Raw genomic sequence first — 120,522 nt, 5'->3', positions numbered from 1 at the left:
ATTGTTGAGGTCATCTTTCATGCAAATGAATAATAATAAAAAAGAAAATGAAAAAGACACCACTTCCAGTCCCCCAAATGTGTTGATGCTGTGTTGATCTGGCAATTTGGAAGTTTTATCGACCAAGCAATTCATTGATTGCTCAAGAGCATGATCGGTTGGTCGATAATCAACAATGAAACTAATCACTGGCCGCAGCCCTACTCCAGAGATAGGAGCTGAAGCTGAAACAAGCTGTGGGGTGTGATTACAGTCATCTCTCAGGCAGGGTGGTAAGTCGTGGCCCACAGGAGACCCAGTGGCCTCACATGAAGACATGTGTTGAGTTACATGATAGCAAAGCTTAATGAGACAAATCTAAAGACAGGTGCTGCCAGGTTTCACCTCTGCTAGGAAACACTTGAGGCTCGTGATTTTAGAGTTTGGTTTCTTTCGTCACAGAACAGTCCGACCTCTCTCACTATCACTCTCACTCTCAATCCTCAGTGTGTAAACAACTGATCAGCATGAGGAAGTGAAAGAGAATGCGTTGTAGTGAAATGAATGACAGTCAAAGTAAATGGTCGGCGCATCTGGTGATACAGTATTTTTGGCTACTCTCTGTGCATGGTAACCCCCTCCTACCAGTCCTATCAGTCCCTTCTCTCCTGCTGTCTTTCACCACACTCTGTCTTTACCGTGGTGCTTCCCTCTGGGTGTTTCCAGCTTTGAATTCCAAATAATCTTTTATTCATTCAAGTGTTGACATAAAATCCCCCCCCCCTCCAAAAAAAAAAATAAAAAAATAAGATGAGCTCACAGGAATATGCTTCAAATGTTAACTTGTAGGTTCTTTTCACAGTGAAAGGGACAAGCATGCTGTAGTATTGGCAGGTCAGTTCTGATAGTATATGTATGTAATAATAAGACAAATAAGACTGTATGTGTACAGTAAGTTTATATATGAATATAACAATAATACAAATACAAACAGAAATATGGCTAATAATAGTAATCAGTGAGCAACAAGTAGGCCCTCAGCAGTAGGCACAGCCATGATCCACCATCCATGGGAACCTGCGAAGACGAGAAGGCACGAGGGGAAGAAGCCAAGTTAAGTTCCTGTTTCTCAGCACTCAGGGGATGTGTGATATGTAAAGTGATGATGTGGATAAGGATGGCTGACCTATGACCATTGTTAATCAAACATGAAGACGTGTTAGCTGAAGAGACTGATCTGATCAATAGTGTTTTGAGGACTCACTTTGACAACTGGACGAAGTCATGAAAACAGAGACATAATAGTATGTTCTCACACATAGGAGTTGATATAGAAAATAAATATTATAGACCTGCAAAGACACAATTCAATTGAACCATTATACGTATGTATGTATATATATATATATATATATATACACACACACACACACACACAGAGACACTCAAAGGACGACATCAGCGTTTAGCTGATTCATACTTTACATTTTTACTGGCGATTTTCAAATTCATGCTGCAATGTATTACCATTCTAGGCAGCCATTGGTTCCATTCATTTCCATGGGGCATTATCTTTTGGTCAAAGTAGCATCGTCATTGCGGAGGCTTGATAATTGTTGTGGTGGATTACATAGTGTTGAGAGTCTGCTAATAGATTTCTAAATGATGCAGAGATAAATAGAAAATAGCGGATGCCTGCAATATTAGAAAAATACTACAGCACGCCAGCATGATTTGCAAAACATTTTAAATAGACCGATCTAATCTTTAGCACATGGTAGAAATATGCTCTTCTCCCACGAAGGCCTCTCAAATAAATACATAACAGAAACACTTTTTTCATTGGAAGAACATTCCTGTTAAATCTGTGATTCAGAGCAGCACCCCCTGATGGCATAGTGTTATTCAGGACTAGCCTCTTACTGTTTTTTTTTCTTTCTTTTTAAAAAAAAGCAGAACACCCAGCACAAGATTTTCTTGGGATTTCTTACTCAGAATATAATCTTCAAAAACACACACACACACACAGAATGCTCTGTGAAATAACACTTTCATGCTCAAGTGTACTTTCATAACAACAATCTGGGGTACAGATAGTCTACTCTTGCTAAACACAAGACTGCAATGACAGAATCATTGTGTAGCTGGCTATTTACATTTCCCTTTTCCACAGAATAGGATAAACGTAAATTGGGCTGCCTCTGCGTGTGGTGCACTCAGTTAAAATCTGCTGATTTACCCAACTCTTGACAGGAATTTGTATTTTGTTCATGAAGAGACACCAAAAACAAACAAAAATACTTAAAATCTTCTTTATTTTCCTCACAAGAAATGTACCTAAGCTGTTGAGCTGTATGTATACTGAAATAAGAAAAATATGCTGCTATATTGACAGTTGTCTTCCTTTGGATAACCATGACAATATCTATGGCAGAGTGCCAGAGTAACAACAACAATAACAGCATGTACATCTTCAGGTGTGAGTCTCGCAGGACAGGTGACAATGAACTCATGTATATCATTAACAAAGACAATCACTCATATTGTCTGCAGGTCGACATAGCAGAGCAGACACATGCTGCTGATTTATACAAGTCATTTTGGCTTTTTATGCTCACAATTATTTCCCACTATATTAGCAATAACAATTACATAATCGGTCATGAAGCTAACAAAAACAAAGATTAGGAATCCAGACTTGACCAACTGTCTGTCCTGATGAATAACCACCCTACAGTTACGATACGGTGATATATTTTCATTCAGAAGAGAAATTTTAGGTGTTTGTGCTTCTGTGTTTGTCACACTGAAGGTTTGTATGAAGTAGTGTTGATTTCAGGCAGGGATTTGCAGACTTGGCAGTCACGTAATGCTGGTGCTGTCTTCGCTGGATCACAACTGTGATGTAAACTCTAGGCCCAAATCTGCATGAGAGATGTGAAGAATCAAATGGGTTTAAACATAAAACAAGAATTTTTAAGCACAACCGTTTCTGTCTAAAACAGCAAATACAAGCCAGAATATAGGCCTGTTGCATACTTGAATTTAGGGTTCCTAATTTTAACCATAACAAATCTTCTCTTATCTCTTAGACTCCCCTCCTCATCAAGCCCCAGGTAAGTAGTCCTACCTAGCTTTAAAAAAACATAATTATCATATGACCCGAATGTATACACTGGACTAAAAAATGATCACAATTCATACATTACTATAATTAAAAAGCTCAATGTTATTTTCCAAATGCATGTATGAAACCCAGCTGTTGATGTGATTTATGCATGAAAAAGGTTATAAACAAATTACGTAGGGGAACTCCTGCTTACCCGTAAGGTGTTGTCCCAGGAAGCCGAGCAGATCGCTGTACCATCAGGGGATACTCTCAATCTGCTGATGCGGTTCTCGTGACCAAACAGGACGGAGACACGAGTTCCCTTCAGAACATCCCACACATTGATGGTGTAGTCATTATAACCAGCGAAAAGCAGGCGACCTGTTAGGAGGACGTGGGGAATTTGAAATAAGGGGTAGTAGAGACAGATAAAGGATTGGTTGAAATTGTGACACCAGAGATCAAACAGCTCTAACAAGAGATGTATTTGTATTGAAGTGTGTATTGAGGTGAAGTGTCCCGAATCACCACCCCTTCTCATCAGTTCATGCTTTGGATCGGCAAGGGTCACAGAACCAGCTGAATGTGTATTCTTTTTAACTCAAGTCAGCATTTACTGAGCACATCTGGTACAATGATTCAACTGAAAGCTCTTTATAAACTCCTTACCACTCATGGAGAAGTCCACAGTGGAAGCACCAAATATGACACTGTCTTTCTGGTAAACGGCTACCTCACGGTCAGCTCGCAGGTCATAGAAACGGCACTGAGGAATACCAAGAAAACATGGAACAACACAGACACAAACAGGATGCACACGATAATTTGACCCTAGTGATTTAGGTCTGTGAATGGTCTACAGTCGGCACTGTTCAAGTGTATCACATCAGTGTGGTGGGGTTACTCTTTGGCTTGTCAGTACACATTGCTGATGGAACTGAAGGAAAGGGTGGATGTATGTATGAGACAGATGTTATTCTGTTCCAGGCAGTTTACCAGTCTAGGTATGTTTTTAATTTTGTCAAAATCTGAGAAATACCTGTTACCAAAAAGTTAAGAGATCATCCCAACATCAAGAGTAAGACCAGTAAGTGAACTGACTTTCTACACATGCACTGAGGATGTCAATTTAATAAACTTGCACAGGATACAGCAGACACATCACACATGGATGAAGTAGGTTACATGACGTGACTCACTGTGGCATCGTCAGAAGCGGAAGCAAATGCATCTCCACTGGGGAAGTACCTAAACACACATGACGGAGGGGAGAAGTAGATACATACTTTATTGTTGCACCAGTGAACTTTCTATATGAAACTTGATTTTAAATAAGTGAATAATACTGCTGCTTGAATGCATCACAGGGCTGAAACTTGGTCTTGGTCTTTTTAATACATTAGATTAACAAATCTACTTAATGTAAAAAATAACAAAAAACAGCTCAACATCTTAATTTTCCGAAAAATGAAGAGATTCTTTAACCCTGCTTTTATGGCTATTGCACATTCAATAAACAGTCATCCACGAAACGATCAAATGTCAGCATGCCACCAAAAGTGCATCACATTTCAAAAACGAAGGATGAAATAAAGCACAACAATATGGTTTAAGATTTTGTAGAATTTGCCTGCCTGAAGCACTGTAATCCAATACTTTCTCCCAAAGTGCAATTATAATCTTTTTCCACAACAACTGGAAAGTTATTTTAGAGCAGACTAGATGCAGATTCAGTTGAAAACATAATCCAAAGTAGGTGCACTACAGTCTCTTATTCATGAAAGACAAAAAAATTAAAGGGTAGCAAAGTGCTTCAGATGTCCTCTATGATGTTGAGCATGTGCACAGACATGTGTGGGTGAAATGCCTTCTTTCATTACGCATGTTGAGGATTCAGGATGGAATTTAAACAATTAGGTCTCCATTTGTAATTGCAGTAGCAGAAGTAGGAGTACTTTTATTATCACTGCCACTTCCTTTCAGTTTTATATGTCATCTCTGTCAACTCACCTAAAAAGAATAATATCAAAGAGCTGGACTCACTTGACACAGTTGATATCAGACTCATGGTTCTCAAAAGACTGAATGTTCTGTCCAGAGCGCATGTCCCACACATTGGCCTTCTTATCACAGCCCTGATAACACACACGCAAACACACGCACACAAACACACATTAGAGGCATAAACATTGTTGCTGTTTTGTAAAAAGTCCAGTTTCTTCAAATTGTCAGTGTTTCACAAAAGCTCTAAATTCAAAAAGGACCATGAGTTACTGGGTCTTGCCACGACCACATGAATTACAAACAAATACACAGACACACACTATCGCTCTCTCACCCCAGTGACAAAAGTGTTTCCAGTCTCAGACGGGGCGAGGTCCAGGGACAACACATCAGCTGTGTGACCATGGAAACTCTGCAGCAGCTGCCCGCTCTCCACATCCCACAAGGCACATGTGCCGTCACCACTGGAGGTCAGGAGCTAACACACACACACACATATACATACACATGGACGAATGCAACCACACACATGCATACAAGAGCACAGGCACGCCACACATGTTCAACATACATACAAAAAACACAAGGGAAAACAGTCAACAATATGAAAGCATAAAGCTTATTTTCTCTTCAAGTCTTTTTGAGCAAGGGAAAGATATGTACATTTAGTATATTTTGTAACATTTTCCTAATCTGAATGAAGTAAACTTCATACCATTATGGAAGTTGTTGTCTCTTTAAAAACTCAGTAGCATGATTTATAGAGGAAACTGTGGATACTAACCAACAGCTTAGAAATGTGCAAACACTGGCAGCTTTGGTACACCAATGAACCATAAACTGTCGAAACTAGAGAGGAGGAAGTGCCACCACAGAGGGATTTTGGTGGCTAAATTCTGCATTGTGTTGGAAACTCCACAACGGCTGGACAATAGGGTGAAACTAGGCTCAATCAGGTTGGATATAACACTGCTAGTGGTCACAGAAAGACAGACCCTGGATAAAAATGGTGATTTTAAAAAAATGTCTCACATTATTTCAGAGTGACTGTAAACAAACGCACTGTTCATGCTATAAAAATAAACCTGCAGGATCTGATTGACTCTGGAGAACTTAAAGCATGTATTTTGTTACAAATGCTGACACAATTCATATTAAATGCTGCTAGTTTAAGGACTTATTTGTTCTCTACTTTATATATGACTTTGACTACAGGCCTTGCTTTCATTTCTCAATTCTAATATCTACAAATGAGAAATGAAACAGCCAAAAATAAACACGGAATGACTGACGTGATTCAAATAAAATTTCAATGGAAAAGTCTAAGTTCATTGAAATTAAATTTCAGTTCCCGACATGTGATGCTTTTGACCTCAGCAGTGGCTTAAGAGAAACAGAACCGCTTCATCAACATCTCCTTTCTATAGTCTGTTGTAACTATTCTATCATGTGACTACGGTTTAGGACACCGCGATTGTAGCTGTTGCACTCTATACGCACATAATATATCTACAAATGCATTAAAGGGAAGACACCCACTATATACATTTAACAAAAGGTCAGCACCTCCCCACTAACACAGAAAACTCTCACTGTGCATCATGTGTCCACATACAAACAAGCACATAAAATGACAAAATGTCAGCGATTCCTCCGATGAAAACAGATTAAGGGCACTTAGAGACACATGCAGACATCAGACATCCCTGCTGGCTGGTGGATTAGAGAGCTCCTGCTGGATGACCTCAGTCACAAAAACACACCACATCCTGCCTGCACTGAGAGGTAGCTCCAGTTTCAACATGAATGCAATTATCAGGGAGCCACAATTACTGACACACGCACAACCTCACAGATGGGAACCTCGCTGATCTAACAGAGAGCCTTTGCAGTGTGATTTTGCTTACCGCCACCTGCATGTTACCATATATTAAATACTTGCAGGGGTTTCCTTAAATTATCTAGTGATCCCACACACAACTGTCTTTAGTGAAATGCCTCACAGCTTATAACTCACAAGTCAGCTCTGTTGCTCTCAGCTGGACATACACATACACACCAAGATGCGACAACACATGACTGTATGTCATCCTCACTCTCCTGTTAGCAGGCTTTAAGTAATGTGGAACCAGTCTGTCAAAACATGAATAACACAATGTAGTCCAAAGCTTTGTGCTTCTAATGGATGTGTGAGTGTTATAGTGGGCTCATGCGCATGCGTGTGCCTTTGTGTGTGAGATGCAGTTAGAGAGAGATGTGTGACAGATGTGTGTGTGAGAGAGAAAGACAGAACACATGCATGTGCGTGTCTATGCGTTAAATGTTCTGCCCTAAGGTTAGTGTGCTCCACTCTCTCCTAGATAAAAGCCACTCAGTGTCTATTAATATAACCAGGATAGAGGACAATCACCTCCTCCTTTTTTGCCCCCTCCTCAGCCCTACCATCTCCTCTTCCTCCCCACCCTCTGTCATTGTGCAACTCTGCTTTGCTGAGGGCCAGAGTGGAGTAAATTATTAAAGTATCTCAGGCCGTTTCTCTCATGTTCTCCTTTTGAGTTTGTCCCCTATACATCCCTTCCATCCAGTCAGCAAGTTGTAGGCACAGCCAACATAAACAGTCTAGTTGATGCTGACTCATTGACCCTAAATAGATGTTTAGTACATCAATGAATAATAAATCTCAATAACTCAATTATTTTTAAAATGATGATTGACAGCAGGGGATGAAAATATGATATGATATATGGCTCGTTGGTCTAGGGGTATGATTCTCGCTTCGGGTGCGAGAGGTCCCGGGTTCAAATCCCGGACGAGCCCAATTTATCACAATGATAATGCTTGACTCCTGCTAATAATGATTGTGGCTTCATAGAAACACTAGAAAGTTTGAAGAGACTGTAAAGGATTACATTGGCCCATGATGTGGCTTTTTCAAACTGCAACACTACGAATATCAGTCAGCAGCTGCTTCACCTCATGGCAGACCACCAGCTGAACCATGTTCCCTCTTGCATTAATTCCTTTATCTACAAATCATACAAATAGAAACAAAATATACACTGTTTCAAAATCTATTCAGAGTCCATATTTGTTCGGTCCAAGGGGAAAAATTTGGTTAATTTTAATCATTCCTAATAGATTAGAAAAGTTTCACATCTCACCAGGCATGTATGTGGTGCTCACCTGCATGTCAGAGTTGACGAATGTGCATCCTGATACATAGTTGGTGTGCATGGCGACAGACTTCTTTTTTGCAGCCAAGTTCTCATTTTTGTCCAGTGACAGTGGGAACACTGAGCACTTGTTATCCAATCCGCTTTTGAAGGAGATAAAAAAAAATCAGCGGTTAAATTATGAAGTTAGTAGTTATCACTCACTATTTAATATTAAATGCAGGTTTTAGGTTTTGAATACTGCGTCAGTGATCAAGGCTGACAGAGAAATGAGTGACTAAAGCAAATGAATCTTCCTTCCTTCTATTATGTGTCAGATTCATTATATATCAAATAAAACAGATTCGTAGAAGGATCTAATGTAGTGCCACTGACCAATAGAAGTAGCAGTCACCACACATACACATTTAGTACACATTTACACACAATCAAAGGAGCCATTATATACTAAATGAATTGTTATATAGTGTATTAAAAATATAATATATATTTAATATAATATAAAACTACATGATTGTGAGGCAGGAAATTACTGAAAAAGAGCAACCAGGGTCATAAATTACATTAAATTAGACTTGACTACTGTAAGGGAATATTTCTACAATTTGTGTAATTTCTCTTTTATAATAGTAATAACTTTGCAGTAAAAATGTCCAAAATATTATTACTTTACTTGACATTGAAGCTGTCAATTGTTGTTGATTATTGGAAAGAGCATTAAATCTCTGTACTTACCCACAAGCCACAGCACAGCCCGAGGGAGCATAAGCACATGCCATAACCCATGTACATGGCAGGGTCACCCCATGTTCCTGTAACCCACAGACAGCACACACACACACACACACAATATGAGCAATTTGTTATTTGTAAGAAATTACACTGTCTTTAATAAGCATAAACTAACTGCATATACAGCTGCAGTAAACCTGGATGTGGTGAGTATTAGTAGGGATTATGTTCAGTGTGGTTGTCTGCTCCATCAAGAGGCATGATGGTTAAACCCGGCTGAATCCTGGCTGCCATGTAAGTGCACTCAGGCGCACACACACACACACATATAGTCATTACAGGGGACAGATGGATGGATAATCTATGAACGCATATTTTTCATGTGATCGTCTTGTGCCCTCTTTCAAAGAGGAATATGGCAGCAGAGGATGATCCCAACCACCCACCCACTCAACACCAGGACATAAAGGTGAAGAGAAGCTGACCATCTGAGCATGCAAACGAAAAAAAAAACCCAAAACACTTAGCCTTACATAACTGAGTGGAGAAGAGGGTGAGGTTAAATTGGGCAACCAAGCCTCTCACAGTAACAGTCCTATTCATTCAAGATAGTTTTACGTGACTGTTAGTGTATTTCATTCCCTTGGGTGGACATTGAGCACAACCTTTTGATTTATGATGACATTATTGACATAAAAAAGTAGCTCAGTTGACTGAGAGTCCCAGTGCAGTAAGAAACATCCAACAGAGTTCAAAATTCTGTTTTCATCAGAGCCGGAGTTTGTAGAACTTGTTGAATTGCTTTGTTGGATTAGGGATCTAGTGGATCATATTCTAACTGATTTTTTCTTCATGTTCGCTAAATTTTAGCATTTAGTACCTTTTTAGTACCTTTTGACAATCCATATGATTATTTACTTACAGTTAGAGTTAGTTACAAAAAGTTATTGACTTTCAAGTACAAATTTACTGAGGTAAGAATATGTCACCAGCATATGCACAAATCTCTCCTCACTTTGGCTCCTGTTATATACTGTAAGTAAAACCCACAAAGGAATATAATAATAATATAACTCCTCCAAATGGAATTTTGAAAGAGGGATTTTCTGTACCTTTGAGTCTATTATTCATGTCCAAAAAACTCATTTTTTCATTCATTTAAGTTTTTGATATATAGACCCTTAATTCATGGCAATTTATTACTCAAAGAAGTTCACACATTCTCTTATGTACAAAAGCACCACATAGACCCCACCTTATTAAGAGTGAATGCATCCCAGACAATCACTTTTCCATCCTAAATTAGAAAAAAACAGTATTACATAAAATAATAAACAGAGCATCAATTATAGAATTATATAGCATAAAAATGAACATTGTCATATCAAATATACATTTGAATTAATATTAGATAATACTGCACTATATTGATCTTATCATGTTCAAATCTGTATGTGTGCATGTGTATACCTGGGAAGAGCTGACGAGACGACGTTTGTCTTTACACCAGTCCATACACAGCACCTTGTTTGCATGACCCTTCAGCACACGTTTGGTCTTAATGGAGAGAGCGCCCACCACCTCAACCTTCTCTGCCACCTGGTGCACTGAGGTACCAACACACACACACACACACACAAACAAACACACATTTGCAGGCAAATAATATTCAGTGTCAGGTTTTTGAGAAATGTTGACTTCTAGCAATTGTTGAAAAAGAGCTCAGATCCTTTACTTAAGTAAAAGTAGGAATACCTCAACGTATGACAATGTATTTAAAACCTTAAATAAAAGCACAGTTACTATAATATAACTAGTACTATAATACTAGAAATATTATCAGCAAATTATACTTAAATTATCAAAAGTAAAAGAATCTATGAACACGCAGCACAATGGTGCCTGTCTTTGCTATATTTTTCAATAAGATACTGTTGGTGTATTACTACTGATATTTAAACATGTAAGCAGCATATATTGTGTCTAGTAGAGTTGCAACGATTGATTATTCGCCAATAACTAAATTAATTGACAGCTATTTTGATAATTGATTAATCGGTTTGAGTCATAATTCCCTGACTCCAGCTTCTTAAATGTGTATAATTCCAAGTTGCTTTACTCCCCTATTCACCATTTTATCACATTTTATAGACCAAATAACTAATCAATTCATGAGAAAATAGTCAAAAGATTAATTGACAATGAGACTAGCAAGTCAAACTGGGGCTGATTTTAACCACTTTACATAAAATCTGCCAGGTTAATCTTAATTATAATCAATTCATCATATTTTATAACATGCTCACAGATCTTGTATGTAAAGTGTTATTCTGTAAAGTTGCTAACAGCTAGGCTCAATATTAACTGTCAGAAAAATATAGTGGAGTACAAAGCATGATATTTCACTCTGAAACGTGATGAAGTGAATTTAATGGAGATAAGTAGCCGAATGTACTTTAAATTTGAACTCAAGTAGAGTCCTTGAGTAAATGTGTTTACAACTGGGTTTAATGTACATACCACCACTGTCTGAAGACTCACAGAAGCTGTGTACAACTCCATCATCACTATGAGACGCTTAAAAAAGTGATTTAACTTTGTAGGCTACATACTGTAACGTCAGGCTACTTCAATGGCAACTTCACAATGAGCATCACTCAGCTAACTGTCATGAAGTTAACCGTTAGAAGCAAAGCGGTTGTTTAAATGTTGAAAACGAGCTGTCAGGCTTTTAGTCACGTTTTAAGTAAAGAACGAGGCTTTTCAGCAAAAATGCGACTGACTGAAGTAATAGCTGTTTTATTCGTTAGCCTAATTCACTCATGGATACTTACACTCGGTGTCGTTGAGCTTGCCCCGCTCCTCTTCCAGCTTCTTCTTCAGGGTCTCGCTCTCCCTCTTCAGTGTCGTCAGGCTTTCCCCTTTCTGGAGCCCCTGACAAGCCATCTTTGAGAGGCAGCAACCGCAAGAAAACACACGGAACAGAGAAGAGGAAGGAGCGGAAAGGGGGGCGGGAAGACACGGGAGAAACGGGGGAAATTGAGGAGGGGAACGGGGCCGTTAGCGGTCAGTTGCCCTCGAGCGAGACAGTGATGCTGCTGCGCGTGTCACAGTGACAGTGAGCTCGCGCTGTGCTTCAGCCTGTCAGCCTCCACCTCCCTCCATCCCTCCATCCTCCATGTGCATGTTAACAGGCCTGTAGACGCACTGACCCTGGAGCTGTCACGCGCATTCCCGCGGTTCATTTAGTGAAGAAGACTTTCAATTTTTCAACATTAAAAAAAAAAATCCATAACTTTTTCTGACCCTTGAGCTTTTGATAATATACTCTATTTTTTCCACTCCACTAATGTTGTGATAGTGTGTCACCTCAATATTGAGTAACACAGTTATACGAAGTTGTTGTGATTATTATTATTACTTATGAAATATTTGCTCAGTAATTAACCAGTTGCCCTTTTCTGCAAGTTAAAATTTGGAATGATGTACAATCATTAACGCATAATCATATACCCCAAAATAGTTGAACCAAGCATTGAATCAATTCCCTTTCCCACAACAAATTTATTCAACTCATTTCATTTTGATTGGCTTGTTTCTTCAAATAGATAATTCACATTAAGTCTTAAATTACCATTAAACAAAACGTAAAATGCAATGTGACTGAGGATATATTACAAAAGAGTGATGACATGATGAGTTCAATCACAATGACTTTTTTTGTATTATTCTTGCAAAAATGTTGCGGTATTTCCCTTTGTGTGTGTGTGTGTGTGTGTGTGTGTTTCAGATACATTAATATAGCTGCATGTCAAAAGGCGCTGCTAAGTGGTGTGTCCTCAGCTGAACAGATGTTGCACAGTGCAAGTGAGTGATCCTCATCAAGCTAGAGATCCCTTCACATGTAGGCGCTTGGCAGCTGCCTCACACGTTGCTGTTAGCATCATTCATATTCATAGATAAGCATAAGAGGAAGATAGGCCTGTAACTTCAGGGCTACAGGGTTGAAAGAATGTGCAGACCTGAATGCATTTAAACTCTTTTATTTCATTTTAATAATTATCTGTCAATTGTTTTTGATTGGTTGGTGTACAAATTGTACAATTGTACTAAGATTCAAACTGTTAACCAATAAGTAATTTGGTTTGATCTTAAAACTGGCAGCTGTTGTTAGGTCTACACTATGTCCCCTCAAATGAAATATTCTAAAAAAAAGTTCAGATACTGCAACCGCTGCCACAGTTTGCACTGAGATGATGTAGCAGCCGCCTCGTGACGAGAAAACCGAAAACAACACGTACCATTTCCACACAGAAGGAGCAGTAGTTGATGGGGTCATTCTTAATGTAGATGTTCATAAGAGGACTGGCATTCCCACAGCTTTCACAGGGGCCAAAAGTGACCGCCACGAATGTCTGGTCGCACATGGCTGCAGATGATCACCAACACACCCTGTGGAAAACACACACACACACACACACACACACACACGTACACACACACTGATTCAATCAGCAAGGCTACAGGTCGGAGGTGTTTTGTTTTATTGGTGTCTGGACTGAGTTTTGACCACTTGGTGTGTGTGTGTGTGTGTGTGTGTGTGTGTGTGTGTGTGTGTGTGTGTGTGTGTGTGTGTTTGTGTGGCCTAGGAGATAAGTAGTTGGTAATCTACTCCAGCCTGATCCTTCTCTGAGCTCCACAGGAGCGGAGTGCAGTACAGCTATTCTGGGAACTGGGAGCACAGTACTGTAACCGACATGATAAACACTTTGCAAAATCAAATGACAGCTTATTATGACCTTTCACTTTACAAATCTGCATTTCATCACTACTGTACATGAACTACACTATGTGAAGTAACTTGTTTTCTAATTGCATTTATTTCCAATATTCACACATAAATATTGTATACCTTGTAAGAGCAAATAATACCGTAACAGGCTACTGACATGTGTTGTTTCCTTCACTTTGTACAGCTGCTAAAAATGTCAACTATCAGAAAACTACAGCCTAATTAAGACACTGAAGTTCATTATCATCATTCTCACATTCATTATCAACATAATATGATACAATTACATGATAATATATGAAGATTATTAGAAAATACCTGAGCAGAAACTGGAAAGAGTCTATCTCCATCTGTCCTTTCCTAAATCTGATGGTTTTATCACAAGTTACAACCTGAAGTCTCTCTACTGACATTTACACAACGGATTCCACAACTCGAACCCACGTGTGAACACAAAACACACCAGCATCAGTTTGCAAAATATGATTTCCACAAATAGCAGCCAGACACACCGACGATAAAATCTTACCTCACAAGAGAATCTTCCAGGCTCTGTCGAGCAGGTATTCGTCTCTGGAGAACGGAGATGAGTTTTTCCAGTGAAGAGGATTGTCAGCGAGGGACAGAGAGGGAACAGTAAGCTTCTTAGTTGTTTAAGCTGTGACTCTGCTTTCACCTCCATGCTTCGTATGTCACTGCAGAATTACCTGCAAGGCCCTTAAAGTTACATTTAGTCTTATCCACTCCATATTGCTGACTTAATATTTAAAAGTCCTCAGGATTACCTGAAACTGCATGATGTAATATTACTGTGCATTACATCTCTCCTTGTTGTGATATAAACGGAAAAGATTACGGAGTGAAGGCAGCATTTTACCAGTGTTATAAAACAACCTTTTTGTACAATGTTGCATGAACATGTTGTAATCAGATTTCTGCAGTCCCATTGAATGTAATCTATGACATCTATCTCCGATTACCTGCAGTCTTCAGGTCTTGAGCTGTCACTGAATTAGCAGAAATTACAATTTCGCCTTTGATAGTTTTAGAAAATCAACACGCAGATTTTCCATTCAATTTATTCCATGGTTTCGTTTTCACTGGTTGAGGTAAAAGATTGAAGATAATTTCTGTGCACACAAAAGGCTTATTTCTCTTTGCTAAAATCACAAAGTGGAGCACAAGTGCACAAGATGTGTCCAAAATCCGCCACAAGAGTTCACATCTGTCTTTCAATGCACTCACAGAAAGTTCTGGCCAGGAAACAAACGGAAGGAGGAGTTTTGCAAACTCATCAGAGCTCATGGTGGTTCCCATAGGAATGAATGGACTTCTGGTTGACTTGCATACATATACAGATCTACGTTGAAACGACATAGAAGATTCTAGTAGTTCTGTACACCCACACCTGTCATGTGGACGGATTAGCCTGGCAAAGTGCTCACTGACACATTTTAACAAATTAATTCTCAAAGTTTGAGCAAGATGAGCCTTTCGTGTGCACAGAAAAAGTCTTGGATCTTCTAATTCTGCTTGAAAAAACTGAAAACTGTGAAAAACAAAAAACGAAGTGTTGTGTTTATATTTTTGTTTGGTGTAAAAAGTGCTTGACAGGATTTTAGAATGAGGAAAAAAGAAAGAATCTCCCACAGACAATCTGACAGTGCTGAATTCTTTTATTTTACTTATATAGATTTGACAATTTATTCCAAGTTTCTTAGTTTCTTAACGGTGAACACATTCACTAAGCACAGCTATCAGAAACTACAAACAGTCCAGTTTGTCAAATGTACACATGGGTCAGAGAGGGAACATTTGGGACTGGCTTCAGCATGTTCACACCAGTACCACAACAGCTGGAGTGATGAGATAACAATTTTTAAAATGGCAACAATGGTCATTTATAATGTCTACGTCATATCGCACAACCAACTTTCTCCTTAGTGTAAAAACGCAGAGGGGAGGAATGACATTTTCTCCTGTTTGAGAGCCCAAGAGAAGCCCAGAGGAACAAGAAGCTGCAGCTTTGCTCAACAATACCATCAATGAATGAATGTGGGGTTTTTTTTCCTCCTCTGAAACTAGGCCAGCCTCCCCAGAGGCAGAGCACTCTCAAGGATAGTCTGACTGAGTCACCTGGGGCTTGCATTAATTACTAATTAACCAGTGATTTTCCTAGCGGTTTTATTAAGGAAGTGAATGTGGTAGAGGAAGCTCAATGGGCCACAGTCCAGTAAAGGTGGTGGGAATCAAACGAAGACAGGCTATTAAATGTGAAATTCTCTTTTTACAGTTCACATCCATCTTTGACCTCCTCAGCAGTATCTAAAAAGTGCATTTGGACTTATGGCTAAGCAGTGCAACCTATCTTTGACACCAACTGTATGACAACGGGACACCTTATCAACATAAAAATGATCACATTTAACAATTTCTATTCAGTTTACAGTGGGAAAAAAAAACAAATACTGACAGAACCAAACAATGCCACAACATTGATTATGTGTGTAAGTCATTCAGATAGCAAATAAATCAGATAAGGCTTTTGTCCACAATGTGCAGTTAAATCATGATACACTTTATTAACAATTTTTAACATTCATATGGTTACTTAATTCCTTCAGTGACCGTCTTTCTTCACAACCTGCAGATATGTACTCTTTACACAGACCATACTTTAAACTATCTATTTATCCAAAATATATAACTAAAGGCAGATTGATAACATGTGGTCCCCATGAGAGCATATGGATATCAAAGTCTTTTCAAATACAAGTGCAACACAAAACATCACATACTCAATTTACTCCACTTTTCATCTGTAGCTCGTTCCTGTCAGAGTGAGAGTGGTCTGCTTAATGTGGTGCTTAATGAGACACTTCACCTCAGTAGAATACTTTTCTTTTTCAGCATGTACTGCATCTTCACCGGTTTACTCATATTTCCCCGGCTCTCAGTCATGCAAAAATATTTTGATTTGCGCTTCCTTGGTTGGTCAGCATCATTTTTAGATTTGATCTCTGATCCCATTAATGCTTCCCCTGATGGTCTGGGCACAGAAGATCTGGTCCCAATATTGAGTTGCAATTGCACTAATATTCTCTACTTAGTTGCCCACTCTACTCAGCCCTGGTTTAACTCCAGGAATGCAGGAATGCAGGAGAGCAGAGCATAAATACAAAAAAGATAAAAGTTTCATTTAAAACAATAAATACAGTCCTCAACCCTGCAGTCACAATTCATCCTGAAGCAACACCAGATACCTGTGAGATTTTCTAAAATTCATTATTAGCTAAATGTACACCGTAACTTCTCAGGTCTCACTGCCCTCCTACGATCCTGCAGAGTTCAGGTCAATCCCCTCTGTCCTCACCAGCTTTCTTCATTCTGATGAAACTTTGATCTGCCTGATCCTAATAATCACCAACCAATCTCAAAGCTCTGCATATCCAAACATCTTGACAAAATAGTTTTCTCTCGACTCATTTCCTTCTTGGACAAATTTAGCACATTGAACATGTCAGTCATGTTTTAGGACACACCATAGCACAGAGTCTGCTGTCCTCAGGGTGACAAATGATTTGATCTTGTCTTCAGATTCAGATAATTGAGCTATGTTAATTAATTTAGATCTCTTGGCTTCCTTCGACAATGTTGATAATTCCACCCTCCTGCACCTTCTTCAACATGTAACTTCTAAGATGTACCATGACCTGGATGAATGAGAATCTCCACAGACATACTTCAACATGTTGCATTCAGGGACAGGCCTGTCAGTGGTTAGCCTCCTACCTCCAAGAATGATCAGCCTCTGTAAGAACTGATAACATGTCCTTTCCTTGTGCATCCATTTCTTGTGGAGTACCACAAGACTCCATGTTAGGCCCCATTCTGTTTTCTCAATGTATTCTTCCTTAGGGGTATATTTTTTACAAAATATAACTTCTCCTACAATTGTTAGGACGACGACACCCAACTGTACCTCCTGCTGAAACCTTGCGATCCATACAGTGTTAACTCCGTTTAAAATTGGACTGAGGATGTAAAATCCTGGATGGCAAAAAGCTTCCCTCAGCTAAACCAGAATAAAATTGAGGTCCTAGCACCCGGCCCAGCAGACAATTTGCAACCAATCTTAATTAACATTTGAGAAACAAATCAACTCTGTTGTCAGCACTAGCTCCTACCATCCTAGAGCACTTGCTAAATTTAAATCATTCTGTCTGTTGAAGATTTGGAGACTTTTATTTCCTCTCGCTTCGACTACTGCAGGTTTCTCTATGCAGGAATCAGTCAGTCGACATCATCTCTGCTGCAGTTGGCTCAAAATGCAGCAGCGAGACTCCTCACTGGTACCAGGAGGAGACACCATATCTCTCCTGTGTTAGCCTTTCCTCGCTGGTTACCAGTGAAGTACAAAATTAATTTTAAGACTCGTTTATTTGCTTTTAACGCACTGCATGGACTTGTGCCAGGTTCCATCTCAAAACTACTCAGCCCCCTCAGGTCTGGTGACCAATTACTGCTCTCCATTCCCTGCACCCAGTTAAAAACCAAAGGTGGACGATCTTCCCCCTCCACTGATAAGCTCACAACCCATCCTAAGACGCATCTCTTTTCTTTAGCCTCTAAATTATCATCATTAAGACATGACACTCTGGCTTTTGTTTGTATTTTGTCACTTGTGTATCACTACTTGTGTGATACTTGATGAGATACTATATGCTTTTATTAATTTACTTATAGTCTCTTATCTATGTCTATGTGTTTAATTGATCATTCCTGTGTTTTTATTCTTGTTTGGCTTAATTAAACATTAAATCAAAAAGTCTAGTTTCAGTGACCATTCACAATCTTATATGCAAGCACCTTAAAAAAAAGAAAATATTCTATCAAAGTGAAATATCTTTTTAAAAGGGTAAGGTCATGAGACAAAAATAAGGTTCACATGAGGGCACGAGGGAAACTTGGTTAATTTTTAATAATAATGGCACAGCAGGAAGTAAATGAGCAAATGGCTAAACAGGAAGCAGCGAGGACAATGTGAATGCAGACAGACGAGGACTTTTTGGCCCTGTTTACACCTGGCATTAACATGATTTTTGGGCAATCCGATGACAAGTGGGCAGCTCTGAGTACGTCAGTTCACACCTGGCTTTAGATTGCATCTCCACATGCGTCTTAAAGGACCTCTTGTGACTGGATCTCACTTCCCCCGGCTCTATATCCAATAAATACATAAATCATTTCCATTTACTCTTCGGCCCAAATGATAATCAGACAGCGTGTTTTGTGTGTGCTCCATCCATGAGAATCCATCTTGCCTGTTGTTGTGGCTTCTTCTTCTCGTCTCGCACTTTAATGTGATGCCGTTGATCTGGTCCTGTGGCTTCTCTAAGAGGCAGGCGTTTATACAAGCGGTGGACAGGTGGTGACGTTTTACAGCCAGATTTAAACCAGCGGCGGCGACTGCGGATGTTTGGGTGCATTTGTGCGTTTAGTAAGAGAGAAGGTGCACGTGGGTGTAGGCGTGCATGTGTACGTTCAGAGGATGGAAGTATTGTACAGATGCATGATGACAGTTCAGCATGTGTTTGTGTGTGTAATTTTGCTTGTATGCGTGTTCAGACCAGGGATTTCATAAGAGAACTGGATACCGTGTTTGAAACTGGCAGCTCTCTAAACGCGGGTGAGGAACCCCAAGTTGAGTGAGCTGGGAATCTGGATGGTTTCTAGGGCGAGGGAGGACGGGCTGAACGGGAAAGTGACGGGATAAATCATCTTCGTGTCCATCAACAACTGGGGACTCTCACAACGGTCTCGCAAGCGAGTCTGAAAGGAAGCAGAGCAGAGCAAACAAGATGGCAACAGTTACGATGCAGTTAAATCACCTAAAAAAAAAAAAGTTTCACTTTTGTTGTTTGTTTTTTTATTTTTTTGCACGAGCCAGGCAGCAAGAGTTCTTTATGACTTTCATTTAAGTTACAATGTGCAGAGGGATAAGTTTCTGTTTGTAAAGAAAACAAAGTGAAATTGGTACAGTCAGTCACATGTTGCATTCAGGCTCTCACTCTGAGTGCCTGGGTTGCACTTGTGGGGATGAGTGTGTGTTTGGGAATACGCTTTAAAAGTAATTAGTCACACACATAATGACTTAGACTTTGACCGCGTGTATACAGATACTTTGCAGAAATTTCACATGCAAACAGCGTTTTTAGTCACTAAAATAGAGATTTTTTTAAAACACTTATTCTTGTGTACATGTAAAACAGTGTGTTGGGAAACAACATCGTCAACTCAATTTGCACATGCCCATCGTTGCTTTGTGCGATGTGCATGTGTCTGAAACAATGACTATGGTTAGTTTGGTTTGCGCTGCTATGCTAAGGTGTTGAATAACTGCACATGAATCAATGATTAGCTACTCTTGCTTGTGTTTTTAGGTTAAGTTATCATTGCACGATAATGCCGTTGCATAGCAGATTGCTTTAAAATGTGCACTGCTTCATAACTAAGGTAACTTTGTAAAATGCATGGAAAGCCTGGAAAGTTAAACATACACTCAAAAATATAAAACAATGCGATCCGTTGTTGTGTTTTCCAGGAGCATTCATGTCCTTAATGTTTATACTGCAGGTATATAAAACAGTATGTCCAGGAAACAGTGTTGTATTAATATATCTGGAGGAAATTACCTGTATGGTTCGTATGAAAGCAACCGACACTCTCTCCTCAAACTCGTTGACTGGAGTGTAGAGGTTCAGGACCTTCACGATCTGAGAGAGACATAATACAGGACGGTTATTTCACCAAAACAAGCTCTTTACCTGTAGATTTTAAGCAGACTGAGGCTGAGAATAAATGATTCAAAAAGCTGGTCTGGCATATTTGAATGTGGTGTAGTGAACGACAGGACGGGTTACCTGAGCAGTGGTGAGGGCCTGGCACATGGAGCAGATGGCCTCAGCGTCCTCGTCAGTCTTTTTCTTCACCTGCAGCAGCTGAGCGGCCTGGATCAGAGGCTCCAGAGTCTCCTTGGCTCCACATGTCATCAAACCTTTGTCTCTGAGCCACTCCTCCTGCTGGCTCACATTGTACCTGCACGCACACACAGATCATAAGTTAATTAAAAATATGTGTTAATTAAAATACATTCAGCAAACCAGGCACACTCTGGAGCTCCCACCTGATCTGCATGCCTTTGCTCCAGGAGCACATGTCCTTGCGCAGCAGCAGGTTGTTGAGGGTGACGGCTCCGATGATGTAGAACTGCTGTTTCACCACCTGCTTGATGAGCTCGGGGTCGGTGCCGTGCTGGCACATGGTGGAGTGGAAGGCGCTGAGCTGCCGCAGGATAGAGTCCAGGGTGTAGGTGCCCTCGTCGGCGATGCTAGACGTCCGCTTGCGGAGACCTGTGGGCTTCACCCCCGAAACGCCCTGGATGGTCTCGTGTTCCAGCATGCCAGAGACTGCAGGGAACACACACAGTTAGTAAGTACTTGTACGTAAGCAAATACACGGCTACCCACAGAGAACAGCATGCCGTATTATTATTGCTGTCAGTACGACACTAGCTAGTATGAGCACACACACTGCACCCAGACATGTAGGCGCACACACCTATCATGGGCTGGAGGATGTTCTCCATGCATTTGATCAGCTGCTGGTAGATCTGGATGGCCAAGTCACTGATCACCTGTCTGTACTCTGCCAGGTCGAAGTTGGACAGACAGTGTTCATTCTGCCTCTGTGTGTTGTGCTTCATGAAGGCCTGAGACACAGAAAGGAGATACAGGTTAGAAAATGCAAAGAGGGGAGGAAATGTTTCGTCAATCTTAAGCCCAGACAATTCTATTAAGACACTATTACACCTCAATCTATGATGTTTATTTAAAATTGTGTTTATTGGAATTTTGCAGTATATAAATCACAGAATCAACATATGAGACAGTGGCTTGTTTGCAACCCAAAAACAATGACAATGACAACACTGACTTGGAGTATAATGAACACTATTCATGAATGTGTATGTATCCGAGTGAGGCAGTTTCTATGTGTGAGTGTCAGTCTCACCTCGTCTCCACTGTACTGTTTCAGACAGTGTAAGAAGCGGCAGGTGTTCGCCAGCCAAAAGGAAACCGTCTCAAAGTCGTCTCCTCGTTTCTGACGAGAAGAAGAAGAACAAACTGGAGTCAGCTGTGATAGTCATACTGTGACTCTATCAGACCCTCGTCAATTCAAACATCCAATGACTAAGAAACAACAATTAAAGGGTTACCAAGGACATGTAGTGACCAACATGTGTTCATTCAAAGGTCGCCCCAAACTCTTAATATCCTGTATTTTACATGAGAATCATACACACACACACACACACACACACACACACACACAAACAGAGTATACATACCTTCAGGATCTTCTTAATACTGTTGATGGTTGAGGTGAGTAGAGTGCGGACCTTCTGGTCATCGTTGACATAGTCTGCGTGTCTCAGACACATGAACAGGATGTAGGCCGGCAGACCTGGGATCAGATTCACGGCTACACCGCGAGGCTTCAGCTCTGGAGAGACAAGAGGAGGAACGGGCTCAGTGATGGACTGAGGACAAACATGCAGCCAGTCAAAGCCTCGCTTTCTACAGATGGTTGATGAATTCAGAGTTCAGAATGGTTGCGACCAGCTCCAGCGGCTGCAGTTGTGCCCGGTGGAATTTAGGGGTGAGTGGTTTGCCATTCTGCAACCATAGAAGACCTAAAAGGTCCTTAAGTAACCTTTTTATAGATGTTTGAGGATCCACTAAGGGTTTCCCACCAGTCTGTTGTGAGTTCTTACCCAGGATGAGGTTCTTGACCAGTTTGAGCTCATCCTCCTTCTTGTACTCCAGCATCCCCTGGAAATCTTTCTCCCTGCGGGGAATGTTGACAGGGTGGATCGGCTCGTCCACCATCTGTCCTGGAGACGTCTGTCCCTCCGTTTGACCAGCTGGGAGAAAAACCAGATCACGACAGTCAGGCAACATCCTGAACTCCAGCACTCAGACACACATATATACAGGCTTTCGCCGGCTGATGAATTCTCCCACACCTCCCATCTCTCCAATCCTCTTGGAGTAAACCTTCAGCTGCTTCTTGAGCTTGCGGATGGTTCGGTCCTGCTTCTCCAGCTGCTCCATCAGATCCTGGAACAGGCAACAGTGATGGAGAGACAGAGGCATGGACAGAGAGAGAGACAGATCGGAGAGAATAGTGAGGACAAACAGCAAACCTGTGACTTCTCACACTGCTTCACACTGTCGCCCTCCAGTGGCAACAAAGAAAGAACACAGTTGCAAATCTCAGCTCTGCGTTGGAAAATGTGAGTCTTGGACACAAATAAAGAAACAACAAGCAAACAGGAGAGGTGCAGGGATTTTAAATCAACCTGACAGCTGCTCTGCTGATTGTTCTTTTTTTTTTTTTTTTACAGGACTGCGCTGGCTGTTAGGAAAGAGAAAAAGGTGGCGAGCTGCTCCGCTGTGAGTTAGAGGACACTGCTGTGAAGAGTTAGAGCGATCCTCAGTGCTACTTCATTCGCAACACACAACCTCAGTTAGTTCAAACACATGCAAACGCACATGCAGGAGCACACACACACACTCCATCTCTACATACAACCATCCGCCGTAAAATGATGACTCGAGCCTCTTGGGACGCTGTGGGATCTTCAGCCAAGAGTTCCTGTCAGGTGACACCATCCACACAGGTGAGTGTGTGTGACACAGCACTGTAGTGGGTATCTCAGCTTTGCTTTGCGTGGCCCAAGTGACACTTCATCGACGTGTGTGTGTGTGTGTGTAGCACGGGGAAAATTACAGGTATCTGTAGATCAAAACCTAAAGCTCCTAAATGTGCCGGCTGGCGTTGATGTGGAGCAGATTCTGGTTTGTAGGTACCAGACTGATTTATTACCATTCTGTGCTTCCTTTAAACCTCAAATCAATCACGTTTGTATCATCTTTGCTGCACTTGGAAGGCAATAATATGTAAACGGGTTTCCAGATTTCACCTTGACGGAAAGAGTTCGATGTTTTGGCTTCACTGTGTTTCCCCAAGTTTTTAGTCTCTATGCTAAGCAAAGCTAAGTGGTTGCTGGCTGCAGATTCATATTTAGTGTAATGTTACAGAAGAGTGGTATCAATCTCTCATTTAACTCCCCACCAGACAGGGAATAAACAGATTATCCGAAATGTTGAACTATTCCTTTAAACCATACGGGAAAAAATCTGACAGTAGTGAAGGGACAAAAGTAAAATTTATATTTGGCCGTTCCTGCCACTGTATTACCCAGTGAGGGATGCTGTGCAGTGAGCAAGAACAAGGCTCAAATTCAGCTAAACAAAAAACATTTACAATCACATGTCACATGTGAAAACTACTTTTCATTGTGGGCTACATCAGAGATCTATTATGGGGAGCATGTACTCATATATGACTGAAATGTCGACATCATCGGATATTAAAAGCTTTTTCTTCCACTATTTGAAAGTAAAATTAATGTTCAGTTGGAAAAAAAAGCTTTGTTCATGCATCTTTCTGTTATGGTCACTCCTACTTTCACTGGCTACATAAAACACACAACTTTAATTCACATTCACTTTTTTAACTCTTAACAACAGTCTTGTTGTAATATTAACATTGTGGCCTGTATGTAGGGATTCTGTCTATGTGTATTTGTAGATGGGACATCTCACAGTTGTGCATCTGTGTGTGTGTGTTGCAGCGTACCAGGTTCTCGTTGGTGAGTCGGGTGATCTCGTGCTGCAGACTGGCTTCGATTCGGGCCTCTGGAGGCAGCTGGAGGTTTTGGGCCAAGAGCTGCTGCTGACGGTTGTTCTCCTCCTTTGCATTCTGCAGCTCGCCGCGCAACGCCTCCACCTCGTTATTGTAAGCTCTCCGCTCAGTCTGCAGCTGGTGCTCCAGCAGCCTGCGGTGTGGAGGGAGATGAGACGACGAAGGGAGGACCAGCATGCAAAACAAAATGAGCAAGGTGAGGGGGCAGGTGGGATATGAAGGGAAGATGGGAAAAGGAGGAGGTATGTGGCAGGTGAGAGGATGTGAGGAATGACGGGAAGATGGAGTGAGGTAAATGAGGAGGAAGAGGAAAGGTGTGGGGGGGCAAAGGGCAAAGAACAGGGAATAATAAGACAGAGGGCACAAACAAGAAAAGAGGAAACATCAGCATTATTGTGTGAGTGAAAGACCATAAAACGGTGAAAGAGGCAAAAGTTGCAGTTTCACCACAGTGTGGAGACGTAGGACAGCAGCATGCTGTGCAGCCCAAAACCCAGAGCCCGGAGGCCGGAGCCCGGAGGCCGGAGCCCGGAGGCCGGAGGCCGGAGCCCGGAGCCCGGAGCCCAAAACCCAGAGCCAAGAGCCAAGAGCCAAGAGCCAAGAGCCCGGAGCCCGGAGCCCGGAGCCCGGAGCCAAGAGCCCGGAGCCAAGAGCCCAGAGCCCAGAGCCAAAACCCAGAGCTAAGAGCCCGGAGCCCGGAGCCCGGAGCCCAGCCTCTCTGAACACCTTCTGTAACTCAGCTGAGTCATTAAGCTTTCCTTGAAGTTGAACCAAGCCGGCACTGTGATCGGACGTCAGGCTCAGCGACCAAACAGCTTCGTGTTTCAGAGGGAAGTTGGGACTGCTCTCCAAACTGTTCCCTGATCTTTTCATGCTAGTTTGCCAACTTCACACTCTGTCAGTCATGTTAATGCTACCGTGACAGCAAGTCAACTTAAATGGTCCTTTAAATTCTCTGAAAAAGTTTAAGATGAAGCACCGAAGGTGTTGGTTTGTCAGATCAGTAGTCAAATACTGTTTGTGAGCAGTTCTTAGGGTTTGTTTTAGATATAAGGAACAAAGAAGCTTTTCTCACTGTGTCTGGACTACCTGGAAGCTAACTCTGCAGTGAATACTGAGTTACACAAACATTTAACAGGCTGTCAGTGAAACAAGGTTAGTGACAGGATGAAGACAGATTCTGCTGCACTGTGTTAGAAATAAAATGGGAAAATTTAACCAAAACCTTGTATAAATGACTACATGTTATCAGCATATGTGGGGAATGGGCCGATTTTTACATGTTTTTTATACAGCATGCAACCCTGTAAAGTGCTGTGTGGGAAGAGTGTGACAATGACTGGGAAAAACTTGTGTCGTGCCAAAAATATAAATAGCACACAAGTAGACTTCAGGGTTTGCCAACTCACAACACAACACCAAACTTATTTATTGTCATCTACCCTGGCAGGGCCCATCTAACGAGCCCCAGGGCCTAAAATTGACCACCTTTATAAAATAAATGGGAAGATTGATATGAGAGAAAACTTTGAGAGGCTCATAAAGGCATGAGAGAGAAAAGTGTGAATGATGAAAACAGCAGCACACATCCCGTCCCGAGAAAAGGCAAACATCTCATGCTCAGACTTCACACGTCAGTTACACCTCATGGTTTCCTTTAAGCCCTGATTAACCAGCCACAGCTCTCCGTCCTCATTCAGCTTATGGAAGTCTGGAGCGGCAGATCTGACCGACACACAACACAAAGGAAAATGAACGACACAATGACAAAAAGGAAAATGCAGAATGGTAGAGTGGAGCGAGGGGTGTGCAAAGACAACAGGAATATGTACGTGTGTGTGTGTGCATGTAAGAACACACAGTCCTTTATTCATGGACTGCAGCTTATTTGAATATAGATATATTATACATCAAACTTTAGTCATAGCTGATGTATGTGTTCTGTTGCATTGCACTGCTGATTGCAACAGTGGTGGAGTCTACTGTCTGTGTGTAGCTTGCTGTGTACTAAATATTCTCTACTGTGCTTTTGTGTGACAATGTGTGAACAAAGAAGGTGACAAACAACAAAGTGAGCAAAGGAGGGATAAAGGCAGTGATGCACAGAGCAACTTTTCAGGCAACTCTGGTGAGTAATGGCAACACAGTAACTTGAATGACACTGGAAAAACACTGTTGCTTAGAAACGGAGAAGATGTCTGCAGTCAGCTTCCTACTGTGTGTACAACACCGAGTGTGTATCAAGCGCATGTTCAACATTATGCATGTCTGCAGCATTCTGAGACCAACGGGATGAGCAAAATTGTCTATACAAGGAAGTCAATGCAAAAACTGGAGCTAAAAAATGGAACAGATATTTCTTTGTATCAACATTCAGTTTCTTAAAAGTGTTGTGTGCATCTCTGCTTTGACAAACAACCAAGCAAACGAGTGGGCTTTCATGCAGGTATTTATGCCAAACTCATTCCATGAAGCTGAGACAAGAGGCCTCCTACAACAGCATCACACCAACCACTGCTCAATACTCGGCGTGTGAGGACGATCTTGCAAATCTAAGTGTTAACAAAGGTCCAACTACTCTGTATGCACCTCTTTAGTTCAGACATTTCCATGCTTTCATGCTGCACATTTTGTAAATGCTGCACTGTAAACATGAAAAAACAGAGCAGAGCTGCTGAAGCCACTGAAAACATCCTTGTATCTTTGTTTTGAACAAACACAAACGACTTCGAGTCAGCTTACAGTTTAAAAAGACTCTGCTCTTGTTCGTGCAGAACTGTTAAAACCCATGCACACCTGTGAATCCTAAAACTCGACTCCAAAGCCAAACACACATTCCTTGACTTCAAATACTGATAAAGGCAGAATGTTAGACTATAAGGAAGACCTGAACTGTAGCTGCAGAGCTGCTACATTATTCCACATGCTGTTAGGGCAGAAAACGCAACGCTACCCAAGCTTTCATCGGCACCACGACGCAGAATCAGCTGTTTCAGCTCAGGAATATCAGTCGTGTGTAACGTTGGCGTGGCCGTGCATGCTCTGCTCCATGATGCACAGGCCACGTCTTATTGGTTACCTCAGCCTACTCAGGAGATCACTGACTTCCAGCGGCTTACGCATGAACCAAGGAGATCTGCACAGGACAAGGAAGCGTTCACAAACACACATTTCTTGCACTGATATCATGGTAATAGTGGTAATGGATCAAGAGCTTGGTAAGATTTGGAGAAAAAGCTGGAGTCTGGACTTGGAGTGAACTGATGAATGTGAATTTGACTTGGAGACTGGGTGGAGTACTGGCTGGAGCAAAGTACCTGTTGGTGTCTTTGAGGCCAATGCAAGCTTGCTTTAGTTCGTCAGCGTCCTTCAGTTTGGACACATCTTCAGCGTAGACAGACGGCTCGGTCATGGTCTCCTAGAAAAAGGCAGACAAGGAATGATGAATGAGAAAGAGCGTCACCGCCCTGAGACAGTGACCTGGCTGCATCATGAGCCAGATCCACCACCATAATGTGGGGATTTTCATACAGCTTAGGTGTATGAGACAGGTGAGTCAGCGGTTTCATGAATGTGAGTTCACTCTGCTGTGGGCAGCCAGCGTGTGCGTGTGGGCTCGTTTCCTTAGCCTCACAGAGTGACACTGGGAGCCTGAATATCTGTGCAGCTGCAGTATAACGCAGCACACAGTTCGTTTCTTTAGTGAGCCAACAGTGATATAAATAATTCAACGCCTACGTTACAGTACTACAGTTAAACATCACCACTGTCCAGCGCTGAAGGTTTGCAGTTTGTGGTGACATCCATCCTCGGGGTGTGAATGTACTACAGACAGTGTTCCCAAGGACGGATGCAAGTAAAACGGCCACTGAGCAGAACTCTCAGTGACCTTTAGCAGCACAAACTGTCCATAAATGCATTCACAAAGACAGAGGACGAGACAGATGAGACAATTAAAGTCCAGTCTGGACAGGGACAGAGTCTGTGTATGAAGCCTCTTATTGGAAGAATGCTGATCCTGTGTCTCCTCTGTGACTTAACGTCACAGCTGTGCTTGAGCTTCGGAAGTTTGACTTTCACATTTGCTCCAGTGCAGGTTGGAAACTCCACCTATGGATGCTGTCACACAGTTACATAACATTCAATTTCACATTTGAAGCATTCCAGGCGTATTTGCTGTAACCCGTTTCGTATCGAGTTGCCGATTTCCCACATTAACTTATTTCACTCATCATATGGAGGCGGAAAATGGAATAATGGTGGAAGAGCAAGTCGAAGAAGTAAGAGTGAAGTCTCACACTTAAATTCAACATATGCTCATTCTCTCATCCTGCAGAACTGATGAGAACGCCTTCATTTTCAGGTGCTGGAAGATTTTTATTTAAATTAATGTCTGTTATGTCGCTGTCTTGCAGCAGCTTACTGTCACCGTGGTGACATGACATTGAATCTGCTGGATCAGACTTCTTACTTAAGGAGGGTTTACATACAAGACACGCCATGTAAAAAGTGTCACACGCTCATGCATGATACAATTTTTTAACTGTACCTTCTCATCCTGTGGGAAAGCATGGATGGAGGAGAGAAGGTGGAGACAGGAGAGTTAGACGCACTGAGGGCACAGTGGAAACATTAGCTACGTACAGTGTGAACAATAATATGAGTTAATTATGACTTGGACCCAAAATCAAACTAACTAGAAGCAAGAGTTTAAATGTCAGTTAACTAATGTTCACTTTAAACACACTGTTTAACAGCTGAGAGGGAAGTCTCACATTTCAGCCTTTTTCTTGAGATATTCATGACATATTAAAAACAAATACTGTTGGAAATCTGAGATTAGGATCACTGGCAAAATGTAACGAAAGCCATTTTTAGGACGAGAGAGATTTTGGTCTGATCATTTTTTGGGATATTGTGCAAACAAAAAGACAAACAGAGAAACAACATGGGTGAAAACATAACACACAAATGTAGGAAGGTGGATGCGAGCGAGCAGGTACCGTCCACTAACATCCAGCTTCGTTTTGTGAAAGAATGACAGACCCGTGTCACCACAGTGCCCGGGTGTTTCATTACAAGTGGACGACTGGAGGCGAAATACCAGGAAGTCAAATGTTCCTCTACCTTGTGGTGCATGGCTTCCTTCTGGCTGACCAGCTGTGAGCGCAGGATCAGCACCTCCTCCTTGCGGACGTCCAGCTCCTCACAGGCCGAGTTCAGCTGCTCCAGGAGCACCTTGTAAGCTGGGGAGCCCGGGGCCCCGGCGCCTGTAGCTGCGTCACCCAGCAGGCTTTGCCTCATCTCCACCAGGTTATGTTTCAGCTTCTTGTTCTCTGACTCCAGCTCCTGACGCTGTGAAGTGAAAGAGTGAAGCGTTAATAAACATGATAACAAGCTTTCTGAGGCCGTGGCATGAAATACTGCAATGAAACAAGCTGTCTGGATGAAGACATTCTCTGGAAACGGTGAGAGAACATGTGCGAGTGTTGCTGCATTTCTACTTTACTCTCCTCTGACTGCTTACCTTCAGGGACTCGTACTCCAGCTCTGCACCACGAGCCTTTTTAAACTCTGCGTCATCCTGAAACAACAATCAGACCGTGGTGATGAAGAGGAGTTACAGTTTAAAAAGACTCTGGAATACAGTCTGATAAGAAAAACTTTTTTTTAGCTTTAATGTAATTACATTATATCTTATGTAACGACCTATGTAGTAACTAATGATGCAAGTAAATTATGACTATAATGATCAAAAGCTTCTTATTATGCTTAAAGATGAAAAGTATATAAAACAAGCAATAGTACTATTGAGGTATTACTGTATGTTTACTATGCACACCAGCTTATATAACAACATTAATTGTTATATAGTTAAATAAGATATTTCGGAGGGCGGTGTGGCTGTCAGTACCCTCGCTCTAGCCCGCTGGAACTGCTCCTCTTTGTTTTCCAGCTCGTTGCGCAGCGACTGCTTTTCCTGCTCCAGTTCTGTGAGTCGTTTCTGCAGCTTGAGGGTCAGCGAGGTGTCCATTCCTCGCGTCACATCCTGCACGACAAAGAAACGTGAGGACGGAGCATGAGCCCCAAGAACGGCGTTGAAATGGAAGGCCATAAATACTTTGATTCATGCTTCACTTTAACGGCAGCAATCACTTTGTATCAGTAGAAACCTCCTCTTAATGACTGCGTCTGTGCTTAACGTCAACATTCTTACTTCGGTGGCGCGGGAACCTTCTTCCAATTCGGCGTACTCGGAGTTGTAGGTGTACTCTGATTCGTTGCTGCTGTGGGTGGAGTCTGTTCTCCTGTGGCCAGGCTTGGACACGTTCTACCAATGAGAAAGGCAAAAAAGGCTTTTAATTTGAAAAACCACAGACTCAAGTTCGCTCTGCTGCGCCCTCTGAATGTTACTGCAGTGACGTGTTGAATGTTACAAACCAACTGCTCTCTGCTGCTGTGTAATGCAGAGAAATACTGAACAATGGATCAAATGTGTTAACGATCTCATTCTCATAAAAGTATTGACTGTGTGTTCACGCGTCCCTCACCGAGGAAACCATCTCCTCCTTCAGGTCGTCGTACTTCTCCTCGAGGCGAAGGTGTTCTGTCAGGAGATTCTGGTAGCGAGATCGCTCCTCGTTCAGATCCGTCTCCAGCTGCTGAGTCTCCTGTGCGATCGCACGAGCCATTTTCTCTGACGGGACAAAACGCACAGGAGAAGCAGTTACAAAAAGCAGCTCACTGTACGGCTCAGGGGACGATCGCAGCAGGTGGATGTGCTGCAGTGAGTCTGTCCGATTTCAGTGGTGACGTTTGCACACCTGTCATCTGCTGACTCTGTTCCTGAATCAACCTGTTCAAGTCGTCCTTGTCTTTCTTCAGCGAGCCATTCTGATCCTTCAGCTCCGAGACCATCTATATGCACACACACACACACACACACACATACAGTCCATTTATTTCACACATCTGTCTTCAAACACGTGAACTCTTAACTCTGAAAAGATGGTCAAAACAAGTGCTTCTCATTAGGAAAACGTTCTAAAGTTATTCGAAGACAAAACAGTAGACAAGAACACGGACAAAGAAAGAAAACACAGAGCACACACACACAGTTCAGCGGCTACCTGACGAGCACACTACTCTATCTCCTGTGCTCACCTGCCTCAGGGCAACACTGCCCTCTGAGCCCACCACGTGCCCATTTCCCCCTGGTTCGCTCTGCCTCCTAAATTGGGGAAAAACTGTTTTCCTCTGACGCCAGTATGCATATTTATGCAAAAAATGTGTTTTCTAGATAGATATATTTCCAGGAAACTATGGGAAATTGTACTCATTAGGAGAATTTTCTATTGAACTTTGTTTTAAACTAATAGTAGGACTTAGAATATGGAAAACTAAGTGGAGGAGTGAGGACAAAGGAGGTTTTAAGGAGAGTAAATAAGGCAATTCTTTTTCAATTCTACCATTGAAAAACTAGAAAAAATCTGTTAAAAAAGGTTCAAATATAAATATCTCTGAAACTACAACCAAGAATACGGAAGGACAGAAAAACACATGGACTATAGTTAAGGAGACAGATGGAGGGACATTATATATACATATATATACACTGTGCACAGGGAGATGCAGGACCAGGACCACTGCAGGTAAATTGACAGATACGGATTTTGATCCTCATCTTACTTTCTCCATTTCGTCCCTGTAGGTTTGTGCCCAGTCCTCGATGGTCTTCTTCTCCTGCTGTGTGGCGCTCAGCTCCTTCCTCAGCCTCTCCAGCTCCTCCAGCAGCGAGGACACCTGGTTGCTTTTGTTCCTGGCCTCCTCCTCCACCCCGCGCAGCCGGCTCAGCTCGCCGCGCATCCGCTCGCTCTCTGCTGTGTACGAATTCTCCAGACTGACTAGCTTCTCGTTGACCGACCGGTTGTCCTTGCTCTGGAGGCGCGGGATCATGAAACGGGGAGGTCGTGACATAATTGAAGCGACACACGAGGATGTGAAAACAAAAAGGGAAACTCACCTGCTCGTCGATTCTCCTCTGCAGCTGCATGATCTTGTTCTCCATGCCTTTGTTGAGCTTCTTGAAGTGCTCCACCGAGCGAGCCTCGATCTTCAGCTTCTTCAGCTCTCGCCTGGCCCTCATCCTGCGGATGCAGCACTGCAGGTAGACGATGGAGACGAGGCAGCGCTTGTACCAGCACCGAGCCAACCAGCCACGGACGCGCTTCTGAATGATCACCATCTTGTGCTCCCGCAGTAACTACAGAGAGACACAGTACAGTGCAGGAGAGGTGGACAGAAAGAAGAGCACATACTGTAAGGACAAAGATAGAGGTGTTTTTTGTAGAAGGAGGTGTCAGTTAGACAATAAATGCATCATGAGTGTAGAAAATTCTTGAAATCAGTTCTTTTTTGTTATTGGAAATCTAATATTATTTACTAATACCAGGAAGTAATACTATTTCTTTTTAATTTTAGAAAGCTGTATTTAAAGATTTATTAAGAAGATTTATTTGGCAGTGTTGTGAGATGTGTGTCTTACCGCCTGGTACTTCTGTCGGGCCATGTAAGCTCTCAGGATCGTCTGCATGGCCAGAGCGGCGGCCTGCTTCTGCCTGTAGCGTTTCTTCTCCATGTACATCCTCTGGTACTTCTGGATGACGGTGGCCGCCTGAGTGCGACGCATGAACTTGGCCAGGCTGAGGAGAGCCGAAGTAAACATGTCTCAACTAACAGTTCTTAATATGACTTTAGAACTTTAGACTTATTTAACTGCAATAGCAGTCAAACTCAATTCACTCAGCATTATAAAACAAACACAGCCAGTCAAATGTCTCAGCATGCAATAGTTCTGTCTGACTGGATGAAGAACATTCATGAATATCAGCTTCAGCTGACTCACCAGCGAGCCTGGTACCCTCTGGTGAACCTCTGGATGGTGATGGCGGCGCTGCGCTTGCGCAGATACTTCTTGCGTGCCAGCCAGCAGCGGATGGTTTTCTGGATACGAATGCAGGCGGCGCGCAACTTGTCCGCCCTCAACTTCTCCAGGTAGGCTACCTGGCCGGCCCTGAAGAAGATCTTGGTCTTACCGAACTGGTATTTATCCTGGTCCTGAAGGAAGACAGGAGCAGAGATGAGGGATCAGAACAGTATTTAGACAGACAAGAGTGTGAAGGGGAAAGGGTCAGAACAAAGGCAAAGGAAACTCAGATGTTCTCACCTGCACTAGTTTCTCCATAACATTCCTGCAGGTCAGCTTCTTGTCAGGTAACACGTCCTTCTGCTTCATCAGCACTCTGTAACGGCTGAAGAACTCCTGGTACGTCCATCTGAGGCACACACACACACACACACATAAAAACAGTTAGAAAGGTGCCGTGAGATAAAACATTTCATTATTGACTGTTTGTTCGATCAAGTTTACTTTTACCAAAGTAAATCTGCAAAGAGGGAAACGGCTTGCTTTGACTTTCTCTAAGAAAAATACCACATAATACAATGCATGTTTGGGCTGTTAGGTTGTAGAATGCATTCTGATGTAGTCTTGAATTACATGCCTGTAGAAATTCTAACACAGTACTTTTTCTTTTCTGCTTCTCTATATATGATAGTATAGAAAGTCCTGTGGGAACAATGTTGTATATTCCTCCTGTGAAAATCCTATCTGCTCACATTCTAAGGTTTTCAGCATTAACACAATCTAAAACGCATTAAGGAGACTAATAAGAAAAGCAAGCCTAGAGTCCAGTGCAGGAGGCCAGGCAAAACAGACTTCTCTACAGGGAGAAGCTGATCACTTATGCAACTTGAGTGATTAATAATAAAGACTTTAGATTAGATCAGATCAATCCTGCACCGAGCTGTCTGGCTGTTGCAAGGTTGCAATCGGACAAACTGTATGTACAGCAAACTCTCAACTGCAGGCTCAATTTGCATTTGCCTTCAGCTAATGAACTTCTCAAAATCTTTAACCACGCAACTCGCATCAAACACAAGAGAATCTCTGGGACTCAGCAGCAGCGTCGCAGGGCTGCATACCTGGATGGGAAACCTGCAGCAGAGATGCGGATGGTTTCCAGGACACCGCAGGCTCTGAGCTGCTGCACTGCACGTTTGGGATCAAACCTGCCATCAACAAATAACAACAGTCAACACAGCCACTGTGAAATACAGCTGAGGATAGAACATCAAAAGAAAAAAAGAGTAAACCAGGCGCATCAATACTGTTCCACAAAACACGGCCAGTAGTTTTGAACAGAGAGGAGGACTCACGAGAAGGCCATCTTGAAGTCATTGGGTTTGATGCAGCGAACATAGTGTGGAGTGGTTGCGTTCAAAGTCTCCATCAGCATTTGCAGAGAGTTACGAAACTACAAGAGAGGACCACCACCACCATCATCATCATCATCGTCATCATCATCTCTTCTGTAGTTCCAGACTAGGCTGACTGCATGTGTAAAATGCAGCTTTGGATAATCATCATTATGATATATAATGAACATCAAAACAATTTAACAGAGATAATGTACTTGAAATCTATAGAATGGATTATGAAATAATTGATCTCTCTCTAAACCTACTGAAAACTTTTAGCTGTCGTTCTTTCCTGATTTTTATGTAACTCCAATTCACAACAGGCAGTGATAGAAACAAACCCTTGACAATCACTTTAGACAAAATGCATGTGGGCAACACAATATATTTTCTGTGTGAAAATGCCCTGGCTTTCATCTCGCTTTGTGCTGTTAGCTTGGACTGAGCACTGTGTGCAGGCATGCACCAGTGTAATCGGGCCACATAAGAAAACACTGGAGAGAAATATATCAACCTGGCAGCCGACGGTCTTCTTGTGCTCCTTGCTGCTCTTCTGCCGGCTCTTGTCAGGTTTGACGCTGAGACGGGTCCGGCCTCCGGTGCCGGGGGCCTGACCTGTGGGGCTGGTAGCTTTCTCCTCATCCTGGAACAGCTCCACCAGCAGGTCAAACTGGGAACAGCAGCCCACTTACAGTCACAAACAGAACAGCTGATGGCAGCTTCAGACACTGCAGACAATACTGATTTACTAAGAATTAAATTGACAAAGCGTTTCATTCTGGATAAACTGTTAAATTAAGGGCAACTGCAGTAAATATTTATGAGTTAAAAGTGTAATTTCTAACAGTCTCATCTCCCAGTGCAGGGCATGCATATGGATTCCTCTTACCTATTGCATACAGCCGAAGAAAGCACAATGACAGCTTTAAAATGAGCATTTGCCAACAAGCCTTAATAATTTGACCTGGGTGTTAAAAACCATGTTGATGACTTCATTTTTACATAGATAAAATTAAACACACAAGTCTAATAATAAGGTGAGCGCTAACAAGTCAACCTGTTCACACAAAGACAGCTGAAAAGCTGCTCGACAATTTAAGGTGATGAGTGAGTCGCTTGATTTGCTGATTAGTGTTTGTTAAACTCATTCACAGTCAGAGAGTTGCTGCAATGTTATGAAAAGCCAATAAAAACAATCGAAGGTTATGTTTTGTCATATATGGCACTATGCAGAGGCCATATATGACATATATGTTGTCACGGTGTTATGACATGAATACATCATGTAGGATGTATGCCCTTTAGTAAAGCACACACACATACTCACACACATCGGGCATGTTCCATATAACACTGAGGTTATATGAGGAGGATGCCGTGTTATGTGTGTAGCTTCAGGTCGTCCTGCTGTGCTCAGAGCGTCGCCATGCTGCCTCTCTTGCCAGCGTCATTAAGCAGGACAGCCGCGGCCACAAAGGCTTTACGTGCTGCTCGCTCCCAGCGTCACTCTGACAGCATAAAAATACCCTCCTTCCTTTGTCCCTCGTTTTTATGTCCAACCCCTCCATTCCAGAGTGCCTTTAGTGCTCCCCATGCAGCAAACAAAGGCACACACACATACATTTCCATCTCCTCGGTGCTGTTAGAGTGATAATAACTCAGTGCCAGAGAGAGAGAAAGAGAGAGAGAAGAGGAAGGAGGATAGAAGAGCTACAGGCGGACGAGGCGTTGTAAGAACGCCTCTGTTTACCTTCTGCTGGCAGGGAAGGGTTGTCATGATGAGGACAGAACCAAACATACATGGACAACACATGGAGACAGAGTGACAAAAGAAACACAATGACATTAAAAGAAAACATTACCCAAAGGAAAACCCAAAAGCTTAAATTCAACATCACCATTAAGCCCATCAAAAACTACACAACACATCTACGATTCAAACCGAAAAGTAAATCAAAGCAGGCGGACTGATGGAGAAGCTGAGATGGATGGAAGGAACGTGATGATGGAGCATAAAAGGTTGGATGTCTGTGGCTGGAAGACGGCCACACGGTGGAATTTTAACTGTTGTTATTTTGATCGCATCCCTAGGCTGCAATGCATCATGGGAAATCTCTGCATCAGGCAATTCTTGAGTGCACTGTATTGATTAGACTTGCGAGCAGACGTCGGCACGAATGCGAGACTCCCGTCAACAGCAGAAGCTTTAGAAAGCTACATCCTCTCCAAGCCGGCAGTCTGTCCGCTCAGATTGTATTTACTGTGTCAGGGTGCGTTTCTGAGGAGGGACTTTCTCTGTTCGTCTCTGGGCGATCACAAACAAACAGACCCGCCTCCATGCCGATATTCAACCTCCTCATTTGTATTTTGCCTGTTAATGTGTTACATGGCATGAACAAAAACAGTTAGCTGCTAAATGTTTTTAAACTTATCTATCAGTCATTTTCTGACCGTTGAGGGTCCTGTGGTTGAAGGCAGCTACAGAAAGTACAGATGTGTAAAGTAAAGATGTGAATAAATTAGAAAGGGTTTGTCTTGGAAAAGAGATTTTTTCCCTCTTTAATTGACATTTTACAGATGTGCTCCTCACTGTACTGTATGAGCAATCAACGAGCTGACACACACACACGCACGCACGCACACACATGCACGCACACATGCACGCACATACACACACAGAATAATGGGATAAGCTTAGCAGAGAAGTAAAATCAAACTTAATTAGACTAAATCTCATTAAGAGCTCATTACCATTTAATCCAAATTGTTTAAGTCTCACTGATTTCCATGTCCATGAATCTGTTTGTCTGTGTTTGTGCGTGCGTGTGTGTGTGTGCGTGCGTGTATGCGTGTATTGAGTGGTTGTGTTAGGGGTTAGAGCAGACGGTATTTTAACCCTTACCCAATTAGGCTCTTGTTGAAGTCTACAAGAAAACAGTCAAAGGTCACGGTGAGCATTTTGGACAAACACACTACATCAGTGTGTGTAGGTGTTTGCGTGTGTGCATGTGTGTGCATGCACGCGTGTGTGTGTGGAGCCAAAAGTGCAGTGAGGATTTAAAGGCTTAGGCCCCTTTTGACCCAACCCAGGTTTTAAATCTGATCCTGAACCAAGACCAACACGCACGCACACGCGCACACGCACACACACAAAGATGTAAATTTGGCATAATCTGAAAAATTTGAGTTTGATGTATTTGTGTGTGTAGGTGTGTGTCAAGGGCAGTTTAGTTCAGTATTGACTCTTAAAGAATCACTGGTAGCTAAAATAAATCTGGTACCTTTAAACATAGTTGTGATCTCCTGTTTGACAAAACTGGTAAATGTTGTGCAGTGTTCTGCTGCGTAAGGCCAGGATGTAAACTCAGATACATCTGTATTCCTCCTGTTATTACAGAACACTGCATTTATTTTGGCTTAGTCATTCTCTGCAATTTGGACAAGCTAGAAAGTGCAATACGTAGTGAAATATTTATGAACCACAATCATATTTATCCTCTGTGCGTTACGCTGAACCAATGAACCACCTTTCTGGTTGTGTTTGTGTATGCGTGTGTGTGTGTATTCAGCTTTGTCTGTTTTGTGTAAATAAAACCTGAACCCCTCGGACCATAAATCTCCTGGACAGAGCATGTGTCTTCACTGCAGGCGTCGCCACATGGCCAGTGGAGGGCGCTGCTTCCCTGAGCCTTAAGGTGAGACTTGTGGTCAGTCAACAACAGAGCAGGTGCCTCGGTTCCCCACGAGCTGCAGGCTTCTTGGCTTTGAGCTCACTGGATGCTTGATAGTGAGTTGACTTGTGCACTGATGTGTTCAAATGCACGTCAATCTTGTGCTCCTGACTGACAGCACATGGTGCGGTGTAGATGTGTGGCTCTGTTTGGGCTACTCACCTTGCTGGCCTTCAGCACATTGATCTGTTCTTCATTCACTGTGTCTTTGTTCTTCTCCAGGAAACCTTCACACTGGTATTCCACCTGCTCGACAACAGAGCACAGTTTGTGTTTGTGGACATTTCACCAGGATTTTTTTTACAGATCATTCATTCCTAATAAGAAATTATGGTTAACCTACTCTCCCTTGAATTTGTACATTCCTAATCACAATCCTGCAAGTGATTAGGGATGTGCAACAAAATACCCAACCCATACAAACCTGCGTATTCACATTGTCCTAATGTTAAGGGTACATTTATACGATAAACGTTTTCATCTTGTGGTTTTAAGTCAAATCGAGTTGGCCGGTGGCGGCTCTGAGGCAGACAAACTCTAAACAGGAGCTCCAAACTCATGATGCAAGTTTCTTTAAATACACCAGCATCAATGTTTGCAAATGTTTGGCCAGAAACGTTTCCAAGGAACCCATTTTAATATCAGCCGACCCTCATGGGAAAGCCTGCATTAGTCTTTGACCCATTTATGTGTAACCTTATAGTGAGGATCTAAAAACAGACATGAAAAATAACACTGCGTCACACAGCAGCTCGTTACAGGATGGGAAACCGCGTACACTAAAGTGGATTACAACAGCACACAAACACCCCAAACACTGAACTGTTTTTTGTGTGTGAAAACAATAACAATAAAAAAATCATTTTCTAGCCTCCAGCAATCCTAAAAATATCTCACACCGGCACTGCAGCAGCCACTGCAGCCCATCTGTCCCTGAATGTTGTCTATTGAGCTAAAACAACACAAAACACTGAATGCTTCAAACTGCTACCTGCCCCCTCGCGCCGTTTCGAGTTGAATAAGGAACAAAACACAAATTAAAACTGTCAATCAGACGTGCGGAAAACGTAACATCAGTCGAGCCCACCTTGTCGGCAAAGTGTTGGATGATGAAGGCGCGGTTGGACATGCGCGGCTTCTCGAAGAGTGAGCAGGTCTTCAGGTGGGTGTTGTAGAGTTTCTGAGCCCACGAGTCATCCGAACCTTTTGGCATCTGGCACAGACACAGGGAAGACACAGTGGAAACTATTAGGAAGGAAACATACATGTAACAACCTACTAATAAATACACTGCGAGATAAGAAAACTGAACATTTCAAGTATTTAAGATATTAGAGTTATTAGATTAGATTGGATTGACTTGTTTGTCTGGTTACACAGGGTATGAGGACACATGGTTTTTAATATTTCTTTGCCAAGAAGTCAAACCAAGTGTCCACTTTGTGCTTGCGTTACCCTGCAATAATGTGAGCAATGAGGACCACCTCAAATGTCAACAGCTTGTAAAATGACCTTGCAGTCGTTAAGAGGCGCGGAGAGATTAGTTAGCATTGTTAGCGATCTGGCTGAGCCGTGAAAGCGTGCAGGCGGTGCAGATATGAGCTCTGTTTCTACTGCAAACAGAACATTAAGTCTGATATGTCCCATACATTCAACCAAAGCTCAGCCCAACACTGCTGGTAACTCCGAGCCAGCTGTGTGAAGCTTTTACAACAAAATCAAAACATGTGAATGAATTTAAATTAAAACTGTGAACTGAACACAAGGGAAAGAGCTTCGTCTCTCATTCAGTTTCATTGTGTACGCTAGAAAGAAGAACAGAGAGGCTTTCGAGCCTGTGGTCACTGTTTTAACGCTGGGTTTCCTTCCTGTAGGTGAACTCTGATGAGAATTATGAGTGTAGGTGTTGGAGCCTCAGGTCTAGTGTGTGCTGGGAGACACTGACAACTGTCAAAAAATTAATGTAAAGCTGAATGTGGGCGTTCAACCCTCAAGCCTCTGCTCAATACGCAGCACAGACTCACTTCACTTCTCCAGCATGTTACAAGAAAGTTTTTATTCCACCAACAGTGTAGAAGTCATTAAGTCTCATGCAACTGCATATTCTTAGCTTGTGTTGTTAAAAGATGGATTAAAGAACTGTATTCATTAAACAAAAGACAACTGTGACAAAAGAGTAAAACATCCTGACTGTCTCGTGTTGGAAACAATGCTCTCTGCATCTGAAGTGTCTTTCAATCACGGTAACTTACCAGAACAGCTACATGCAATATAACTGATTTGAAATACTAGCTGGTGGACAATATAAAAAAATAACCTTGCACTCCTCGTCCAACAGGTCCAGGATGCCCATTTTGGCTTCTATGAGGTTGATGCAGGGCTGATTGTCATAGAAGTCGATCAGGGTCCAGGGGATCTGCTCCTTCATGTACTCCTCCTGCTCCAGCTTGAACACATGCTGCACACACACAGGTGGGGATTCAGCTGTATATGTGCATCAAGTGATAAATAATTACTAAATCAGACCTGTAAATATAATGTGCAAACCGTCCAGTAAAACACAGGCTGCTCACCATGTTGAACTGCTGCTGGAGTTTCTCATTAGCGTAGTTGATACAGAACTGTTCGAAGCTGTTGATCTCAAATGTCTCAAACCTTCAGAGGGAGAACAGAGGAGTCAAACAGCTGGATGGCGTCTAATACAAGAGTCACATGCTCTGTTAAAATGATGTAATTAAAACTGATTTCTGTTGCCTTTGTGTCACACATTTCCTAAAATGATTTCTTACAACCCTGATTCCAAAAGACTGGGAAAGTTGTGGAACGCTCCAAAAACACCTGTTTGGATCATTCCACAGGTAAACAGGTTGATTGGTAACAGGTGATAGTATCATTATTGGGTATGAAAGGAGCATCCTGGAAAGGCTCAATCGTTCACAAGCGAGGATGGTTAATGGTAAAGGTTCACCACTTTGTGAACACATGATTGGATAAATGATGTTATTGCACATACTCAGGGACACTTTGTAAAACCGTTCAATTTTTTTGGAATCAGGCTTGTATGTGTGACCACAGCACATTGGCGGGACAGTCAATGCAACTTACTTCACGACCGTATTTAACACTGCAATGTCTGATTACAAATCCTGACAACTGAATGACATTTGAAAGCACAGATTGGCTAGTTTCTGACAAATGCACAGACGTACCCGTAGATGTCCAGGACCCCGATGAAGGAGTGCTGTGTGACATTGGTGATAAGGGCTTTATTAACGTGCTCCACAATCCAGTTGAAGAGCTTGGCGTAGATATGTTTGGACAGCGCGTCACGGGCGTTGGTGGCCTGCAGGCGTGGGAGGGGCTTGATATAGGTCTCTGTGGCCGTCTTCAGCTTCCTGTGGCACAGCCACTGAGACATGTCCTGGTAGGTCACGCCTACCAACTCGCAGAATGCCGTCAGGTGCCGATTGTTGGGCTACGGCAAGAAGAGGAGATTTTTATTATTACCAAGAGAAACCAGACAAGGTGTCAGCTAAGAGATGATGTATTCTCTCATTTGGACTTCTTCAAAAAACTTCTTAAATTCCTGAATTATGATATTTTTGGATCATGTGTCCAACGTAAAGATGCACTCTATCTCAGCAGTGAATATGGTGACATGGGCAAAGTGAACGAGTGCATAATGTAGCTGTGTGGGAGTCAAATATTATCCTCACAGCAATGACGCTGCTGTCTGAGTCTCTGTCCTTTATGTCCACGTTTCCCAGATGAAGAATAGCAGCCAAAACCTGGAACAACCCCATCTGATAGGACTCATTGATGCCTGCAGAGGACAAACACACAGACAGACAGACTTATTGGTGAGTTGTGGCCCCGATCTTCAAAATCAGACGGATTTGAACATGTGTGTATTTTCATATGTGGGGGTGTGGTTGTTACCAAGCAGGGTGAAAGCATTGCGAGTGGTGCAAAGTTCCTTCGTGTCGTCCACGCCGTCGATAACGGGGCTGCGGCCCTGCCTGGTGTACAGGAAGTCATTTGCACTGCCTGAGTCGAGGGCAAGAGGGAGTCCATTAATTCAGAAAACATGCAGTACGTGCACTTTTACATTGTGCCACTTGGGTACAACTCTGTTATCAAACGTTCTCCTTTATCATGCAGAGCTGCACCGAAAAGGTATCCGAGAACCATTACATTACATTCATTTTGGCCGTGAGGAAAACACTTATTTCTGATCAGCTAAGAGGAGCTGTCTGTTGAAATCATCATCATGACACATTCAAGTGACAAAGGTCGGATCATTCTCCATCAGTGCTCAGGGTAGCCTTGCAAGTAACCATAGCAACAACCCTGGTTTGTTATGGTAACGCTGATCTGTCACGTAAACCAAGTATACGCACTGTGGTGACAAAAAGAAGTTCAAAGTCTAATGTGTGAGCTTGGTCATGGGATAAAGAGAATAAAGCACTGCGAGGTTTCCCAGAAGACACACAAGTTATTTTCTTATAGTGGGTTCATTCATCGTCCCTCACTCAAACTGCCCCTTCTCAAACCCTGACTCACTTAAAGTGATATGAAGAGTCAGATCAACACACAGCATAATCATGATTTTGCAGATGGTTCAGGGTTCACAGGACAGAGAGAAATCAAGAGCACTTTCGTGGAAGTATGACATCAGCTCGACTCTCTCACAATCAGTGTCTTTACATTTTACACTTAATTTAGGCATGGCCTGCTGACTGGCAAGGCGAGGCCCTGAAACGACTGTGACAACCGCTCCATTTACTAAGCCAGGAAGCCAGCAGGAGAGGAAAAGACAGCAGCTTTGTGTGTGTGTGTGTGTGTGTGTGTGTGTGTGCATATGTGAATGTCAGAGAGAGAGAGAGAGAGAGAGGGAGGGAGAGAGTAAGCGAGCGAGAGCCAACTGAGTGGCTGTAAGTGACAGTGCCAGCAGTGTGTGTGTTTGTGTGTGTGTGTGTGTGTGTGTGTGTGTGTATGTCACATGACTAGGATGAGCAGGTGCAGGTCCACAGTGGGAGCGCTCTGTATGAGAGCCTGTTCAACCACAGAGTCAATGAGTTTGATAGGTCTCAACTGATACAAGATCTGATATCTTGCAGCGCCCTTTAGACGCCTCGGTGTGGTTTATGTTGTGTGGAGGTGTGGAAAGGGGAGATATATGTTTTATATATGGTTTCGGCTGCGGGCCCAGTGCAGCATCACTCCCACTAGATGTAAACTGGTTATCAAACTTTAATTATTTTTTTGTTTGGTTGAGCTAATGAGTCACTGAGATGATAGATTTTCAGTGTTTACAGCTTTCCTACTGCAGAGAGCCACTGCAGCAAACACAATGCTCTTACAATCACTTACTCTGTGGTCACTGCTCATTTGAATTGATGTAGCTTATATATATATATATAATGTATGTATGAGGTTGGAGATTGTTTGTATGTGTCTGTGTGCTGCGGCCCATTTTACCACTTGGAAAAACATACACACAAACACAAGAAAGTGAGCAGATTTTAAGCAACTGTTTTTGTAATTGCTTATGGTGTGAGGGAAAGCCAACGGTCCACTGTGCAGCTCTGTGTGTGTGTGTGTGTGTGTGTGTGTGTGTGTGTGTGTGTGTGTGTGTCTGTCTGTGTATGCACACGTGAGACTTACTCAGCTTCAGAGTCTTGAACTCAGGCAGATGGGATGAAGCACAGAGCTGGTAGAAGATATGATAATTCCTCTCCTCGTCAGCCTGGAAGAAAGCATGAATGTCACATAATGTGCATGCAGACCTATAGCATGCCCAGTACATTCGAATAAATCACATGAATGCCGTCAATATACACTTATTCAGACCAAAACTTAACCAACGTTCATGCTGAGAAAATCAACCACGTCTGCATAAATGCATCATCATATGTCCTTTACAATTATGCAGTTTGACATCTGGAAGCTCCACAGGAGCAGCTGGTGATGTGGTGCCATGCTGAGGGCATGTCAACAGATATTATTGAGTCAGATGAGAATATTACATGTTTATTTCCTACAAATGCAACCTGTGCCTACCTGTGCCTGTACTCCCATGCCGAGGTACTACCTGATAGGTCATTCTGTAAATGGGCATAAATAATGCATACAGACAGAAGTTCTTGTACAGTGAGAACCATCTGCAGCTACTGATTCATTTCCAGTGAAAATAAATAGCTCGAATGTTAAGAGGATGTCCGCACTGTGCTGTAAAGCTGTTACCTGTGTCCTACATTCAGAATTCAAACACACACACACCTAGAAATGGGTGGCACTGGAGGCAAGCATGTGAAAAATGTGAGGAGGGAAGTGATCACGTTTTTACGTCAACATCCTCATTCCCCAACAGTGCTGTCTAAGACAGCAGAGTGCGTGCGTGTGTGTGTGCGCGCAGAGGTAAAATATCTTTCTTTATCTAGACACTGCCCTACTGGCTCCACCAGTGAGCAAATACACCAGCTGAATGTACAGCATATACAAAACAAGTGGACACGACATGTGCAAACCAGAAAATCTAAAGTTAAATGTGTGCACTGATTTGCTTCTTTGGGACTTTGTGGGGGCTGTAAAGGATCATTACTCAAGGAAGAACGTCTTGACACTGAAGAGAGAGAGAGAAAGGGGAGGAAGAGGAAAGGAGTGCTTGTGCTGTAACCCAGCGTGACAGATGGGCTGCTGGGTTTTGGGTGTGCTTTGTTTCCTCCTCCTCGTCTTTGTGGAGAAGAAAGTTATTGCCGCATACTTCTTCTGCTCTAAAGGACAACAACAGGGCCAGACTGACGGTTAGTGTTGGTTTTTGTGTGTTTGTGTCGGCTTGACAGCACTTCTTCATACTTGTGAGGACTTCAAGCGAAGAAAGAGCGCTGAAATATACAAAAGTGCTCATCTGTCAGTGAGAACATTTGAAAGGTTTGGACCAGGGTTACCAATGTTGTTGAACAGTGGCTAAAATAAGTTCAGGGTTTGTAGGGCTGTTTAACGGCTGGACTCTGCACCAGTCAGTCAGAACTAATGATGCCTTTTGGAGGAGAAGTGTATCGCCTAAGTAAAGACCTGTTTTTTTATATCATATCTGGTAGTTTTGTCTTTATTTGACAGTACAGACAGAGAGAGCAATGTTGCATTTATAAGCTATGAGACTTGACCACTAGGCCACTGTATGGCCCCTTCAACTGGTGACATAGTGGTCAACTATCCCATAATGAGACATCTCATTTATATTATTCAGAGAAAGAAAGTTTCTTTCCCTGCAACTCACCTGCTTATTAGTCTGGTATTTCACAATATGACACGAGGCAAACCACGAGCTGTTTGTACATGTGTGCATGAGCGCTTACTGTGTGTGCAGCAACACTAGAGAAGCCACTGGAAGCCAATGAACTACTGTGTCCCAGTGTGCTTGTAGCTGTGTGTTTAGGTGTAAGAGTTGTGTCATCTATAATTTGGGAGATAGTCTGCCTTTTTAAGGCTTGGGCAGTATAATATAATGCACAGTAACCTATAACTCATAGACTATACTCTATTCGAGCCAACAAAGCCCTGAACCTGTTTCATTCTGGCTGTAGTACATGATGTAAATACATTAATCCTGACTCATACAGCAAAAACAGGTGCAATGTCAAGGAATGTCAAGGAGCAACAAATCACAGATGAAATTAGACTAATTTAATTCTGTTTTTACCTCAGAGGTCAGATGAAGAACGGCGTGTATTCATGAACAACACGTTCAGGAACATGCTCAAGGACACTTCAGCAGGAACAAAATTTGCTATCAGGAACCCATGAATTATGACTGAAGGACACAGCGATTCTAGAGCTTTCTGCAAGAGCTAAAGCTTAATGTGTCGTGTGTGAAGTCTATTCACAGTCCTGCTCAGAATGAAATGCAGAACTGCACAAAGGTTGTGTGCACATATCTGTGGTGGCTGAGGCTGGCGGACTGTAATGAGCAAAGGAATGAGTGCAGGTCAATGAAATACTCACACAAGTACAACAAAACATGTGTGTGTGTGTGTGTGTGTGTGTGTTCATGCAAACTGTGATGTGCATTTGCACGCTCACCTGAAACACCACTCGTGATTTCTCCAGCAGATATGTTCTCATGTTGGCGCCGATGATTCGGAAGCGGTTGTCGAAGCCGATCTCGATGTATTTTCCGAAGCGACTGCTGTTGTCATTTCGGGTGGTCTTTGCGTTTCCAATGGCCTGGGCGACAGCAGAAAAAAAAAAGCAAAAACAGATGCAACTTATTGTGATGATGGTGTTAAAAATGGATCGCGCAGATGGTGCAGCACTTCACTTTAATGTAAACCCCATTTGGCCTCAAATCGGCCGTGCACAAATGGCAGTTCCAACAGTCCCGGGATAACACCACAGCAGAGGGAAAGGGGATTGTGACTGTGGCTATTGTTGCTATGGTGAAGCAGAAAGTAACAGATCACAGAGAAAATGTTCTTCTCTCATGTCTGTGCAGAAAATATAAGGCTAATGCCAGCAGCTGGTTAGCTTAGCTTAGCACGAAGCCCAGAAACAGCGACTGGCCAAGAAATAGTCCTGCACATAAGGCCCCTAAAACTGCAATGTGTCATTATTACAATTCAGTTTTTTTACAGATTAAACCAGTGAGATACAGTATGTGAATTAATGAGCGTTAGGGGTATTAGTAGGCAGTCTTTGTTACTGTTAGATAGAGCCAGGCTAACCTTTTTCCGCTCTGTTTTCATTTCTTAGGCTAACAAAGCTAACTGGTTGTAGGCAGCAGCCTCCTATTTTCCATACAGACGTGAGAGCGGTATCAATCTCCTCATCGTCATCCTCCTTTTTTAATACAGGGAGTTTAATATTATTTGTGGTTGGTCCACACTTGACAAATCAGGAGTATGTTTAATGGACATCTATTCTGGCACAGACAGGAGTTGGACATGCTGATGGACTTTTCCTGCTGAGCTGCAATACATCGCCAAACAAACCTGCAGTCAGCAGCCTTAGTTCAATATACATGATTGATCAATAACTGTGCAAGGAAGTATCTGTAGATGGGTGGGGCCACACACACACACACACACACGCAAACACACACACAGCAGCTACACAGCCGCCTGGCTTGAGCAGTGTGTGAGCACAGAGCACAGAAGGTTCTTGCTGAGTTAAGGCCAAACACGCAGTCTTTCACTGCAGACAAGGAGCCTTTCAGCAGAGCAGGTCTCCCAATCTCTGCCGGCATCAGCTTAACACAAATAAACACCATGCACGAACACTCTGCCTCTCACACACACACTCACGCACACACAGGTTTTGTAATATCGAAAAGGCTGATGCAACCCTCTACTCTCCATCCAGCCTCAGAGGCTGAAGTGACATCACTGCCACGAAAGAAAGCTTTCTATTCATCCTGTCGGCTCGTCTCTGATTGGCTCGAGGTGAAAGCGGTGGCTGGGAGGATTAGAGCGATGTTAGTGGAGTGGATGGAAAGGACGGACGGGGTGGGGGATAGCAGGAGGTGGACGAGGGGAGGAGGTAGTGGCATACGGGTACAGGAGAGCGCTCCAGCTCCTCCCGTCCTTATGAATTTACAGGAGAAAACACACAGCTCAGGATAAGACCTGTGTTATTACAGCAGAGAGCAGCTCGAGGCCAGAAACACTGAGTGAGGTGGAGAAACTGAAGGGAAGGGAGTCAGTAAACGCCAGTGGAGGAGAAAGCAAAAGAGCACAAGTAGAGGAGGACAAATGGAAAGAAATTCAGACCATATCATTCACAAATGTCTAAGTGAATATACCGCAGAGCGATTGGGCCAAAGAAAACAGTGTCTACGCACAAACTGAGGGAAAAGTGATGCAACACTTTCACTTTGAAGACAAATTCACAGCTATGGAAGTGAGCTTTTTCCAGTCCTTCACAAGCAACAGCACTTTTTTATCTAAGAGCTCTGACCTGTAACTTCACGTTCATGGGTTGCACAAAGTTGCATCAAGTGATTTCACAAATGTAGCCAGTGGAAAAAAAATCTGCACATGAAGACGGTGATTCTGCATCGACTGCGTTACTAAAAGACAAACCACACATCATAAAAATGCTCACACGTCTGAAGAAATGTTGCGGCCTCCTGAGCTCACCTCCATGATGGGGTTGGAAGCCAAGACTTTCTCCTCTACGTTGGCCTCGCTGGCGGAGCCGCTAACCGTAGCAAAGTATCTCATGGCGTATTTGGCTGATACCGTCTTTCCTGCTCCGGACTCCCCGCTCACAATGATAGACTGGTTCCTCTCATCCCTGACAGATTGAGCAGAAACAAAGCAACATAAGGAAAAGTGTGTGTACCACATGTCAGTGTACAGGGTTCGATCAGATGCTTTCGCCAACCAACATTTTCGGTGCCTGCTGGGCAGAGCAGGTGATAACACACCTTAGACCTGTGTGTTCCTTTGCTCGCTTTAATATCCCAGCAGGTCATTCCACTCCTTATCCCAAGAACTGAGATGAAATCCCGAGGCAACAGCGCCTCCTCCTACTGTGCCACCTCTCTGTGGAGCTCTGCGGAGATCTTTTCTTCTTTGGCAGTTGGCATTTTTCCCACCTGTGGCTCCTAATGTGTCCCCAGCCTGTGAGGCCTTTCTGATTTTTTTTTTATTTTTACACAGGTTTTGGGAGGTTTTCCTTGTCTTCCTATGGAGACCTCTGGCTGTGTCAGTAACTGTTGCTGTTGAGGGCATGTGAAGCCTATTGAGTTTATTTCTGTAGCCGCGTCAGACTGGGTCACAGAAATAAACTTAATTTAACTGGTGTTTCACAACAACTTGAGGCGAGTGTTTACCAGTGGTGACATACTGTATGCCATGCATCAACACTCCCCGACTCCACTGGCTGACAGGGAACACAGACTACTGTTTCAAATGATTCATCTCAGTATAGAAAACATGACCATGTGCTGTATCTTATTTTCAAATATTCTGTTTCTTAATGTAAAAAATGACGTGCTTCATTATTACCCCCGTACTTGGCAACTTTCACTGATTTTAAAATGCAGCTGATTACTTGAAAATCACTAAATGTTTACTTGTTATATATCACAAAGCATCATTAATAAACCACCAATCTGCTGACTCTTTATGTGCCTGTGTGTCCCTTTAGATCAGAGCCTGGGGCTCTTCTGGTTGTTGTGAATTTCTAGCATTGTTGCACTTGCACATTCTCTCTTTTTTAACTTTCATTTTCACTCTCCTGTGTTTCATGGTGTCATTGTCATCATTACCGCCGCCGAGGAGGCTCTGTTTTCAGTCCAGTTTGCTTGCTTGTTAGTCTCGTGGAAGGATTGTGGAAAAACTACGAGCCTGATTTTCACCAAACCCCGTGGAAGGGTGCAGCATGGGCCAAGGAAGGAGACATTAAATTTGGAGCGGATCCAAATCCCAGGATGGATACATTAATTATTTTTTACTTTTGTTTAACATTGCAAGGAACGGGATTTGGCCCTAGCAGAATAAATACATCTTCCATACATCTTTAAAATCCAGTAGATGGTAGTAAAGTTAAATGGTGACAAAACACAGCCAAAGAAGAAGAAGACTGATGGTTTTATAGTTATTTTATGTGGATTCTTACCTTCTTTAGACAGGATTTATCTGCAAGTATCATGTCACTACTGTTACGTGTTGTTTGTTATCCTGCTGTAAATATTTTGTTCATAGAGATCGAGGTTCTCAGAAAAGTGAAAAGACAAAGGGGTAAAGCTTTGTAGAAACCCAATGAACTGAAGACACAGTATTTGAGTTGTTTTTGATTCATTAAATTACAACAGGTGGATGAAATAATGGCAACACCTGCACAGTGTAATTTAATTCAGTACAAAATACTGAGCTGACAATAGCATGGAATACTCAACTACACAATTTCAACAAACAATATAAACAGCATAGGCTTCATAGTAGTATTTAAAGGGCTACTGGATTGTGTCTGTGTTCACTCTGTAAATACTTAACATGTTCAGTCTGTCCAGCAGAAATTCTACTCACACGTACTCCCAGTCTCACTCTGTCAAGTTTTTCCTTTTTTCTTTATTCCATTGAACAGTGTCTGGGATAGCTGCACATGTAGCTGCTCAAACTTCACAGAGAAAGCAGTTGTTACGGACCACTCAGCAACAGTGGTATCACGGAAGAGCTGTTACAACCCTGTCTAGGTGGCATTTGCTTTTAACCTTTACTATTTTCTTTTCTCTGTAAAGAACTTTGTAACTTTGTTAAGAAAAGTGCTACACAAATAAAGTTCAGCATTATTACGACTATTACTAAACTGCAAGATTCATATGGAAATACTACCATATATAAAGTTATATATACGTATGTAAGGTCTTCAAACACAGAGTAGAGCTGCTGTATGTCACACTGGGCATACTGAGGGATCACTGCACTGTGTGAGAGAAAGAGGGAGGGCTGATTAGCACTGTACAAGATCTACTTGTTGGCTCCTGCAGAGAAAATGCAGGATGTGTGTGTGTGATTAAAAGACCAAGGAAGAAGAGAGAGACAGTGAGACCACCATGAGCCTATTTCTGGCTCAGCTTTGACCCACAAACCCTAAAGAGAGAGGGAGGGTGGAGCAACAAGGAGACTAGAACCAAGACTACTCAGGTAACAGACACACACAAACCTGGCCATCTGTTTGTAAGCCTCCTCTGCCACGGCGAAGATGTGTGGGTCCATGTCTCCCATGTTCTGACCGCTGTAGGCGTTGATGATGTCTGAGCCGTAGATCGGCAGCGTCTCGTACGGGTTGATGGCCACCAGAACGATGCCTGAGACACAGAACACGGAGGCAAAGGATGAGCTCGCCTGCAGCATTAAACAGGTAACAGAGATGCTTCTTTCCAAACTGACAGAGCAGGAAACAAAGGTGCTTGTTTAAAAAAACAAAACACAGCAGTGCAAGCAGGAGGAAACAGGATCCTGATGCCCAGGTTGTTCTCGAGAACTTAAACATTTACAAGCGGCGATTGGAGGGTTCCGCGAGACGGTTTAAGCGCCACCTACCGCAGTAAGTGTAGATGAGCTTGGAGTCGACGAAGCGGACTTTGAGGTTGTGCAGGACGGCCGGCTCGTGGAGGTAGCTGAGCGCTGTGAGGTCGTTCTCGCCCACCAGGATGTCGGGGTTTCGCAGGTAAGGCAGGTTCTTCGTCTTGGGGTCCAGTTTGTGCTCAAGGCTCTGAGGATGTGACAAGAGAGTTATAACGGAGATGCAGTGCGCTCTAAAACAAAAGATGGTGGATCCGTGAAAATCTGGCTGCAACCTGTATGAAGACTCTAATACTTATTCATTTATGGTGTACAAGATGACGCTTTATCCAGCAGCAGCGTCAGGATTTGCAGCTGCGTCTTCAACCGATTACATAATAAGTTGAAGTGTCCTGATTTATTTATTTTATTCTACCAACACCTGCCAAAAAGACACAAGTGCTCTCTTTGGCCATGTAAAAATACAATAAAACTGCAATGTGTTGATTTTCTCATCAGTCACCACGACAATGCCAACAGACTCTGTTGATACTCACCAGATAATGAGAGAGAAACATGTCCGTTTTATTGCTAAAAGCCAAAAGAGAAAAGGCTTCCTCCCCAAACGTTACATTAAATTATGTCCTGTGATAAAATCCATTGAGGCACTTCTTCTGGACGCACATCTGTAAGATCCTTAGCTGTGGTTTCCAGGTCTGGCTGTCTGAGGCTGACTGACAGCGGTGAGCCCATCGTTGAAAGAATAAACCGACGTTCACTCCCACTAAAAGCATTCATACAGTATTTCAATGTTCTCAGATATGTCATGAGACAGGCTACCGATTTGCCAAGGCTGCGGAGCAAAACCAGCAGTCTCATAGGTCAAAGCTGCATTACATTGTACTAATCTTGTTTTCAGTGTGGAGACATCAGCTTTTTACGCTTCATGCACATTTTCATCCTCGCATTCATTCATTTTTTATACCCCTGTATTGATCCTGTTGCAGGAACTCTTTGAGCAAACACTATCAAGAGGGAATGAGATGACCACATGCTTGACTGACTAATTAAGTGCTTTATTTTGATCATCTTCAGCAGCAGCCTATAAAAGGAGCGGACACTCAGTGAGAGAGCACAACTCCAGGAAGGCTGCACAATCATCTAAATGTATTACTTAATTAATAGACGATACTGAGAATTTTAATCTGGACTAGCGGCAAAAAACACAATGACAGACAGAGTGCATAAAATACTGTAAAAACATGTAGAAATGCCTTATTTTGAAATGCAAAGACATTGTTTTTGTTGAGGTCTGGGGGAATTTATCCCCGTCCTCTTTGAGCGCTTGAGCTATGCTGTAAACCGTAACCACCTTGGTGTTGCTGGCTACATTCACATATGATCACATAATCATTTAGAGCAGGCATGTCAAACTCATTCCATAAAGGGCCGTGTGGCTGCAGGTTTCCGTTCCAACCAAGGAGGAGCACACCTGGCTGGAATCAATTAATCAGCTGATCTCAGTCTTCAGCTGATAACTAAGTGATCCCTTGATGTTGATTGGTTGGCCTGGTGTGCTCCTCCTTGGTTGGAACAAAAACCTGCAGCCACACGGCCCTTTATGGAATGAGTTTGACATGCCTGATTTAGAGCAATATGGCAAATGCTTTTGCCAGCCACATGCATTCATTAACAGGAGTGCCTGTTGTTCCAGTGAGCTTGTGGCTGTTTGTATTCTAAGCTGAAAGACTCAATTTACTGCTATACATTTAAAATGCTCCTTGGGGCATCTTTGCAAGCTGGCCTCATGAGTGCTAATGGTAAAACCAATAGCAGCTAATTAGAGGCAGCACTTTGAAGTGTCTTTGAGGCAGAGACAGAGAGAAGGCAATAAAAAGAGCTGAGAGGAGACAAACGTGAAGAGAGACTGACTCCACTCCACCCTGCTCTTCTATCCATCCTCACCGTTCCATCTTCCAGCATGAGCTGCAGGGAGGCGTCGCCATTTTTGTAGTCCTTTGTCAGCTCGGCGGACTTCCACACCTCCTCTGCATCGGGGATCCACACCCGAGCACACTGAGAGACGGGAAACAGGAGGGAAAAAAAAGACACGTTAGATAAAGAGTCAATATTATTATCAATTGAAGACACTTTTCTATTTATACTCAAGCTTGCTTCACCTTAGTTCAACTCAAATGCTTTTAAAAACTTTACTTCCTTTCTGCTGTCAGTTACAAGACGATGACCTCAGAGAAAACACTGCGCTCTTATGTTTTCACAGTCATGAGCGCATAGTTCGTTACGGTCAGTCATGGTGTGGGAACGAGCTGCAGAACGCACAGAAGATAATAACGAGTGAAGAAAGCAGTTGTGGTCATAGTTAAAAATTCTTTCTCTCTCTCATACACACACACACACACACACACACACACACACACACACACACACACACAGAATTCACTATAAAACCGTTTCTTACAGACTTGTGACTGGAGACAATCAGCTGATCGCAGACATGTGGTGAAAACAGTGATGAACACTGGCAGTCACATGGCTAAGGAATCCGGCTCGCAGACACACACACACACAAACACACACACACACACACACGGACGAGGCCTGCAGTTCATGAAAGACACAAGTCAAACAGCACTGAGGTTGTTTTTCTTACAGTGCATTTGGTTTTACATAAGCGGAAAGATGAGAGGAAATTAAGTTAAGAGGTTGAAGAGGTTCAACAGAAGAGATTTTGGTGGGGTTTGGGTTACAGCTGCCTTTGTTTTGTCCACTTGACATTCACGTGTGTTCGTGCAGGATCCATCACCTCATATAAATTAATCTATGGCACCCATAAAGGGACAGTTCACCCCAAATCAAAAATACACTTTTTTCCTGTTGCCCGTTGAGCTGTTTGTCCATCTGGACTGTTTTGGTGTGAGTTGCAGAGTTCGGGCGAAGTTGGCTGTAGAGATGTCTGCCTTCTATCGAACGTAATGGAACTGGATGGCACTCACCTTGTGTTGCTCAAAAATATATCTGAAAAACACAACAGCGATGGCTCTTCGCAGAAATCATGACCTGGTTACTCAAGATGATCCACAGACCTTGTTGCGAGCAGTTTCATGTAGGGACTATTTTCTTTCGGCCGAACAACACCCTCCAACCGTATCACTGTGCACAATGAAGCATGCATCTACTCCCCTTACCCTCGTCTGACAGTGCTGGCTTGTGAAGACCCCGGCTGTCCTGAGCACGAGTCTCGTCCATGAGAAGATTCACGTTTCCTTCTGAGCAGTGATACGGTTCACAGGTGCAGTTTGGTAGAAAGAAAACAGTTCCTTTGCCTTGAGCAACACAAGCCGAGTACCATCTAATCCCATTCTATTAGAGGAAAGAGCTGACATCTCCAGAACACAGCAGCTTACAATAACACAGCACTACAGGGAAGAGGAAATAACATTTTCTTTTGGATTTTGGGGTGAACTGTCCCTTTAACACATTATAATCCCAACACAAAGGAGGATTTTCACTTTGCTGAGACTTATTTATTTGAAATATTAACACGGAACACACAGTGAAGTACTAATACGGAGTCCTGGTCGACGTTGAAACACATGACGATGAGGCGCGCTCCGAATCTTTCTGACCATGATTTCATGGCTTCCTTACATAAGCAGATGAACACGGGTGAGAGAGAAAGACCTCATTGTAGACGGGCACAACTGGAGAGAAACTGGTTAATTGGGTGTACTGCTCCACCACAGACAGTCTGAATCATGACATCATGGTCACACACACACCCTCGCCCTCTCTCTCACCCTCTGTCCGTCTCACGCCCCTCACGTCAAGAACACAGAAATCAAAGAGTGTTTAGTCCTTTTACTCAACTACTTCAGCCCGAGCGCCATCAACAAATACATCGCATCTACTTGTCATCTGTAAATACCAAACCTTACAGGGTGGGAACTGTTTTTCTTCAAAGCTCCACCTCCACCAAGCCCCCAGGTTGTGCCACTTTTTTCCTTTCTCTAATCCGTCTCTCTCTCTCTCTCTCCACCCCTGCAGGAGCACCAAACAGTGTGATCAGCGTGGTTAGATGGCGTATCGTGTGGTTTAGCCTTACCTCTGAGCGACAGTTAGAAAAGAAGCAATCTGTGTAAGTCAGAGGACGTCAAAGAAAACCAAAAGAAACAAGAAAAGAATGATGAAGAAATGAGGAACTGTACAGTGAAAGTGTACGAAACATACAAGCATTTAAAGTAGGAAACTGGTGGCAAGAGGTGTGTGTCGTAATGCTGATAGAGCGTGTGTGTGTTTGTGTGCATGATAGAGCCTGAGCAATACTGTATTTTCAAGGCTAATACTGATATTGACATTTGAGAGTTCAAATCTGAGCAATTATAAACTCACAACATAAACAAAACCCCCTTAAATTTGATTACAGAATTGTGACGACCACACAGTGAGTACTGACATTCTGAGACGTTTTACAGTTCAGAAGTCAACTTGTTTTATATCACCATAAATGCATCTTTGGCATTTCTCTACTGCGACTTGTTGTTAATTATCAGCTGGCACATACACTAATGATCTGTGTGATAAGTGTGAAAAGCAAATGAATCGTGTGAGGTGAAAAAAAGAGAAAGCAAAGCATGACGTCAGACAGACAGACGTCTACCTGTGTGTGCTGAGTTACAGATCGAACAGCAGCTGAAAAGGGGAAACCCTCACGAACAATCAGCACGGTCAAACGACAGGTCGCACCCTCGCCGTTCGACACCAACACTGACAGCTAAAATATCTGTGAGGTCAAACCTCCCTGTCAATTTGCCCCAACAAAGATGGATTCAGTGAAAACACCTCAATCAACATCTTAAATTCAAGACAATTCCTGTGGTTTCATTCGGTAATAAACGATCTATACAACAAACAGCGACAGGAAAAGTGTCTCATCAACACTGGCATATTTTTGGCACAGTCAGCCCGTTGATTGGACAGTTTATATACCTTTCGTAACAATCTTGGAAAGGTTGTCGGTTCAACGTCTGCCTGCCAAAACGGACAGATTGATCAGAGCTGTTGTCACTTTCAGCTGTAAGGAGCCAGGTTTGGTCATATATCCATCAAACGGTGCATCAAAATATCTCCCAAATGAAAGTTAAATCAATTATTATTCAGTTCACGGAACCCATTTTGTTGTTCTCTGTTTCATTAGATTTCTGTTGCCAAATACTGTTCAAACCAGCAGATCTTTATTTCAAATTCTTGGCGAGTTCCCAAAGTTGCTAAAGATATCAAACATGTCGGAATAAACTTGAGGGAAGTGTGCACAAAATGATGCGGGGCACGTCTCGAATATTCCCATCCGACAGAGTCTGGAATATTTCACTCAGTGTGAACATCATAGAAGAGCTGCGAGGAGCTGACACAACACATAATAAAAGTGTCAGAGAGCGTGAAATGAAACGATTTAACCAGCTCAAAGCTTCAGAGGAAAAAGTGGCAAAACTCTGCACTCAGGGGTTAAATTTCTAATTACATGCAAACATAGCCCCTATGCCTGCCTCTCTTTATCATGCTTCCCATTCCACCATTTTGTTAGCCGTTTCACCTTTTTGGTCCCCACAGGAGACCATCCCATCAGCTTCCTAGCAACCAAGAGAGAGAGAGAGAGAGAGAGGGAGGGAGGGAGGGAGGGAGGAGAGCAGAAGGAGGAGGACAGAGGCTAAAAATAGCAAACAGTGAGTTTTGAGCAGCATCACACCTCACATCGCTGAGCTACTGAGCACACTTCCTGATCCTCACACGCACACACACACACACACACACACCTGTTTCACACATCAGTGGGTGTCAAGCATGATTATCCTGAATTAGTTAACACTGGAATATGCTGCACATTTCTTTTCTTTCTCTTTGACCAAAACACACACATACAGACCTGCGTGCGTGTGTGTGTGTGTGTGTGTGTGTGTGTGTGTGTGTGTGCGTGTGTTTGTGTGTGTGTGTGTTCCTGAGTATGGGAGGAAAAGACAGACAGACAGCAATATAATACAGCTGCAGAGGCCAGGAATCATATTTATAGACCAACAAATTCCCGTGGGATCAGAAAATAGAGGAGAGATGAAGGATGAAAGTCAATCACAGACACACACACACACACACACACACACACACACACACACACACACACACACACACACACACATTCACATGTTTCAAGGACATAATCCTGAACAATGAAACACAAGCTGGAGCGTCTGAAAGCTGGAGAGGAAAAATGTGATGAGTCAGAGCAGCCCCTGCGTCTGCCTCATGGAGGGATGGATGGTGGTCAGGCTGGTGCGTTATGGGCGGCAGATGAAGAGCAGAGGGGTGACGGGAAAAGGAGCAAAGACGTCAGAGCATCTGTGACATCAGAAATCACATGACTAGAGTGTCTGCATTAAAGTGGTGCACGCACGCACGCACGCACACACAATATGCATGTAATTCACTGGGTGTGGTCACAGTGATGTGAGGGTCACATGCTTTCTATGTGATAAATGTTTGTTTTGAAGAGTGCAAAATGCAAGAGGGGTTCAGATAAATAAAGACTGTGTTAAAAGTAAAAGAAAATACCAGTTGTGTGACATTCAGTAGATCAGAATTAGATGCTCTCATTTGAAATGAAGGGTGACATATTGAGTGTTAATTATCACATTACACTCGGGGATTGAGGGAACACTACAGCAGCTTGGTAAAGCACTTCTGCATGGTTGAGGGATTGACAAGTCATAGATTAACAAAAAGATTGAAGCAGCCATGGCCGAGATATCCTGACTTTTAGCCTTCCGTAGTACGGGTCAAGCTCTACAAAGACTGGATCCTACATTTCCCATCATGCAACTCTTTTGTCATATGCACAACCCTCCCTGTCTGGTAAATGCTTATATCTTTTAAACTCCACAAACCCAACGTCTAACACAGGTTTTCAGGTATAAATCTGTAGTCTCAGAGCCCCATCTGAGATAACCATGATGACATCACTGTGACATCATCAGGGTTATTCTGAGCCACAGAAGACATTATTTGACTGAACAGGCCCCAGTGCTCAACCCTTATGACTACAACTAATCATCACTCTGAGAGTTGGTGTGATGAACTTGTGAACGTGTGAACCTTGTTTCACACTGAAGATGCTGACATGTTGATCGTAATAACTCTGTTTCCCAACAACTCTGTGCAAAACAGTGATATTACCGAGACAGAGACCACTTAAAATATCAATAATGCATATCTAACATCCACCAGATATTCGGACAGTATCCAAGTCACAAGCACCATTCCCATGGTGTACTATTTACCAATCAAATGCAATAAACCTGCATCATATCAATCATATTAGAGGACAACATCAGTAATCTTGCAGCAATGTGCTGTTAAGTATTCAATATCACAATTTCCTTCCAATGAAATAATGAGCCAGTTCACGCTCTGCCTCACAGCGGCTGACAGCAGGGAAAGGCTGCTCGTGAGGGTACGAGGCTGGCCTGGTGCTAATCCTGGTTTAACTGAGACAAAGGATCAGGGCCTGATTAGGCTAACTCAGGGTTTAACGCTGGCTAATCTTATTGCAGTCAACTACACCGAGATTTCATTACATTTGCATATGGCTACAAGCTACCACGGCTGCAGCTACGGCTAACGCGACGACCGGAGCTTCCACTCGTCTTAATTCTCGTCCTGAACCACAGACAGAAACAATGAACATGCAATAATGTATGCATGCGAAAGGACACGCTAAGGCAGGAGAGAAGCAGTGTGTATGGGTGTGTTCACAAAGATGAAACTGATTCCATCCAAAACTGTGTGCAACGACATGGAGCTCAAACATGGTTGTAGTCTCTTGATATGAAGAAAGGAGACCAGTCGTGCTGTTGTCTTAAAAGTCATTTTCATTTCAGCTGCATATCTAAACCCCACCTCTGCAAGGAGATTAGAGAAGCCTGAGATTTGGAGGTCGCAGAGATCAGGGCATTGGGAGAGAGTGTGTGTGTATGTGTGTGTACAAATATATGTGTACGTACTGTATGTATATATATGAAAATACAGTAAATGTGTGTGTGTTGGGGCGTAGGGCTGTACCCATGGGGCGGGGCATCCATGAGAAGCGTTTACAAATCTGCACAAAGTCAACAGCAGATTAGAGACACTTCACCTTGCTAATACTGAGCCCTGACCTTTCACTCTTGCACTGGAGACACCCTGGCCTGCCGTGACTCCTCTGAACACTCACAGGGTTTTTCCCCTGCTTACACTGACAAACCGGACGTCTATCAGACCACTCCTTTCCAATGTCACCCTGCTGATTCGTGAGATTTCTGCAAGATTTGTGACATGGAAACCCAGTTGGACCAGTCAAATACAGCTCAGTTTAAATATTTCAACTAGAAAAATGAAATCAGGTCAAAAAGGTGGCTGATAGATTATACACAGAGCTAGATTCTCCTTGAGTAAAACGACTGTTGTGAGGAAGAAGCTGATTCAATACGAGAAATAACGCTTCAACCTCATAGAAGAGGAGAATGAGAGGAGGTAAAAGAGGGACATCCACAAGGAGGATTAACACGAACTGAATCTCAGTATATACAGTTTAGTATCAGCTGTTGTTGGTATATTTTATTGTTTTAGTATATTTTTAATTATCTTAGTATATTTTCTTTTTATTGCATTTACACATATTTTTACTGCATCTTTACTTTATTTTGTTCTCTTATCTTTACTTTATTTTATTATCTTTCTTATTACCTACACGGGGGTTGCAATGCAAATTTCGTTGACATGCTCAATGACAATAAAGGATTCTTAATTCTTGATTCTTGAAAACCTGGGAACATTTTACAGCACAATCTGGCAGAGACAACAATCTAGACCAGCGCTTCCCAAAGTTAGGATTGCGACCTAAAATGGGTCATGGACCTGTTTTTATTGGGTCGCAGAGGAAAATGCACAACACAGCTACGATGCGTGCATTCATTACCCTAATAAAATCAGAAGAGGAGCGTTCTGCTTTGCTGGGCTGGTCTGTTCAGGTCAGATGCTGTGTGTCTGACAAGCAAAAAGCAAATTTAATTATTACTATAAAGTACTTTTATAATGAAATAAATGCATTTCATTTACATTTTAAAATTCATGGTTTGTTGTGCTCTTTATCAGCAGTTTATACGTGTACATATACAAATTTGGGTCCCTGGGAGACGCCAAACATGTTTGGGTCTCGAGCTGACCCTGATCTAGAAAGCTGCAGTGGTGTGTGAAAAATGTTTCGCTCGCACAGTCTCAGAAAAGCCATCAATGGAGTCCCAGACTGCAGAGGCCTCGTCGTCACATGATGCCTCTCATGTGAGAATCTGCTGTTTTTCTGCTAAGCTGGGCAGACGCAGCATGACGCCGAGAAACAGAGACCTCAGTGCTGGTGGAGAGCTCGGTTGGGAAGAAACCCCGCTAGCCTCACTACACCCAATAGTGTGTTCCCCAACTAGACTCTTGCTACAACTGCTGTGCCAACGTCCAGTGAGCGCCAGAGATCAGAGTCGCTTACTAAGAAGCTGTGACCGTGCCCGGCACCTAATCACATTAGTTTAGTCAGAGCTTGGAGGAGCGTAGCTCACTTCTGTATGTCATGTCAGGGCAGGAGCTGTGCTTTTGTGGAAAAGGGAAAATTAGCCATGCTAAGCTAATCAAGACTTTCTCAGTTAGCCTGTGGACAAATGATTTATGTGGCCTGTAGATCTATAGGACACTAACATGCCGCTGGATTATCATTCAGTAGGAGAACATTCTGCTGCTCCATCTCACCAACGAGGTTGTGTCCTAGCCTGCAAAGACGTGCAGTCCCGTATCTCCGAAGGTTGGGACAAACAACAATCTATTTAGTGAATCCCGTAAATTTTAACAATCTGAAACGAAAGATTTTGTTGTTACTCGTATACGAAAACTTATCTGACGCTAGCGAGCAATGCACTGTTGCTTTCAGTGACACAACATTTTTTTCTACATAGGAAGGGTGTGCCAGGACTGGTGCTCCTCTATACAATAACATACCAAATTCAAGACCAGAACTTACAGATCACTTATGGAAGAACCACACACAGTTAAAAAGAGAAAGCAGCTTCTCCTTCAACAGGAGTTTGATTAGATTTAAAGGCCAGCATCTTTGACGATTTCACACATCTTTTCTGATTACACATCTACTTAATCAATGAATGAACCGATGGGGGTGAGAACTGAAAGCTTTGAAGAAGCAGGAACTTACTTGGACAAACATGTACTCCAACTCCCGGTTCATCTTGTCTCTTCCTCGAGTCTCTAGCTCATGCTGCGGGACTGCTGGTTTTCTGGATGCCTCCAGCCACACGCGCCACAAGACCAGACGCTAGCTGATCGAGCACTGAGCTCCAGCAGTCGCTGGTGAATGAAACCTTCTCATTGTGTCTGCAGACACAAGCGCCGTTCACCAACGTAACCCAAAGTTCTTTGCCCTGTGACAGACGACTGGCCACCCCTGCTGTCTATCACACAGCCCGGCTGCCGTTCTCGATCACATGAGTAGTGATGCAGACAGAGTCTCTGAGCGAGAAAACAGGAGACCGTCTGACAGACGCACAGACGCTGGATTCAAAGTGTCCTCTTGTTTTCTCGAGGAGCACAATTCACTACTACCCAAACATGAATCAAAATGTTTGTTTCTGAACTCAATATTTGTTCACGCATCATTGTCTAACAATGACATTTCACTGACTTCAAGATCCCAGTCGAGACAAAAACAATGTTGAAATAAGAGGCTAAAGGTTTGCTCCCCGAATCAAGAGATAATCACTACATCAGCCATGAACACGCAGTCCTTTTCTGTGCGTCTGCCCCTGGTGTGTTCGTGTGTTGAACAGGACTGCGATGACTACATGCCAGAGCATACACAACATGACGGCGCAATTACTTTAACTGGGTTATCTCAGGAATCTAATGCAGATGCTCTCAATTAGAGCTGAGAAGAAAAATATAAACCACGGACATTGGATCATGTAAACCTCACCACTGGATTCTGCTGAGGTGACAATTACAGCACACAAAGCATCCCTGTCCTGTTCCATGACACACACATATATACTGTATATATAAACTACTATGCTCTAATATGAAATGCAAACCATGTTCACCATTTAAGTTTAGCACGTTAGCATGCCAACATTTGCGACTTTGCACAGAAAGGCTCATGGGAATGTCATTAGTTTTGCAGGTATTTAGTCATAGACAAAAGTTTTGGACAATTATATTCTGACCTGGTGATGGCGCTGGATTAAGAGTCAGAGGATCAGCGAAGTTATTACGATTCATCCTGACGGAAACATGAATATCTGTACCAACTGTTCCACCCAAAACCTCTTGAGATATCTCCCACAAAACCACAAACGTGGGCCTCATGGTGGCGCAAGAGGAAACATCAGGGTTCACCAGTCAGTAGGATTCATCTTGCAGAATATCTCAATCAAACTTCATAGCAAACCATCCAATTGTTGTTGAGATATTTCAGTCACTGGTATCCATGGAGCCTTGCTGCCATCATGGCTAAAAATTACGGATGGGGACAAGTTAGCGGTGTTGTCAATCAAATGCACGCTCAGCAACAAAAAACGCTGCTGTGCTGCTCTCTCTAGGGGTTGAAACAGTCAAGTGCGCTGTACTTTTGAAAACACCCTCACAAGTGATGCAACAGCAGGTGTTTTCCTTTTCATCAGCTGCTCATCACAACACCCGCTCCCTCACAGTACCGAGTGCTGTGTGGCCATATGTGCAAGATGCCCAACTCCATCATCGTTTTCCCACCCGTATGATTCAATCCTGATTTACCCTGAACTCCCTGTGCCACATGCAGCTGTTTTAGCTTAGCATCAAGTCAGTGTGAGTACAACCTTTAGAGGTGGGAAAAATCAAGCAATCACTGCACGATCACTGAGATGCACTTCCCTGTGATAATGAGGCACAGGTGACTCTTTACATTTTAAGTGTGGAACATCTTTCTTGCAGTTGAGCCGTTTGCTGGCTGTTTGACAAATGAATGACCGCACAGGTGTACCAACAGTATATGAGCGTGCATGTAATTAAAGAGATTCTGCAGTTTGTCACATACCGTTTCATCAAGGTGTCCTGAGTGATGTGAACCTGAAAGCACCACGCACTGCAATGAATACACAGTGACTGAGCTCCTTTTTTATGAAAAACTGCATGTTTTCCTCATCAGTTACCCAAAGATCTTAATGAAGGTGACAGTCTTGAAATAAAACCACATACTTAAAAAGTGCCTGCATTGTAATACTGTCATTATCATGGCAAAAAGCTCATTAATAAGTAATTCATGATGACTTAACCTGGTGAGCATTACTGTCTCACAGCCAGCTCCTCCTGAGGACTGACGGCCGACCACAGCCGAGCTAAACCCACAGACGAATCAAAGCTGTCTGAACTGCAGCCAGAGGCAACACATCTCTACACGACTGCGTGAATCCATGCCGAGTCTAGTAACTCTAAATATAAAGTACATGCACTTGTTGTGGCACCGCAAAACACTCTCGCTTGAGCGTTGAATAGTCTTTCCATCTCTGACTCATGTAATGGAGCATTGCCTCACTCCCATTTCCATGAGAATATCCTCCCACTCCGCCATGTCTTCTTTTAGTTACACGGCACTGTTTCATTCACATTCGCCACCTCTTGCTAGTTTTGATCTTGATTCGATTTACTTACTTTATTCGGCTCAAGCGGATGGAACAGACTGAATCAAATATTAAAAAATACAATCTGCCTTCACCTCTGAGCCACCACTCTTCATGCTGATGGTCAGGTCAGACAGGAGCCGAGTGGAGATCTGATGCTCTGTGTGTGTGTGTGTGTGTGTGTGTGTGTGTGTGTGTTTATGCATGTTAACCAAGCAGCTCAGACCCGCTCAATAAGCTTCTATAAGGCTGACTCACACGCACAAAGAGCAGAGTGTTTTCCAGCCCTGTGTTGGAAAAGTAAATCACAGAGAGGGGTCTCACATCAGAGGCTGACTTCTAAAACAGACTGTACCATTCAAACGATACCATAAAAACACTGTGTTTCCCCACCACGCTTGCACACATGCAGCCAAAGTTTCCCCTATGCAATTAAAACTATTTGACAACCAACAAGACTCCTAAGGGATGAGACAGCCAAACTGATGGCTGGCTACAAACCAAATCCTGCTGGCAGAGGAAACAGATTCAGCAGCCTCAGCCAAAATCTCCTTGCACTTTGTTCGGATGCTGGCTGTAATTTCACACCCAGGTGCTATTCAAGCAGTCCCAACACATATTATCTAAAGATTATCTTACATTTATAATGCAACAAAAGCTCCAACTAATGCTTGTTTTCATTATAGATTCATCTGAGATCACACTGCACACAGACCAGCACATTTATGTGGTTTCAAATCTATTTTCATTCACTTAAAGCCGTCGCCACTATTAGAAAGGCACGATCCTGTTGCAAAAATCAAACTTTTGTAGGACACTGAAAGCGCAACTAGAACATTTATTATCCACAAACATATAAATATGCACATATGTGTATGCAAAACATGTCTTTTACCTTTGTGTACAGCTCCAATTACTTTTGCGATTAATCAATTAATTGCTTGGTCTACAACATGTCAGATATCAAGAAAAAACGTCCATCACAAGTTCATCAAGTCCAAGATGATGTGTCCAAATTTCAGGTTTTGTACGACCAACAATCCAAAGACGATGATTAAGAAAATCAGCAAATATTCACTTTTCAGAAGCTGGAACTGGTGAATTTCTGTTTAAATTTAATTGATGAGATTGTTTCAGCACTTAATGTAACACTCAGTTAGTGCCTGTGCATTTGCTTCTGTCCTTTAAGAGCAGAGCTCGGGGTCAGATACAGACCAGGAGCCGGCGGGGACTCGAACATTTCAGCACCCGTGTCCATTTGCTGACGCAGGCAAATGGCTCAAATCTGAGACACCTGGTCCGAAGGCTGTCGTTGACCATTTGTCTACGCGGATCAAACTGGAGCACTCATGACAACAGAGGCTGGAAACAACAGCCTGAGCGATCCAACTGAGAGCAGAGTGGCTCGGATACAAACACAGTGCAGTGCTGCTGTTTAGTGCGGCTTAAACGAAGTGTTCAACAACAAGCATCACCATCACACACATTGTCACTGTTTCCCTCCATCACAGCCTGAGTCAAGATGAACACACCAGCTTTCAAAGTAGGGGGATGGGTGACTCATCTCCTTCACCCACCCTCTCTCTCTCTCTCTCACTCACTCACAAACACACACACACAAACTACTTTCTTGTCTTGATTTCAGCAGCAGCACTTATGACCTTGTGAGTCTTGAGTGTGACAGGCCTCCTTGGCAGCAGCCTCACATTGTCTTCAGTGGGCATCTGGCAATATAAAGCCACACTGAGGCTTCAGGGCCTGGACTGCTCTCAGCATCCTGGATGCTAAAGGATGCTAAAGTGTCCGGATGCGGCGCTCATCGCAGCATCTCAGCGGTACCCAACCTGCGGGACTCGGCTCACATCCCACACAGCCGGGATATGAGGCTGGGACAGGCGCCCACATCGAAATGAAACACTAACACGAGGCCGTTTGGCCATACAGGCCTGAGCTAACGCCAAACATTACGGTTTAAAATCGGAGGAGCAGAGCCTCCATGATGGCTGGCACCGCCTTTGCATCATCCCAGCTCCCCGGCCTCCGGTGGGGGATGATGTGAAATGAGGAGGCCCGGGAGAAGAAGGTGTCTTTGTTTTGATGAACACACAAGGTGACAGATGACACAACAGACATGACGACGGCTGATTTTGTCTGATGTGTCTGAAAAAGGACGCCTGTCGTGAGGCAAAGAAAAATCACCCGCTGCCGCATCTGTTGTCTTTCTATCAGCTGCACCCATCTACACCCAAACACATCCCTCTGCGTGTCACACCAGCGTGTTTGACCGGATTTCACAATCATTTTCATTCATTTACATCCACCACCAGACCGGCTGTCGAAAAGGCACATTTTTTCCGTAGGGAAAAGCAAACTGTCAGCATGTTTCTGTGGAGGACGTCCTGAAAATGTGAGGGCATTCGGCAGGACGCTGGAGCTGCATCTATGTAGCCGCCATGCTAGCACCCCGCTTCATACACGTAAATATTCACTTATTTTACCTTTGTGTACAGCTCCGACGCTGCCATGACGGTCACTCGCTATGTCCTTTCTCCAATCTGGGCTAAAACTCCTGCGGGTCTCCTCGCTGCATGAGACCCGGTGTGTGTGTTCATGTAGCGGAGAAAGGGGTCGTTTACTGCCGCGGGGACTCGAAGGGAAGACGCGTCTCTTATCGCCACGATAACCTGAAAAGCTTGATGTTGCTGCTGCTGCGGCTGCTGCTGCTCATTGATGTGCGCTTCGGCGTCTCACTTTGCATTCTGGGTATGGATGAAATGATTCAGCCAAACGGAGAGGGCTGATGCCGCGTGGAAAACTGCGCCCCCCGATGGTCAAGAGCTGAAAATACACCAACAAAACAGCTTCACAGTTGCAGTGCAAGCAAAGCAAAATATTGATGTTTGGGTTAAAAAATATGGCACACCGAAAAAAAAAATATTTGAGAGACTACGTGGTCAGGGCTTATGAAGAAGTCTGGAAACCATTCAATTTTTATTTAAGATATGGTAATGCTGGGAATAACTTAACAGAAATGGCTGTTATTTAAATATACATGCATGTCAATGTTACTAACAATTTATGTACTTTCCAAAAATTATTTTTCTGAATATATATTGAAATGTAATATATACAAGTTTTGTAAAAAGAGAGAATGGATCAAAAAGGACAACTTTATGTCATTTTTTTTGTTTTGTTTTCTTTCGCAACATGGTTTCAACATGAATTGCATAATGAAAATTGTAAGTGTTGCAGTGTAGCCATCTTTTATGACTCTGAAAGAATATTGCTGCAAACTCCACATTACATTAAATAAGTACAATTATTGGACTGTAATATGTGAGGGTCTTCAGCTGTGGGGCCCCAGAATCATAATTTTTGTTAAAACTACCAAGAGGTGTTTTTTTGTGGCTTTTTACTTTGTTAGTGCAGTTATTGGGGCGTAGCTATAAAGCTAAGATATAAAATCTAAATTTAAAAGTACTCTAGTGTTAAGCATCACAGACGGTGGTGCTGGATTACCTGTGATTGGATTTCTGATTTTTGAGCATCCTGTTGTTGCCATCTGCAGTACAACACTACTCAATTTATCACATAATGGAATAAAGAAAAATCCTCCCCTTTGTATTATTGTCTTTCACTGACTGTAACGGAAAGTTTGATCTCAACAAAGTTTTCAATACACGGCAAAAAAAGACTGAGACTAACAGCCACCACTTCTCAATCATGTCAATTTCAAGAGATCAATTAAAACCTTAAAACTGTCATTCATATGTTCATATGTATATATTGATTAGGCAACTGAAAGACATCTCAAACAAAGTCATCATAAGACACACATGTCACAACAGTTAAACATTTGTGCAAAACTATTTTATTTACAAAACAAAATGGCACAAAGTGACAGCAGGGCAGCCATATACATGCACAGCTCAGACGGATGTTGTGTTAGCTTTGATTTAACACATTGCAGATCAACTTCATCCAGTCAGCAAGGAACCTGAAAAAGCACTTTACAGGACCAAGAACATTTTAAAAATGAAACTACTTCAACTTATGCATATAGAAGATTTTTCCAGATTTGAACATAATTTCTTACAATATTTGTTCCTAGTGCCAAGAGCGGCTCCCAGTGCATTTTTTACCATAAATGCAGTCAACTCACACAGCATACAGGACACAAAAACTGGTCCCCTATGACAAGAATTTAGCTTTCAGGTCCCATATTCTCCTCTAACCCTCTCTGAGCACTGGTGATTACTTCATGACAACCTGAAACTAGAAATTTTAGCCTGAGGAGAGTGACTGTGTCGTCATCTGAGGCTGAAATACATGACACTCCACAAATACAGAATACAGTGTCAACATTGCAGTTCGGACTGAAGAAACACCCCCCCCCCCCTCTTTCACCCTTGAAAACAACATTTCCTAGTTTCAATGTGTCTTGAATTCACCATCTACATGCTGTGCAGTGCTTGTATGTTGCAGCATGTGTGTAAAGGTCTGTGCCCAATGCACCTTGATGTACAGAAATGGAGCTCAGTGAGGTTCACCTTTGGGAGCCTTGTGTCACACATGCACTTTCATGACCCTAATCCTTAAGTACAGTTTCCCCCACCCCCCATGATTCACGTGTTAACAAAACTGAGCTTTGCCTCCGCATTACTATATTCAGTCAATCACTCAAGCATAATGACAGCATAATTTAGAATAAGGATATACAGTGAATGATACAAATCTGATGTACAACCCTGACTCTGAAAAAGTTGTGACACTGTGTAAAACTTAAATGAAAACAGAAGGCAATCATCTGCGAAACAAACTGTTTACAACGGTTTTCCGAAGCGTTCCCGAGCTCATGTAGTAATCTCCTTTATACAATCATGTGTTCACAAAGTGGTGAACCTCGCTCCATCCTTGCTTGTAAACAACTGAGCCTTTCCAGGATGCTCCTTTCATACCCGATCATGATACTATCACCAGTTACCAATCAACCTGTTTACCTGTGGAATGATCCAAACAGGTGTTTTTGAAGCGTTCCACAACTTTTACAGTCTTTTGTTGCTCCTGTCCCAACTTGTTTGAATTTGCTGCATCAAATTCAGAATGAGCAGATATTCACAAAAATCAATGAAGTTAATGAGGTCAAAAAGAATTGTCTTTGTATTTCATTCGAGTAGATGTCAAAAAGGATTAGTAAATTATCACATTCTGTCCCAACTTTTTTGGAATCAGGGTTGTAAAATGCTCTAAAAGGCTGATGTCTGCCCCTGTGCCAAACAAAAGGAAATATATATACGTATATACACACTTCCAAACTGATGGACTGATGACCATACTAAAGCCCTCCAACCATACAAGACACAGCTTATGCTGCTCGTCCCTCTCTTCAGCCAGTAAACACCGTGGAATCAGTCGTCCATCAGTCGAGCAGTCCGCTCGTCATACACACACTTGGATGTCCTGTCTTTCAACGTATCTTACATGGAAGTAAAGAGAAAATAAAAAAGAACATGGAAATGCGAGAGGACACTGACAGAAGGGCAGTCAGTTTGGGGGAGTTGTGAAAGACAAAAACATGGACAAGAGGTATTAAAGACAGGGCCAGATGGGATGGAAACAAAAATAAAACAGGATATTAAGGTATCAGTTAGCAGGTTTGCTGGGTGCTAGGTGTGGGTTCCTCATGGGTGGGGTCCAGGCTGGTGGGGAGGGGACAGGTGGTATTGTGAGGGGTGGGGGAGATAATGTTACAGGTCTGACACTTGAGTGGATAGGGTTAGGGCTGAGAGGTGCAGTAGGGGCTGTCGAGGCTGTGTGTGCATCAGCCTGCCAGTTTACTGGCCACCAGAGAAGGTTTCCTCTGGGGCAGGTCCTGGGGGGTGGGGATGTGGTCCCCTGTGATCTCGGTCTTCTCTGGTGCAGCTGTCGGCAACTGCTTGTTCTTTATCTTCGCTTTAGCCATGTTGTAGTCACCAGAGTCAAAGTATTTTTGCTGTAGAGAGATTAGATTCAAATTGTGAATTATGAAAAAAGAACATCTAGAGCATGTGAATAAGGCAAGCTCCAAATATAGTGAACATTCAGGTTTATAAATATTTCAGTTACATTGCAAGGATCAATTAAATGTATCTCTAGTATGTAACATATACAGCTTTGCTGATATTGATAGAGTGACAACAGGTTTAAAGGTTTGTGTAGCTTATTTTAATTAGATGGCAGAGAAAGCAAACACCACAAATGATCTTGTATTAAAGGTATTCTGTGGGGTTTCTTGACTACTGCTATGGAGCAGTGCTTTTATGAATGAATCCTTGTTTAGTTTGTACCATGCACGCTCACAAGTACACACAGGCACATGCAAGCATGAACGTGTCATGATACACAAGTTTTCCATTGATTAACAGTTGGTGGCGGTAAGTCACCCACAAAAAAAGAAATGCAAAGAAATTTATGATTGTAAAAAAACAAGCCATTCCTTGCATACCTGTAATTACCAAATATTTGGTTTTGTATGTTTGTTTTAGCTGATTAGTGACTGAAGTAAATCTAGAAATCTATTAGTCACCATCAATCATTTTGGGACTGTTATGCGTAAAGAAGAAATAATCTGTTTTCAGTATAGTTAGTTTGTTTTTCCAATTAGTTCAACTGTGGATTATCAAATTGCTTACTTGGTTATCTGAGCAAGTGTTAGGTGGTATTTTGATAAATCAACTGTTATTTATCATGACTCTCCACTAATTTTCCTTCTATGTCCTAATCATTTCTGCACATAATTTCTTTATCTGTGTGCATGAGACTCCACAAATATAGAGCAGAATGTCAACATTGCAGTTCAGACTAAAGAAACACACCATTACCTCCTCTTTTACCCTTGAAAACAAAACATTTCCTAGTTTCAATGTGTCTTGAATGCACCATCTACATGCCATGCAGTGCTTGTATGTTGCAGCATGTGTGTACAGGTCTGTGCCCAATGTACCTTGATGAATTAAAAAGGAACTGAGCGAGGTTCACTTTAGGAGTCTTGCATCACAAATGCACTTTAATATGACACTCTGGCCTTCAATTTCACAGTATCATTAATCATTGTACAATATATGGAGGCAATGTAATTATACACTCTGTTGCCAATTTAGGTGAAGTAAACTTAGCTAAAACAGAAGAACATCCCTGCAATAAATCCCACCCTGTCAAGATTATAACATACAAGTTTTGTTTCATTGAACATTATAGTCATTTTGGAGACTGCAGTTTGTGGTGTTGTTAATTTGTATTGTGTCATACCAAGTATAAACCCATCAAGACGTCACTCAATGGTTTGTGAACTACTGTTTGAAGACTTGAGTTTGGCATTATGACTGTCACCATCTTGGTTGTTTGGAACCAGAAGTGACCATATTTGGATGAGAGGGTGAAGCTGGAGAGCTTTGCTACTCCTCTATCCTGACTGGATCTGACTGTGAACCCAAGAACACACTGTGGTAGTGCTTGCCAATCACAAGGTAGCCAGAGCATTAAGCATACCTTGCTTTATTGTTTATTTCCATTAATTTGCATTATTTACACAATGAACATCATTTTGTTTTGAAGACTTTGAACTAGTGACTGAGACCATAAACTCAATAGGAAAATATTTACTGATGCAATCAATCGAGTGAGGAGAAGCTTAAGTATGATCAGACTTCTTTTGGCAACGTGTCATACTGAGGGGTGCTTCTAAAATTGAGTCTGTTGTCATTGACATAAATGGTTTGTTCGAGAAAGGTCTAGCAAGCAGACCTTGAGGTAATATTAATTTGTCAAACTGCATTAGTTTGGGTCCCTAATAAACTGGCAACTGAGTGTAAGTGCAAAATCGAAATGACAGTGTCAGATTGTCCTTTAGTGAACTCTGAATATTTTGCAAACAAACGTAAGAGATAACTCACCCCCTTCTGGAGGCGTTTGCGAAGCAGATCAGAGCCCCCAGGTTTGTTTCCTAAATTTGGATATCTTGCCTTCAGTTTGGCCTCCTCTGCCTTCTCAGGACTGATCACCTTGTCCTGAATCTCCTGAAAACAAGTAGAAGCATGAGGCATCGAGATGTGGGGGAGACATTTTGCTCAAAAAGCACGTAGTTACTGCATAACAAGAGGTTAACAGGTCCCTCCAGGCTCCCACTGAAACCTCTGAATCATCATCATCATCACTGGATCATCTATACTGCACTGCAGTACAGAGATAATCTGACTGTCCATAATAGACCTTTGCTAACGTCAACAAAACCTAGTTAACATATCTTACTGGGTGTCTAAAGCTGCCGGTTAAAACAATATTTGCAAAGCAAAGATGTATGTATTCACCTGGCTGTGTTGCAATATGCTGTCTATATCAATATCAAGATAAAAGGAAATATTGTGTGGTGTTCAAAGTAGACGGTGTAAAGCTAGCGTTACCCTGCAATTGGTTGAGTGGGTTGGACTGTAGGATTAACTGCTGAATGTGTTGCAAAAATACCGCCAGTTTGTTGTTTGTTGCAGCCAGGTAGCAACTAGCAATAGGCTAAACTGCAGTAGCTTCAGTGAAATTTTAGACAACGTTAATGTAACTAAGCTTCAAGCCACTGTACAGCTATCTGTTGGGTTGAGCTAAACTAACGTTAGCCGCTGAGCTAACTGTTAGCGATTTGCCAGTGTGTGTAAATGTCAAGAGCTAGCTTGGCGAATGGCGAACTGCTAACATTAGCTAGCCATAACGTTACCTCTGACATTCACACCAACCACCCGAAACACTCGCTCTACTTGCAACCGAAACAGCAGGCCAGCTACCTTGTAATACAATGGCGTTACAAGGCTTGACAAATAATAATAAGTATTCTAACCAGTGCGTCGTAGCTGGCTTTGGTTGATATGTCAACAATAACGAGCGCGGGGCGAGGACGCTATGCTATTTAACGTAGCGTTAGCTACAGCAATGTCAATAGTGGCACTATTGCTGCTAAACTGCTAATCCGCTGCACGGTTACCTTCTCGTCCACTGCTGTCTCCTCGGCCGTTTGTGTTTCTTCGTTATCTCCCGACATTTCTGTATTATCGTGATCTCAGACACGAGATTGCTCACGAGTTTGACAAGTGATCCACAAATCCCCTGCTCTGACTTTCCGTACCCATACGAGTCCTACCGAGCGCGCAATCCCGCACAAGAAATACGACGTCACATGCGGAGACACCATGCGCGCTCACGTTTTGGCACCCCTGCCGTGCACCCGCATTTAGTGCTGGGATCGGATTTACATTGCGTAACGAACCGATCAGCTGTTAGACCCATGTGTTGCACCACAAATCCAGATTTCAGTCAAGTAATCCTCCGATCTGGAGGATGATGAATGCAGCACTGATTAACACAGCGCAGCTCGAGGTATGTTTTCCCATACCAATATTCTTTGTTTCGTGGCAGAGACTGAAATAGACTATGCGGTTGCCCTGCTCACATTATTCTAAATTGCAAGTGAATGAAGCAGCGGAGCCTGACTTTGTCATCGTGACAAAAAAGAAAAAAAATGATGCATGCAAGTGTGGTGAGGCTGCGCAGATACATTTGAGATCCCAGCGGCTGCAAAAGATGATAACTGACAGCAGCACTCTCCTGCCACTGTCCAGAGTCTTCTTATTATGAGTCTGAAGCGGTAGAGAGCTGCTGACTTCAAGCTGCACCATGTCCCTGTTGTGCTGCAGACACTGCTGCGTATACCATTCTATACTATAATACTTTAGGGGGATGCAGTTTTGTCTTACAAGAGGTTTTCTCACATTTCAACTTTTTATTCTTTCTGTCCTAGAATTGATTTGCTTACCAAAATGATCTGTAATGATGTATAATTTCGCAGTAGGAAATGTTATCTTAGCTGAAATACTCACATGATGTATTCATCAGATATTTGTGACCTGTACACAGTCTTTAAAGCTGCCAGTTTTTGGAACTAACTTTAAATCATTTGACTTCATCAGGAACCTTTGACACAATCATCTGCTGATGGTCGTATTTGTTAATCTTCCAAAGTTTAGAAAAGCATTACATATTTTTTATTCAAGTACAGACAGATTATAATAAGAACACTTCTGTGGTAATTCCTTACAATAGATTTTGTTTGATAAGTTTTTCCAAAAACATGCACTTGGTCCATTTCCTGTTGTTACTTCATCTGTGCAGTCATGTTTTCTTCATAATGCACATCTAATGCTGTGATGCACTCTGAAGAGCACATTGAACTCTATTTGTCTAAAAAAACAACACTATACTAAGACTGACCTGAATGTCAGAAATGGATCTCAGATGGTGTATTCATAGTGTTGCTTTGTACCAGAATATAGTCACTATCGGTGAAATGTTTGAACTGAGAACATAGCTGTTGCACCCAACTCATCGCTCCTGCCACATGTGAAGAGCGTGGAAACTGGTGTCATCATCCCTGATTCCTTATTTCAACTTTCCTCCTTTTCTGATCTTCAGGTCAGCAGACATATTTTACTACTTGAAGAGCGAAGGCGTCACATATTGTGTTCCTTTCATCCCACCACAGTCTGTGACGGTCTCCAGATGTAGTGGTAGAACAGGAAACATGGTGGGAAATATAATAACACAAAGAGACAGACAGGCAGCTTTCAAGAATGCTTTAGAAGATATATATATTTTTTCAGATTTGAATATTCATGTCAAAAATACATACTATGATATACAGTTTGCACTACATCATCTTAGCATGACAGACGTCACAAGTAGTAACTGAAATATTAATTTAAATATTAAATAAACTGATGGTTAAGTAAACTGAAAGTGAATGTGTAAACACTAAACTAATTTTACTCTTCCTATTGCAACACTTCCAATAAAGTGGTTCTGTAACAGTACAAAAGTATTAGAATATTACTATTTTCTGTTTCATTTCCAGTTATAATGAGAAAAGAATTCCACAGTGCACTTCTGATGTTCTGCTGCAATGCTTTCAGTTGAATCCAGCCTGATTGCTTGTTCGACTTCAGTGGTCCATGGTAATGTTTTTTTTTTTTTTTTTTTTGGATGATGGGATGGCGCTCCTCCACAGTCTGCCACCTTCTTCCTCTTCCATACGCACTCCCTCTGCTTCGAGTTTGGGTATCACAGGGTCGAAAAGCTGAGTTCACTTTCAGTTCAATCAGTCGAATCTTTAAGGATTTGAAACCAGATCTTTTACCATTAAAAGGGCCTCGTATTGCATTTATAATGAAACAAAGTGAAATTGAACATTTATTCATTATGTCAAGTAGAGGTCCAATTACATTTTTAATTTGAGTAAACAGAGCAAAGTAGCCTAAACTCTGCTGAAATACTTCAAGTGTCTAACTGCTTCTGTAGACAATCACTGGTCTCCACTCCACTGCCAAACACTGGAGGGGATACACACAACAGCAGGAAAAAGAACTACCTATCATATCTGGTAAGGTCTTCTTAACCAGGAGAATGGCATCTGAAACATACTGTATAAACCTTTGCCTTTGACGCACTCTGATCCAAGGTCATGCACTTAACAGAGAACAAGGTTTCATTCTGACGAGTCTCCCAGCCACTTAGCTCACCCTTTTGTCTGTCCTCGTGACAGAGGGGATGGAAACTTAAGATTTTGGGCACAGGCCAGGTGAGTCTTGTTGACTGCCGTCCTTAAATCGCTTCTCTTTTAGAGCCCTCCCAACTAGCCATGGGCTGAGTAAGAGTCTATCGCTGGCATTGAGATGTGACTGAAACTTCGGAAGTGGAGGCGGGAGAGAATCGGGCCTCAGCAGCGGGGAGAGAATGGTGGGTCGATGGGGGACTCTGTGAAGGACTGGAGCTCGTAGGCAGCACCGCTGTCCACCTCCATGGACTTCCTGGAAAACAGTAGGCGGATGTCCCTGTGGAGGTAGATCTTCCCAGACTTAGAACTCTGGAACCTGGTTGACATTGGGAGTGAGAGATGGAAGACAGGGAGGATGAACAAGGGAGGAGAAACGTCATGGCTACTGTACATATTCCAGTTTGAATGTGCACAAGAGATGAAAGGCCAGCCAACTCACCTCAGATGAACGAGGTAGCGCAAGGTGCGTCCGTGGCCAAGGGGCTTCCTGCTGGTCTGATTGTTTGTGTCACGGCGAACGGGAACAGAGAAGGTCCTCTGGCGTAGGAAGGTCTGGTGTCCAGCTGGCATGGCTCGTAGGTCGTACATCACAACAAACATCTTCACCACCGTCTTGTTGGGGTTAAATAAGGTCTGCAGGGTATAACCAGAGAGCATAGGTGGATTAAGGTATTTGTGACTGGAACTGATAGATCTATACAGACATAAGAGGATCTTACCTACTGCGACAGATACATAAAATGGGCATCACACAGTGCACGTCATCCTAATTATGTAATTACTGCATATACAGGAAAATGTATTTTAAATGCAGAAGTATAAGCACAATAAATGAATCAAAACAAGCCCTTGAATCTGTATGTTCAATGATGAATTTTTGCCTTTAACCACTAGGGGTCTCCCTTTCCTTTTGCTACTTGGTGTAATTTGCTCTTTGTTCTCAGCCATGTGTATGACCTGATGCAGATATCTTACACAAAATAAATATTTCAACATTATTATTTAACATTTCTACATTTGAGAAAAAACAATCTCAAAAAGTTCCCTCACCACTTGAATGGTTCCTGATGGAGGTACACGGTAGCCCCTTTTCCCCAGGGACTCCAGGTTTATCACACCCTGTGAGAAAACACAACCACTGTGTCACAAGCAAGGCTCTAATATGCACACAGGAGCTCTCAAACACACACACATAAGGACAACTGCAGATACGGCTTTCAGTTCAAGGCTCAGTCACACATGCTGGAAAAACAAGACTGGATGATTGTTTGACTATGTGGGAGAAAAAAGTCATCTCACCATATATGGTGAGGGAGCGTTGTCATCAGAGACGCTGTAGAATGACACATCCACAGGTAAGGTCAGGTGACTGGGGCAGAAGGACCCGCTGGCTCCAACCTCTGCTGTGAAACCCTCCACTAACCCTAAAGGCTCCAGGCGGTAGTTCAGCACACACTCCTAGAGAAACACATGGCAATTTTCTTCAATTTCTTCGATGATTTATCTCACACTAACACATCTTGACTTTGACCTTTCACGGAGGAAAGACAACAAAATTTTTCATCCAGTCAGCAAAGCATTAGGTAACATTCTGAAAAAGGAAAACACGAAGTTTGCCATCAAAATGTACAAGCTGCTACATGATGTCTAGTCCAGATTTTGCACTTAAGAGAGGTCTGGCAGTCGAGTCGATTCCCTTTGTGAGCATTTTGTTTGATTTGAATTATTTAAGGATGAAAACTGGCATGAGTGAAAGTATACTATTCTCAAAAATGCTGGATGAAAAAGACACGATTTTGAGTGTGTTTGTGCTCTGTACCTCAAAGTTTCCCAGCAGACTGAGACTGGCAGGTGGAGCGCTGGCACTGAACAGCTGCTGTGACTCATCTGTGTACCCCTCTCTCTTTGGACACACCCTGAAGGGTTAAAACACACATACGTACTTGAGCGACTTGTTTTCAAGGCATGGGGTGTGAAAGAGCATCTATGATGTTCACCTGACAAGCACTCGTGGTATGTCTGAACAGACCTGCTGAGGTGACTGCATCGTAGTTACGTGTAAACAAAATTGGTCACACGCAAAATAAGCAGTTTTAATCAAGCTATTTTTTTAGAATAAAAAAGGAAAATCCAATATGGAGGCATGACAATGGCTTTTACCAGCCACAGCCAAATTGACCAGAACTTGTCTGGTGGTTAAAATGAACTTTCCACCCTGAAGGCCAAACTCTTGAAACATCTTCTTTATCAAAAGCAGCACTGAGCTACCACCCACATCTACTGTGTGTAGGCAGTGCCGTGGAGCTCTGTGTATACAAAAGCCAGTTCAGTTCTGCCTGCCATTTTGAGCAGAATGTGTGTGATTCTAGATGCAGTCACAGTACAGCAGAGCTTCAGCAGGTGGCAGCGTGAGAGGAACAGTCAGCAGAACAGGGCTGACCTAACCTTACCACTGAGAACAACGCTCTTATTGTCTGATCTCACAACACACAGACAATACTTCTACAGCCTACTGCTGATCCAAGGCTATGTCAGCGTATTAGAGTTTAAATATGGCTGCTATAGCAGGTCTCCTCTCTAATACAGATCCTTTATAAAAGGGTCCTTTGAATTTAGATAGCTCGATAAAAACACTGGCGGTTAACTGAAAAGAACCCCTCAAACTTCAATAATAATAATTCAAGTTTACATACAATAACAAGATATCAAATGCTTAATATCAAATCCAGACTTTGCCTTGCTGGCACTCGCACATAAGCTGAAATGTTGCAAAGCGAGAAAAACAAGCAAGTTTGATGATGCAAAGTATGAGTAACTTGATCCAGATGGTACTATAATAACCAGATGATGTGGGAGGCAACTGTAAAACAAAATATTCTTTGTCCTTTAAGTGTTATTAAGACTGCAGTAAACCTGTGAAAGTATCCTGACCCGATCCTCATGGACAAACTGAGTTGGAGTTTGGTTAAGTACAGCAACAAAGATCCCAGCTGAGAAAATGTGTACCTTTTCCCAGAGGCCCAAGGCAAACCCTTACAGCCGACCAGAGAGGTGTCCAGGTCAAAGTAGCCTGTTTGATTTTTCCTCTGAGGAACCTGCCGCAGACACACAGGACATGATTAACACTGAGCAACAGTTATAGATTAGAGCCTGGAGGACAAGAATTCTCTTAAATTGAAATGCTAAAATCACAGGAGTTCATTTTTTTAAGCATGAGCCGCGTAAATAGTCGTCAATTAAAGGAAAAATACATTTTAAATCCCCCACAACAATTGTAGATTTTCAAAACAATGCAATTGGTTTTATCTACTGTACACCATTCAAAAGGCATGAAAGTCATAAAGTGTGACTATATTCTGTGCGAATGTGTAATAATGTGTGTATGAAAATACGTGAGACTGTGTGTTGGTGAGACTGTGTGTGTGTGTGTGTGTGTGTTTATACATGTGAGACAGAAGACAGGAGACTGTGATCATCAAGCAGTGAGGTAATCTGGCACACTCAGTGAAACAACTTTAAGGCACAAATGAGTCACGTGCCTAGTGCGTGTACATTAACCTTGGCTAACAAACTCAGTATCCCAGCAGCAATAAAAACACCTGCCAGAAATTTCAAAGTCTCTTTATGGGAAACATTCACAGACCCACTTCTTACACTGGTGAAAGTACTGTGAGTAATGCTACAGATGGCTTGAAATAAAGCGTAGTGAGTGTGTTGGTATGACAAACACAACTGCACGGAAACCGGCGATGACTGAGTCAGTGAAGTGTTTGAGCGTGAGTGTGAGCCTGTATGTGCAAGTGTTAACAAATGCACAGAGCAGAAAGTGAAGATGATCCTGATTGTCACTGTTTAGATGAGTGTGTTTCTTACAGGGCTGGAGAGCAGAGGCAGGCCAGTGCAGGGGTGGAAGGCCTTGGTCGCTGTGGCGTCTAATGAGTGGCGGTTCTGTTTCTTCCAGCTGTTGCAGGGACGCAGAGGTGAGGGGCTGTGAGCTCGCTGGAGCAGGGAAGAGAGACAGATTAAGACGCCTTGCAAGTAAACTGAAATCAACTGCATTTATCAAATCATGTTCCCATAAATCATGTCGTCTTGATCATCACGCCAGTCCCACCTGCTACCAACAAAACACTCATTTAAACTGAGCAGAGTTTATAAATGTGGAGGTTCCCTCTGGTGTGAGATGTTTGAAGTTTGAGAAATGTGATGACCAAATACCGAAACTCATTTCTGAAAATAAATGTCAGTGCTTTAATAAGTAACTTAGGCTTCTTAACAAATTATTTTATGTATTAAATATTTTGACAGATAATTGTTTAATCAAATATATAATTTCTGATAATACAAACAGTAACCACTAAATGCGTGTACACTGACATTTTTGGAAACAGACTTATTTGCTTTCTTTCGCAGAGATCGCTGCCATTATGTGTATGAGTATGCGGCTACCACCAGCACCAGATCCCCACCAAAAAATTGTCCTGAATATAACCCCTCATAAAAAACGTATGATTTCGAATAGAGTAAATTATTTTGTATTAATTAGTGAGCTTTAGCAGTTGGTACAAGTAGGAGGATTTTGTTTCTTTTGGACAGAGCCAAGCTAGCTATTTCCCCTTGTTTCCAGTGTTTACCGGCTGCTGGCTGTAGATTCATATTTTCCATGCAAACATGTAAGTGTCATCGATCTTCTCATCAAACTCTCATCATTATTATTATTGTTTCCAAAATGCTAAACACTCCCTTTTTAGTGATGCAGTTAAACCAATCTGCTCTAAACGGGGATTAGGCATCACAACTGGAATAATTGCAGATTACTAAATGTAGTATCACTCAGAAGCATATGGACAAAATGAGGAGTCCCTTACCAGGACAGTAGCAGGGGGACTCATGTCTGGACTGCTGGAACATCCAGACTCTGAGGGCGCCTGGTTCTCATCCTGCAGGGAAGAGGCCTGGGCTGTCGCACAATTCTGCATTTGCATCTGCATCTGGGACTGGTACTGAGGCTTGCTGTGGTTGTGGCTTATGTTACAGTTCATGGCTGGACTGGCATCATTGCAAGTCCAACTAAAGATCTGGGCATTCCTTGGGCTGTTCTCAAGGAAAGAGGAAGCAGAGGGGGTTTCATGGCTGCTGGGTGTCCTGACTCTGAGCTGTTCCTGTGAGGGAGTTTGTAAACGCTGACCAGCCTGGGTGTGGAACTGGCCTTTGAATGAGGGTTCTTCAAGTGTAAAGTGAGCACCATTTTGGGCCAGGGGAGAATGGCGTTCGGTCCCGGGCTCGACTCGGGGCTTGTCTGTGCAAATGGGCGCGTGTGTGGCAGCGGTGTGCGCGCTGCCTCGATGAGGTTCGTGGCTGGGTATGTGGCCGTTGGCGTAGCCGTTGGCGGCAGTGTGTGAGGAGGCTTGTGGGACGTTTGTGGTGTGTGAGTATGTGCGGACTGTGTGTGTGACTGTTGTTGTGTGAGTGTGGTGCAGAGGGCTGCCGCTCCTGCTGTGCCGGGGGGACAGAGAAGGGACAGACAGTCTCTCTTGGATGAGTCTAGTAATGTCTTGTACTGCCTGGGCGATCAGGGAGCTGTCTCTCCCCCTCTCCTTGTCTTTCTCCTTCTCTCTCTCTCTCTGCCTCTCTCCGTTCCTCTCCTCCTCTCCGTCCCTTGTCTCAGCCATTTTCAGCTTCCTGCAGGCTGCAGGTTTAGGAGAAGAGCTCTCCCGTTTGCTAAAAGGAGCGTCAGTCACAGGTGTGTTGAAGGGGCTTGGCCACACACGTCCAACAGACTCATAGGGTGGTACCTCGGGCTCTTTGGTCTTACTGGCAGTTATGTCATCATGGTTACTGCCCCACATGGTTTTGGGAGGGTTGTCAGAAGCAAAAAGGCCGGGAGGGAGTGGCGGTGCTGTGGGGTCGCAGAAGTTGAGCCTCTGTGCAATGCGGGCAATAACTTCTTGTCTCTCCTGCAGCAGCGAGCCAATCAGGGGGTTTGTCTCGGTTGCAGCAGGCCTCGGAGAGAGGCAGCGGGGTGGCTCTGCCAAGGAGAAATTCTTAAAGGCTCTCAGTGGCTCGGGGATGGGCCCCTTTGACCTGTCAATGCTGTTGGTGCCAGACCCATAGTCCTCTACTTGTGTGGGGTCAGATGAGCCATTGAGAGCAGAGTATAGCCACTTCCCTGCTTTACTTGCAGGAAGCGGAGAAGGGGAATGGGAGCGGGAGGGCGTGGGGGACTGAGAGGACCTATTGAAAAGTGGCGAGCCCTGATGCTGGGGGATGTTGACCTGCGGAAGCTCTCCATTCTGATACGTATGGTCTTCCCCAGGCTCCTGGTTCTTCTTGCTGTAGGGAGCTGGCACAGCAGTGTGGGGGAGGCTGTTAATGGGGATGTTGTTGATGGGAAGATTAGGAATGGGTAATCCATTGAGGAGAAGGCCAGACATGGAGTTGGAGCTCTTGCCGTACATGTTCGAGTTTTGAAGGAGGTTGTCTTTGCTGGGGTCCTGACTCTTTTTGAGGGTGGGCAGGCCACCATGGCTGTTAAGGTTTGGGTTGAGGCTGGGGGTCTTGCTGTAAAGTGGAGGCAGGCCTGTATGGATGCTGCAGGCCAGGGTGGGGTAAGTGGGCTGGCGGGGGAGGGACTGGACACGAACCTGCAGCGCAACACTCTGAGATACATTGGGGACGGGGAAAATGTGCTCTGAAGGCGGCTGGGAGAACTGCCACACCAACTCCTCATCAGCAGCACTGATCCTGTTTGACAGGGAGAGATTCAATGAACACTCCATTGTTAACTCTTCCATCTTAAAATATCCAGGAATTGTCAAAGTCTCCAGAGATTCAGTTTTACTTCCTCCAATTCATTTTTCAAAACAGCACAACACATACGATTTACACCTATATATAAATTTGAAAACAACACAACTTTATATCAACTTTCCTGTGGTTTTAATAATCTGGTCCAAGAGCCTCAGTGAAAAGCCTTCAGCCCACCAGTGTCAAAGTCTTCAGTGACTGTTATGTCTAACCTGTACAGGATGTTTCTGGGGACGATGCCATGGGAGGCACTGAGCCAGGCGCTGAGCTGGGAGAAGAAGACGTAGGAGCGAACAGCCAACAGCAGGGTCTTCTCCTCAATGAAGCGATCACCGCTTCTATTAAAAACACAGTCAAGAAGAGGTGGAAATGTGCCAGCGTGTCAGGTTCATCAGAAAACAGTTCAAGGATGTGTGTGTGTGTTTTTCAAACACAGTGTTCCCTGTTCCTGCACATGTCAGTAGGAAAGTGGGACAATTTGTCAGACTAATTAACCCTCTGAGTGCCAAGCCAATTATCTGGGTTTTATTAATATTTTATTTCATATTATACTTTAATAGCTTTTTTAATCTTCACTCTTGCATGGATCTTGATCTGGATCTGGTTCCATGGCACATGAATCTCTTTTATGTAGTTTGACACATTTACCAGCCCATACATTATAGAGACACATATATGGCACTGAATTTTTTTCTTAGAATGCATTAAACATGAAAAAAGTGAGGGTTTTGGCTGACAAATCATTATAATTTGGTATATTTGTAAAAATAAAACATGCAGTTGTACCAGCACAACTGGTTTGGCCCGTGTTCACAGGTCTATCGCATGTGGTGAAACCTGTATAGGTACAGGTACATGTGCTCACTTCAGCACACACCACAGGCACTATATATATTCTATTTTTTAAGGTATTTTTTTTAACTATCTTAATTTCTTTTGTTGTACTTTTTAAAATTCAATTTAACTCATGTCAAAGTATGATAAATGTGAAAGCATTAGTTGTGGAAACCAAAGACTGCAATGGATGATGGGAGGCAGCAGCAACCTTGGAAATACAACATACTGCATTTCTCTTGTAAAGTGCAGATATAGTCTCCTTTGTGTTGAACAACATTTCCTATGAAAACTGAAAAACGTGCACTTTTCTAGCACAGCACATGTCTAAATAGTACGATCACGTGTGCTTGTGTGCCTTACTGTCTTGGAACTGGCTGCAGGGTCCATCTCTCCAGCAGCAGAGCATCTTGTTTGATGACCGGGTCGCTGATGGGGTCACTTGGGGGGCACTCATCACCATAGCAACAGTCGGGCAGGAGCATGACCTCAATCATGATGGGGATGCTGTTCCTCCAAAGCAGAATCACCTCCGAACGAGTTCGTCTCGCCTGCCGACACTGGACACACATGTCCGCAAACAAAGGTGGAGGGTTAGTGCTCATTAGTGAATGTCAACACCAGGACCTTGAAATTTAGGAGCAAAGCAGATGGGACCCTGAAAAGAGCCTCCCTTAGAGCTGAACTTTTCAGTGATTTTATTTAGGTGACATATTAACTAGAATGACTTCCTCGTGGTGGTATGCTTCAGCCAGTCAAGTTGGTGTTTACATCCATGTCTGTCCAGACTCATATAATATAGTGAAGACTGTGAAGGACTTTAATAAAAGGTATTAAGTGTAAATATTTTCCAGTGAGAAACATGTTGTCTTCACTGAGGGACTATTTTTTCCAGAGGAGCACAGAGGACTGATAGAGAGCTTCATCACATGGTGCAACAACAATGACCTGAAGCTCAATATCAGCAGAACCAATGAGCGCGTGGTGAACTACTATGCTTCAAATATGGATGTCGCGGCAAAGAAGCAGCTCATTGTAAAATGTGGATGCTTCACACACATCTTCAACCCAGCAGCACAGCAGATCTCTACCATCAGCACAATTTCAAGGTGGATGCCCAAGATTAGTGCCACCAACTCAGTATCTGACCAAATGTGAAATATGGTCACAATCTGCCTTCTGTTCCTGAGTTATGGTGTTGCCAGAAAAGAGTATTTACAGAACATTATGATGTCACAGTGAAGCTGGGGGATATCAAAATATCACTTCATCACTAATCAGTTCACACTTGAGTTCAAATGAACAATTGTGGCCAATTGAAGAAATTCCCTCAAGGTGTTCCTGAGGTGTCGTGTTCATGAGAATGGGACAGATGGATGGTTGTCGTCAATGCGGAGGCATAAAAATCTTTCCAATTTGGAAGTTTACTGTGCATGTGCTATTCTGTATAGCTGTTGCAGTAAGTACAGTGGGTGCCGAGTTTCAGCTGCGTGGGTGAAATCACAGAAAATATACAATTATCACTAATATCACTATATGATATTGTGTGTACTATATGATGTGTGTGCACGTGTGCTACCTGGGGTAGTTTGTCGCTGCATTCATGCTTGTGAAGAGGCGGCATTGCCGACTGGGCCGGTGGACAGTGCAGCCCCTCGGTTCTGCCTTTCACAGAATATTCTGGTGTCCTTCCCTCAGTGATGAGCAAGGTCAGGAACACCAGGAACTCCTCAGCATCGTACTCGAAAAATTCCTCCGTTGCATCTAGACAAGGTAGAGAAACAGAGGGTCAGCATATCTTTTCAAACACTTCACGGGAAGCAGGGAACAAATTGGAGGAAGGCAGCAGATAACTACTCGTTTGCCTATCCTGTGAGAGATGCTGTGGGCAAGAAACGCAATCAGAAAGTCACCTGCATTGACAAAAAAAGCACAGGAATGCCTGGAAGTCTTTGTTTAGGTTTTTACTTAAATGGATAGGGTTATTTAACTTTGGAAAGACTTATTTAGAGAAGGGGTGTGGAGGTAGGCAGCAGATGACACAACTATTCCAGTTTGGCTGCATCCAAGTAATATATTTAGACCTTCCATGTCAGCTGAGCTAAGGGGTTAAGCCACACACACACCGTCTGCTCTCTCTCATACAGCACACACACACACACACACACACAGACACACAAGTATAGGCAGTACTGAGCGTGACGTCATTCACACTCACTGACATAGCATTTGCAAACAAAACGCCACCAGAACAGTAAAGAAATAATATTTATAATGCACAACCCAATGCTCCACCAGTTTTGCCAGGGTGGGGTTGGGTGGGGCTGGCGGGATGAAAAGTACCTGGCAGGGCAAAGAGCTGACTAAACCTTTCACCATTCAGGAACAGGCTATTCCCCTCTGAATCAACTGCGAGACTCTGTTCAAATGAACTGTTCTGTAGAAGCAGAAAGACTACTCTGCTGGATGTCACATTCAAATTATAGCTCATGCTGAGCCACTCCTTTGTGCACTATTATTCACAATAACCAAATTTAGATTTTAGAAGGGGCAAGGTGGGGGCTGATTTGTATTAGGACACCGGTCATATGCTGCTAAATTCTGTCGGTTTGTCTCCTGCCACAACAAAATTAAGAAAATCCTGCTCTGTTTGTGTTGTAATTGAAGCTTAGATCTAAAGTAGGAGTATTTTTAGCAGGATGTTGAAGAGCCCGTCTTAGCTCTCCATCTCTTGCACTCCTCAAGAGAAAACTCCCAGAATCCCGCAGGAGGTCAGCTGATACACAACAGCTCTGAGAATCACAGCTTTCTTTCTTTACAGCACACAAGCAAAAACAGTGACGCACAGAAGCTGCCTGCCCTACAATCTCTAGCCCTCCTCCTGCCTTCATTTACATCGGAGCCAAGCAAATATTAGGTCACATTTATGTGGTGGATATTTTGTATGTTTTAGTCATTTTCAGGATGTCAAGCTCTCGTAGGGCTAGAGGTACAAACACATGCATATATACACAAAGCCTGTCCTCCTCCCACCAGAGCCAGGCTGGCTAGAACAGAGTCCCTCTCAGCTGGCTCTGCAGAAGTGTGAGCTACGAGCTGCTGCTGCTGCTGCTGTGTGTGTGTGTGTGTGTGTGTGTCAGTGTACGTATTGCAGTCAGCCAGCCAGTCACGCACATTCCTCTCAGGGAACTCCTCCTACATGCCTTTAAGCTGCTGCTGCACGTGGAGAGAGGCGCAGTTCAACACAAAACATGAGGAGGGAGGGAGGGAGGGAGGGGGTCTGTTAGCCAGCTGTAGGTTGAATAAGCGCAGGGTGAAAGAGATGGAGAGGGAGGCTATGTGCAGGGACAATCTCCTTTTCTTTACGGGCTGCAATCGAAAAGGCGTGAACAAAGGGAGCAACAGACAGAGCAGAGGGAGAAATATGTGACAAAAGTCAAGATTCAAGGTCACAGATGCCGTCACCTTTACACGATGGTTGGCTTGAATGTGTTGGATATACAGTAGAAGGCTATGGTTAAGACAAATAGAAGGTTCCAGTTCTTGGTCCTATTGGGGGATCTGGGCTAAAGGTGATGCTCCATGAGGGAGGCGAGGAATAAAACAGAAGGAAGCATGGATGGATGAAGGGAGGGGGGTAAAAGAGTGATTAAGGGAGCAGTGAAAAACAGCCTCTGGGATGTGGTGCCCTACAACCCCCACCACACACACACACACACACACACACACAAACGCATACACACAGAGGCCCAATCATGTGTGTGTAGGGGGTGTCAGATGGCTGCTTTCTAGGAAAAGTAAAACCAAGGAACACATGCATATACTCCTATAGCACACACAACAAAAACACACATGAAGACCACAGACAGTTATACACAAAAACACTATCACTAAACACATGAACCCATTGAAAACATACAAACATATGTGTATGTATGTTTTCAGTGGGTTTACACACACGCACGCATGCACACACACACACACACAGCAACACACAGCAACACACGCACACATGTGCAGTGCAGGACAAAGGACTAGTGATGGAAGCTTTGGTTAAGGGGCCCAGCCTGCACATGCATAGATGAGAGCTGTCATTCTTTAGGGCGTTGTGCCTGAATAGAACATTCCTATGAAGACAACACACACACAAAGGCACACACACACACAGATGCACAGCTGGGAGGTGATCAGGAAGCAGGACAACACAAAAAATGCAGAGAAGTAGGAAATCTTTGACATAAATAGAAAGAGCTGGGTTCACATAGAGAAGCACATTTACAGAACAGACCTACTTTTGTCCCTTTTCAACAAGTTAAAATTATCAAAACAAAAAAATCTGCTTGTACTATCTAAAAAGTAAACAGCTTGATGCAGGACATTGAAATCTTAGAGTCAAATTACCCCCCCTTGTGAGGTTTCTAATCATGTCTTTGATACAAATGGTTAAAACCATTGGGGAATTTATGTAAAAATCCATGTTGTGTACAAATCATTAAACCTTACAAGCAGGGCTCACTGTTCAATCCTGCCTTTTGCTTCCCCTCCTCCTTCTCCTCTCTTTCCCACTGGACCATGACCAATTCATTCCTGCCTCTCCATCTCTTTAAAATCTGCCCCTCCATCTCTTTAAAATCTTCATTTTCAATTAATCAGTGTAAGATGTCTTTTCTCTCTTTCTTCTATTTGTTTTTGACTTCTCTCTGTCTGTACTGTGTGTACATGATGTCATTCCGTCTCTTCTTTTCAAACCTGTGTAGAAACTTGGCTGGCCCCCTTGCATTCAGTTAGAGAAGTACCATAGCAACTACTAGCACTGCTTGAGAAATGCAAACAGAAAAACATCTAATTCAGGAAAACATAATCAGGTTTAGGTCCACGGTTTAAATAAGAGGCTTTGCTGATACATCCTGCACTTTATGGACCCAAACCCAAATCCCTAACACACAACAGAACACTGATCTTTCTCTTTTCCATGTGCGTGTGACCTCTCCTCCAGCTCCCGATAATGTGTGATGTGAATTATGTAACAGGTCGGATTTAGATTCAGGCGTCTTATTATTAGACCTGTGACCGCCTGCCACCAAGTGCAGCTGGAGCCCCGCCTACGGATTGGCAGGTTTGGCCTGTAATACGCGCACACACTCAGGCACACACCTCTCAGCTGCCTCTGTGTCCTCGGGCCAACAGATCAGCTAGAGTCATGTGGGATGGAAAAAGGCCTCCAGGACAAGAGCAGAGCGGTCAGTCTCGATAGTCAACACTGTGTTCAGAGTAAACACACCAAGGTACATGCTGACACACACTTTGGTGTGATTCATCATTAGCTAAGGCCTGTCAGAAAGGCAAACTAACATGTCAAAGATGTCAGTGCCTGGTCAAAATGGTTATGAGGCTTGTGATTTGAATACGTGTTGCTGGAATTAATTTAAGATAAGCAGACCCATTAGAACGTGCACTGTGGCCACTCAGACAAAGCAGCTTTTACTTCTTTCTACGGCAAAAGCTTCTCTGCTCTCTACATGCACACTCATTTACACGCATACACTTAAAGCTAATTTGAATGCTGTGTAAGTACCCATATGGCAAAAACCACTCCCATCCGCCTCTGCTCAGCCTGTGCGGTTGTCTGTATGTACCATTTGTTTATGACCACGTTTCATTTAAATGAAGCAGAGAACACTGCTAGAGTCTTGCTAGTCTTTCCTCATTAGTGATGCCTCTGTGTTGGGAGGACTGCAGACAAAAGAGTGACAGATCAAAGTCTCAGCGGGAAAACAACAGTGATGAGGTCACCTATAGCTCAGCTACTGGTTATCAAAGACAATATGAGATAATATACTGCAGGGCAGCAACCAGGGAGAGACGAGACATACTTCAGAAATAGAGAGACAGAAGGTCTACACAGATATTGGAAGAGACAGGCGAGTAGTCTAAAGGGCAGATAGGAAACACGCACAGTTAGTTCAAAAGGCAGATAGGAAGTCGCATTAACGCTGTTTCCAGTTAGCTGTCAGTCAAGTGGATATCATGGAAACGTTTGAAACCTTTGTGGAAACAACAAAAGCAAATTAGGTGGCATTTGCATCAGCTGAGCCGGTATAAAAACTAAACTTTCTGAATGTCAAAACACATCCACAAGAAATGGCAAGTTGTTACTGTTGAATGACTGAAAACAGAAAATCAAACTTGGCAATATCAAGGCCATACTCGACTGTGTGTGGCTATCTGGCAATACTGCACACTACAACACAGCAACATTACAACCTGCTACAGAATCAGTCTGACAAGGCAGACGGGAAAACAGCAAGACATCTTAACTTAACTCAACTTATCTCAACTTAAATGTGTGTATTGAAAGAATGGCTGGAGTAGTCCACTTGCAGCCACTTTGTCCAGTTCAAATGACTGTGAAAGTAAATAAATAACTGTCCAAAGCTACTGTTGAGGTTCTCCTGAGCGAGATATTAAAGGCTCTAACTGCTCCACTGGGGCTGAGGCAATTTTCTCAAGATGAATAAATAATAAAACTAAGAGAACCTAGGTCTGTATAACTGGACCAATTTCTTGAAAAACAACGCGGCAGAGGACACCAGAGGATTGCTAAGACCTCTGAGGCTTAAAATGCTCTTTTTAAGGTGAATCTGAATTGTATTTTAGGACCTGCAGACTTTCGATAACCAGGCTGGCAGTAGGCAGTGTATCAGAGGCATTTCCAACCACATTCAGTGCAGCAGCAGCAGCAGTCTGCTGAGCTCGCTGAGGTGTGTCGGCTTAACACATAGTGATACCGAGCTCCTTCTGAACGGAACCAAACAGTGAAGGTTCAGCCCTCCTGACTGCAAGTTCCTCTTTCTGATCAGGTACAGCACCGGATGTCCTTGATTGGAAAGAACTCAAAGTAAAAGATTTTTTTTTCTGTACTCCCACCTCTGGTCTCCACTCTGTAAGAGTGCTAAATGTGTGAAATGTAAATGCAAAGGCAATTGTGATGTTGTAATGACCTGATCTTGAATCATGCATGGACATGAATATGTAGATAAGTCCAAGTATATGTATGGTACATAGGGTTGCATGATGTTGGAGTTGCAATTTTAATTTATACCTCTATGCAAAATCCTTTAACAATTCTGTGATACTGCGTGTGCATTAGCAGAAATCTCAGCCGCATCACATAAAGCACTTTAATATTTCTCAACGTTGCTCAACAAATGACAAGACTGTCACACCTCGCAAACTGTGCAAAGGTAGAGGAAGCAGAAACAGAAACAAATCTAAATTTAACATCAGTTCTGTTGTGCTCGTACTGAAAAAAGGGTCATATTCTGTTGTGTGGGACTTTGTGAGATGAAAAGAGTCAAAAGCACTTAGATAACACAGCAGTGCACCATGACAAGATGACAGAGGAAATATATGAATTTTAAAATAGCCAATAGACAAAATCATACTCAATTCAGAGTGAGAAAATTCATATTCCGATTTTGTCAAGAATTGTCAAGCCCTAAGACACACACACAGGCACGCGCACGCACACACACACACACACACACAGCTTCACTTTCATAATGAATATACAGAGGCAGAATGTGAGATTACACTGACAGTTCTTCCATGCTAAATCTCCTTACTGCAGCCCCCGGTGAGATAAATATAGACACAACTTGGTAGCTCTCGTTTTCTGTTTATCTCTCCCTGTCTGATTTCAAAGTGTAGGTTCATACAGTCAACTATTTGATGACGTTGTGGCGGTGTCTGCCAGCAGCATGCATGTTAAAATGTAATGTGGTGAAGTCATACACTACGGAGAGATAAAAATAATTGTGCGCTAGGGAAAAAAGTTCCAACAGGGACAAGTTACTTTCTTTAATGCTGACACATATGCCTTAGTGTGCTCCTTTGATTTCTACATAATATACTGAAGTTACTAGGCTAAGCAAACCCTTAAACGTGCACGTATGACCTTCTTCTGAAAGGATAACACAGACAACACATAGATGATTTGAAAATGACAGAAAAAGGCACTCCCCTAAAACCCACCACTGGGATGGGGTTTTTGAAGGCTGATGTCCACTATGTGGCTATCCCAAGATGATGAGAACACATTCAAATGCACTGGTAGCAAAGCAGGTGGCAGATTTGAAGTGTCAGCAACTCTGGCAACTCCATTTCACCACCCTGGGAATTGTTTGCAATGCCGTCTTTTCTGTCCCATGGCCAATTCTGCAGTCTGACCAACTATATTTGGAGACCAGCTGGTCTGTGAAACTGACTAAACTCCCTTCCCTATATATCTGAAAGATTACAGCTGCTTGCTTAAAGTATGCGTTCCTTACCATCTCTGCATTTCTACGAGCACTTCACAACAAGAGTGTGGTTCCAAACATGCTGCGAGTACTGAAATATGCACGACCACAAAATTGACAGGCCTAAAGAGAAGCTACATCTGAGCGAGCAGTCTCAACCGCATACTGTATGTATCCATGCACTACATGCTGTTATGCTTTCGTAACACTGTTTAAAGAAACTCTGTCTAGTATGTTGATACTTAGCATAACATGTTGGTACCGATGGATTCCCACAACACAAGTATGCCTTATGCTAAAATGTAGTGCTTTACAGACTGACACAGGGTTCACAACTTATGTGCAAATTCTGATTGTTCTGAAATAAGCAGATGTTTTTTGCAGAAAAACACTGGCACTGTTGACAATTTCTGTTTCCTCATAATGGTGTATAAGCAGCAAAATGCAAATCAGTCACCATTTTTAACTTCTGGAGTCTGCTTTTGTTGTCAGCTGTCTAGCAACGGTGTCGTCCTTACTTCAAGCAGGGCTGAAACTAACTACTATTTCCATTATTAATCAATCAGCTCATTATTTTCAGATAAATCATGTAGACTATAAAATGTCAAAAAGCTGCAAAAAAAGGCTAACCACAATTTTCCAGAGGTCAAACTGACGTCTTTAAATTGCTCCTTTTGTCCAACCAACAGTCCAAACCCAAGGACTCTTCATTTACTCTCATAAATGATCAAGAAAAGCAGAAAATCCATAGATTTAAGAAACCTGAGCAAATGTTTGACATTGTTGACTGAAAAGACTAGTCGATTACCAAAATAGTTAACGATTCATTTTCTTTACATTGACTTATTAACGATTAATCGTTCCAGCTGTAGAAAAACAAGTGATAAGTGATTAATTTTAATTAGGTACAGCTAATACATTTTTACTGGGCAGATGGTTACCAGTTAAAAAAAACTAAAAATAACTTAAAAATAACATAATATTATATTTTATCTCAACACCTGAGTTACTTTCAGTAGCTAGTTTAGCAAACATGCTGTTTCAATATTGCTAAATTTCCAGAGAAAGCAGAGGCTGCAATAGGATTTAAGAAGCTATTAACTGAGCAGCTCTGTGCAGAACTCTTCCTTTTCCAGTCCCAAGATAAAAGGAAGTGTCGCAGTCAGGAAAAGAGCGACTGACCTGGGACTGCTGGAGAACAGTGATCAACCATCACAACTGTTGACCAGGGAAAAAAGGGAGAAAAAAAAAGGACAAGTGTTGCCAAGGCAACAGAGACCTTGTGTTAAACATTCCCGTCACGGTGATTGAAGAGTGTCTGTGTGTAGGAATGAGCTGCACCAGTATGCGTCTTTGTATGTGACAGTGAGCTGCAGCTTGACGAGAAAAGTGTTTGAAGACAATTGATGGTCCTGTCGTGCTCTGCGAGTGCGTGCGTGCGTGACGGGCACTGGATATATACAGCATATGGCTGTTTTGTGTTAGAGCATGTCCCTCGTGCTCTGACCGTATACCATGCCCTTGTATTGCACACTGAGGCCGTCTGTTGTGTCTGTTAAGCCGTTTATGTGATCATACTCGCTTTGTGTGTGTAGGTGTGTATGTTATTCAAAGTGTGTCTGAGTGTTCATGTCGCTCTTGTATTTTTTTGTTCTCTCTCTCTCTGGCAAAGCAGCAGTGGATTACTGCTAAATTTCAAATGTAATAACAGGGTCAGCTGTGTTGTTACACAGCACTGTATAACAGGAATCCCATGTCACCGCCAGCCCACCTTTCCTGTTTTTGTCTGCCTTGTGTTACAGCATTAAAATACACTGTAAGTGATGGTGAAGTCTCATAGCAGAAGACTGCAAAGAATGATTAGGATCACTGGTAAGCAAGAGCTGATCTAGATTCAGTTTAATGTGCTGAAACTGGACACAACTGAAAGCAGGCTGGTTGACAATGCCATTTCAAATTTTACAAAGTTGTCTATCTCACCAACAAACTTTGCACTATGTCTGTCAGCAACTAATAAGTACAAGGGAGTTTAGTTATATTACAGGTTTCCAGTGTTGTGTTTTAGTCTGTCTTTCTTGGAACTTTTCCAGTTTCCCCCCACTCTATTAAGTGAAATGTTCCTTCAAAACTATGGACTTCGGATCTATGACACGGGTGTCCCTCTCTCCCACTCCGCAACACAAAGGGGCAGATTCATGGCACACTTAGCAACAAGCCCTGATTGGCTGAGAGGCGTCAGTACAGTTCCAGCTGAGAAGAACCCTTCTTCTGTTTTGTGAACTCAGCTGCTATTATTCTCCCACTGCCAACAAACAACACACAGAAACAGACTTGACCCAGACTGACACACCACCTTGCCCTCCCTCTCACACCCATTATCGTCAATCATAAACAGATCTGTTGTTTAGAAGCTGAGCAACCAGCATACTAGAGAAGTCACGTGGTAAACAAGCTCGGCCTCTGGAAAAAACTTTTCATCATGAGGTGTACGCACTTAACAGACAAAACTCATGTCAGCTGATGTGGAAAAAGTAACTCAAGGCTCTCTCTCACTGACCTAGGACCTGCTTTCCCAGAGCAGCTATGTCTATCAGTCAGTACTTCTTTGACTTGTTTGTTGACATGTCCTTGTCTCCCTTTTCCTTACACAGTTCTGGTAGGTAAAATAGTGGCCAGACAAATTCCTGTAGATTTTTTACACATAGCTGTTGGGCAAAAAATAACGTTTCTAATACAGAAACTGTGTGCAGTATTAGCAGGTCATCTAGTTTACGCCCACACTTGCTGCAGTAAACTTTTGTTAAGTTCACACACACACAAATCCCCCTTAAATCACTTGTGCTGTTCAGCTTTCTTGCAGTATTAGGTCAGTACAGTATGATGAAAGCACCAGCAACAATGGTAGCCTATCACAGTTAGGCAACCATGGAGTTCTACAGAGTCTGCAGGATTTCACTGCAACAACACACACTATGGCAGCTAATTTCAGAGAAGACAAAATAATCCAGACAGGATTGTTAAATCAGATGGTACCGCCTTTGAATCAGATGAAACTCTGCAACCTCTCTGCCAGCTATTGAACACAAAGATGTAAATTCAAATCCAAACCCTGCTGGGACACTCAAGGTTAGGAATGAGATTCAGCATGCTCTCTTCATCTTTAACAACCATAGCAACTGGAGTCCTTGAGTAAGGTACTTAACCCCCACCATTATTCAGATGAGTTGCCTGGTGTGTAAAACTGACTGAGACTGGTTATACTGGGCAGTTGCCAGGTATAAATGCATTAGGCTGAGTAAATGCAAAGTGAAGCTGAAAACATTTATGTGCTGTAAACTTTCACAATTCAACCAATGAATACAAATACAGGGACTCACAAAATCCAAAGTAATGAGGTAGGCATACTTATAGCCACGTCCCCCTTCAGTGTATATCATTTGCATGTAACAATTCATCGCACCTCTCTCTCCAAATTCCCCTCTCATCTTTCCTGAAATTCCAGAGAGATTATCTTCAGAAGCAGTGACCTAAGGTTTGCTGTGCCCTTTCTGACCTTATTTGCACACACTGTAGCCAGGCCCCCTAAGCCCCTGTTATTCAGGCAAGAGTGGTCCTTTGCAAACTCATTGTCTAACTAATACCTGTTATGTAATGTGGAGTGGAGTGAGTAAAGCAGTACTGGACAAGGAGGGCAAAGTGGGAATTACTAAGCCTCAGTAGAGCCAACAATCATTTAGTCCTGCTTGATCAAGCCTTAATAATGTACACTATAGCTTTATGTATACTAAATGTACACTATAGCAATAAAATTTCATTTTAGATTCCCACTTTTACATTTTTGATTTTATAGACATGCCACAAAGTAGCGAATACACATCCCAATATTGTATCAGGTGCTTTAGCAAGAAGGTGAAAACAATATCAAGATTTCTTTATGAGAATGAAAATGTTCATGATGATCACTTCCTCCTCTACGACCAATTTTTAGTTACTTGCTAATTTTTTTAAGGCCACTAAATTTAACTGGGTGCATAGACGGGGTCTCCTTGACCAATTCCGATCTCCTCTAAAGGCAACATCAGACAATAAATCTTTACTATTGCAACTTAAATTTCAGCAAGCTGACTGCTGGTAGCCACAGGACACTAGGGCAGTAGGACAAGCCAGCCTCTCTCCGTAACCAGAGCCACCCTGTTCAACATGAATGCATGGGCCTTTGACCTCGCCTCTGCTGCCGATGCCAATTTCTAGAAAGGGGAGTCCAAATTGTGCAACCCGAGCAGTGTCTCAATCTCCAAGGCCCACATGAAAAGTGTGTCAGTTGTGGCACAGGCAGTTCCAGGTGGTTGGAACTGGCTGGAGTGAACCACTTGGGATAAGGAAGCACAAGGCCAAAGTCTTGATGTGGCTAGGAAAAAAAAACCCCTCACCTTATTCACGATAAAGCTGCACTGAAAGATTGATCTGCCACAAAGGGCCAACAAATAGCTTTTGTTTACCTTCTCACCTTTCATTAATATACTGTACTTCATGTAGCGGTCACGTAGTACTGATGTCTGTCAGGTCTTGTGAAACTCAAAGTTACAGCTCTTTGACCCTCAAATTCAACAACAGCATTCATTAATGGCACATCAAAAGCCAAAAGCTAACCACTAAAAATCAGATGAGCAAAGGGGAAAAAAGAGAACATTAAGCCAGTTAAACAAGATAGACTGACTGTCAGCTGGTTTGTTGGGAGGATGGAGCAATGCTGGGGTGATAAGGGAATTGCCTCGCTCAACCGCCTGAGAGCGATGAGATGAGACAATGGAGAAAAGGAAAGGGGATAGTTGTGATGAGTCTCAAATTAACTTAACCTCACACTGTTGTTAATAAACAATGTGCTTAACGCCTCCACAATGAGCCCCTGAGGTACTCTCCGTTAACAGAGACTGGGAGCATGAACATTTGTGTATGTGTACCATGATTCTATCACTTTAAAGGACTATTTCACATTAGTGAGAGATCAATGATCACCTTTAGATTTCTCTTGATTAATCAGTATTAGTGATAACCGTGTGTGAAGTGTGAATACAAAGAAAATATTTCTTAGATTTTTCAACTCAACTTTTTCTTTCCTTTTTCCTATCTCCATACTGTTATCAGACATGTAAATTCTTCATAATTTATTATGGTACTTTCAGCCCTTTAACACATAGCAGTACACTGTCAGCATGGGAACGCAAACAGATGAGATGTGTGTGTTGTGCGTCGGTGAGGTGTATGAACCTGATTAAATTGCTGGCTTACGTAACAGTGTGTGGTGTCTGGTAACAGATCTTAAAAGCTGAGGAGGATTCCACCCTCTTCAGAGTCAATCTACACCCTCTGTCAAATTAACATTAACCATGTGTAGCAAAATCAGTGACACCTGACGAGAACTATAAACTAATAAAGGAGATTACTACATGGACTCAGGAGATTCAAGACTTTATAAAAACATTTTCAGTAAACAGTTTATTTGCAAATGACTGCATTCTATTTTTATTTATATCATCTTTAGTTTCAACAAAATACTGCATTGAAAGAAGTATAAAAAAGGAAAGCAAAGTTTAACAAATAGACTGTATAAAACATGGACACAGTCTCTGTGATGTCATCCATAGGTTTCTGAATAGCCATTGCAAAGCTCAGTGACAGTGGCTCTGGCCGTCGCCATCTTTGCCGCGCCTGACCCCACCAATCTCCTGACTAATCCAAAAATTGGTAAAGAAATGCAGCAAGGATGGCGTTGAGGTCAAATGAAGCCTGGTTGCTAGCTGTCACTCAAAGCAGCCATGCCCCTAATTAAGCATAACCTTAAACCTTAATATAATTAAGACAAATGGGTTATATAAAAATTCACCCCTGTACAGTTGTTATGAAAGGGGAAATTAACTATAGAGACTAAAACTGTTTTTTGTACCAAGCTGTAAACATTTTTGTTGTAAGGTTTTAGGCATTTTAATATGGGGGTCTATGGAGATTGACTCACTTTTGGAGCCAGCTTCATGTGGTCATTTGAAGAACTGAAGTTTTTGGCACTTACGTGTTGGATTCATATTTCAGCCCTGAAGACTGCTGACTGGTTTAACCCCAACTTCACACCAGAGTTGAATTGTCAGTCACACTCAGCGTTACACACCGAGTCACATGTACATCTGTCGGCCCTGATGTGAACTCACACTGTTGACAAAAATGGAAGCACATTATTTTAGGTGGCAGATGAACCGGCTTTATGCTACAGCCTCATCTTTCCTTCATTCAAAGCATTATGTAAAATAAGTGCTCCAATAGCAATTTATCCGCAAAATGTCTTTATCAAGCAATCAATATAAGTACACTGATAAATCTGTCAGGCCCGACTATCACCTATTTCATTTTTGTGCTTAGACACAGAGCCAACCTAGCTCTATTTCTGTCAATATGCTTTTTGTCTAGATATTATCAACAGATAGTGGTGGCAGAGGTGTTAAGTGCTGAGGTGTTACAGTAGCTGAAGTGTATATTATGTGACTCAGAGGATGGAGGACAGAAAAAAGAAAGGGGGTGGGGGGTCAGTTTGGTCTCTCAGTTCCAAAAATAACATGGTGGAAGCATGACAAGACATAATCTAAACATGCCATCGCATGGCATGAGTCTTTGTGTTTTCATTAGTCTATTAGTCTCCGTTTCAGAGCAAGGTGTGCTGGTCTCACAGAATTTAGAATTTAGATCCACTTATGTCACATCGGGGATTAATACTACAGTGGAAGACTGAACTATAGAGGACACTGTGATTTAACAGATCATGGAGATGAAATCCCAATATTACAAGCTATTGAGTTTGGGCCACTTTGCTTACATAAAAAACATGGTTGGATACTTCACTACCCAGTTAATTTATGTTTTCAGCATTAATCTAAACGTTTACATGCAGAGTTAGGACTTCAGACTTTTTCAAGACCAGAAGATACCTCGAAGAAGAGACTTTAACCGAAGACAAACTGAATACAGCAAGGACAGACAGATATAAAGACACAGAAACTTAAACACACAGAGAGAACAAGAGATAGACATTGTCCCCACCCCAACACCACCCCTACCATGAGAAAACCACCAGGTCCAGATGGCTCTTCCTGTTCCTGCAGAGCTGGCTGCTGGTTGGCTATGAGGAGCCACAGGGGCGGGAGGATGTGACGAACACACTAGCAAATGACATCACTTGCTCAGTGGCACCCTGGCAGCAGAAAAATGACCCATGCTGCTACTTTCAGCTTCAGCAAGTCCAGCACTCAGTCTGGATGGAGTATTTTTACTGAGCACCTGTTTTTATGTCTGTGTTTGTGGATAAAGCCCACTATGACCAGAATGGCTATAACTTCCAGATGAAACAGCATTATGAGAGTATCTAGCTTCTGTATCATGACGTATTTCCGAGTGAAACACAATAGACAGGTAGGACATGACGTTGTGAGGAAATTGATTTGAAGTTTAAAACTGGGCCTGTCATAACATACCTGGAGAATTACAGCGATTCAGACTTGGATGCTTGCCTGCATTCAGTCGTAGAGGACTACTTGCCCCTCATTACTCTCATTATTGAAGCAGGCAGATGTAGCCAGGAGGTTTGAGGGTTAGTTACTGCTATCTCGATAGTGTACACTGACGAGACAGCAGTATCTGTTAGGGAGAGAAATGAAACCAGTCATCGTAGTTGCTGAAGCAGTCAACTGTAAAATGCCTTGCACATAATACGGAGGTGTCACAGATACCACTTTCCTCAAAGTGAATAAATCCTAGCCAATGGGCCTGTACCCACAGTAGTTTGGGGAAACTGAACAAGATTCGAGGTGGGGAACACCCAAGGACACACCGATGTGCCATGCTGTTGCTAGCTAGCTAACTAATGAATCTAAGCTCTGTGCAGCTAAAAGTTAAATACTGATTGGGAGTGATGGGTGGATGTCATGACATTATTGGTTGAAAAAGGAAAAGTTGGTTGGATTTTGATTGAACAGAATACGAAAAAATGTATTATATTTTTACACAACATGACAATATGGGGATGTGATCTAAAAAGTTAAACAGCTGGTGTTTTAAATAAAATATTCCAGCATTATGTAAGATCATTGCTGGACTGGAAGGACAAGGTGCCCACTCCCATGCAACGGTTAGGCTAGGCTAGGCTACTTACAGTCCAACCTGTCACAACAGCATTGATTTACGCTGATTGCTCAGGCGGCCAGGATAGTAATTCATGGTTGAATGCCTACCCAGTATTGGTATTCATTGCGAAAGGCAATCTCGCTGTACAATGGGGTGTCCAATATCCATGTTCAGTGCAGCTGGGTCAGCAAATGTTGTTATATTGAAAACACTTATGTTGACCTTAACCAGTTGCTAAAATGAATACCTACTGTAAGATTGTGTCGATGTAAACAGAAAAAAACAACTGGACCTTTTAAATAAGTCTTAATGAAATATCTGTTTCTGCTGCTTTGTTTCCAATTGTTATACACGTAATGACATAACAAATGACAGGATATGTTTTGGAATCAAAACATATCCTGCCCCCTCTCTCTGGTAAGCAGTTACGCAATGCATATGTAGAGCTTTTATTGTGAAAGGCAGAAAGTGTGCTTAGTATGGATGGAAGCAGTAAAGAGTAATGCTGTCTTGGTTCAAACTACAGAAAAACACGACTGAATGCCTTCTGAATTCAAGTTTCTATCTTTCAGTGAACTGCTTACTTGCCTTGTTTACTCATCGTCCGAGTCTGTTGTGCACTGCAGCCCTTACTCGTTCTTCGGAGAAAATTAGCAAAATAAAATGACAAAAAACACACAAACAAGCAAACAAAAAATAACGGGTGATGGACTCAGCCTATCACACACACACACACACACACATACATATATATATATATATATCTCCAACAGTTGCTCAACCCTAGTGCACAAGCACAAGCATGAAAAGGGGAAAAAAGTACACATGGGCTCCAACTGTGTGAGACAAGTAAAACAGAAGGGAGCACCTGTTATAGCTGCCCCTTGCTATGGGGTAAATCACTGACGAGGAGGAGGCAAAGAAAACACAGGACTAGACAGGTGTTGTACAGGACAACAGTGTATGTCTCTGCGTTATCTGGGTCTATCGTCAGTGAGAGTGTATACTCTGATCCACTGGCATGTGGCTGGGGCGTCTGAGGGCAGCTGTAATCTGGCTGAGTGCATGGCAGAAAGCAGGCAGGCAGGCAGGCAGGCAGGCAGGCAGGGAGGCAGTGGAGTAAGTTGTGTGCATGTCTATGTGGGGGGTGGACTTGTATTCAAGTCCTCCTTAAAGGACTAATGCTTCCAAACAGGAAGCACCACTAAACAAACACTCTGAATAACATTACAGAGATCAGGAGCACAGTGCTGAGGCTTTCCAGCTGACTGAGTCTCTCCAACATGACTAGCTCTGAGGTCATCTCTGTGTATGCTGTTCAATGTGTGTCTGAAGGGGGGAAAGAAAGAGAGCTGTGGTTGAGGGCATAAAAGAGGAGGCACTCAGTCACCATTCTTAGCCCTTTGCTCATGCATTTCACCACAATACCACATTACTTCATAACAGCATCTAATGCAATGTCTATTTTATTTGTAATGTCCCTTCAGTGATTTGGTTGCGAAGAGGACCACAGCTGAGCGAAAACAGCCTATTTTTATGGTGTAAACAATTCCTATGTGGTTTTTGAATCAAACTTTGCCCTTCTACATGTGGAGACAACACAGTAAAACAAAATTATGACTTTAAGGATACAAATAAAACCCAGCTCAACCACACTTCAGCTGAAACAATTTGAAACCTGATACGACAAGCCATTTTCCCTAACTGGTGGAAACAGGTCCTGAGTTTTCCATTGCTGCTCTTTATGGCACCTGTAAAAGCTGTCAGTTGAGCCACATGGTTCAACGGTACAGCGCTTATTAGGGGCAAGAGCAGTCTGTTGCGTACTCTCTGCCACACTCACTCTCTCCTCACACCCGCATACACTCACACACACACGCCATCCTGACTCACAGCTCAACTCACAGAAAAACAAGGGGGTCAGATGACTGTGGTTAGGCCCCTGAGCAGAACATACGTGTTTCTCTTCTCCCTTTATAACAAAAGCATGGTTCACAAAGTGCCACAAAGAGATGTTGCATGGACATGAAGTAAATGCTGCTCATCTGTCGTCTAAATTCTTAGTTTTTAATCACACGCTGAGGTCTCTGAATGCCTACACTGATGCTACTTTTTCTTTGGATACCTACTTGGATAACCAAACCCAGGTTGTTAGCTGATACAGGGTTCCCAACTGATACCAGATACACTATTCCACCTCTGATTTTTTAGTTTTTAATGGTATTATTCAAGAAGCTTTATACAATTGTGTTGTTACAGCCATGATAAAGAAAGAGCACTTAATTTGGTTTGGTCACATCTGCCTGATATGAGACCTGTTTACTAGGGTCAGCATCAGCACTGTTACTGATTCAATATGTTGGATTTGAGCATTTGGAGCGAGGGGCAAAGGGCTGCAGGGTACAGCCTGATTCATCACCTCATCACCCAGCCAAAGCCATGGCTTGTCTTTTCACACCCACCTGATCAGGAGGTCACAGCCTGTGAGACTTGCTGCAGGACATTAGTGTTAGATGCACATGGACTTGTTTAGATCTCCCCTTCAAACTTAATATAACTAGGCCCTCCAAAGAAACCCAGAGGAGTGAAACTGCCTGCTCTGTGCTCAACGCAACCTTTGTGTGGTCCTGGCTACTAAGTAAACAGCTTCTCTCCCCACTGCAGTCCCTTTCTCTGTGAGCAGGGAGGGAGGCAAAAGAAGGAAGGCATCTGGACTATAAGCAATCTGGTATCTCCACAACAGGAACGGTACAGTATGTTCCAAATAACAATAGCCCCACAGTCCCTGCCAGTCAAACAAGGAGCTACTGCTGTGGAGCAGCTTCTACTAGCACAAGCTTTCATAATTAGAACATGACAGTGAGTGAGCCAACCTGACATGGTGACAATCCATGAAAGGGTGAGGAACAGGCTCGCTGTAGTAATGTGCCTTAGGCCAACAGTTCACAGCACTTTGGCAGATACAAGGTGTACACACACACACACACACACACACACACACACACACACACACACACACACTATTCTTATTTGAGAATTTGGTTGTAAATATCTCAATATCCCGAATAAAGCAGCAGCGTTGCTGTTTGCTCTTCGCAGTTGACCCAGCATGCTGTGCTGCATTATTAGGCTATAATTACACTGTACAGTGCCAGTCAGTGTGCCCTTTTCTCTGGCCAGTCACACCACACAGCTGTCTGGGTCAGTGCTTCTATATAAAGGCTTAGGCTCCTACAGGCAAGGCAGGGCAAGGCTAGGGTTAAAAGTCTAGGCCCATATAGGGCACATGTTTACAGTTTGTTGTGGCGTCCCATTACCAGCATATTGTGCTCTAAGGAAAATCCCACTCTGGCCAGTCAGCAGGCTGACTGCAGTTTCATAACCCAAGCAAGCACACAGACTATCCTTGATTGACTGCAGCTAATCTCATCATGACTGAGAACAGAGGTCCTTCACTGCCTCCAAGTATGGTGCTACTGTGTTGTTGACAACAGATCAAGTCACCAGTGACCCTGGATCACAAACAACCATGTACAATCAATCACTGTGAAAATCATTTGGCTTATACAATCCAGGACCTTATACAATACCTAATGTTAATTGTGTCAGGGCAGAGATTAAGGTACTGACATACCCTTTACAAATTAAAGCGCTAGTAAAACTGGTATAATCACACTGGAACAAACAAGGGTGTCCCCTCTGTCCCCGTTTTACCTCTCGCTGCAGATACAGCGACATGTAAACAGGTTGCAGAGCATACGGCAGGAGCCTCATTTTCACAACAGGGTGGGTGTCAAGAACATTTTGCAGCAGCCCTGTGCAAGAGGCTGTCAAAACAAGAGCTCCTGGAAAAGGGAACAGCACTTGGCATGAAAGAATCTGGCAGGATGTATGCTGTCCAAAAATGGGGAAAGAAACATTTAGTGCACCAAAACTAGAACAGCAAATGCGGGTTGTATGTACACATCCTCGTGGACTCGGGTCAGGCTATGTTAATTCACATAACCAGTGACCGGGCTGACCAGCTGTTGCATAATTCCCTGGCCAGATTCTTCTCTCATAGGAATGGGTACAGTCAAGCTGGACCTGCACAGCTTGCCCATACACTAATGGCCAAATCCACCCCACATGTGTGTCTGTGTGTCTCTGGTGCCCCACATACCTCGCTCGGGCTTCATCTTGTCCAGTGTCATCAGGTTGTCCTCAGGGCTCTCTTGCAGAGTCTTCTCTTCTTCTTCAATCACACACAGCCTTGACAGCAACACAACGGTTTCTGCACCCCCAAACACTCTGTGACTGAGACCTGCTGTATTAGCTAAGCGATAATATCAGCTGTGAAACCCGTGTGTTGGTGCCAGCTGCCCCCTATCCAACAACAAAGCATCGCTTTGTTAGCATGCTACTGTACGCTTCCATCGAGTCGCACTGTATTGTCCAACTGGCTAACACAAAGACAGCTGATAGCGAACGCCAGTAACAGCTACCGTTAGGTAATGGAGTTGTCAAGCTGCTTGCTAGCGAGTAACCAATCTGACTACCAGTAATTTAACTAGCTAGCTGACTACTCTTACAGTCCGTCTCAAATTCCACCACCTGAAACATAGTTGCGTCGCGATGCATTTCTGTCTGCTCTCCTCTGACGTTGACTCCTCACAACGGCTCCCTGGCAGGACTGGAGGGCTGCTAACTCAGCAGTGTTAGCCAGGTAGCGGACCAAACTAACTAACTTTACCGTGACTATAAGGCTAAGCGTCTACTGGTGACGACGACCTCCCAAACATCCCAACCCCCACTGTAGCGCAGGTAGCCACAGCTCAGCAACAAACATCGATTCAGATGACGGAAGGTCTCGGCACATGCATATAGATTATTATTACTATTTGCTAAGACGAGACCATATACAGTGTTTCATTTTTCTCACGAAACGGCAAACGGGGATATCACGCGTATATGGACCACTTTCTAATAACCATCCACAGCGATAGAACCGTCGCCATCTAACGTTACTTTACGCTAGAAACGCCACCTGTGCTGACTTCCTTTACGATCCTCATTAAAACTTTTCGAACCAACAACAAATAGCACGACTCTGCTCGAACGCGTCGGTAACACGGCGACGTTTTCCGCGAGCGTTCGCTGAGCAGCAGCTGCTGTTTTACCGCTGACAGGCCATTTGACTGCTAAAACTACAAGACTGGGTCGATACTAATATTATTCAGCCGAAATGCAGATGAAAGGAACAGTGAGTCCTCCTCGTCGTGATGCTTACAGTCTGCCTCCCCTCCTCACTTCCCTCCCCACTGCTTGTCAAAACAGATCAGTGCAGCTCCAGTCACGTGTCCCAACAACAGCCCCAGTCGTCACTTCCCTCTCTGCCAGCCTCGCGTGAACTCGCAGCCATAGCAACCGCCGGTTTAGAAGCGGTACTCTTCTTCGGCGGTACTAAAACTCGTGAGGAAGACGTGCCGTGTCGAGTGAAAACAGATCTAGTAATAAACGCCCGACCCGCATGTATCTGCCAACAGTTCTGTAACTTTAATGGCAATGGAAATTTGAGTAAGGAAAGGGAACAAACAACTGGCTAGCCCGCGTAAGACGATTGGTCCGTGGGATTCGGTGCGCGCTCACGTGCGCACGTGAGGGTTCGTTTTTTTCCGTCGTGAACATTTTGTTCTGGCTTGTTTAGCTTGTATGAAGACAAAGATCGTTAATGCAGGGTAATGCTGTGCTGTAGTGCTAAGTCCTGGCTGGCTGAGGGACTTTCAAAGCCAATGACAAGTTGCTGGTAAATGGCTTCATAATGATCACAAGACTACATGCTAACTTTTGAGTCTTTGCGATTTTTGAAACTAAGGAACGTTTTCACTTGTCTATATTTTATACAAAGGAACTGCCTAATTTGTTCCTTGTTATTGAAAGGCAGCTTCAGTAATTTATTATATCTTGTATTTTTCAGTAATATGGTAATATTAAACAGAAAGCTAAGCCACTGGGTGCATCAAGAATCCCAGCCAATGCAGAGCCAACCGGATAAGTTATATAGATAAGATAAGAGATGAGATAAAGCTTTATTTATCCCCAGCCGGTGAAATGTGGGTATTACAGCAGCATGTAATAGCAGTTGGAAAGAAAAATAGCAACGGAGATAGAGAAATTCAAAAACAAAATACAAAATAAAAGTTGACTATATATATGTACATATTATACAAGCGACTATATATAAAAAATATGCATTGCTGCAATAACTGGACAGGAGACCTGTTCTCAAGACCAAGTGGATGTCATGGCAAAGCAGTGCCAGATACAGTACGACATCAAACGACAACAAAAACCCGAATATCAATTACGCCTGACGATCATTTAGGAGGAGATTTGATTTTGGTACACATGAAAAAAGGATAGAGGGAGAGCTCTTTGTTTTAATCTCTTCTTTGCTAAAACCTCTTGGAACAAAGGCAAAGGCCAAAATGAGGACACCAGAATCTGCTTCACAAATCTGTTTGGCAGCTGCAGTTGTACTTTGTGTGTTATTGCTGTTTGCTCCATACAGATAGACTGTGTACATCGGACGTGAGTTTGGTTATAAATGATGAGTATTATTAGAATATTTTGGATAGACTACTGAAGGAGGCTATAGCATATTGTTGTGGCCACGGCCAAGCATTTTTCAGAGAATTAGTGCCTGTCATACTATCTGCTATGAGCCTATTGAATTTTAAACTGACTGAGTTGTCCTTTGTTTATGATAACAGATAAGTGACTCAGAAAATGTAGGGTCCACAATTACTTTAATTAAGTTTAATTTTCTATTTAAGATAAAAAATATATATATTGTACAGTGAATGCAGACCTCTGTGGTTGAAATGAAGGAAGAATCTGCCATTACTGACTCACTTTGAGTGGCACTGGTGCTTAAACTGTGATGTTTTTTTTTCCCTTTTTAGCTGTAGTTCAGCAACCTGCAGCCTGCAGCAGCCTGCAGGAACAAAGAACTGTGTTATTTTTAAGTGTGAGTGTGATGGGGAAGCTGACATTCTAAGTTGTGGTTTATAATGAGCTGCAAAGGTCTGCAACACATTTAGAGCTGTACTTAGTGTGATGATGTCATTTAGAGATAAATCCTGGAGCTAACAGTAGCAACTCCTAGAAAGCAAAGACACACCCTGCTGATTTTAAAGAGATATGGGCACATTTTCCAATTCAAAGGAAGATCTGCATTCATGAAAATCTAATTTATTAGAATTTATTATCTGAATCCATAGTGCACAGTGTAAGTGAACCAAACATCATTTAAAGTATTGACACTCTGATTTGCAGTGTATGGAGAATTGTCTGTATGGGTATGTAATGATTGAAAGAAGTTCTTGTCTTTGGAAAAATGTCACAGCTCCATCTAGTGGCAGGTTACAAATAATGCATCAAGTAAAAAGAGAGCAGAGGAAGGGCTAAAACTCCAGACAAATGTTGTGCAAATAAGAGTGCGCCTGAGGTGAAAAATTTATGTGAGATTCAGTGTAACTGAAGATAAACTATATTAGGGCATGATCCAGGTGACTTTGCTGATTTTTGGATTATTTAAAGGACCACATTACATTGCTTTTCTGGCCTTTGGAATTCTATTTTCAGGCTATTTTCAGCAACATCAGAGCTTTAAAGGAAATAGAATGGTAAATGTACAAACACAAGCATTATTGTTTTTGGTTGAGCCGTATTTTGAAGAATTTCACCTTTGTTGTGGGCCTGTGGTTCATTGCAAAATTGCATTTCCAACATTAGCAATTTACCATTTGTATTAAATAAACCTCCCTGCCCACATTTTCTTTTAAAGTTAAGACTGATGACCTCTAAACAATTCTGATGTTTTTAATTCTTCATTGTATATATAACTTTTACAAGTAAAAACATGTAAAACATATAATACATTGATTCATTATTGTTACAGGAGCACAGGTGCATATATTTTGAAGATAGGCGCCCCCCAGGGCTTCCAACCCTGACAGCGTATGAAACAAAAACTATCCACTGATCATCTGAAGCTACTTGTCATTCAGGTTCCCATCCAAGACAGACTCATACACCTGCTTGTCCTCTGCTTCCTTATCTGATTTGATGTTTTATTGATTCAATTTGCCTGTCTGAGGGAAAAAAGACAAAACACACACACACACACACGCACCAAAAGTAAAATAATAATAACAAGAGACAGGATTCAGAAGCTGGAAATACCAACCATTTATTTTCTACTTTTTGTGACTACAGAAATGTTGAAACATTTGAACACTGAAAAAAGCTGGATGACATCATCACTTGCCTCTCAATTTTCTTTCTTTTTTTTTTCATTTGCTTAGCAATCACAACAGATGATATTGCACGGCACTGAGAAAGCAGTAGCAAAGCCTGGGAAACAGCAATGACAAATCAAGTCATGAGACATGGAGTTATACATCTGAGAGTAACACCGACAGCATTGCCTCTCTGGCACGCACACGCACGCTCACGCGCAGGCACTCGTGCGCACACACACAAGCATGCACACACACAGTCATACTGATAACTGAAGAAGCATCGTGAGTTGAGCAGGAGGTCAAAAGAAAGAGATCAAGGTTGACAAGAGCACAAGGCTTACGAGCGCAATGAGATTTCATTGTGAAATGCAAGTGCAAGATGAACTACTGTACTGTAATCTATTCCTAAATGTCTATGACAACAAATATGCTTGTTTATCAAAACCCTTCAAGCATCTTTGTATATGAATAGCTGGAGGACACCCCTCTGCGGGTGAGAAACTAGTTCCCCAGCGTTAAGAGATCCAGATGATTGTCTTAGGCGCCGCAGTATTATTATGAGACTTGTAGCCAAGCTACCAATCATATGGGAACTCCTTATGGACAAAATAACAGAAAATGTGAAAACGGGGAGAAAATAGATCCACACTGCATCATCCATTCCCTCTTTAATACAGGCCTTTGTAACTGTTATGCAGCTGTACTTTGCTGAAACACTAACATTCTCCACTGTGTGACAATGTGACTGCAGGACATGCTGATGAGATCTGTCGTGGACATGTTGGTGATGACCTTCAGTCCTTGGAGGTACTGTGCTGTCTGCATGACAGAGAGGATGCAGTACACAGTGAGGCCTCTGACAACCAGGGGGAGTCACACTTACTGTTGTGATACGCACCAGTCGGCCACACACATGCGGACACACCAGCAGTACACGCACATTTTAACAATGGACCAACACACAGTAAAGAAATCCAGGTAAATGAGCACACACACACACACACACACAAACTCACATACCTCAGCAGTAGGATTTGAGTTGCACACACACACACTCACAGGAAAAGAAAAGAGCAACCCATGTGATCGCTCCCACACACACTCACACACTGATTCCTTGGTAAGGTTCTTTGCAGTTTTATTAGACTTTGCTCATAGTCATTACACGAGTACGTACCAAAAGAACAGATACTAGGTGGAGTGAGGCGGCAGTGCCACGGCAATAAAAACAGACCCAGCTCCGCGGCACAGCCCCTGGCAGACCGGCTGCCCAGCCACCACTCCACCTCACTCTGTGCATGAGACAGCAAAGTGAGCGGGACTTGCAGCCCTCGTTTCAAATGCTTCAGATTGTACATTGAACAGGAGATTCCCCACATGGTAGAGTAAGCTTGTCTACATAGCCCTACGCCTTCTACATTCTATACCCGTGCGAATGGCAAATCAAAACTCAACAAGTCTACCTCACAAATGCCAGTGCTTTTCAACATTATACATATTTTTTTTTTCCAATTTTTGGTTTGTTTTAAAAATCTTTGGATGTGCAGTAATACCCATAAAATAACTGTTTTTAAAAAGTCAAAAGAATAGAAAAACACACACACGTACACACTGCTTTTTGCCAGCTGTTCAACAAAGTAGCTCCTGTATAACTTTGTCTGCATTGGCAAATCAACTGTCTGGGTTTCTGGCAGTGTTTAAAACACACATTGAAATGCCGGCTAGGATTTAGCTGAAGAAGAATACAAACTACTCCTTTGTTATATCTAAGCGTGGGAAATAAGGCTGTAACATAAAACTGTCTTTTTTGTTTGTTTTTTTTTCAAAAACCTACTATATACAAATCTAGAGTTTCTACAAATGCATAAATTAAAGCAGTGGTTAACCATTACAAAAATGCAATTAAATTAAAATCACAACACAGAAGTAGAGAAAAGGGAAAATATGAACACAATATCACAGCAGTTGGTTTTACCCTGTAAAAGCAATAGTCTACCATCATAATATTGGCATAACCCAATGTCTGATAAAAAATACGCCTCTCCCTCCATCCCTTAAGTTTCATACATCAACCCTGAAACTTGTCCTCCGTGACGTGAAACAGAGCACTTCTGCCGAAAAAAACAACAACTTCAAAATCGATAATCATACAGCTTTTTGAAGTAACAATAACAGTAACCACACGAGTGGAGTTCCGCCTTACTCACAGATAGACGTCTCAATGCAGAACTCAAAGGAATTATTACTATGAGGTATTCAGAGACATTGTTAAAGACATGCACGGCCAGAGTGCTGGACCTTCCTACACACAGCAGAGAGACAAGGAAGGTTGGGGGAAAGAGGGATGGAGGGGTAAGAGGGGGCAGGGCGGGGGAGAAACAAAGACCTTTGGTTTAATCTGTAGAAGTGGACAACAGAAATTCCTTTGGTATGTTTTCATTGCATGGTTGCGCTGGCGAAAGCACCACGGTGTGATTAAAAAACAAACAAAAACCTTTTCCTTGTTTCTTCAGTAGTGGCCCTTCTACAGGCTGAGGTATTCACAGAGTCAAAGGTGAGAGGTCAACAGCGGTTTAACACTTTGGTTCAAGCAAGGCACTCGTCCTGGGAGTTTTAGAAAGATTGCAACACGTCTGCTTCTACTTTCAGGAACATGTCTGCCTATAGTTGAGTCAACAATTCTGCCCATGGCTACGTCAGCTTGTCTGCCTATTGTCGTGTAAAGATGTCTGACCTATTTGGTGGATCAATACCATCAACCTATAGATACACACTAAGAGGCAGGGCCAAGTCGGAAAAAAGACAGCCTGGTGGGGTACTCCATCGAATTCACGTAGATTATGTTGAACTTAATCATGAACCAAACTAAAACTTTCATTTTTCATATTGCCATAGTGTCAGCTTTTACATTTCTGCCTGACGTTTCTGCCTTTACAGTGGTAGAAATGAATCCTTTGGTATCGCTATGAAGCACAACGAAAGCCTGATCACATTGCTCGAGTTCCCAGTACCCCCGCAGGCACCTGCGTGGCCGCTTGTGTGTATCTATGGCTAGATCAGCATATCTGCCTATAGCTACATCAGCATGACTACCTATGGAGCTGTAATCAGAGCACAGATGAAGCAAGAGCACGCATAGCAGGGGTTGCATGGGTTGAGTGCAGGTGGGAGGGGGAGAAAGAAAGGGGAGAAGAGAGGAAGAGAGAGAGAGACAGAGAGAGGAGATGGGGGAGGGGAGACACAACATCTTTTAACACCACTCATAGAGGCCGTGCAATGAGAAAAAATCTTTGGTTATCTTTGGTATCATCAAAGTGATAGAAATCACGTATGGAACTTGAGTGAGGTAGCATCTTTGGTTCACACTATAAAACATCAGCAGGTCTTGACACATTTTTGTTTCTTGTCGTCTTTTTGTTTTTTGTTTTTCGTTCGGAGACGAAGAAGCAGCTCTCTCTCTCTCCCGCCTCTCCGTCAGCGCTTGTTCTGATGAATGTAGAGCTGCTAACCCTGGCCATGAGGAGGATGACGGCAAGGGGCCAGCTCAATATATTTAATGATGCGCTGCCCTGGGCCAGCCCTGTGTAGTGCTTTCCTCCTAGTGCTGAAATGCATAGCTTACCAGGAGAGTGGAGGTGGGATGGGTGGGGAGGTGGGGGTTTGGGCGGGGGAGGGCAGCAGGCAGGGTGGGCTGCTTTCGTATTCAGGTGACGAGCTGACATTGCTGTGTAAGCGCCTGAAAGTGATTTGATCATTGGTATCATCCCCTCCGCCCAACATCTTTGATGAGCAGAGTAAAAGCAAATAGGCCTACGTATGAAGCACACAGGGATGACGGAGCGGCGCCGAATACTTAATATTAGAGTGGTGACACAGTTTGTCCTCAAAACACCCCCGTCAGAAGCTGCCTGTCTGCCTCACAGTGTCGAGACCACACTTAGAGCATCCCTTTGCAGGGAAAACACACTACTGAACGGATTCGTCTTTGTTTGCCAGCTGCTGGTATTTGAACATGTGAGCTAAATCTGTAGGCATTAGCTGAACAGACTTACAGGAGGTGATTCATATTCACGATGATTTACAGGAACATTCACGTAGACCGTTCGTAAAGATATAACTGGAATATTTGGTTTGATTCAAGAAGGCATCTATGAGGCAAATGTCAATAGATCATTTTCAGAGTTGTGTCATATAATATTTCCATTTGCACAGAGCATATATTTAAGGGTGACTCAAAATGTTGTTTGCACCATAAGCAGCAACATTCTCGTCTTTGTGGCTCCTAACAGTCAGTCTCAGGAAGTAAGGGAGGAAATGAGGTAAAAATACTCTTTAAGATTATCAACTACAAAATATACTCTTTGGTCAAATTACTTCGTAGCAGGTTCTTAAGTAGTTTTATTTCTAAGCTGCATGAGAGGCTTCAGGGTGTAGAAGGCTTTGGTTTCTCTTGTTTAAATTATTCAACGTTTCAGCATGTTGGAAGAAAGCACTACCATGTGGGTTGAGGTTAGGGGTTTCTGGTTTGGTGTAAGGGTTGGGATTTTGGTTCTGGGTTAGCAGTCTACATGTGGGCATTTCCCCGTCTGCCTGGAATGCTTGATAGAAAGACAGACAACTGGAGAGACAGACAGTCCACCGCCACCGATCCAAACCAGGTTGCACACAGTCCAGTTGCTCCTGTAGGATTTTTTTTTTCTTTGTCTTTAAAGTTGATTGGCCAATCCCACCGGAGCTCCACATTCTGGCTGCTTTTCAAAGGTGTGGACAGCTGCAGATCAGACTGCCAATAGGCTGATTAAACCTCCATTTAGGGACCCATCATTAAAACCAACCAATCAGATTAAAGATAAGGATGGCGAATGATAGATTGATACCGAGTGGGGAGGTGCGGGGGGTGTAGTAAAGCTATAGACCAGTGACAGTGGGTGTGTGTGTGAGGGGGAGGGGGTAAAACTATAGTCTTTTTGCAGTATGTTACACATAAACGTGTTGCTGAAACAAACATTTCAAAGCAGGTCAAAGAAGAAGTCTTTGGTTTGTTTTTTCATCTTTGGATACTATAAATATCAATATAGTACAGGTTTAAGGGCAAAACGTTGCTTCAAGGTCTTTTTTAGTTTCTCTTTGTTTCTCATAAGTTTTAAAGCTTTTCCACCGAGGTTGAGTCAGTCCATGAGTTGGTCAAATCAGTCCGTCTTCAGGCTTTGGTGCAGGCGTTGGGGCCAGAGTTGACTGAGTGACCGGAGCCGTCGTCCACCCACTTATCGAGGCTCCGGCGGCGTGCGTTCATAAAGAAGTTGCTGACTGTGGCCAGCTCGAGGCCCAGCTGCTGGGCGATGGTGACCTGCAGCTCTTTGGATGGACGCTTGTTCTCCTTAAAGATGGCGTGGAGCGTCCGCCGCTGCACATCTGTGAACACCAGCCTTGGCTTCTTGGTCATGTTGCCGCGCTCGCTCCTGCCGTGGTCTTGTTCCTTACGCTTACATGCTGTGGCGGGAGACAGACAGAAAGAGAGAGAGAGTGTGTGTGAGAGATGGTGGACTGTACTTGGTTTATTCCAGAAAACTGGTATGAGAATCTTCTCTCCATCACACATCGACCTTGGATTGAAAAAAAAGAGTGGAAGCTGTGAATAAATCCATGGCCTGACCCAAGAAATATCTCTCACTCTCCTTCATAGTAGCTTAGCGTAGAAGTCTGCTTACTGCCACAGATATGATTATTTAAAGCCAATACCAATATCTGATATTTTCTAATCCATTTCGACCAAAACAAACTCTAATATGATTTGTTTTGGTGCACAAATGCAGGTCCAAAACCAATTCATATTTTCAGAGATTATGATATCAAGATTTTTCTTAACTTTTGAGACCACAGCACTTCAATTTATATTGATAGTATGATGATTACATCAAGTAATATTCCATAAACAAAGACCACAAAATAGTAATTTCACAATCTTCCAGAAATATCAGCAGTACGCATAGTGTTTGACTGATACCACTCTTGCTTTGAAAAAGGTAATTTTGTCCTGTAACTCGTGCATAGCAACCAAACTGGAAACAAGCATTTTAACATTTAAATGTCTTAAACATCTCTAACACTCAGAAATGGCATCCATTGATTTGAATGAGAGGTCCTCCCCTGTGGTTTAACTTGTGTTAACCTAAAAGTTAGTATATTTCAGTACATACACTGCATTGCTTCATATCACAGTATGAAGAGTAAAAGCCACATTTATCATTGTGACTACAAATGTAAATAAGACATTTAGTCTGTCTGATGTAACTTTGTACAGAATCATGTCACAGTCTGCAGGCTGGAAGCTGTGTTACTTTTGTTCCAAACACTGAGACACTGGGCAAACCGCGAGGGTGCATGGGAATGAAACTCTTCCGCATGTTGTCAGGGACCCCATGAAGCTCCAGTGGAGCCCCATGGTCCCCTGTTGGTCCACGGACCAGAGCAGGAGCACCGCTCGTCCTGCTGTTGAGCAGGCGGACAGGAAACCTGCCAGCCGGGGAACAATGAGCGCTGTCCGCGGTGCTGAAAACAACAACACGCCGCAATATAGGCTCTACTACAGCTCTGGAAAAATGAACTTCAGATCATCTAATATTGGAAAGACGAATCCTTTTGAAAGCAAATCAAACCTCCCTTCAGCTGATCTCGTTTCATATCGTTTTTTTTTCTCCTTTAAACCCTGGTGGCTTACAGGCATCTTAATTGTGGCTCACCGGTGAGCAGGGACCAGGAGGGGGCAGACGTGGGCTGCTGGAGGAAGGCCCAACGTGGACTCAACGGGGAAATTAATGAACAGCATACTGTGTCCATGAAACAATCCCTAAACATGTGCTGATTAATTTAGCGAAATGCACCATGCGAGTAAAAATTGCATTACAGGAATCCTCAAAACACAGTGAAGTGGGAAGAAGATCAATTCAATAAAGCCAGGAGCTTCAGACAATTTCGAGCCAAATATGGAAAGATGCGGCAGAAAGGATCATTTCAAACATTTCTCTGCACTACAAAACTGACTAATTCTATATTATTGGAGCAATCTGAATGTCGTTAATAGTGCGTTTAAATATTTGTGTTGTTTATTATCATATTTTGTGTTGCCTTCCAAATAGTAAAGAAGCAGTAAGGAGAGATAAAAAAAAAAATAGAATTATTAAATCAAACTGATTTAGCCGCCCCCACCTCGTAACCTCATTTCAGAACAGCCTCTCTTTCTCCATGTGTGTGTGTGTGTGTGTGTGTGCGTGTGTATGTGTGGTGGTAAAGTACAGTGCAGCGACCTATACGCATGACCATAAACTGGAGTACAATAGTGAGTGGGAGCAGCCCGGTGTCTCCAGCACTGGTAAATATTAACAGAGAGTCGGAGCTCCGCGTGCAAGGGCTGCTATAAATCAGCCGGAGTGAAGGCCACTCAGACAGCAGGAGCCACCACAGAGCGGCCCGGCCCCGGCGCAGGAGGCCCGGGCAAAGAGGCAGCTTTCCCAGGGCCAGGGGACACAACAACGACCTCGTTATCACGCTAATCACACACACACACACACACACACACTGCTGCTGCTCCCGGCTAATCATTACAAACACAGAGATAACTCCACACACTCGAACAGGCTGCACACAGTGGGCCCACTGACACGGTGTGACGATAGTCCTGCGTTTCATAATCTCACAGAGAACAACAAACAGACCTCTGAGCGCAAAATGCTGCCAGTATCCAACTGCAAAACCGGCTCTGTGACTATCCTGGCCAGGACATGATGTATCTTCATTTACTGTCAGCTGCTGATTTTCACTTACAATTCCGAAACCACCAGAAAAAACAAACAACACATAACTTACTGAACACTGTTTGTGCAATTACAGCCGATGTTAAGGCTAATTTGATGTCTCATTTCTGAACTCATTAATTCTGTCCCGTCCTAAAACACAGCTGCCTGCCTCCAAACCGTTTCCATTCTATTCAAGCGAATTCAGATGAGTTATTGAATACGTGGGAAAAACGGAGAAAAGGCCCGAGATTAATTTCAGAAGCCTGAAATCAATAAGTAGCCTATATCACATCTAGTTCAGCACACGATCACATATCCAGTTCACCAAGGAACGAACGGATCGATAACGTGGCACTCGGCCTATTCTCTATAAATTAATTTAGTTTTAAACTGTGAAATCATCCCATCTCCAAACCTCTCTTTTTGGGGCGCTTTTCAAACACAAATATTTAATTTCATATTTTTTGCTCTTTATGATTTTTTTTCTTCCAAAAAGTTCAGATAAAACGAGTCAGGACATGACAAGCCCAAGAAAAGGTGAATAGGAAAAATGACTAAAGAAGGCCTGACGCATTTATTTTCCCAGTATTGCCAGTATGAATTCCTCATCCTTTAAACAGCAAACAATAATAATCAATAGGCCACTGATCTGATTCCAGTTTATTTTAATTATAGGCAGATCACACTAATGATCAAACGATGATCGGATTCCAAACCATCTTTCTAGTTAAATGAGATTTTTTTAAAACTCATTAGTAAAAGTAAATGATAAAATCTCATCTTCAAACAACAAACCCGCACCAAAACACACACGCGTGCGCGTGCGTGTGTAGCAGCAGCAGTAGATGGGAAAACTGAAAAAATAATCTATTGTGATTACACTTTCGTGCACTCGCAAGCATGCACGCACACACGTAGACAAACGCGCACTTTCCACTATAAGTGGTCGCGGCCTCACTTTTCAAAAAGCCAAAAAGCCCATTTGTAGGTCATTGATCGGGCCTATAAACGCTTCAAAAACCCACTGGGTGTCTGTGAACGCGCACGTGCGATTTGGGCCTCATTGTGCGCCCTAATTGACTCGTGCGTACCTCAGGGACAAATTAATACAGAGGTCTATCAGTTAATTAGAGAAACCTTAGTCAAGGCATTGTTAGTTTAGGTCCAAAACATAAACGTACTCCTGAGTCTGTTCTATTCTGAAGTTAAGTCCTTTAATTTGACCGAAGTGAGAGACAAAGCCCGTTTCACCGACTAAATAATGCATGACTTCAGCTTTACTTGATATTCAAATTCAGTCTATCACAGACTCTCGAGAACACGTGAACGCACACTTTTCCCTCTCTCTGTTTACACCAAGGGCAACACCAAAAAGGCTGATCAGTTGCATCTACACCAAAATAAACACATTCCTAACGATTTCTGGGCGAAGGATCAGCTTACGATTGCAGTCCAGCGGTCGATATTTTGAGGTAAAACGACATGGGCGCTTGTCTCACACAAGCCCAAAATCAGCGTGGAGACCGAAAAGGGATGCGTATTGATATCAGGCCGCTTGTTTGGGCATCAGCTTGATGAGGCACTTTTCAACTTCAGCGGCTTCACATGTTGTTGAACACACTGTATGATGCTGGATTTGACGCCCCAGCAGGCATGAATCTTTCATTTGGAAGCCATATCTAAAGAAACCAGGGTCGTCAGTTCATCAAAGCCTCAGGCAGGTTTAATTTCTGGAGACATGATGTTATTATGTTATTCTGATAAAGACCTATCAGCCCAGAGGGAACATTTGTCCTGAATGCTTCCCTGATGTGATTCTTGATTTACACTCAGACTGTTGGGATATCTTTTTTTCTCTCTCATAATAAAAACTACCAAATCAGTTTTGGTTTCCCACCCACTTGACCCATTGCTAAGTATAAGGTAGCATTCGGGGCTAATGGTCTAGTCTGGGCGTCTGTTTTTCTCAGGAACACAATCAGAGGATGAAAACAAAAAGGGGGCTTTACCGAGGCTTCGCTCACCTGCGAGCCTGAGCGCACTCATGCGCTGGAACTCAGGCTCCTGCAGCCATTTCCACATGCGGCGGAAGGTCTCTCTGCCGGACTTGAGCTTGGACCAGGGTTTGGGGTTCCTCAGCAGGTCGGACAGGGTTCCCTGGGACCTGCACAGGACCCGCTGGGCAAAGATGGCCTGAGGGATGCTGTAGCGCTTCAGCTCCGTGGTGATCCTCTGCGCCACCTCTTTGGTATTCACCTCCTCCATCTGTCCCCCAGAAACACCACCGCCGCCCCCTTGCTGCCCGGGCCCGGAGGCCTGCTCCCGGCTGTTCCCCAGCCCCTGGCCGTGCCCCTGCGCGCCTAGGTGGGCGTGCGGGTGGTGGTGGAGGCCGTTGATTTGTACCATGCCCGCCGAGGAGCTCATGTGCTGCTCCGTGTGTCTGCCGAGCATGGCCGGGTGGTGAGCCTCGAACCCGCTGGGGGTGAGCATCTTCTCACCAGGCATGGCGGCACCGGGATGAGCGTAAGGAGGGATGCCGGCCTGGGTCGTGTGTATGCTGGCCAGACCGGAACCAGACAACGGGGAGAGGCTCTGGCCCATGCAGGGATCCTTGTGATGATATGCGGGATACAGACTGTTCATAGGCGCCAGACTTCGGTCCTCTCGCATCAACGTGAAACTGCCGCTGACATTTCCGGGGATCCTCTGGTGTGGATGAGGGTGAGGATGATGGGGATGGTGGTGGTGGTGGTGATGATGGGGAGGAAACTTTTCGGACACGGTGGAGATGGGGGGTAAGGGCTGCAACGGAGTTAGGGTGGTGTAAGTGCTGCTTGCACTCATGCCAGGGGGGGCTTCACACATGCTGATGGCTGGATGCAGGTGTCCGGGGTGGCTGGGGTGATAGTCTCCGCTGTCCAGCAGGGTCGCCATGCCCATAGCGCGGTGGCTCAGACCCCGGGGGGTCGGACGGGAATGTGGACTGTGGCCACTAAGCAGCTCTCCGTGACCGGCCACGGACTCATGGCTCACTCCGTGCAGGTCGCCAATATTCTCCATCGACAGCTGTGCGTTCATGATCCGGGCAGCGCTGTGGACAAACCATCTATCTGACCTACCGCAGTTAGCTGATGTCCAGAAGTCCACACGTCCAGTAAAGTTCAATTGGCTTTTGTTGCTATTTCCCCTCTTGGAGCAGCCTCCTTTGCTAATTGCCTCCTCTCTGTCCTTATATTCACCTATTTGAATTTTTTCTCCTACCTCTGACGCTTTTTTTTTTTTTTTTTTTGCAGAATGGGAACTCCTTTTCCGAATCCTTTTTTTCTTGATATTTTTTATTTTTTTATTTTTATTTTCTGCTTCTCTTTCTGATTCAAGCCCCCCCACCGCCAACCAGCTGTCCTTGCGCTCCGGTCGGGTGCCGCGCCATCTCTCTAGTTGTGTGTCTCCAGCCCCTCTTCCACCGCAGCGCAGATCACTGTCTGCACATGCGCAATGTAAGCGCTCATCTCCTCCCGTACTCTCTCTCTCTCTCTCTCTCTCTCTCTCTCTCTCTCTCTCACACACACACACACACTCTCACACACACACGCACACCGCCCCATTGCTCTGACGTCAGCTACCTTATTAAGGAAGGGAGGTATCAAACCACCTGCTAAAAGCTGTTCTCCTCAATAAGCCATATTCAGCAGCCTTAAGCCTTCACTGAAATGTTAAAAACGGAAACAGACGGATCTCTAATAAAATCCTCTCGGAATCGACCAGTGGAAATGGACTGGACACCGCGCCGAATGTTTATTTGCCAGTTGTTATTTACAAAATGTTAAATTCATTAGGGCCGTAATGGGGCTTTACCTTCAGTCCTCCTTAAATTATTAGCTGCAAATGAAGTAAACTTCCGGGTTCATTTGGAGTTGATTTTTAACTAGTGAGGTCTGGGATTCAAAACCTCAAAACCCCTTACGGAAACACGCTCAGTTCTTCTCAGGAAAATAGAGAAAGAGGCTTCAGGGATTAGAACAAAGCGTGATGATTTAATTAGCCGCTGAAGGGCTGCCACTGAAGTCAGATCATACATGTACACCACATAGATCCATTCTGTCATCATTAGGCTTCAGCTGCACCCCCCAGCCCCCCGCCCTGCCAAATATGTGGCGGTTTAACCAAACGAGGAAGACTGCAGTACCTTCTTTTTTGACAGAATAAGATGAGCAGATGTGTCTATTGTTCAGCCATTAGGCTTAACGAACCAAGCCCAGCCCTCTGCGTG

The 120,522-nt window shown here is 43.1% G+C and overlaps 5 protein-coding genes and 1 non-coding gene across 7 annotated transcripts; 1 reads left to right on the top strand and 5 right to left on the bottom strand.

Moving 5' to 3' along the window:
* Positions 1–2,297: 2,297 nt before the first annotated feature.
* On the bottom strand, positions 2,298–14,380 carry gnb5b (guanine nucleotide binding protein (G protein), beta 5b). 2 transcript variants are annotated; one of them, XM_041934478.1, is made up of 13 exons: positions 14,319–14,380; positions 13,299–13,449; positions 11,832–11,943; positions 10,468–10,604; positions 10,253–10,294; positions 9,001–9,077; positions 8,276–8,408; positions 5,427–5,570; positions 5,132–5,223; positions 4,288–4,336; positions 3,758–3,854; positions 3,303–3,469; positions 2,298–2,903 (listed from the first exon to the last, which is right to left on the bottom strand). In XM_041934478.1, the coding sequence occupies exons 2-13, from the start codon at positions 13,422–13,424 to the stop codon at positions 2,892–2,894; spliced, it is 1,188 nt and encodes a 395-aa protein (XP_041790412.1). In that variant the 5' UTR covers positions 13,425–13,449; positions 14,319–14,380; the 3' UTR covers positions 2,298–2,891. The 2 variants fall into 2 exon arrangements, with proteins under 2 accessions (XP_041790412.1, XP_041790421.1); XM_041934487.1 differs by lacking the exon at positions 14,319–14,380 and adding an exon at positions 14,108–14,193.
* trnap-cgg lies at positions 7,838–7,909 on the top strand. The gene has a single exon. It is a non-coding gene; the product is annotated as a tRNA-Pro (tRNA).
* A 1,120-nt stretch (positions 14,381–15,500) lies between the features above and the next one.
* On the bottom strand, positions 15,501–67,056 carry myo5aa (myosin VAa). The gene is made up of 40 exons (XM_041957869.1): positions 66,937–67,056; positions 53,652–53,762; positions 51,726–51,897; positions 51,346–51,490; positions 48,813–48,969; positions 46,759–46,902; positions 44,341–44,422; positions 42,613–42,720; positions 42,390–42,496; positions 41,883–42,148; positions 41,247–41,328; positions 40,991–41,131; positions 39,761–39,886; positions 38,836–38,919; positions 35,457–35,612; positions 34,901–34,998; positions 34,667–34,753; positions 33,849–33,957; positions 33,528–33,739; positions 33,168–33,324; positions 32,646–32,885; positions 32,312–32,560; positions 31,447–31,540; positions 31,174–31,319; positions 30,840–30,953; positions 30,537–30,671; positions 30,150–30,206; positions 29,750–29,977; positions 27,940–28,040; positions 24,557–24,755; positions 23,444–23,509; positions 22,878–22,971; positions 22,626–22,775; positions 22,200–22,354; positions 21,863–21,952; positions 21,410–21,560; positions 20,976–21,258; positions 20,713–20,887; positions 20,485–20,565; positions 15,501–19,621 (listed from the first exon to the last, which is right to left on the bottom strand). Exons 1-40 carry the CDS (start codon positions 66,961–66,963, stop codon positions 19,469–19,471), a joined length of 5,532 nt encoding a protein of 1,843 aa, XP_041813803.1. The 5' UTR covers positions 66,964–67,056; the 3' UTR covers positions 15,501–19,468.
* A 2,398-nt stretch (positions 67,057–69,454) lies between these two features.
* On the bottom strand, positions 69,455–73,623 carry arpp19a (cAMP-regulated phosphoprotein 19a). The gene is made up of 3 exons (XM_041937337.1): positions 73,446–73,623; positions 72,370–72,492; positions 69,455–70,430 (listed from the first exon to the last, which is right to left on the bottom strand). Exons 1-3 carry the CDS (start codon positions 73,500–73,502, stop codon positions 70,260–70,262), a joined length of 351 nt encoding a protein of 116 aa, XP_041793271.1. The 5' UTR covers positions 73,503–73,623; the 3' UTR covers positions 69,455–70,259.
* A 1,113-nt stretch (positions 73,624–74,736) lies between these two features.
* On the bottom strand, positions 74,737–105,444 carry fam214a (family with sequence similarity 214 member A). The gene is made up of 12 exons (XM_041942102.1): positions 104,337–105,444; positions 85,288–85,472; positions 84,072–84,268; positions 83,087–83,212; positions 80,936–82,811; positions 79,941–80,066; positions 79,074–79,162; positions 77,887–77,983; positions 77,367–77,525; positions 77,118–77,186; positions 76,507–76,700; positions 74,737–76,383 (listed from the first exon to the last, which is right to left on the bottom strand). The coding sequence occupies exons 1-12, from the start codon at positions 104,365–104,367 to the stop codon at positions 76,230–76,232; spliced, it is 3,303 nt and encodes a 1,100-aa protein (XP_041798036.1). The 5' UTR covers positions 104,368–105,444; the 3' UTR covers positions 74,737–76,229.
* An 8,215-nt stretch (positions 105,445–113,659) lies between these two features.
* On the bottom strand, positions 113,660–119,330 carry onecut1 (one cut homeobox 1). Its single transcript, XM_041941656.1, has 2 exons — positions 118,277–119,330; positions 113,660–113,949 (listed from the first exon to the last, which is right to left on the bottom strand). The coding sequence occupies exons 1-2, from the start codon at positions 119,328–119,330 to the stop codon at positions 113,660–113,662; spliced, it is 1,344 nt and encodes a 447-aa protein (XP_041797590.1).
* Between the last annotated feature and the right edge of the window lie 1,192 nt (positions 119,331–120,522).

This window comes from Chelmon rostratus, chromosome 1 (assembly GCF_017976325.1).
Source record: "Chelmon rostratus isolate fCheRos1 chromosome 1, fCheRos1.pri, whole genome shotgun sequence".
In the NCBI taxonomy this organism is placed as follows: Eukaryota; Metazoa; Chordata; class Actinopteri; order Chaetodontiformes; family Chaetodontidae; genus Chelmon; species Chelmon rostratus.
The sequence above is the reverse complement of the archived record's forward strand: the minus strand, read 5'-3'. Positions and strand labels throughout refer to the sequence as shown.

Coding starts and splice junctions, on each gene's coding strand:
- gnb5b (XM_041934478.1), bottom strand. CDS start 13,424: ATGTGCGACCAGACATTCGTGGCGGTCACTTTTGGCCCCTGTGAAAGC. Junction 11,944..13,298: donor GCTCCTTCTGTGTGGAAATG/GTACGTGTTGTT, acceptor TGCCTCTCAAAG/ATGGCTTGTCAGGGGCTCCA. Junction 10,605..11,831: donor CAAGCTCAACGACACCGAGT/GTAAGTATCCAT, acceptor TTGGTACCTCAG/TGCACCAGGTGGCAGAGAAG.
- myo5aa (XM_041957869.1), bottom strand. CDS start 66,963: ATGGCAGCGTCGGAGCTGTACACAAAG. Junction 42,149..42,389: donor CAGACAGCAGCGTCATTGCT/GTGAGGATAATA, acceptor TTCTTGCCGTAG/CCCAACAATCGGCACCTGAC. Junction 39,887..40,990: donor TGTTGGACGAGGAGTGCAAG/GTTATTTTTTTA, acceptor TGTCTGTGCCAG/ATGCCAAAAGGTTCGGATGA.
- arpp19a (XM_041937337.1), bottom strand. CDS start 73,502: ATGTCGGGAGATAACGAAGAAACACAAACGGCCGAGGAGACAGCAGTG. Junction 72,493..73,445: donor AGACAGCAGTGGACGAGAAG/GTAACCGTGCAG, acceptor ACTTGTTTTCAG/GAGATTCAGGACAAGGTGAT. Junction 70,431..72,369: donor GCAAACGCCTCCAGAAGGGG/GTGAGTTATCTC, acceptor ATCTCTCTACAG/CAAAAATACTTTGACTCTGG.
- fam214a (XM_041942102.1), bottom strand. CDS start 104,367: ATGACACTGGACAAGATGAAGCCCGAGCGAG. Junction 77,526..77,886: donor GTCTGCTGGGAAACTTTGAG/GTACAGAGCACA, acceptor GTGTTTCTCTAG/GAGTGTGTGCTGAACTACCG. Junction 76,384..76,506: donor CGCTACCTCGTTCATCTGAG/GTGAGTTGGCTG, acceptor AATGTCAACCAG/GTTCCAGAGTTCTAAGTCTG.
- onecut1 (XM_041941656.1), bottom strand. CDS start 119,330: ATGAACGCACAGCTGTCGATGGAGAATATTGGCGACCTGCACGGAGTG. Junction 113,950..118,276: donor GAGTGCGCTCAGGCTCGCAG/GTGAGCGAAGCC, acceptor CTCCCGCCACAG/CATGTAAGCGTAAGGAACAA.